The sequence below is a fragment of the Urocampus carinirostris genome, chromosome 3 (assembly GCF_059441175.1).
Source record: "Urocampus carinirostris isolate Australia breed hairy pipefish chromosome 3, RoL_Ucar_1.0, whole genome shotgun sequence".
NCBI classification, from domain to species: Eukaryota; Metazoa; Chordata; class Actinopteri; order Syngnathiformes; family Syngnathidae; genus Urocampus; species Urocampus carinirostris.
In genome coordinates, this window is record NC_142351.1 from 73,436 (window position 1) to 211,630 (window position 138,195).

The following is a 138,195-nucleotide window of genomic DNA, read 5'->3' on the forward strand; positions in this document are numbered from 1 at the left end:
AGAGAATGTTTTGTGCTCATTTATGTCTTGTATATGTCTTGGGTGAATGTGGAATGTGTAAGGCATTCTATAGCCGGTGGCTGGTTCAGAGAATTTTCTCTGGCCACTGCATCCTTAAAGGATACTTCTCAAGTCGGTTCTAATATGTGTGACCCAATGACTACTGTTATATATTGATTTTGATTTTATAACCAAGTGTGAGATTTTGTCCAGAATTTGGTGGGGGTGGGTGTAACAGAGTTGAAATTTGATTGTTTTGAATGTTTTTTTGAATTCTCACAAAATCTGTGTTTTTGTTGTATTACTGTTAATATTCCGGTACCTCATTCAGTTGTTAAGTCATGGGCGTCTGCGACTGTTTTTTTCGTTTGGCACTTTATGGGCTTCAGCGCTTGCCGTAGCTTAAGTGATTTTTGTAAGCGTTGAAGGTAAGCTGTGCCCAATATCAGTTGGATAAAAAAATGCATATTTTGCTAGACATTTGAGCTGCTTTCGAAATTATTTTTGTATATAAAGATATATAAGTTGTTCTAAATGATGTGTATTAAAAAAAGCACTAAATAAGAAGTTAATACAGCTTGAAATGAAAATGCAACATGTTTTGATGCAAACACGCCACGAGGTGCGGCCTGTTGAGTGATGACCCGTTCTTTTGTATCTTCAATATTTTAGATAATTGCAGTCGAGAACAGAGACCCCTGACTTTTGTATTGTTTTATTTACTGAATGCAGGTACGTGGGAAAGTTATGTTCATTGTTATTATCGAAGTTTCATTATTAATGTGCTCGCATGTTGTCTGCTTGCCGTAGCTGAAGTTATTTTGTAAGCGTTGAAGATAATTGCAGTCGTGAACAGATGCCCCTGACTTTTGTATTGTTTTATTTACTGAATGCAGGCAATAAACCCAGAGATTGTGAAACCTTGTGTCGTGCATGAACGAGGGTCGCTACACATAGGTAATATGAGCCTCTTATTTGCAGGAAGGTTGAATTTCATTTCTCATAAAAAGCTGGGCCTTATATTCAGGGTGGGTCTTATAATGGGGGAAACACGGTAGCTCACGCGTATGCATGCACTGTCCCGATTGTGCGTGTATGTGACCTTGACCGCATACCAAATGCTCGCGCGGCGTGAAAATTTGCACGTTTGTTGACGCAATCGACTCACAAAAAACACGAATATTTGATAATTATTTAAATTTTGCAATAAATGGATTTATGAGTTTAAGCAACCATTCCATTAATTGTTCGCAATTAATGGCATTCATTTTTCACCAATCATTTATTGCTGACCCCTGGCTGCTACGATGGTGAAAAGCGGGAGACTTTGGCGGCGTGTGTCCTAATCCGCCCGCCGATGAAGAAAGCGGGACAGGGAGCGACGACGAAGAGCGAGACGTGAAAATCGCCAGAGAACCGTCCGTCGGCAATCGACGACAAAAGGAAAGAGAAATACGAAGCACGAAATAAGATAGGAAAGGTTTCGCTGAATTGACCGGCGGAAATCTGCGAGTGCGAAACCCGGATGAATCCGAATATTGAGATCGACGGGATCTTAAACTATTTAGCGGCCGGATTCATTTGCGAATGATGAACGAGGACGATAGGAAACGGCTACGACGATACCTCGAGGTGTTTATGTATGCAAAATAAAAGAATAATGCGCACAAAAGAGCCAGACCTAGACGATCGAATTCATAGTTTCAAATAAGCGAAACTTTCAAATGAGTTTGAAAAGAATGGAAATAACAACATACAAAATGATGAATGACATGGCTGTCGTGGCTTTCTTTTCCCAAAACAGGACAAGAGCATTCATGAAATGGGAGTCCGTATGGCAATTCGTGAGTGACAAGTACAGTGGGACCTCGGTTATCGCGGTCAATGGGGACCAAAACCACCCGCGATAAGTGAAAATCCGCAAAGTAGCGGTGCACCTTCAAAAAAAAATTTTTTTTTTTTAAATTATTCTTTTTTAGACTTACAAAATCTGCAAAGTAGATAGATAGATAGATAGATAGATACTCGATTCATCCCGTAGGGAAATTCACACTTCCAGCAGTCTACCCCATTGTTTATTAACAGATGAACATGATGCCCTAGGGGTGCTTGTAGAGGAGCGGATGACGTCGCACGCTAGTCCAAAAGTTCGACATCCCTGCGGCAGATGGAAAACTTTTCTTTGTGAAAATCCAGGGATACACCACCCCGTGTTAGCAAGTCCGCCTCCTCTGCGATTCCCCCCGGCTTTCGTGTCTCTGGATAGCGGCGTTGAAGCCGGATTGCTCCGGGTAGCTCCGGGTGGCTACACGTTAGCGTCCGGAATGCTAAACGTGAGCCACGTTTCCGCAAAACACAGCAACTGCGCTCCCTGTGCGCTTCGATGTTTTCCACCAGCACTCGATGATCTTATTTGGTCGTGAGTTCGCATTTACCATGATTACAGATGGTACCAAAGACTTATAACGCCGCTAGCCGCTCCGCTAGCTCCGGCTTTTCCTCAGGATTGGCTCCTTCCTCACGCCGGCACGAGAATTCCTCAGGGCAAGGAGTTGAAATACACGCATTTCTTGTGCGTTAAAACCCATGTCCATAGGATAGAAGTAATCCATAGTGTAGTTGTCAAAACGGGAAGAAAAAACACCGAAGATAGGAGCAGAGAATAAAACAATTGGGCAGCTGCTGGAAAAGGCAGCCTCTCGTGGCAGCGCCGCTTTGAAGTAGCGACGCCCCTTAAAAAAAATGTTAACCCACGCAGGAGGTTCACACGAACTGTGCCGCACATGCACTAACCACTGCGCCACTGTGTTGCCCAGCCTAGCCCATACCTACCCGGCGAGTCGGGGCCCGAGTAGGAGACGCCGAGCGCCAGTGTTATGCCGAGAAATGCGTCCCCTGTCGCGGGAGCGCGCACATCTACTTTGAGCTGGTTTTATGTGACTCATCTCATCAGCCGTACCGCTTATCCTCATTAGGGTCGCGGGGGGGCTGGAGCCCATCCCAGCCATCTCCGGGCAGTGGGCAGGGGACACCCTGAACTGGTTGCCAGCCAATTGCAGGGCACACAGGGACAGACAACTCATTCGCTCATTCACACCTTGTCTGTCCCTGTGTGCCCTGCAATTGGCTGGCAACCAGTTCAGGGTGTCCCCTGCCCACTGCCCGATGATTGCTGGGATGGGCTCCAGCACCCCCGCGACCCTACTGAGGATAAGCGGTATGGCTAATGAGATGAGATATATATATATATATTATTATTATTGTTATTATTTTTTTTCAATTATTAATTTTTAGACCCGGGGGGACCAAAACCACCCGCAAAAAGTGGAAATCTGCAAAGTAGCGACGCCCCTTTCAAAATAATAATAATAATAATAATAATAAAAATAATATCTATCTTTTTTTTGAAACTATTACAGGCCGCGAAGCTCCGAAGCCGCGATCGTCGAACCGCGAAGTAGCGAGGTCCCGCTGGTTGCGTCATTCTATATGGAATCCGCGAGAAAAGAGAGTGGATTGTGATTGTATTGAGAGGAAAATGAGAGTTCAAATTGAATTTCTATAAAGGTTTATAATTTGCTGTTTTTTAAGAAGATTTTTGGGGGTTTTTAAATATTTTTCGAGTTCATTTTCCGTAATATGAGCAAGTGTTGATGTGGATAACAACAAGTTACGCGCAGGGTTGGGTAGGGTTACTTTTACTGGATTACTTTCAATGACTCCAAAACCAAATATGCTCATGAAAGACAAAATAAACTAAATAGGAATATAATTATTAAATTTTGTGCAGGCTTGGGGAGTAACGGAATACACGGAACAGCAAAAATGATGTTGGCAAGCGGTTTGGATTGATTTTCATTTTGTTTCTGTGGTATTTGATGTTGGTTTTGCCAGAGTTCAAAGCCAGGAGAGAAATCTTACCACGTCTTGTGAGTCATCATTTGATTCCTATTTAGTTTCTTTTGTCTTTTATGAGCATATTTGGTATCAGAGTCATCCAAAAGTCATTGAAAGTCATCCAGTTCAAGTAACCCTACCCAACCCTGATTACCCACATGAAAATCCGTTTGAAAATGAGGACGTTGCGATTTCTTCTCAATGTACATGCATTGAGCGACCGAAGCTGCCCCGACCAAGATGGCTGCCACGTAGGCACGCACGTTAACAGGATGCCACAGTCGTCTATGTCTGTGTCCCACAATCCATTGCGGCGATGTTTGGAAGGAGAAACTGTCATGGCTGCCGCAACACCGCCGAACAAGAGAATGTCGAGAAAACCACCAAAAGTCCTGTAGTCGACTTTAAACAAAGTCAATTCGACAGAAGTATCAGTTTAAGGTCCTATCTGAAAGTTTGTCCTTTTTACTGCCGAGTTGGAGCGACACCTCGTGGCGTTTTTTTTCGTTGAAAGGTGAAGAAAATGTGCTCCAGTGGGGAAGAGAAGCTTCGGGGAGCCAAAGAGGAGACCGAGCGAGAACGTCGACGACCGGACCCTGTTTCCAAGCAGTTCGGGGCAGGTTAGTCATTTTTTGCTTCTGCTACATCTTGGATATCAGGGGCGTTACCAGTGGGGGGTGGCCGGGCCCTCACCCACGGACGCGTTCTGCCCACTCTAAGAAAAGGGCAGTCTGGGCAGCGCATACGTCATCTCGTATAGAATTGCGTATGTCGGCGGACACTAGTTTGGACTCTCCTGCCTCCGCAGTGTCCCCACAAAGGGAGCAGCCCCTCCCTGCATATTGCATCGTAGTAGTGATAGGAACACTTCAGAGGGTCGTCAACTAAGCCCAGAGAATCGTTGGTTACTCTGCCCAGTTTGGAGGACATTGCCTGCTCTCGCGACCTCAGCAGAGCGGAAAAGATCATCGAGGACTCTTCTCGCCCCGGCCGCCACCACCTCTTTGACCTGCTGCCGACGCGACAGGTCGCACAAAACAAAAACAGACTCAAAGATAGTTTCTTCCCCGGAGCCATCACCCCCCTAAATACACACTGCACAAAAAACTAAAACTCTCCACAAATGCTCTTTAAGGAGGAATAGCGAAGCCAACACAGGACCTCGTACAGGTGTCAAGTGACACCATGTCGCCTATTTCCACGACTTCCATCGCTTGTTGTAAACACCCAAAGTAAATATCTTCTGCTTTGACATGCCCACACTTTCTTGTGGAGATATTTTGTCTTCATATACAACCAACATATTGTTATCTTTTTTCATCTTTTATCTTTACAGTTAAATGCGAAACTTGAGTACCACGTCACAATTTTCTTGTCACAATATGTTCTACCCATTTAGTAACAATGATAATAAAGGTATATTCTATTCTCTTACCAAGTAACCTATTTTCAAGATTCTCGCCACCCAAAGATCCCCTCTCTAGTTTCCCTCTCAAGATCTCCTCCTCTACTACCCGAGTCCCACACCCCCTATTCGCCAGTAGAGTCTTTTGTTGTTGCTGTTTCAATAAGTCAAGTCAAGTTACACCGCTTCCCCTTTGTCTTGCGTTTGGGACTGTCCGACAACACGTGACACTTAGCTTCAAAGTAACCTCATACTACATCAGCTACAAACTGATCCTATATACATATATGGCCATTCACAACTTAGCTCCTCCTTACCTGTCCGACCTTCTCCAGGTGCACGTCCCCACTCGCTCCCTCGGATCCTCGTCCTCCCTCCGACTGTCAGTGCCCCCTGCCCACCTGAACACCATGGGAGCCAGAGCCTTCAGTCGCGCTGCTCCCAAGCTTTGGAACAATCTACCTCCGGACCTCCGAAACTGCACACCTCTCTCCACTTTTGAGTCCCGTCTAAAAACACACCTGTTCGGGACTGCCTACAACACATAGCTTCTCCATTTCCTATGTTTTTATGATTTGATGTCTTGTTTTTATGTATTATTTCGCTTACAACTTTTTCAATTGTATTTTTTTCATTGTCTGTACAGTGTCCTTGGGTGGCCTGAAAGGCGCTTTTAATATAAAATGCATTGTTATTATTATTATTACTTTTGTTTCCTCGTCCTTGAGGGAGAAGGACCAGCTTTGAAGGTTCAGACGTTGTGAGTCTTCAGATCGGCACCTGGACCAGGCGCGTGTTCTACAGTAGGTAGAACCTGCTGCATCTTTTGGAATTCTGAGACGGGAAGCTTGAGCTCTCTATAACTTACTCTATATTGAACGTTGAGGTTGACTGTGTATTGTGCACTGAGGCCCTTGCAACACCCGTCGCGACCTGCCAAAATGACTTTAACTCTGGAGAGCGCTGTTTTTCAGATCAAACTTTTTCAACTGGACCAAAATGTCATTCAATAGCCCTAAAAGGGCAACAAAAAAGAAGTGCTAAAAGCACAGGGAAAGATACAAACTGGAGAAACAGAGAGTCAAGTAACCAAAACACACAATTTTACTTCTCTTTTTTTCATTCTTGATGTTTTATGTTACATGTAGCAGCAAGATGGCGGACAATTATGTCAGGTCCCTTAATGTGAGACTCATGGTACGTAAAATAAATGCTTATTTCTCAACCTAACCCTAACCCTAAACAAACGTTTATTTAAAATTGCCTATTAGTCATGTCGTGTTTTTGTTTGTTTCAATTGTGTGTGTGTTTTTTTTGTCAACTTTTTCTTAAATTTGACACTCAAAGGCATTCGAAAAGTCTTGAATTGAACTTGGATTAAGCTGTAGGAAGCCTTTGGTCTTCTCTGCGTCCCTTTTTGAGTTTCTGTGACTAAAGGCGTCACAAATAAATGCCATTTGTGTTGCAGACATGGGTGAAGACCATCTTCCTACTGCGAGGCAGGAACCAGAGTGTCCAGGAACTGTCTACAAGATACTCCGAATTGTGTTGAACAGAGCAGGTTGGTGGTTTTACTTTCCGCAATCCGAGATATTTGGCCGTCGACGTCCAGCGTACTTTCTTTTGAGTTTCGGGCTTCTGTCTCGCTCATTCTTTCAAGTCGAGTGCCATTTATCTGTAAAGGCCTTACCCACAAGATGTCTCGTTGGACTGCGCAGGTTACAACGACACCGTTCCCTGATCTTAAAGCGACATGCGAGCACGAAAAAACTCAAAACCTTTAACACTGGGAAAATAAGAAACCTTGAAAAAGGCCCTCACCAGTGGTCATCCCCCTTCCAGGATGACCAGGGAGAAATAGACTAGCGTCGGGTAACAGAACACAAAAGATAGTGAACATCAATAAGATAGATGGATAGATAGATAGATAGATACTTTATTCATCCCCGTAGGGAAATTCACACTTCCAGCAGTCTACCCCGTTGTTTATTAACAGATGAACATGATGCCCGAGGGGTGCTTGTAGCGGAGCGGATGACGTCACGCCAGTCCAAAAATTCGACATCTCTGCGGCAGATGGAAAACTTTTCTTTGTGAAAATCCAGGGATACACCACCTCGTGTTAGCAAGTCCGCCTCCTCTCCGATTCCCCCCGGCTTTCGTGTCTCTGTTTAGCGGCGTTGAAGCAGGATTGCTCCGGGTAGCTCCGGGTGGCTACACGTTAGCGTCCGGAATGCTAAACGTGAGCCACGTTTCCGCAAAACACAGCAACTGCGCTCCCTGTGCGCTTCACCTGAACAATACCAGAAAGCATTTTGATTTTTTTTTACATATGTGTATTTGTATTTGATCATAAAGTTGGACTTTTGCATTCAAATGTTCCTTAGTTATGAACTGTTTTCATGATTAACTATTAGTTAGCAAAATATGAAGAAGGTGTGCGAGTTTCCCTTCTTTGGAGGGAATAGACCACCACAAAGGTAAGAAATCCTATTCATAATTCTTTTCTTTATCCTTTGAGCGCTCACCACTTGTGGCGGAGACCCGGGTGCTAAATGACGTGTAAACGAGCTGATTTTTTTAGTTTGACACCTTCACGTTAGCGTCATCTTTCGTACGGAAGATGACGCTAACGCGAACGTATGATTAGCCCGGGTTAGCTTCATGTTTACGTTCGTGGTGTTGGAACGGATGAAACCGATTTGACATGACTTTTAATGGGGAAAAAAATGACTTCGGCGATCGCACAAATCGGTTTTTGAACAGGTTGGTTGTACAACTTGTTAATCACATTCGTTTCTTTAGTTTATCGATGAAAAACAATAGTGCTAGATAAATAGGTCAATTGTACGATTTCAACGTCTATCCATGTTGTAGATTTGGACTGCTGTAAAAGGACAGCTCAGTTCGATACATATAAAAAAAATTGTTGTGCGAGTCTTTAATCTTGGCGTGGCACGGCGATTTACAAGAAAATTTGAAAGCGGCACGCCATACCCAAAAGCTTGCCGACCTCTGCTCTAGACCAGTGGTCCCCAAACTACGGCCTCCACATTTGGTCCGGCCCCCTGAACAATACCAGAAAGCATTTTGATTTTTTTTCATATATGTGTATTTGTATTGGATCATAAAGTTGGACTTTTGCAATCAAAAGTTCCTTAGTTATGAACTATTTTCTATATTAGTAACTATTTTATACGGCGCAACAAGGGTTGCTGACTACTTAAAATGTTATATTTTGGGATTTTGGTGTTGTTTTGTAAAGCATAAAAAGTGAAGTACCAGTATATCACCATTAGGTGACATAGTCTCACAGGTCAGAGAAGGGTGTTTGGGGCATGTCTCGCGGGACCTCACGTGATTTAATAAATCACTCTTAATGTCAACAAGTAAATGGTGTCGTGTGAGACTGCCATTTACCATCTATTTTGCAGGTGAGATGTACAATCCATTTTGACATTTAGGCACTCCTGAAATCATCCCACTTTTTCTGTTCCAAACTGACCCCGGCCCTGCGTCAGAGAAAGGAAAAGTGATGTGGCCCTCACAGGAAAAAGTTTGGGGACTCCAGCTCTAGACCTTGTTCTGGTCACCTCCAATGTTCCCGATGCCAGCATCTGGACCCGAAGCATGTCGACGCCTGCACGGACCAGCCAACCGAGATGGGAAGCTGCGTCGTCGCTCTTGTAGACTTTTGGACTGTTTTACAGGCTCGAGGCGTCGTGGCGGTGTCGAGTCGGGCGTTTTTCATATGTGCATTTCTCAGAATTCAATGCAATGAAAAGAACTTGTTTTTATATTCCTAACTATAAAAAAAAATCTTTCTCACACACATACGTTTCAAACATCAGCCTAATCAAAGCCTAATCCATCAAAGCGGCGCTGCCACGAGCGGCTGCCTTTTCCAGCAGCTGCCCAATTGTTTTATTGTCTGCTCCTATCCGGTGTTTTTTTCTTCCCGTTTTGACAACTACACTATGGATTACTTCTATCCTATGGACATGGGTTTTAGCGCACAATAAATGCGTGTACTCAAGAAATTTCAACTCCTTGCCCTAAAGAATTCTCGTGCCGGCGCGATGAAGGGGCCCATGGTGGAAGGACAGCCGGAGCTAGCGAAGCGGCTAGCGGCGTTATAAGTCTTCGGTACCATCCGTAATCATGGTAAATGTGAACTCACGACCAAATAAGATCATCGAGTGCTTTTTGAAAACATCGAAGCGCACAGGGAGCGCAGTTGCTGTGTTTTGCGGAAACGTGGCTCACGTTTAGCATTCCGGACGCTAACGTGTAGCCACCCGGAGCTACCCGGAGCAATCCGGCTTCAACGCCGCTAAACAGAGACACGAAAGCCGGGGGGAATCGGAGAGGAGGCGGACTTGCTAACACGAGGTGGTGTATCCCTGGATTTTCACAAAGAAAAGTTTTCCATCTGCCGCAGGGATGTCGAATTTTTGGACTGGCGTGACGTCATCCGCTCCGCTACAAGCACCCCTCGGGCATCATGTTCATCTGTTAATAAACAACGGGGTAGACTGCTGGAAGTGTGAATTTCCCTACGGGGATGAATAAAGTATCTATCTATCTATCTATCTATCTAGCAAATGCGAAGGCGGGCCGTAGTTTGGGGACCACTGCCGTAAAGCCTCTAAATAACACAGCGCGCAACTGAAAATGTCTAAATGTCATCTCAAAATGTGCACTCAAAAACATCCTTATTATATTGCTGGCGCTGGCGTGCCACCGGTTAAGCCCCGGTCTAGAGTATTCCTATCTTTATGACGAGCACATCAACTACTCGATTCAAAGCAAATGTATCAATCAGCGACTTCAAAGCAAGCGCATGTGAACGAGAACATGAAAATCAGCAATCATTTCAACATTGTCCGCATCATTGACTACGTCTGTTCCGAAAATTCATCCCAAAAATGTGAATATGGTCCAGGTGGACGACGACATCCATTGGTTTCGACATTGAGGACTAAGCGTGTTGTGGTAAATAGACTTGCATTGAAGCCTACAAAAGCATTGCCATGTCAAGAATTCTGAGATAACTTTATTGTCTCGTCAATGACAATGGCTTCAATTGAGTACACCCAAAAGGCGGTCCGGTCTTTAAACGTATCATGATCGGAATTTTGTTTTTCTCGCAAGGAAAAGTGTTTGTCTCCCTATAAGGAGATAAGGAGATAGTTCCTCCAAACAACCTGAGGTCAGTTTATACAGAGACTTCTGTTCCTTGCACGAAACGATGTCAACACGACCTTTCTCACAACTGTAAGCAAGTCTTTCTGAATTTCTAAATGTATAAATCTATTCTACAAATGCAAGTCTATTTACCACAACAAGCGCTTTAAAGGTTTTAAAAACAGTAGCGAGTAAACATACTTTCCGATATAAGAGCAACACCGCCACCTAATGTGATTTCTTCTGCCTCCTCACCTGAAAAGGGAGAATGGGAGGTTAGAAGCACAGAATAAGATGCGATAGAAGAGAACAGATCCGGATGTGTGGTGTATACAATGGAACGCTCCAGACTACAAAAACCATGTGAATTGCATGAATCTAGCATAACGCTAGTTCGTTAGGCTCACAATTCACCTGTGACTTGGCCTGAACTAGTGTATCCTGTCACGGAAGGCTTAACCAGTAATCTATATTTTTAGAAAGACCGAGAGCGCTTTCCCAGTTAGGCCGAAGACCGTCTCTTCTCGGCAGGTCGGGTCGGCCCCGGAAAGCGGGCCGGTGATCCGCAAACCGAAATCCCTGCCGTGTACAGAAACTTGCTAGCCACCGGTCGAGCGAGACATTTCTGCTAAAGCTCTCATCGTTGCCTCTCGCAGGGGCCAGAGACGACGACTCGATGCCGACTCCTCTTTCTGGCGCGTTTACAGGTCCTAGCGATATTTTTCTTTGTAATCTCAGATTGCCTCATCCTAGTATCATTGGCGTCGTTGCGAATGACTATTTTGGAGTAGCTAGCCATGTCAGCTCCCTCAAATTAGCCTCAATGTTGGGGTCTCTGGCCCCAGAAATACACAAAACCGTTGCCGGGGTGCTAAGCTTTATGTTACGGGAGATGGAGTCACCTATAACTAGGGTGCGGGAGCCAGTAGACCGGGGTGGAGTGGAACTAGTGAGGGGGCTGAACTTATGTGTCTGGATTGGTTTAGGGCTGATTCTAACCGGACTAGCAGGTTCGCTACAACCCACGCTAGCAGATGTGTCCGCGGCACCTAACATTTTCCTTTTAGACCGCTCTAGCTCACGGACTCGTCCGTCTAGAAGGGCAGAGCGAGAGCAACCTTTGCATCGACCCGTACGTAATTGCGAGCGGTCGGAAGTTGAGCGGCGTCTTGGCGTCCGGGAAGGAGTCGCTTCTTCACCCGCGTAAGGCAGCCGCGATAAATAATCGGGCGCGGCGCTTGCCTTACGCCAATCCTCCGAGAGACTTACCTGAAACTTTTCAGCCGTTCAAGATCAAAAAATCTCGGTCCGGAATTCCGATATCGAAGAGATTCAAAGTCGGCATCGGGGCGAGCAGTCTCCGGCACTGCGATGGCGCCACGGAGCGCGTCGAGTGTTGCGGCGTCGTTGCCCCGAAACGGCCATCAAAAACCCTCGGTAGATACTAGGGACGACATTTTGGTCCTAAAAAAGTCGGCTGAACAGTGCTTCTTAAGGCTGTATGTCTCCACACCACGCACACGCCTCCCCCTTTAGCCTTACCGGCAGCTGCAGTGCGGTCTCTTTGGCGTATAGAGTGAATCCGTAGCCGAACGGCCACCTCGGCTATTTTGTCCGAAAGCCGGGTCGCCGTGAAAATAAAGGCGCGGCGCTCACTTACGTCCCGTTAGAACGGAATCCTTGTTCTCGGCTCACGAGCGCGCGTTAGCGAGTAGGAGGCCGGGTAGCGGTGGCCGGCTAGCTCGGGCTTTTAGCCCGGCACGGAGCCCCGCCGTTTTCCCTGGCTCGCGTCGCCGTCTCAGGAGCGCCGTCCCCGGATCGGCCCGCTCGCTCCGCCTCGGTGCGGCGCGCTCTTCGCGGGGGTGGCGGCGGTCGCCACGGGAGCGAACCATGACTCGTCGCTCGGGCGATATCAAGCCGGTAAAAAGCAGTTGACTGTGTGAGTTGCCAAAGTGGAGTAGTTCCTGCCTGGTATTTGTTACCAATTGGTGGAAAATAAATCAAAGAAAATAGAAAACTAGAGCATAAAAGCGAAAAGCCGGCAAGCACGCGTGGAACGAGCAAACACGTCTGCCACACATCTATATTTTCGATACCTAGACTATGTAAACAATACTTTCCGTAAACACAAGGGCACTCTGATTGAAAAAAGACTAAACTTATGCAAGAACTTTGCAAAAATTCTCAGCCCCTGATGTCTCGGGTGACGTGATCACATGATTCGGGTCGTCACGGTGATGGCAGGGTCCTACGATACGTCATCCCAACCAAGGCCCTGGTCATTTTTTTTTTAGGAAGACTAAAGATTTGAAGCCTTAACAGTATTTTAGTATTTAGATTTTAGTATGGCGGCGCCCTGTTCGGCTGCGGCTGCATCAGCTCGCAACGGTTTTTTTACACGTCAGCCATAAGATCCAGTCTTCGGCTCTAACTGCTGATTAAGTTACGATCGCAGTTTTTTTTGCTGGATATGCGATCATCCAGACATCAAGCGCTCGGTGTTGATTAGCCACGGACTGCTATGTCAACAAGACCCAGCGGCCTACAAAACAGCGAAACAGAGTGGCAAGACAGCGGCGTGACGAGGAAGCGGGCCGGGCTAACAGCTAGGCTAAAGGCTAACCCCTCTAACATCCATTTTGCTCTCCAACGTTCGCTCTCTGGACAATAAACTGGACCATTTAACAACCGGAAGTGGCATCGAACCGCGAGATGACGAACTGCTGCGCTAAAATTCTGACGAAGACACGGTTAATCTTATCTATCCCGGCTGACGTTCAAAGAACCTGTGCGGGTCAGATGTATCGACATTTCGTTCTGTATACACGTGTACACGAATGACAATAAAGTAAATCTGAATCTGAATCTGAATCTGAGTATGTACTTATCTTTGCTTTTCTATTCAGCGCCCCACGAAGTAATAGATAGATGGATAGATAGATAGATACTTTATTCATCCCCGTAGAGAAATTCACACTTCCAGCAGTCTACCCCGCTGTTTATTAACAGATGAACATGATGCCCTAGGGGTGCTTGTAGCGGAGTGGATGACGTATCGCTAGTCCAAAAGTTCGACATCCCTGCGGCAGATGGAAATCTTTTCTTTGTGAAAATCCAGGGATAGACCACCTCGTGTTAGCAAGTCCGCCTCCTCTCCGATTCCCCCCGGCTTTCGTGTCTCTGTTTAGCGGCGTTGAAGCCGGATAGCTCCGGGTAGCTCTGGGTGGCTACACGTTAGCATCCGGAATGCTAAACGTGAGCCATGTTTGTGCAAAACACAGCGGCGAATGCAGGAACAAAACGCGGCACTAAGTGTTGACAAAGATCGGATCGAAGCCACTCCTACCATCTAGTGGTCATTTCATTCCCAGAGGCCTAATACTTACTGATCAGCAGCGCCTAAGCCTTTAGAGTTTTTTTAAGTTTTGGCACTCGGGGACAATGCTTCCGAACGAGTTGAGGGCAATACAAATAAACGTGACTTGTGTCTTGCAGACGTCGGCCGAGAATATCTTCCTACTGCGCGGCAGGAACCAGAGTTGCCTGCCGTTAAAATTAAGGAGGAGGAGGAAGATCTGAAGCCCTATCACGTTAAGCAAGAGACTGAGGATGGGGAGCCTGTTCACGTGAAAGAGGAGGACAATTTTCAAGTCCGTTCAACCGCCGAAGATCAAGGTCAACCTGAAGATAACGGTCGGCAGGAGTCTCTAAGCATCAGCTCCCGTCAACACGTGGAAACGGATGACGATGACACGTCCCGCTCCGCAAACGCTGAAGGTGGTAACACATGTTCTCAGTGCGGGAAAACGTTTCCACGCAAGTCTTATATAAGGTTACATATGAAATTCCACACTGGTGAGAAGCCCTTTTCTTGCTCAGTTTGCGGTAAAAGGTTCACCCTAAATGGACACTTGAAATCACACAAACTAACCCACACTGGCGAGAAGCCTTTTGTCTGCTCAGTTTGTGGGAAAAGATTCACTGAGAGTGGGAGTCTAAAAAAACACACACTAATCCACACTGGGGGAAAGCCTTTTGCCTGCTCAGTTTGTGGTCTAAGATTTGCTTTGAGTTGGACCTTAAAACAACACACTCTAACCCACACTGGGGAGAAGCCTTTCTCCTGCTCAATTTGTGGAAAACAATTCTCACAGAATGGGAGCTTAAAAGTACACCAAAAAACCCACACTGGCGAGAAGCCTTTTTCCTGCTCAGTTTGCGGCCAAAGATTCACCAAGAGTGGGAGCTTAAAAATACACACAAGAACTCACACTTGCGAGAAGCCTTTTTCTTGTTCGGTTTGTGGTAAAACATTCACACAGAGTGGGGACTTAACAAAACACATTAGAATCCACACTGGCGAAAAGCCTTTTGCTTGCTCAGTTTGTGGTAAGAAATTCACCCAAAATGGACACTTAAAATTACACCAACTAACCCACACGGGTGAGGAGCCGTTTGCCTGCTCATTCTGCGCTAAAAGATTCATGGAGAGTGGGAGCTTGACAAAACACATTAGAACCCACACTGGCGAGAAGCCTTTTGCCTGCTCAATTTGTGGTAAAAGATTCACCGAAAGTGGGAGCTTAAAAAAACACACGAGAACCCACACTGGTGAGAAGCCTTTCGCCTGCTCAATTTGTGGCAAACGATTTTCTCAGAACAGGAGCTTAAAATCACACAAATTAACACACACTGATGAGAAGCCTTTTTCCTGCTCAATTTGTGGTCAGAGATTCAGCCGGAAGAATGACCTCAAACTACACACTAGAATCCATACTGACGAGAAGCCTTTTGCCTGCCCATTTTGTGATAAAAAATTCTCCCAACAAGGAAACTTGAAGTTACACACGAGAACCCACACTGGCGAGAAGCCTTTTTCCTGCTCAGTTTGCGGTCAAAGATTCACCGAAAGTGGGAGCTTAAAAAAGCACACATTAACCCACACTGGGGAGAAGCCTTTTGCCTGCTCAGTGTGCTATAAAAGATTCACCCAGAGTGGAGACTTAAAAAAACACACAAGAACCCACACTGGTGAGAAGCCTTTCGCCTGCTCAATTTGTGGCAAACGATTTTCTCAGAACAGGAGCTTAAAATCACACAAATTAACACACACTGATGAGAAGCCTTTTTCCTGCTCAGTTTGCGGTAAAAGTTTCACAGAAAGTGGCAGCTTAAAAAAACACAGACTAACCCACACTGGGGAGAAGCCTTTTGTCTGCTCATTTTGTGGTAAAAGATTCATTGAGAGTGGGAACTTAAAGAAACACACTAGAACCCACACTGGTGAGAAGCCTTTTTACTGCTCCGTATGCGGTCAAAGATTCACCGAAAGTGGGAGCTTAAAAAAACACACACTCACCCACACTGGGGAGAAGCCTTTCGCCTGCTCAGTTTGCGAGAAAAGATTCACCCAGAGTGGGGACTTAAAAAAGCACACGAGAACTCACACTGGCGAGAAGCCTTTCGCCTGCTCAATTTGTGGTCAACGATTTTCTCAGAATAGGAGCTTAAAATCACACAAAATATCACATACTGATGAGTAGCCTTTTTCATGCTCAGTTTGCGGTAAAAGTTTCACGGAAAAAAAACATAGACTAACCTACAATGGGAAGAGGCATTTTTACTGCTCAGTTTGCAGTCAAAATATTCACAGAGAGTGTAAACATAACCTGCACAGGTGAGATACCTTTGACCTGTTGACTTTGTGGTATAACCTAAAATCATCCATATCGCACACTAGAAATTACACACAAGAACCCACGCTGGCTATAGAAGACTTTTGCCTGGACTGTATGTGGTCAAACATTCACTAAGAGTTGTAACTTAAAAACAATGGTACGCAAGAATGGTGAGTGCAACAACCTGTCTTTGGTGTTTTGGGCAAATATCCCATGTTGGCACGCTATGAAAACAATCCCTGATCATTGAAATGAGTCCATTATCTTCAAACCGGGTTCATTGATCGGTACTGTGAACCTGTTGCATCATTTCTTCCACCTTCCCCCTTGCTAACTGTAAGGGAAATTATGGTCTAAGGTTGCCCTTCTATATTCTATACTGTTACTTTTATACATTTATATTTACTCAATAATTGTGCAGTTGCGTCTGAGTTTTCTGGTGCTGGTCAAGAGCATAAGATTCCCGAGCCAAGGAACTTTGTTTCTACAATTTGGAGGCCAGTGGTGTGCTTCCTGTTATCAAACGGGTGCACAGAACTCCTTTTGGCTATCCCGTACCACCCAAGGACAGGAGCATAAGATTCCCGAGCCAAGGAACTTTGTCTCTACAAATTGGAGGCCACTGGTCATTTTTTCAAGACTTCAATCTATTTTCAAACAATGAACTGCTGTGATGTATCATTTATTAGACTTGCAACATAATACACTGCATTGAAATATGTCATTCCTGTCTCAACCAATCAGAATGCCCTTAGGTGCACGTGTTTTATTCTATCCTCCAATCAGAAATCTGGGAAACGGTAAAAGAAAGAGGCTGACGCTTCAGTCCGTGGGATTATATCATTGAAATCCAAGAACGCAATTTTGCCTCGTTTCGATGCGCTCGCTTTGCTTGAATAAACGAGTTTGATTGTAAGTCAAAAGTTTCTTCTTTCATCCGGACATGGTTTCGAACCTGACATTTGGGCAGTGTGATAGTTCAGATGTCCCTTGGTTGAACATTTGCAGGCGACACGGTGGATAAGCGGTTAGCGCGTCTGTGGCAAACTTCTGAAAATATGGGTTCAGGGACGGCTGGGTGGTTTGGACATTCAAGTAGTGATAAGCTTGTTCATCTCCTCTCGCGTGAGAGGAGTGTTAAAGTCAATCATTCTAAAAAGTCTTTGGTGGCTTTATTACTCAAATAAAAACAAATATGAAGTTATAAGACTTCTCTGTGGTAGCTGCTGCGCCATGCTCAGCCGGCCGTGTCTCTCGGCGAACAGTCCGTCCCACTCGGTAGGCCTTGTTTATGATGTCAATGGGAGTAAACAGGAAAAGGAACACACACACGAGCACGATTTAACAATAAAAGAATATAAGATTGATAAACGTATAAAAGATGTCATTAGTCTGATGATTGCAACGTTACTATATGTGTGGGTGAGAGAAAGATCGTTTTTATAGTTAGGAATATAACAACGAGTTCTTTTCATTGCATTGAATTCTGGGAAATGCGCATATCCAAAACGGCCAGCTTGACAAGGAGCCGCCAGAGAGCGTGAAATGAATCGTACCGTGAATTTTTATGGACGAGTGTGTTACGATTGACAAACTTTAACAAATACGTAACAAATGTCGATTTATAGCTCGGTTAAAACATTTGCCTATCCTACGGAAAGCATTTTCAAAAGACGACGAGGAACAGATTCGCCGATCCTGAGAAAGATATGAATTTCAAAATAGCGGATGAATCGATCTTCAGACGGATCATAAGAATTCTAGAATATTCATGGAAAATAAATGGATAAGAGAGAATTTCTACATGGTCGTTCAGATTGAGGCTATTGATTTACCAAAAATCCCAATATGTAAGCAGGATTGATTCATCGGGAATGGAAATCCATTTTTGAAAGACAAGGGACTGGAAAGGACAGATTGAACGGTGAAGAGGTGTCTCATCTGAACGAAGAGGAAGAAAATAATGTTTGCTGCGATGTGGGACGCGGCCGGAAAAATGAACAAAACGTCGATTCATCCATTGTCATCGGCGGGGTCGCGGGGGCGCCGGAGCCCATCCCGGCTGTCTTCGGGCAGGGGACACCCTGAATCGGTTGCCAGCCAGAGGAAGAGCAACTCACAAAGACAATGGAGTCGATCTATTTTTGGGAGACGGACACGTTTTGCAAAAATTCTGGCGACTGGGCGAGCAACATTCAAGCAGTGAGACGAAATAAAAAGGAGAAATGATTATAAGCATGAAGCTTCTACCAAATAAAGCCAATACGCTAAAAGGATTTTTTTTTTTCGAAACAATTGTATTCTCCATCTATCGACATCATGAACACATCATATCAAAGAAATGTACTAGTATCAATGCGATTATCAAGAAAAAAGGGTCATTTGATTTGAATGAGGTTATCAAAAGCGTTAAGCATTTGTAAAATTGTGCAATCAGAACCTAGCAACAACAATGACCATTCACGTATAAGTAACCCTCTTCATTGAAATTTTTCACGAAAACAATGAAATGATCTGCATTTCTCTAGCGCTTTTCAAGTCAATGACTTCCCAAAGCACTTTAGAATAGAATAGATATGCCTTTATTGTCATTGTTACAACATGGATATGCTGCGACAACGAAATTGGACGACTCCAGTTCCACATTTACAGTGAGGATAAGGAAACAAAGAAACAAGGGAACAAAGAACTAACTGACTTTGTTGTCCTCGGGGGGGGGGGGGGGGGGGGGTGATGGTCAAACAGAGTTTCTGGACACAACCGAATGTTTGATCTTACATTACACAGTCCAACGTTTTACAATGTGATCCACATTTCCCAATTACGGCCTTGCAGCCATGTAAGGCGCTAACCTGCTTATTGGGGGTATTAGGGGTTCAGTGTCTTAACTGAGGACACTTCAACATGTAACACGGACGAGCCGGGATTCGAACTGGGATCCCTTGATCACGAGACGAGCGCTCTACCTCCTGAGCTACTCTCGCCCAAAACATTGCATGCGACAATATTAGACACAAAACTTCAGAGAAAACATGAAATTAAGATTTAAAAAGGGAATACAAGAGGAAAAAGTCTCAAGACAAACGAGCAAAGAAGACAAAAGTAATGCTTAAAGACTGGCCTCAAATGATAATGCAACGTTTATGATTAAAAACAAATTGTGAACCGGAACGGCAGTGAAATCAAAAACGATTCATTTTGTTTTTGTGTCATGTTTCTTGATAGATGATCTATTTCCTCGTGTGCCCGCATAAAATTTTGCCTCATATCAACAATTATAATGATTATAATAACAAGATCGCCGACCTAGGTCGCTAGGGTTGGGGCCTGTTCTCACCAGAGCCACAAAGCTTGAAGAGCCTGTGGTTCTCTCCGTCCCTGTCGTTTGGATGAGAACAATCCCCGTGAAGTTCAACGCCCAAAGAGATAAGAACCTTTATTTCTTCAACTTCCTGCTTGGCCATGTGCCACTTCTCACACACTCCTCTCCCCTGAGGGACTTTTTCTCAAAGGTACACAATAATAATAATAATAATAATAATTTCCTTGTATTGTCATTCTGTGTAACAATGTACACAGAACGAAATGTCGATTACACCTGACCCGTTGTAGCGAGCCGATGCAGCCGCAGCCAACAGAGGGCGCCGCCATTTACCCATGTTATAAGTCTTAGGTATGACTCGGCCGAGGCGCGAACCAGCGACCTCCCAGAATGGTTAATGCAATAACCTGTCTTTGGTGTTTTGGGCCAATATCCCATGTCGGCACGCTTGAAAACAATCCCTGATCATTGAAATGAGTCTATTATCTTACAAACAAGACCAAATTTGGTCAAAATTTCTGTGAAAAACGGAGTTTGTGGAGCTGGTCCTCTTTTCTACAGCCTGGACAAAGACGGGAGCACAGAAAGCCGGGTAGCAACCAAAGGAGGGGTCCTCGGCACACAGATCCCAGACTACAGAAACGAAGTTTATAAGATTATTCCTACACAGTTTCGGGATCAGATGAACAAATTGTACATCTAACAACAATCACTTTGTTAGACCTGTTAGCAATTAGCACTTTGATGGGGTAAATCCTATGAAATATTTTGAACAACATTTCTCTTTGTTTCTAAATAAGTAGCAATTGGATAACAAGTCTTTTTCCCGTCAATCAATTCACCTCATTTCATCCAAAAAGGCAAACGCAATCCAGCCAGCAGACTTCTTTTTGGCTCTCGGAGTCATCATTGCTAGACCGGCATTTTCAGAGCGGAGGTTCCATATAGCAGGGGTCGGGAACCTATGGCTCGCGAGCCAGATGCGGCTCTTTTGATGATAACATCTGGCTCGCAAATCTGGGTTTAAAAAAATGATCGTTTGTTTAAATGCATCCATCGATTTTCTATCGATCATGTCTTGTGCAGAGTCGCAGTTGCACGAGCGATTGTTTATTTGAATCGGACGATAACACCCTATGTTGGCCGTTACTGGGGGCACAGGTACACGCCCCCTTTTGCGTCCATTGGCACTTGGGTGTCGGTCATTAGCTCAAAGCTAACTCTTGGACGGAGAAGATGGCGAAACGAAAAAAAGATGACGAATATCGTAGATTTCGGGACGAATAGACGGAAGAATTTGCCTTTGTGAAGAGCTATGCCTCATTTGCAATGACAAAATTGCACGGATGAAACAGTCGAATGTTAAGCGGCAGCATCAAAATGGAGGCGGGCGCCAAGGACCTTAGCGCCGGCCGTCTGGGGGCCCTCGGGGTACCTGTGGCCCCTGAAGATGAGGACGACGATCACGACGACAGCGACAAAATCATTGAGGCCGAGGGCGTCGACTCAGAGCGGCTCAAGGCTTTCAATATGTTTGTGCGTTTATTTGTGGACGAGAACCTAGACCGGATGGTTCCCATCTCCAAGCAGCCCAAAGAGAAGATCCAGGCCATCATCGAGTCCTGCAGCAGACAGTTCCCAGAATTCCAAGAACGCGCCCCCAAGCGCATTCGCACCTACCTCAAGTCCTGTCGGCGAATGAAGAAAAACGGCATGGAGACACGCCCAACTCCGCCCCACCTCACCTCCGCCATGGCAGAAAACATCCGTGCCGCCGCCTGCGAGAGCGAATCACGTAATGCTGCCAAGAGGATGCGTCTGGATGCCTACCACGACGAGCAGGTCTCGCCGGACAAACCCTCAGGCGGGGGCGGCGCCCCCAGGGAGCCGGCATCCCTCGTCCAGTCGGCTTATTCGCTGGCCGCTTCCGCCTTCGCCAATCAGGAGCCACAGGTTTATATAAATGGCGCCGGCTTGAGCTACGGTTATCGTGGTTACCTGGGAGTGGGCGGGGCTGTCCAGCATCCTGTTTCCCTCGCTACAGGCGCTGCCCCTCAAAGCAACGGTCCGACGGACCTCAGCATGAAGTCCCTTTCTTCTGCTAACATAGCCGTCGCTAACAACCACTGCCTGGGTGGGCGGGGCAGTGGGGGCGGGGCTTCGGCCCAGCTCAGCCAACCAGAGATCGCGGCCGTGCGTCAGCTGATCGCCGGCTACCGAGAGTCTGCTTCGTTCCTGTTGCGCTCCGCCGACGGGCTGGAGAACCTCATCTGCAGCAGAACTGAAGGGCTCGGAATTGTGGGAAATGTGTAAAAAGCGGGACGTCCTACCGGGTGAGGTGAGGAGCTCCTCTCAACTCAATCAGTGAGAGCTTCCTCTCGGACGTGCCGGCTTGTACATATTCGCACTTTTCCCGCTTACTTTCCCGCTACTTCATATGCACCACGAACGCACACCTAGATTTTTGACTGAGTCACATTTGTCTAGGTTCAGAGTAGTGTTTGAAAACAACTGTCGACAGTGAGCTGGACCAAAAATCAACATTTCAGTTTTTTCTGGGTTAAGGCGTAAAAAAATGAAGTGACATCAATCTTTGAATCTCAGTAAAGCAAGCCTCCAGATTTCTACAACTTAACTGTCCAGTTTTTTCCAGTGGCACGATCCGTTGAGTGTCATCTGCATAGCAATGGAAACTAATATTATACTTGCGGATAATGTCACCAAGCGGAAGCATGAAAAATACTAAAAATAATTGGCCGAGTACAGAGCCCTGTGGAACGTCATAGGGGAGTGTTTAGAGGTCAGATTGCCGTCATTACCACATTGCATCCTGTCTGACAGGTAGGACCTAAACCACGAGAGTACAGTTCCTGAGATACCAACGCGTTCCAGACGAACCAATAATATGTTGTGGTCGAGAGTATCAAAAGCAGCACTGAGATCCAGCAGCAGTAACACCGGAATCTATTGCTAAAAGGAGATCATTGGTTACTTTAGCCAGGGCTGTCTCAGTAGAATGATTTGCCCTAAATGCTGACTGGACAGTTTCAAAAAGGTTATTTTCTGACATGAAGTCATTTAGCTGCTGTGCAACGACCTTTTCAAGTAATTTCGCAAAAAATGGCAGATTTGACACTGGCCTATAATTACCTAGGCTTTCTGGGTCAAGGTTAGGTCGCTTAAGCGTGGGTTTAATGACGGCAGACTTGAAGGCTACAGGAACAATACCCGAGGATAGCGACACATTAACAATATTTAAAACCAGGGGTCAGCAATAAATGATTTGTGAAAAATTAATGCCATTAATTGCGAAAAATTAATGGAATGGTTGCTTAAACTCATAAATCCATTTATTGCAAAATTTAAATAATTAGCAATTATTGCGACCCATTAATTGCGAAAATATTCGGGCTCATATTACCTATGAAAACCGTAGATATCAACGTCATTTAACAATGGCAATGCTTTTCTAAGAAATTTTTAGCGAAAATTTATTACCTTTGCACATATTTTTATTTCGAAACCTCAATTTTCGACGATGATTTTGAAGTAAGGCCGGCCTTATATTCGGGGAAACACGGTAGCTGTACGTACGTAGTGTGGTTGCAAAGCAGCTTTTTATTGGTCGGGACAAAATCGGGCTTGTTGATTGGCTCACGTTTTGCCTCAAGCACGTACGTCGTGGATGCACATACGCACACGTTGTACACCACTACTACTACGCTGTATTGATTGTAATCTTCGCACGGTTATGAGACCGAGGGAAAAAATAGTTAGATTAGATTAGAGGGACCAGTTTGTTCGACCATATTGACACGGCTAGTATACCATTAAATTACCAATTAATGGCTAGAAATCCGATAAATACCCATTAATTGGCCTTGCCGCGAAAAAATTAACATTAATTTTTTCGCACTTAAATATTTTTTCTTTTTCCAAAAATCAATTACTGATGACCCCTGTTTAAAACTGATGGTCCCAAGATCCCAAACAGATCCCTCACCAGTGAAGCTGGAAACGGATCAAGCAGGCACATAGTTTGTTTGGCCCTACTGACCATCTGTGTTAGATTATCAAGGGACAAATCATTGAAACTGGAGAATGTTTCTGAACAACCGCTGACACAGTCCATACCTAGCACCTCCATATATTTTATATAGGAGGAGGAAACAGAGCGTTCTTTTAAAATTTCATTCCTGATGAGTTGAATCTTTTTATTAAAAAATTCCATAATGTCATTAGCAGAATAAGTGCAACCATTCGGGTTAAGTTGTTGTCTGGTAAGTTTAGCCACTGTGTCAAATAATTTTTTTTTGATTATTCTTATGTTCAACAATAATCTTAGAGAAATACGAAGCTTTAGCTGAGGCAAAAGCTACTTTATATTTCAGCAAGCTGTCACACCAGGCCAGTCGAAAAACCTCCAGCTTAGTAGTGCGCCATTTTCGTTCAATTTTTCTGCAACTTTGTTTGAGTATCCTAGTTTCTTCAGTAAACCAAGTTGTATTCTTCTTGGGTCGGAATTTATACTTTAGGGGCGCCACAGAATCAAGAACATTTACCAAAGCAGTATTGAAGTTGTTTGTAAGTGAGTCAACAGACCCAGTGTACGAAGGGAAGGCTGCAGTTACAGTAGGTAATAATTCTTTTAAGGCTAACACCGTTTTAGGGCGGATATTGCAACTGCTAAAGCCTATATTTTCCTTATCACAGTAAACATTAAACAGCACCTCACATTTAACAAAATAGTGATCAGAGATGGCATTAGGATACGGTAACACTGTAACATTTGAGGCTACTATGCCACGGGTCAGGACGAGATCTAGAGTGTTCCCATCTTTATGAGTGGGCACATCAACTATTTGATTGAAACCAAATGTATACATCAGTGACTTAAATGCAATTGCAAGTGAATTTGATGGGGAGTTATGTGAATATTAAAATCACCAATAATTACAACATTGTCCGCATAAGTTACTAAGTCTGTTAACAATTCCGAAAATTCTTCCAAAAAATTTGAGTATGGTCCAGGTGGGCGATACACAACAACTACATAAATTGGTGTTGACATTAAGGACCTCATAACAAGTGCTTCAAACGTTTTAAAACGAGTAGGGGTATTAGAAGTAAATTTCAACCTATCTTCCGATATAAGAGCAACACCTCCACCTTTTTTGCATGGTCGTGCCAAGTGCGCACTCACAAAGTTAGGGGGAAAAGCCTCATTTAACACTACAAACTCATTCGGTTTCAACCAGGTCTCACAAAGGCCGATAAGGTTAAGATTGTGTTCATTAATAAGGTCATTAACAAGTAAAGCTTTGGAGGCTAGTGATCTAATATTAAGAAGGCCAAGCTTCAGCACTGTGGACTGAGCTGAAACCTTTCGCGAGTTTTGCACCTTAGTGGTAACCACCACAGGATTCGACTGCCGGTCCCGGGTCTTGTGCCTTGCATGACGGCAGATGCGGCCCGAATTCCATACCACAGGAATATTGTTGACAGGTGGAGTAGCAGGATGACTATTGGTAGAAAATAATGTTATTTCTTCTCCCTCCTCACCTAACAAGGGAGAAACAGAGGTAAGAGGCACAGAAGAAGATGCTATAGAATAGTATAAATCAGGGTGTATGGTGCAGTCAGTAGAACACTCTAAACTACAAAAACTATGTGAATTGCATGAATCTAGCATAGCGCTAGTTAGCTCTAGCGTTACAGACTCCACACCCATATTAACAGGTTCACTAATCACCTGTGACCTGGCCTGCACTAGTGTATTCTGTCATGGAAGGCTTAAACAGTAATCTATATTTTTAGAAAGAGTGAGAGCACCTTCCCAGTTAGGGTGAAGGCCGTCTCTCCTCAGCAGGTCAGGTCGGCCCCAGAAAGCAGGCCAGTTATCCACAAACCTAAATCCCTTCTGATTGCAAAAACTTGCCAGCCATCGGTTTAGCGAGACTAGTCTGCTAAACCTCTCATCATTGCCTCTCGCAGGCAAGGGGCCAGAAAAATTACTCGATGCCGACTCATCTTTCTGGCGAGATTACAGGTCCTAGCAATATTTTTCTTTGTAATCTCAGATTGTCTCATTCTAGTATCATTGGAGCCGACGTGAATGACTATATCGGTGTAGCTAGCCCTGTCCTGGTGTCTAGGTTTGCTCGTCAGCTCCCTCAAATTAGCCTCAATGTCGGGTGCTCTGGCCCCAGAAATACACATAACCGTGGCTGGGGTGCTCAGCTTTATGTTACGGGTGATGGAGTCACCTATAACTAGGGTGCGGGAGCCAGTAGACCGGGGTGGAGTGGGACTAGCTAGGGGGCTGAACTTGTTATGCGTCTGAATTGGCTCACCGCGATTAGCATGCCGTTTAGGGCTAGTGCTAACCGGACTAGCAGGTTCGCTACAACCCACGCTAACAGTGGTGTCCGAGGCACCTAACATTTTCCGTTTAAACTGCTCTAGCTCACGGACACGTCCCTCTAGAAGGGCAACCTGCCTACGGACACGGGAGCAACCTTTACAGCAACCCATACTCACTTGTAAGCGTCGGATGCCAAAGAGCGCCCTAGCAGACGTGGGAGGGGATATCCTTCAACAACGATCGGCAGCAGCTTCCGACTGTAAAACAATTGTGCTCGGCACTTACCTTGCGCCAATCGTCCGAGATACTTACCCGAAACTTTTCAAGATAAAAAGTCTGAATCCAAATTCTGCTATAGTAGGAATCTGAAACAATCTCGTAGACGCGACGACGTGAGCAACACAAAATTCCCGCCACTCGATAACCCGGAACCGGAAATGAAAGGCTGGCCTCCTTCAAAATCTGCAAAAAGCTCCTGAGAATATTCTATGAGACAGTAGTGGCAAGCGCCCTCTTCTATGCGGCAGCGTGTTGGGGAGGCAGCGTCAAGAAGAAGGATGCCTCTCGTCTCAATAAACTGGCTAGGAAAGCGAGCTCTGTTGTGGGCAAAGAGCCGGACAGCCTACAACAGTAGCTGAGAGACGGGCACTGGAAAAACAATCCATGGCATCCACTACACAGCATTATCTCCAGACAGAAGAGCAGTTTCAGCGACAGACTGCTGTCACTGTCTTGTACTACGGACAGACTGGAGATCTTTTCTTCCTCATGCCATGAGGCTCTTTAACTCTACCCGGCAGAGTAAAAGCCCACAGTAAACCACACCACCTACATTGCATATTACCGAATCTTATTGCAATATGTATTCTGTGTAGCACTATTTAGTTATTCTATATAACACGCTACAGTGGGCATTTGCACGTCACACTGGGTATTTGTACATTGTTTTCTTTTTGTTTTATTATTGTATTGTTCTCAGCGAAGGGATTTTGCTGGAAATGTGAATTTCCCAAAGCGGATGAATAAAGTATCTATCTATCTATCTATCACATGTGCGGTCCCTTCTCAAGGGTTCTTCGTTTTCTTCATGTTGAGGGCTTTGCGTTTTTCCTTGCCCTGATTTTGGTTCCAGATCAGGGGGTGGTGTCATAATAGTCTGAAAAAAATAGTCTGCGTAATAACCTGTGAAGCCCTTTGAGACTCTTTGTGATTAAGGGCCAAACAAATTAAAATGACTTGAGTTGACTATTAAACTTCGGCCATTTTTTCTCGGACATTGCGAGAGTTTTAATCGCTTGAATGATCGTTCCGCGTTCATCCCAATTCTCCATACGTGCGCGTAAAAACGGGGCGTAAAACATATCACTGGTGGCGACACTTATTTCAGGGTTTCATTGAATACAATCGAAACATCTTCGACTTTTTTCGAATTTTATTGGCCGAGCAATGTGTCGATTATCATTTGAAGCGGTCACGATTGGCTAGAGTTTTTGGCAGGTAAAGGAGGCGTTGTCGTTTTTAGCAATACGGACCGGGATAGGCTAATGCGATTGGCTGAAAAGGCAGAAACAAGGCAGAGATACGTTTCGACTGTTTTTTTTTAATCCATTACGGTGTGTTTTGGAGTAAACCTTTTCAGGACGTTACGTACTATGGTGGAACTTCATGGCTGCAAGACCATGTCCTTGGTGAGCGACATCAGATTTAGAGTTTCAGGGATGAGTATACTATGAAAATCTTGATATTTTGAATGCCAAAAGTTGAAGTTTCAGACTCATTTGAACATTATAAGTTTTGATTGTTAAAGGGGGAACAAATTGGGCTACTGATAAGTCGTGTTCTGTATATACTTAACAGTTGATATTTCAGTTGAATGTTGTCTTACAATGTGGTCATGGTGATTTCCAGTCTCAACTTCATCTCGGTCCAGGAAAATCCAAGTCCCTTGTCTGTGGTGCTCTCGGTTTCCGACACGAATTCGTTTGAAATAGCCTGCGTCTGGCGTTTAACGTGAAGGATGCAACTTTAGACACAATGTATTTTCAACTTTTATCGATCGATTTTGGAGTTTGTTGATATGGAAAGTGATCAGTCCAGAATAAAATTAACATCGACCCAAAAATAATGCACACAGTTTGATTTCAACAAACTACGTTTTATTCACAGGACAAAGAAAATGGAATCAAACGAAAGAATAAAGCACATTGTTGACACAAGCACTCAGTGTGAGCAAGGAGGAAGGTGGAAGAAATGATGCAACAGGTTAACAGTAATGATCAACGCACCCGGTTTTAAGATAATAAACCCATTTCAATGATATGGAATTGTTTTCATAGGGTGCCAACATGGGATATTTGCCCAAAACACCAAAGAGGTTGTCGCAATAACCATTTTTGTGTACTTTTGAGAAAAAAAAAAAGTCCCTCAGGTGAGGAGTGTGTGAGAAGCAGCACATGGCCAAGCAGGAAGATGAAGAAATAAAGTTTCCTATCTCTTTTGGCGGCGGACTTCACGGGGATTGTTCCCATCCGGACGACATGGACGGAGAGAACCACAAGCTCTCCAAACTTTGGGGCTCTGGTGAGAACAGGCCCCAACCCTGGGGACCTAGGTCGGCCATTTTATTGTTATAATAATGATACTTGTTTATAACAGGCAAAAATTGTATGCGGGCACACAAGGAAATAGATCATCTATCAAGAAACATGACACATATGCAGATCATGAATCTTTTGAATCCATATGAAGACTTTGGGGTCACAAATCTTTATGATACAACTGGAGAGTCTGCTCACTTCCTGTGAATGAATGTGGCTTTTTTTGATGTGCTGGCAGTCAGTGGTTGGAAAAAGGTGAGGGCAAATGGTTTTGTGGCTTTTATGTTCCTATAAACGACCTGTATGATATTTAGCCAGTTGAATGTTTTTAATTAACAACTCTTAGTGAATTTTTGACCACAAACCGAGCAGGCAAGTCTTCTGGCCAGTGTGGGTTCTTGTGTGTCATTTCTAGTGTCCAATAATAGTCTGAAAAATTGTCTGTGTAATATAGTGTAATAACCTGGGAAGCCCTTTGAGACTCTTGTGATTAAGGGCTATTCAAATAAAAATGAGTTGACTTGACAATATGGATATTGTTTTTTCACCACAATGTCACCAGGTCAAATCAAAGGCTTCTCGCCAGTGTGGGTTCTAGTGTGTCTCTTCATATTACTATTTTTGGTGAATCTTTTACCGCAAACTGAGCAGGAAAAAGGTTTCTCGCCAGTGTGGGTTCTGGAGTGTATTTTGAAGTCCCAATTCTGGGCAAATCGTTTACCGCAAATTGAACAGGAAAAAGGCTTCTCGCCAGTGTGGGTTAATGTGTGTCTTTTTAAGGTCTGACTTGAAATGAATCCTCGACCACAAACTGAGCAAGAAAAAAGATTCTCGCCAGTGTGGGTTCTGGAGTGTATTTTTAAGACCCAATTCTGGGCAAATCGTTTACCGCAAATTGAACAGGAAAAAGGCTTCTCGCCAGTGTGAGTTAATGTGTGTTTTTTTAAGTTCTGACTTGAAGTGAATCTTTGACCGCAAACTGAGCAAGAAAAAGGCTTCTCGCCAGTGTGGGTTCTAATGTGTTTTTTTAAGCTCCCATTTTCGGTGAATCTTTGACCACAAATTGAGCAGGAAAATGGCGTTTCCCCAGTGTGGGTTCGTATGTGATTCATTAGGACCCAACGCAAGGTAAATCCTCTACCACAAACTGAGCAGGAAAAAGGCTTCTCGCCAGTGTGGATTAGTTGGTGTGATTTCAAATGTCCATTTCGGGTGAATTGTTGACCACAAACTGAACAGGAAAAAGGCTTCTCCCCAGTGTGGGTTCTGGAGTGTATTTTTAAGTCCCAACGCTGGGTGAATTTTTTACCACAAACTGAGCAGGAAAAAGGCTTCTCGCCTGTGTGGGTTAGTTGGTGTAATTTTAAGTTCCCATTTTCGGTGAATCTTTTACCGCAAACTGAGCAAGAAAAAGGCTTCTCGTCAGTGTGGGTTAATGTATGTGTTTTCAAGTGTCCATTTTGGGTGAATTTTTGACCGCAAACTGAACAAGAAAAAGGCTTCTCGCCAGTGTGGATTAGTTGGTGTGATTTCAAGTGTCCATTTAGGGTGAATTTTCGACCGCAAACTGAACAAGAAAAAGGCTTCTCGCCAGCGTGGAATTTCATATGCAACTTCATATAAGACTTGCGTGAAAATGTTTTCCCACACTGGGAACATGTGTTACCACCTTCAGCGTTTGCGGGGCGGGACGTGTCATTGTCATCCGTTTCCAAGTGTTGACGGGAGCTGATGCTTAGAAGCTCCTGCCGACCGTTATCTTCAGGTTGACCTTGATCTTCCACGATTGAACGGACCCCGGTCACTCGCAAGACTGGACCATCGTCCTCCTCCTCAACAGGCTCCCCATCCTTTGTCTCTTGCTTAACCTGATAAGGCTTCAGATCCTCCTCATTTTTAACGGCAGGCAACTCTGGTTCCTGCCGCGCAGTAGCAAGATATTCTTGGCTGACGTCTGCAAGACACAAGTCACGTTTATTTCTATTGCCCTTAACTCGTTCAGAAGCATTGTCCCCGAGTGCCAAAACGTAGAAAAAAATTCTAAAGGCTTAGGCGCGGCTGATCAGTAAGTATTAGGCCTCTGGGAATGAAATGCTCGTTTTTAGAGGATAAAAAGGGGCCGGAGGGACTTCCGGCGGCGCTATGAGGTAGACGGCAGCAAGGAAAGTCGCACGGACAAAAATCACTTAAGACAAATTTAATACATACTAGGAGAAAGACAGAAAGGCTACAATTTGTGACTCATATCAAAGAAAAACACTTAAACAAAACACGGTCAAAGACGGGAGACTTGTTGAGGAAACGGGCGCTAAGGAGAAAAAGACCGAGGGAGCAGAAGGAATGTCATCGGTCGACGAGGGATCCTCCACGAAAATCCCTAAATGAAGGCGAGAACATACCGAAGCAGCCGGCGGGAACAAGATTGCCGTGGCAAGACTTGAAAAAGAAGAACTTCTGGAGCGCACTTTGTCGCTGGAGCGGAGGCTGGAAGGCATGGAGGAGCTACATGCTAACACGGAGGAGCCAACGACGAGACCAGAAGAATCCATAGCCTTCCTGCTCCGCCAAACGAGCAACAAAGTGGGAGGACTTGGAGTCAACACATGGCATACATAAGAAATGATTCGCCCCATTACAAAACGGGAAATACCAGATACAATAAATTCAACTTCAAAATAAATAAATCACCAGGAAGGAATGGATTCCCGGGGGTGTTCTCCAAAAGCTTTAAGGAAGAATTAACAGCGGTACTGCATAAAGTATTTAACTATGCGCCAACAAAAGGATCCTGGTCGGAAGCCATCGTAACAGTCTTGCACAAAGAAGGAAAAGACCCAATATCGTGTGAAAGCTAGAGACCACTTACTTTACTTTCTTAACATCTCAAAATTCTTACAAGCATACTGGCAAAAAGAATGCAGAAAATCATAGCGGGATTAAAGAAAATGGATCAAACGGAGTTTATTCCGGGAAGACGGGGCGCAAACAATATCAGCAGGATACTAAACATAATTACGAGCACAAAATCCGAGAGCCAACCCTCGATGTTACGGAGCTTGGATGCACAAAAAGCTTTCCATAGGGTGAAACCGAGCTTCTTACATCAAACACTTATAGCTTTTGGCTTCCCTCGAAAATGTGTAGAACGGGTGAAAATAATCGATAAAAAGCCTAAATCTCGGCTTAGAGTAAACGGCTCCGATTTCTTGGATATCAAAAGAGGAGTCCGGCAAGGGGACTGTTTAGGCCCACTCTTGTTTGCAGTAAGCATAGAACCACTCGCGGAATCAATTAGACGAAATGAGCAAATAAGGGGGATATGAGATGAAGGAGGAACAGAACAGAAAATATCATTCTTTGGAGACGACCTGTCGGTAATGCTGAGAGAACCTTGGTTATCGATACCACCACTCTTGGAGAGCCTTCAAATAGATGGAGAAGTAGCTGGCTATTTAAAGAATGAGAGCAAATCAGTAGCAATTAAAGGAATATGGTAGTTTGAATCTGGGTTCGTCTGTTGGACTCTTTGTGTTTCGTGCCAAAGTTTTCTGGAGTCAATTTTGACGAGCTGTCTGAAGGCCGACGCGAAGGAGTCAACGCGCCGTTCTTCCGGGACGGGAGACCAATGGGACCCAGCCAAGGGGCGAAGGAGATGCTTTGCTGAGCAACTCGGGAGAATGAGAAGAGTCGGTTTTTGGAAGGAGAAGCGTGCAGAGATTTGTGTGTTAGAAATAAATCCACCCGTGAGTGAAATGCCGGCTTCTGAGAACTTTCTATGCAAAAAAGAGCGCGCAAATTGTTTGGATGAACGGCGATTGGGAAGGTCACAAATTGGAGTCAGACGATTCATTGAAGTATGTGTTGATTTAACAAGAAATTCCAACACAACGATGAAAATGTCCAAGAGATGTGATTGAAATATTTGATTTCAAATGGACAAATAAAGAGTTTCAATATTTGGGGGTGACACCACATTCCACACAGCTGTTTGATGCAAACTACGGAATGTTGATAAAAGAAAGAAGGAATAGATTTCCCATCCATTTTGACTTCTAAATCTTGATTTGCCTTGCGATTAACAAAGAATATGACTTTGGTTTTATTTAAACTTTTCATTCATTTGTATCCATCCATACTTTTATGTTAGTGACTTCATGATCATTGCAAGTTATCAAATCAATATAATTATCATTGGAATAGAAAATGTTAATGTCGTCGGCAAATATTATTCAACTTATACTTTTGAAACATGAAAAATATCGATAAGATTTAAATGAAACAACTTTGGACCCAGGATAGAACCCTGTGGTACTCCACAACCGATGTCCAAGTATTCAGAGGACAACTGTCCCATTTTCACATATTGCTTCCTCCTCGTCAAATCACTTAGAATCCATTGCACAGACACGCCCCTGATGCCATATCTATCTTTAGTTTTTTTTTAAATAGAAAAGAATAGCTTAATGTGTATCGACATCTAGCTGGGCAACCATCACGAGTTGTTTGAGCAATGACATAAGGAGCCTTCCCTTTTTGCCATATCTCCTCTCTGCGTATTTTTGGGGGCGACGCCCAACGACCTTCTCTCCGAAATAAGGACGTTGCGGAAAGTAAAACACCAACCTGCTCTGTTCAACACAATTTGGAGTATCTTGTAAACAGCTCCTGGACATTCTGGTTCCTGCCGCGCAGTAGGAAGATGGTCTTCACCGATGTCTGCAACACACAAGTCAAATTGAATTTATTTGTGACGCCTTTACTCACAGAAACTCACAAAATGCACAGAACACCATTGCAACATCAACCTGATCTGAAAGCTACAAGAGGGCAAGGAAACACTCAAAAAAGGTCAGGATGCGGAAAATGAAGAAACCTTGGAAAGGGACCGTACATGAAACATACAGGAAGTCATGGAAACAGGGTTCATACATGGTTTTCATGGCCAAATTCGGGCACTTTTCAAGCACTTCCAAAGCCTTTTTTTATTCCTCTCCAGTAACTCCAAAGGGGAAAAAAATCCAGCGGCCATCAGAGGAAAGTTTTTTTGGTGTCGTCTTTGATGATTAAAATAAAGTCGCTATCTTGCTCCTAGCGCATGCTTTGTGCTATTTTGGGACGTTCCATCCACGACCTACGATCTTTGTGTGTGAAAGGGCTGCTATAACAGCGCCACCTGCTGGTAGGGGGTAAAGTTTGGGCTTCTCATTTTGTGATTGGAAGGCAGGAGTTAGTTGGCAGTCTACAGTGCGCCGCTAATGGTATGCCACGATCTTTCGGTGCTCCAAAAAAAGTTAATTGTAAACATTAAAACCACAGCTGACAAATCTCTCTACATGCACAGTAATGTGATTGATGTTGTCAGGCTGTTTGAATTTATTCTTGTTTTGTTTCTGTCGACTTTTGTGTTAGTTTTGCCAGACGTTGCATGTTGTGCTAAAATGCTAATTCCCCTTATAGTGTCGAAAGCCAGCAATCATCGGAAACCACGTGTTGTGTGTGACTCATTCATTGCAGGTAAATTGTACCCGTTTTTACACTCATTATTGTTATTACTTCTATTTTCACATATATATAAAAAGGATGATAGTGGTTAAACTTCAGTTCACAGAAAAATATAGACTTTATTCATCCCCTAAGGGAAATTCACATTTCCAGCAGCATCCCTGAGCTGAGAACAATACAATAATAAAGCCAAAAGAATACAATATACAGATACCCAGTGTGACGTGCAAATGCCCACTTTAGCATGTTATATAGAGTAACTAAATAGTGCTACACAGAACACATAATGCGTTGAAGTCATTGTAAACGTTAAAAAACCACAATACGATCGCTTGTTAAAAGTATCTTGTTGCAATGGATGTAAAAATGTATTGTGATGGTTGATATTCTAAAATCTATTTTAGGTCAACTGAAAAGAAAACTATTTGATATGTTTAGGAAAGTCTACAGCGCGCTGCTAACGATGTTGACAACTAGCGGAGGTGCTAACCACGTGTTGTGTGTGACTCATTTCATTTCCAACAACTGTATTAAGAGCCTCATCATGCAGTCCAGTCTGAATGGGGATCTTTGGTTGGACGGCTACACCGCGGTTACTAATTATATATACATATATAAAGTTTGGATGCGACTTCGTACCAGTTGCTGCTAAACTTGGCTGAAAAAAGGTTGTATTTGAATTTCAAACCACTATTCTTTCTTTTCAATTGTCGACTTTTTGGCCAGCCTGCAAAAATTTGGAAAGCATTGTTATTGTAGCAGAAGCAAAAAAAATGTCCAACCTTCCCCGAGCTGATTGGAAAAAGCGTCCTCTCGTCGCGGTCCTTCCTCGCTGGAGCGCATTTTATCCGTCTTTCAACGATAAAACGCTCCAACTCGGCAGTAAAAAGGAAAACTTTCGAAAAGGGCTACAAAGTGATACTTGTGTCGAGTTGACGTCGTTTGAAGTCGACTAGAGGACTTTCTGGAGATTCTATTGTTCGGCAGCCATGACACCTTCTTCTTCGAAACACTGCCGCAAAGGATTGTGGGTACACGTGGGACGGATCACACGCTGCGTTCATGAAAATGGGTGTTTCGGGAGATCCCACCAGATACGACCGAAAAGCGTCTTAAGAATTTAGGAAGTCGGGGCTTTTTAACCCTCAACTGGAGAAATATAATCAGAAAGACACTCAAGGTGTGAGGTCCTGGTTGAAAAGTTGGAGTACATAGCCTTTCTCCTGGTCGGAGGTTGGAAAACTCAGTTGTCGTCTTTTTGGGAACGCAGTAACAAAAAACACATAGAAGACGAGATAGGTCGGCGACTAAATAACTCGATTCGTCCGGTGAACGACTATGTTAAGGCAATATATGTCAAAAAAAGGAAATTATAAAAAGGTAAAAAGAAAAAAAGCAGTAACGGGTGTATTCATCACTTTCGTTCTGTTGAAATTCCTGCTGAAATATTTTTGTCTAGTTTGTGTTTAAGTGTCCTGCAATGACGAGTCCAACAGTGCCACCTGCTGGTGTAACAGAGTTGAAATTTGATTTCATTTTTTTTTTGAATTCTCACAAAATCCGTGTTTTTGTTGCATTGCTGTTAAAAATGTTGGTACCGCCTTCATCTGTTAAAAAGGGTTGGTGAGGGTTACTTGAACTGGATTACTTTCAATGACTTTTGGATGACTCCAATACCAAATATGCTCATAAAAGACAAAAGAAACTAAATAGGAATCAAATGACTCCATTTTGTGCAGGTTTGGGGAGTAACGGAATCCACGGAACAGCAAAAATGATGTTTGGATTTATTTTCACTTTGTTTCTGTCGCATTTGATGTTCGTTTTGCCGGAGATCAAAGCCAGGAGAGAAAGCTTACCACGTAGTGTGAGTCATCATTTTATTCCTATTGAGTTTCTTTTGTCTTTTATGAGCATGTTTGGTTTTGGAGACATCCAAAAGTCATTGAAAGTCATCCAGTTCAAGTAACCCTGCTGTTAAGACATGTGCTGTGCGGCCGCCTTTTTGGTTTGCCGTATGTGACGACCCTCTTTCACGCACGACACAAGGTTTCACAATCACTCGGTTTATTGCCTGCATTCAGTCAACAAAACAATACAAAAGTCAGGGGCATCTGTTCACGACTGCAATTATCTCCAGCGCTTACAAATTGACTGAAGCTACGGCAAGCGCTGAAGCCCATAAACTGCCAGACGAAAAAGACAGTCGCAGATGCCCATGACTTAACCTAAAGGAAGTACCGGATTATTAACAGTAATACGACAAAAACACTGATTTTGTGAGAATTCCAAAAAACATTCAAAACAATCAAATTTCAACTCTGTTACGCCTACCTTCGGCTCAATAACACGGTGCTGAAGGTAAGCTGTGCCCAAAGTCAGTTGGATTAAAAAATGCATATTTTGTGAGATATAGGAGCTGCTTTCACGAACTATCTTTGTATATAAATGTATATAAGTTGTGCTAAAAGAAGTATATATAAAAAAAGCACTCATTTAAAGTAATGTAGCTTGAAACGATGATGCTACGTGTTTCGATGCAACTACGCCACGAGGTGCGGCATGTTGAGCGATGTCCCGTTTTTGTCGGCAGTCTCCAGCGCGCTGCTAACGATGTTGAAAACCAGCGGAGGTGCTGACCACATGGTGTGCGTTTGTTGTGTCGCTCATGGCAGCAACTGGAATAAAAGCCTCATGTTCCCTATGTTCATATGGCTTTTCTGTGTCAACTTTATTTTGGTCCATGATAATCCAAGTCCCTTTTCTGTTTTATTTTGACTTAACAGAGTTAAGTTTTGATTCTGGCAAAAGTAACGTGGATTCTGACTCTTTCATGGCCATAATAACAACACATTACCACATGGCTTTCAATTATATTTATTTGGTTCAAAATCTAAGTTGGTGGTTACCAATTCGGTCAGTAGGCGGTGCTCTCGGTTTCCGACACGAATTCGTTTGAAATAGCCCGCGTCTAGCATTTATCATGAAGGATTCCACTTTAAACACTATGTATTTTCAGTTTTAAATGATCGATTTTGGAGTTTGTTGATATGGATAGTGATCAGTTCAGAAGAAAAATAACATCGACCCAAAAATAATGCACACAGTTTGATTTGATTAAACTACGTTTTATTCACAGGACAAAGAAAATGGAATCAAACGAAAGAATAAAGCACATTGTTGACACAAGCACTCAGTGTGAGCGAGGAAGAAGGTGGAAGAAATGATGCAACAGGTCAACAGTCCCGATCAATGAACCCGGATTGAAGATAATGGAATCGTTTCAATAATCAGGGACTGTTTTCATAGCGTGCCAACATGGGATATTTGCCAAAAATACTAAAGACAGGTTGTTGCATGACCATTCTTGTGTATTTTTGAGAACAAAAAAGTCCCTCAGGGAAGAAGTGTGTGAGAAGCAGCACATGGCCAAGCAGGAAGATGAAGAAATAAAGGTTCCTATCTCTTTTGGCGGTGAACTTCATGGGGACTGTTTTCATCCAAACGACAGGGACGGAGAGAACCACAGGCTCTCCAAGCTTTGTGGCTCTGGTGATAACGGGCCCCAACCCTGGGGACCTATGTCGGCCATCTTATTGTTATGATAATTATAATTATTGATAAAAGGCAAAATTGTATGCGGGCACACGAGGAAATAGATCATCTATCAAGAAACATGCCGCATATGCAAATCATGAATCTTTTGAATCCATATGAAGACTTTGGGGTCACAAATCTTTATGATACAACTGGAGAGTCTGCTCACTTCCTGTGAATGAATGAATGTGGCTTTTTTGACGTAGTAGCAGTCAGTGGTTGAAAAAGGTGAGGGGAAATGGTTTTTGGGCAGTTATGTTCCTAAAGGCGGCCTGTATGAATGTTTTAAATCTCCCACTTTCAGTAAATGTTTGAACACAAACCAAGCAGGCAAAAGTCTTTGCACCGGGTCTTGTGTGTCATTTCTAGTGTCCAATAATAGTCTGAAAAAATTGTCTGTGTAATAAAGTGTAATAACCTGGGAAGCCCTTTGAGACACTTTGTGATTAAGGGCTATATAAATAAAAATGACATGACAATATAGATATTTTGTTTTTCACCACCATGTCAACAGGTCAAAGCCTTCTCGCCATTGTGGGTCTAGTGTGTAACTTCATATTTCCATTTTGGGTGAAATTTTTTACCACAAATTGAGCGAGAAAAAGGCTTCTCCCTAAGGTGGGTTTGAGGGTTTTTTTAATTTCCCACTCTCAATGAATCTTTTACCACAAATTGAGCAAGCGAAAGGCTTCTCACCAGTGTGGGTTCTAGTGTGTAATTTCAAGTGTACGTTTTGGTGATTTTTTTATCGCAAACTGAGCAGGAGAAAGGCTTTACGCCAGTGTGGGATCTTATGTGTCTCTGTAAGTGTCCAATTGTAGTTCATCTCTGACCGCAAACTAAACAAGAAAAAGGCTTCTCATCAGTGTGGGTTCTTGTGTGACTTTTCAATTTCTCACTCTCAATGAATCTTTTACTACAAATTGAACAAGAAAAAAGTCTCCTCGCTAGTGTGGGTTAATGTGTGTCTTTTTAAGCTCCCACTTGTAGTGAATCTTTTATCACAAACTGAGCAGGAAAAAGGCTTCTCGCCAGTGTGGGTTAGTTGGTGTATTTTCAAGTGTCCATTTTGGGTGAATTTTTGACCGCAAACTGAACAAGAAAAAGGCTTCTCCCCAGTGTGGGTTAATATATGTGTTTTTAAGTTCTGACTTGAAGTGAATCTTTGACCGCAAACTGAGCAAGAAAAAGGCTTCTCCCCAGTGTGGGTTAGTTGGTGTAATTTCAATTTTCCACTTTGGGTGAAACTTTTATCACAAACTGAGCAAGAAAAAGGCTTTTCGCCAGTGTGGGTTCTAATGTGTTTTTTTAAGCTCCCATTTTCGGTGAATCTTTGACCACAAACTGAGCAGGAAAAAGGCTTCTCGCCAGTGTGGGTTCTAATGTGAATTTTTAAGCTCCCACTTTTGGTGAATCTTTGACCACAAACTGAACAACAAAAAGGCTTCTCGTTGGTGTGGGTTCTGGTGTGTATTTTTAATTTCCCACTCTCAATGAATCTTTGACCACAAACTGAGCAGGAAAATGGCTTCTCGCCAGTGTGGGTCCTAATGTGTATTTTTAATTTCCCACTCTCAAAGAATCTTTGACCACAAACTGAGCAGGAAAAAGGCTTCACGCCAGTGTGGGTTAATATGTGTCTTTTTAAGCTACAATTCTGTGAGAATTTTTGACCGCAAACTGAGCAGGAAAAAGGCTTTCTGCCAGTGTGGTTTCTGGTGTGTATTTTTACGCTCCCATTTGTAGTGAATCTTTGACCGCAAACTGAGCAAGAAAAAGGCTTTTCCCCAGCGTGGAATTTCATATGCAACTTCATATAATACTTGCTTCGAAACGTTTTCCCACACTGGGAACATGCGTTACCGCCTTCAGCGTTTGCAGAGCGGGACGTGTCGTCCTCATCCTTTTCCACGTGTTGATGGGAGCTGATTCTTTGAGGCTCCTGCCGACCGTCGTCCTCAGGTTGACCTTGATCTTCCGCGGTTGAACGGACCCCGGTCACACGCAAGACTGGGAAACCGTCCTCCTCTTTAACGCAAACAGGCTGCCCATCCTCTGTCTCTTGCTTAACCTGATAAGGCTTCATATCTTCCTCCTCTTCCTCCTTAATTTTAACGTCAGGCATCTCTGGTTCCAGCCGCGCAGTAGGAAGATATTCTCGGCTGACGTCTGCAAAACACAAGTCACGTTTATTTGTATTGCCCTTAACTCGTTCGGAAGCATTGTCCCCGAGTGCCAAAACGTAAAAAAAAATTCTAAAGGCTTAGGCGCTACTGATCAGTAAGTATTAGGCCTCTGGGAATTGAATGACCACTAGGTGGTAGGCTTTGTTCGGATCGTCTTGTCAATTGTTCCAAAGTTTGACTCCGCACGCAGACACACACACACTTTTCCTGGTGGTTCTCACCTTTGGGATGATGAGTTCACGACAGCCCCTTAAGTCAGAATTTCCCTCTTTCCGAATGAATCATTTATGGATGTTATCCGGCACTATGTTTTTTGTTGACCTCAAATAGCAGTTGTGCAGTGAAAAATTGGACTAAATCATCCAATTTTAATCATTTGGACTGCAGGAATAAAATGTGAGTATGATCCCGATATCTTACCCTGCGTATGGTTCCAATGGCACGTTTTTGGAGGATAACTTTTGTGAACTTTTGCAATGATTGCCCCAAACTTCTGCGCAATATGTTAAGTATGACAGAACAATATCATAAATACAATGGATGATTGTTTAAAACGAATTTGGCTTTATCAATAACTGAGATGCTTTTAGATACTTTAGTTTGTATGTGTCTGATGTGTGTTTTCCAACTTCATTTCTTGTCATTTATGACCCCTAAAAACTTAATTTCTGATACAATGTCTATTGCAACACCATCCATTTCGACTTCTAAATCTTGATTTGCCTTGCGATTAACAAAGAATATGACTTCATTTTTTTGTATCCATCCATACTTTTAGGTTAATGACTTCATGATCATTCAAGTTATCAAATCAATATAATTATCATTGGCATAGAAAATGTTAGTGTCGTCGGCAAATATTATTCATCTTTATACTTTTGAAACATGAAAAATATCGATAACATATAAATTAAATAAATTTGGACCCAGGATAGAACCCTGTGGTACTCCACAACAGATATCCAAGTATTCAGAGGACAACCGTCCCATTTTTAAATATTGCTTCCTCCCCGTCGAATCACTTGGAATCCGTTGCAAAGCCACGCCCCTGATGCCATATGTTTCCAGTTTTTTTTAAGAGGATATTATGATTATTTCTATTAAATGCTCTTTAAGTCAACATATCAACGTCAACGTATCTTCATTTGTGTTTTCGTTTCCTGTTGACAAACCTCACTATGGTAACTTTTCACCTCTTGACAATGGATGGCATGCTTCGATGGATATCCCTTTATGACTCCTAAGAGCAATGAGCTGTTGCTCAGCAGATTTTTGATCGCCATTCGTTGCAATACTTTTATCGGCCACAGCCTCGGCATAGGTCCGAGGTTTGATGTCCAGACCGGTGATGATAAGAACTCGGTGCTTTCTCCTTCCGAACCCATAGAAGCCAAAATCGCGGCGCACATTAGCGGCTACGTTAGCTTCACATGAATTGCGCCGTCTCGAAACAAAGTTTGCAGACCGCTTATTCAGTCTTTTGGGAGGTGCCCCTAGGGCTGCACGATTTTGGGAAAAAAATTACAGCGGAAACTCGGTTTTCGAACGCCTCTCGGTTCGAACGATTTGGAGTAAGACCAGAAATGGAGAAATTCTTGCTTCGATGTTCGATCAAAAAAATCGGAGGGCGTACGCTAGGGTGCCATGCTGAGCGGCGTACGGGTGTAGATGAATCTTTCCCTGACCGACTGTTATCGCGTGCGGACGTGCTTCCTGTTGCTTTCGCCTTTTAAGTCTTTTAGCTCCTAATTATGCCTCCCAAGAAAGTCAGTGCAAGCGGCAGAGTTGCTACAGGTGAAGAAAGAGGAGTAGTGCGTAAAACGATTGCATTTAAGAAAGAAATAATAGCAAAACATGAAGGTGTGCGAGTCTCCTCCTTGATCTGCTACCTTATCGTGGTGGAGGAGTTTGTGTGTCCCAATGATCCTAGGAGCTATGTTGTCGGGGGCTTTAAGCCCCTGGTAGGGTCACCCATGGCAAACAGGTCCTAGGTGAGTGGCCAGACAAAACGCAGATCAGAAGACCCCTAATGATGAGAGAAAACTTTGGTCCTCGATTTCCCTCGCCCGGACGCGGGTTACCGGGGCCCCCTTCTGGAGCCAGGCCTGGAGGTGGGGTCCGCTGGCGAGCGCCTGGTGGCTGGACCCTTACCCACGGGGGCCGGCCGGGCACAGCCCGAAGGGACGACGTGGGACCCTCTTCCCATGGGCTCACCACCTGTAGGAGGGGCCAAATGGGTCAGGTGCGCAGAGAGCTGGGTAGCAGCCAAGGGAGGGGTCCTTGGCGCGACGATCCCCGGCTACAGAAACTGGCTTTTGGGACATGGAACGTTACCTCTCTGGCAGGGAAGGAGCCCGAGTTGGTGCGTGAGGTTGAGAAATTCCGACTAGATATAGTCGGACTCGCCTCTACGCACGGCTTGGGCTCTGGTACCAGTCCTCTCGAGAGGGGTTGGACTCTCTTCCGCTCTGGAGTTGCCCCTGGTGAGAGGCGCAGAGCCGGTGCGGGCATATTAATTGCTCCGCGGCTCGGCGCCTGTACGTTGGGGTTCACCCCGGTAGACGAGAGGGTAGCCTCCCTCCGCCTTCGGGTGGGGGGACGGGTCCTGACTGTTGTTTGTGCTTATGCACCAAATAGCAGTTCGGAGTACCCACCCTTCTTGGGGTCCTTAGAGGGTGTGCTTGAGAGCGCGCCCCCTGGGGACTCCCTCGTACTGCTGGGAGACTTCAACGCTCACGTGGGCAATGACAGTGAGACCTGGAGGGGCGTGATTGGGACGAACGGCCCCGAGTGGTGTTTCGTTATTGGACTTCTGTGCTCGTCACGGTCTGTCCATAATGAACACCGTGTTCAGACATAAGGGTGTCCATATGTGCACTTGGCACCAGGACACCCTAGGCCGTAGTTCGATGAGCGACTTTGTCATCGTTTCGTCGGACCTGCGGCCGCATGTTCTGGACACTCGGGCGAAGAGAGGGGCGGAGCTGTCAACTGATCACCACCTGGTGGTGAGTTGGCTTCGATGGTGGGGAAGATGCCGGCCCGACCCGGCAGACCCAAGCGTGTTGTGAGGGTCTGTTGGGAACGGCTGGCAGAATCTCCTGTCAGAAGAAGTTTCAATTCACACCTCCGGCAGAACTTCGCCCATGTCCCGAGGGAGGCGGGGGACATTGAGTCCGAGTGGACCATGTTCCGCGCCTCCATTGTCGAGGCGGCTGATCGGAGCTGTGGCCGCAAGGTAGTCGGTGCCTGCCGCGGCGGCAACCCTCAGACCCGTTGGTGGTCACCGGCGGTGAGGGATGCCGTCAAGCTGAAGAAGGAGTCTTATCGGGCCTTCCTAGCCTGTGGGACTCTGGAAGCAGCTGGCAGGTATCGGCTGGCCAAGCAGAATGCGGCTTTGGCGGTTGCTGAGGCGTGGGAGGAGTTTGGCGAGGCCATGGAAGCCGACTTCCTAACGGCTTCGAGGAAATTCTGGTCCACCATCCGACGTCTTAGGGGGAGGAAGCGGTGTGCCATCGACACTGTGTATAGTGCCGATGGGGCGCTGCTGACCTCGACCCGGGACCTTGTGAATCGGTGGGCGGAGTACTTCGAAGACCTCCTCAATTCCACTGGCACGTCTTCCTCTGGGGAAGCAGAGCCTGAGGACTCTGGGTTGGGCTCTCGTATCACTGGGGTTGAAGTCACCGAGGTTGTCAAAAAACTCCTCGGTGGCAGGGCCCCGGGGGTCGATGAGATCCGCCCAGACTTCATTAAGCCTCTGGATGTTGTGGGCGTGTCATGGTTGACGCGCCTCTGCAACATCGCGTGGACATCGGGGACAGTGCCTCTGGACTGGCAGACTGGGGTGGTGGTTCCAGTCTTTAAGAAGGGGGACCGGAGAGTGTGTTCCAACTACAGGGGAATCACACTTCTCAGCCTCCCTGGTAAGGTCTATTCAGGAGTACTGGAGAGGAGGGTCCGCCAGGAAGTCGAATCTCGGATTCAGGAGGAACAGTGTGGTTTTCGTCCTGGCCGTGGAACACTGGACCAGCTCTATACACTCTTCAGCGTCTTTGAGGGTGCATGGGAGTTTGCCTGTCCGGTCTACATGCGTTTTGTGGACTTGGAGAAGGCGTTCGACCGTGTTATGAAATGTGAAATGATCTGCATTTATATAGCGCTTTTCAAGTCAATGACTTCCCAAAGCGCTTTACAGTGTGCTTCACATTTCCCAATAGCGGCCGTGATCTGTGCAGCCATGTAAGGCGCTAACCTGCTTATTGGGGGTAATTGGGGGTTCAATGTCTTACCCAAGGACACTTCGACATGTAACACGGACAAGCCGGGATTCGAACTGGGATCCCTTAATCCTAAGACGATCGCTCTACCTCCTGAGCTACTGCCGCCGCTCGGGAGGCCCTGTGGGGGGTGCTTCGGGAGTATGGGGTACCGCACAGTCTTATCCGGGCTGTGCGGTCCCTGTATGCCCGGTGCCAGAGTCTGGTCCGCTTTGCCGGCAGTAAGTCGGATTCGTTCCCGGTGAGGGTTGGGCTCCGCCAGGGGTGCCCTTTGTCACCGATTCTGTTCATAACTTTTATGGACAGAATTTCTAGGCGCAGCCTTGGCGGGGGTGGAGTCCGGTTTGGGGGCCTCAGCATTGCGTCACTGCTTTTTGCAGATGATGTGGTGTTGTTGGCTTCCTCAGCCCGTGATCTTCAGCTCTCGCTGGAGCGATTCGCAACCGAGTGTTAAGCGACCGGGATGGGGATCAGCACCTCCAAGTCCGAGGCCATGGTTCTCAGTCGGAAAAGGGTGGTATGCTCCCTCCGTGTCGGGGAGGAGGTCTTGCCCCAAGTGGAGGAGTTCAAGTATCTTGGGGTCTTGTTCACGAGTGAGGGTGGGATGGAACGGGAGATCGACAGACGGGTCGGTGCAGCGTCTGCTGTCATTCGGACCCTGTACCGGTCTGTCGTGGTGAAGAGGGAGCTGAGCCGAAAGGCAAAGCTCTCGATCTACCGGTCCATCTACGTTCCTACCCTCACCTATGGTCATGAACTTTGAGTCATGACCGAAAGAACTCGATCCCGGATACAATCGGCCGAAATGAGTTTCCTCCGCAGGGTGGCTGGGTTCTTCCTTAGAGATAGGGTGAGAAGCTCAGTCATCCGGGAGGGACTCGGAGTAGAGCCACTGCTCCTCCGCGTTGAGAGGAGCCAGTTGAGGTGGCCTCTTGGCACTCCGGTTTCCTCCCACATTCCAAAAAACATGCACGTCGGGTTGGTTGGCTGGTCCAGGTTGTCCCTGGGTGTGGATGAGCGGGTGAGTTGTCTGTCTTCTGTGTGCCCTGCGACCGGCTGGCGGCCAGTTGGGGGTGTCCCCTGCCCACTGCCTGAGGACGGCTGGGATGGGCTCCAGCACCCCCTACTGAGGATAAGCGGAGTAGATAATGGATGGATGGGTGGACTTATAGAGCCCTTTCCGTGGTCATAAACAAGTGCGACATAGCCAAGCTGCGCATGGATTGTTGAAGCAGACAGGCAGAATTCTTGTCAGTTTATTGCCGCCCATTGACACAAACATATAATAGATGGGAACAGCTCAAAATAGCACATAGTATTTTGCTGGCAGCAAGATATTGAATTTATTTTAGTCATCAAAAGTCAACAACAAAAAAAGGCTCTTTTGATCGGCGCTGGATTTCTTTTTTTGAAGGTACAGGAAAATTTGAAAACTAGCTCAGGAGGTAGAGCGCTCGTCTGGGGATCATTAAATTGCAGGTTCGAATCCCGGCTCCTCCATGTTACATGTCGAAGTGTCCTTGGATAAGACACTGAACCCCTAATGCCCCCAATAAGCAGGTTAGCGCCTTACATGGCTGCACGGCCGCTATTGGGAAATGTGAAGCACACTGTAAAGCGCTTTGGGAAGTCATTGACTTGAAAAGCGCTATATAAATGCAGATCATTTCATTTCATTTAATAAGGATGCCTCCTGGACGCCTCCCTCGGGAGGTGTTCCGGGCATGTCCCACCGGCAGGAGGCCCCGGGGACGGCCCAGGACACGTTGGAGAGACTATGTCTCTCAGCTGGCTTGGGAACGCCTCGGGGTCCCGTCGGATGAGCTGGAGGAAGTGGCTGGGGATAGGGACGTCTGGGCTTCCCTTTTAACGCTGCTGCCCCCGCGACCCGACCTCGGATAAGCGGAAGACAATGGATGGATGGATGGTGTGCGAGTGTCTGATCTTGCCTGGGCCTTCTGCTGACCACCACAAAGGTAAGAAATCCTATCCCTAATTCTTTTCTTTATCCTTTTTTTAAATTTTGACACTTTTATGTTAGCGTCATCTTTCGTACGGAAGATTACGATTAGCGCGGACGTACGATTAGCCTGGTTTAGCTTTATGTTTCTGTTAAACATTCCAGGTAACCGTTCGGGGTGTTGGAACGGATGAAAACATTTTACCTTATTTTTAATGGAAAAAAAGATCACGTGATCGAACAGGGTTCTGGACCGGATTATGGTCGAGAACCGAGGTTCCACTGTAGTTGCCATTTCTCAGACCGGAATTGCAATTTGGGGGCGATTTTCGATTTGAAAAGAAAAGTGCATTTTTGGGGAAAACAAACATTGTGATGTGTAAATATGACTCGAGTTGACGTACCTAGAGACAGAGAGTTACAAAATAGCAACTATATATGTAAAAATCAAAACAGACCTGCAGTTGGATAGTCTTTCTTGTCATGATACAAAAAAACAACAAAATCGGAGGGTTATTGCTTTCAGCGTAATAAACGATGAAGAGACCGGCAAGCTGCACGCTGCAGTCGGGTCCCCGCGACTTCTGCGACGTCTTTGTGATGATTGAAATGAGAAAGTCGGCGTCAATTTCTAGAAAATTCGGTCGATTGGAGAGAAAATAGACGGTGAACGCCGAAGATAAAAAGATTCGCGAATATGAAAAATTTTCACCATTAGGCAAATATGTCGTCTGAGAAACAGCCCTAGCGCACGTGACTGATTTAGAAATAATATACGTATTTTGAAAGAACGAGCGAGACAGAAGCCCGGACCTTTTTCCAAAGGAAAGTACGGTGGACGTCGACGGCCAAATAAGAGATGTCGAATGTTGTGGAAAGTATATATTAACTAAGGTTAAGGAAAGTTGAACCTGAAATGAACACGAAGGAGCTAACAATAGCTTATTGCGTGGCGGAAGTCTTGACCCAGGGGCGGGTAATCATCACAAGTTGTTAAGAGCAATTCAATAAGGAGCATTCCCTTTTTGCCATATCTCCTCTCTGCGTATTTTTGGGGGCCACGCCCAACGACCTTCCCTCCGAAATAAGGACGTTGCGGAAAGTAAAACCACCAACTTGCTCTGTTCAACACAATTTGGAGTATCTTGTAAACCGTTCCTGGACACTCTGGTTCCTGCCACGCAGGAGGAAGATGGTCTTCACCGATGTCTGCAACACACATGTCAACCCGCATTTTTTTGTGACGCCTTTACTCACAGAAACTCACAAAATGCACAGAACACCATTGCAACATCAACCTGATTTGAAAGCTACAAGAGGGCAAGGAAACACTCAAAAAAGGTCAGGATGCGGAAAATGAAGAAACCTTGGGAAGGGACCGTACATGAAACATACAGGAAGTCATGGAAACAGGGTTCATACATGGTTTTCATGCCCAAATCCGAGCACTTTTCAAGCACTTCCAAAGCCTTATTTTTTTTCTCTCCAGTACCTCCAAAGGGAAAAAAAATCCAGCGGCCATCAGAGGAAAGTTTTTTTGTTGTCGTCTTTGATGATTAAAATAAAATCGCTATCTTGCTCCTAGCGCATACTTTGTGCTATTTTGGGATGTTCCCATCCACGACCTACGATCTTTGTGTGTGAAAGGGCTGCTATAACAGCGCCACCTGCTGGTATGGGGTTAAGTTTGGGCTTCTGATTTTGTGATTGGCAGTCTACAGTGCACTGCTAACGGTAAGCCACGATCTTTCGATGCTCCGAAAAAAGTTAATTGTAAAGATTAAAACCACGGCTGACAAATCTCTACATGCACAGTAATGTGATTGATGTTGTCAGGCTGTTTGGATTTATTCTTGTTTAGTTTCTGTCGCCTTTTGTGTTAGTTTTGCCAGACGTTGCATGTTGTGCTAAAATGCTAATTCCCCTTATAGTGTTGAATGCCAGCAGAGGTAGGAAACCACGAGATGTGTGGGACTCATTTTATTTCCAACAACTGTATTAAAAGCCTCATCATGCAGTCCAGCCCGAATGGGGATCTTTGGTTGGACGGCTACACCGCAGTTACAAAATATATATACATATATAAAGTTTGGAGACGACTTCGTACCAGATGCTGCTAAACTTCATTTTATTTCCTGCACTTTTAGTATTTGCTGGAGGTGAAAAATGAGTCGTTTACTGTAAAAGGCTGAAAAAAGTTCTATTTGAATTTCAAACCACTATTCTTTCTTTTGCAAAATTTTGGAAAGCATTGTTATTGTAGCAGAAGCAAAAAAAATGTCCAACCTTCCCCGAGCTGCTTGGAAAAAGCGTCCTCTCGTCGCGGTCCTTCCCCACTGGAGCGCATTTTAACCGTCTTTCAACGAAAAAACTCCAACTCGGCAGTAAAAGGACCAAAGAGTGATACTTGTGTCGAGTTGACGTCGTTTGAAGTCGACTAGAGGACTTTTTCCACATTCTATTGTTCGGCAGCCATGACACCTTCTCATTCGAAACCCCGCCGCAATGGATTGTGGGTACAAGTGGCACAGATCACACGCTGCGTTCACGAAAATGGGTGTTTCGGAAGATCCCACCAGATACGACCGAAAAGCGTCTCAAGAATGTAGGAAGTCGGGGTTTTTCGACCCCCAACTGGGGAAATATAATCAGAAAGACACTCGAAGTGTGAGGTCCTGGTTGAAAAGTTGGGTTACATAGCATTTCTTCTGGTCAGAGGTTGGAAATATCAGTTGTCGTCTTTTCGGGAACGCAGCAACAAAAAACACAAAGAAGACGAGATCGGTCGGCGACAAAATAACTCGATCGTTCGGTGAACGACCATGTTAAGGCAATATATGTAAAAAAAGGTAAAAAGGAAAAAAGCAGTAACGGGTGTATTCATCACTTTCGTTCTGTTGAAATTCTTGCTGAAATATTTTTGTCTCGTTTGTGTTTAAGTGTCCTGCAATGACGAGTCCAACAGTGCCACCTGCTGGTACAACAGAGTTGAGATTTGATTTCATTGTTTTTTTTTTGTTGAATTCTCACAAAATCCGTGTTTTTGTTGCATTACTGTTAAAAATGTTGGTACCACCTTCATCTGTTAAGCAGGGTTGGGGAGGGTTACTTGAACTGGATGACTTTCAATGACTTTTGGATGACTCCAAAATCAAATATGCTCATAAAAGACAAAAGAAACTCAATAGGAATCAAATGACTCCATTTTGTGCAGGCTCGGGGAGTAACAGAATCCACGGAACGGCAAAAATGATGTTTGGATTTATTTTCACTTTGTTTCTGTCGCATTTGATGTTCGTTTTGCCGGAGATCAAAGCCAGGAGAGAAAGCTTACCGCGTGTTGGGAGTCATCATTTGATTCCTATTGAGTTTCTTTTGTCTTTTCTGAGCATATTTTGTCTTGGAGACATCCAAAAGTCATTGAAAGTCATCCAGTTCAAGTAACTCTACCCAACCCCGCTGTTAAGACATGTGCTGTGCGGCCGTCTTTTTGGTTTGCCACTTTATGGTCTTCTGCGCTTGCCGTACCTTCGGCTCAATAACATCGTGCTGAAGGTAAGCTGTGCCCAATATTGGTTTGGATAAAAAAAAAAATGCATATTTTGCTAGATATAGGAGCTGCTTTCACAAACTATCTTTGTATATAAGTTGTGCTAAATGAAGTATATATAAAAAACACGAATTTAAAGTAAAGTAATGTAGCTTGAAACCATTATGCAACGTGTTTCGATGCAACCACGCCACAAGGTGCGGCATGTTGAGCGATGTCCCGTTTTTGTATTTTGGTTCATGTTTTAGACGATTGCAAACATGCACATAAGTTCTTTGTTTTGTTTACTGAATGCAGGCAAAAAACCGAGTGACCGTCAACCCTTGTGTCGCGCATGATTGAGGGTCGTTACACTGGTATGAAGTAAGGTTTAATCTAGCCTCTGATTTTATGACCGGAAGGCGGATATTTTTGGCAGTCTCCAGCGCGCTGCTAACAATGTTGAAAACCAGCGGAGGTGCTGACCACATGGTGCGCGTATGTTCAGTCGCTCATGGCAGCAACTGGAATAAAAGCCTCATGTTCCCTATGTTCATATGGCTTTTCTGTGTCAACTTTATTTTGGTCCATGATAATCCAAGTCCCTTTTCTGTTTTATCTTGACTTAACAGAGTTAAGTTTCGATTCTGACAAAAGTAACGTGATTTCAGACTCTTTCATGGCCATAATAACAACCCATTACCCTATGGCTTTCAATTATATTTATTTGGTTCGGAATCTAAGTTGGTGGTTACCAATTCGGTCAGTAGGCGGTGCTCTCGGTTTCCGACACAAATTCATTTGAAATAGCCCGCGTCTAGCATTTATCATGAAGGATGCAACTTTAAATACAACTTTAAATGATCAATTTTGGAGTTATTTGATATGGATAGTGAGCAGCCCGGAAGAAAAATATCATCGACCCAAAAATAATGCACACAGTTTGATTTCAACAAACTACGTTTTATTCACATGACAAAACAATTTATATCAAACACAAAAATAAAGCACAATGTTGACACAAGCACTCAGTGTGAGCAAGGAGGAAGGTGGAAGAAATGATGCAACAGGTTAAGAGTACCGATCAATGAACCCAGTTTGAAAATAATAGACTCATTTCAATAATCAGGGACTGTTTTCATAGCGTGCCAACATGGGGGATATTTGCCCAAAACACCAAAGAGGTTGTCGCAATAACCATTCTTGTGTAGTTTTGAGAACAAAGAGTCCCTCAGGTGAGGAGTGTGTGAGATGCAGCACATGGCCAACCAGGAAGATGAAGAAATAAAGCTTCCCATCCCTTTTGGCAGTGGACTTCACGGGGATTGTTCCCATCCGGACGCCAGGGACGGAGAGAACCACAAGCTCTCCAAGCTTTGTGGCTCTGGTGAGAACAGGCCCCAACCCTGGGGACCTATGTCGGCAATTTTATTGTTATAATAATTATAATTATTGATAAAAGGCAAAATTTTATGGGGACAAGAGATGAAATAGATTATCTATCAAGAAACATGGCGCATTTGGAAATCATGAATCTTTTAAACCCTTATGAAGACTTTGGGGTTTCAAATCTTTATGATACAACTGGAGTGTCTGCTCACTTCCTGTGAATGAATGTGGCTTTTTTGATGTGGCGGCAAAGCCAGTGGTTGGAAAAGGTGAGGGGAAATGTTTTTTTGGCAGTTATGTTCCTATAGGCGGCCTGTATGAATGTTTTAAATCTCCCACTTTCAGTAAATGTTTGACCACAAACTGAGCAGGCAAAAGTCTTCTCGCCAGTGTGGGTTCTTGTGTGTCATTTCGAGTGTCCAATAATAGTCTGAAAAATTGTCTGTGTAATATAGTGTAATAACCTGGGAGGCCCTTTGAGACTCTTGTGATTAAGGGCTATACAAATAAAAATGAGTTGACTTGACAATATGGATCTTTTTTTTCACCACAATATCAACAGGTCAAGAGCTTCTCTTCAGTGTGGGTTAATGTGTGTCTTTTTAATTTCTGACTTATAGTGAATCTTTGACCGCAAACTGAGCAAGAAAAAGGCTTCTCACCAGTGTGGGTTCTAGTGTGTATTTTTAAGTGCCCATTCTGGGTGAATCTTTGACCGCAAATTTAGCAGGAAAAAGGCTTCTCGCCAGTGTGGGTTAATGTGTGTGTTTTTAAGTTCTGACTTGTAGTGAAACTTTGATCGCAAACGGAGCAGGAAAAAGGCTTCTCGTCAGTGTGGGTTCTGGTGTGTATTTTTAATGTCTGACTTGTAGTGAAACTTTGACTGCAAACTGAGCAAGAAAAAGGTTTCTCCTCAGTGTGGGTTAATGTGTGTGTTTTTAAGTTTCCACTTGTAGTGAATCCTTTTCCACAGACTGAGCAAGAAAAAGGCTTCTTGCCAGTGTGGGTTCTGGTGTGTCTGTTTATACTCTCAGTTGTAGTGAATCCTCTACCGCAAACTGAGCAGGAAAAAGGCTTCTCGCCAGTGTGGATTAGTTTGTGTATTTTCAAGGTTCCATTTTGGGCGAATTTTTGACCACAAACTGAGCAGGCAAAAGGCTTCTCACCAGTGTGGGTTAGTTTGTGTATTTTCAAGGTTCCATTTTGGGCGAATTTTTGACCGCAAACTGAACAAGAAAAAGGCTTCTCACCAGTGTGGGTTCTGGAATGTATTTTTAAGTACCCACTCCGGGCAAATCGTTTACCACAAACTGAGCAGGAAAAAGGCTTTTTGCCAGTGTGCGTTAGTAGGTGTATTTTCAAGGTTCCATTTTGGGCGAATTTTTGACCGCAAACTGAACAAGAAAAAGGCTTCTCACCAGTGTGGGTTCTAGTGTGTATTTTTAAGTACCCATTCCGGGTGAATCTTTGACTGCAAATTGAGCAGGAAAAAGGCTTCTCGCCAGTGTGGGTTCTGGAATGTAATTTTAAGTCCCAACGCCGGGTGAATTTTTTACCACAAACTGAGCAGGCAAAAGGCTTTTTGCCAGTGTGGGTTAGTTGGTGTATTTTCAAGTGTCCATTTTGGGCGAATTTTTGACCGCAAACTGAACAAGAAAAAGGCTTCTCGCCAGTGTGGGTTAATGTGTGTATTTTTAAGTGCCTATTCAGGGTGAATCTTTGACCGCAAATTGAGCAGGAAAAAGGCTTCTCGCCAGTGTGGGTTCTGGAATGTAATTTTAAGTACCCACTCTCTGCAAATCGTTTACCACAAACTGAACAAGAAAAAGGCTTTTTGCCAGTGTGGGTTAGTTGGTGAGTTTTCAAGTGTCGATTTTGGGCAAATTTTCGACCGCAAACTGAACAAGAAAAAGGCTTCTCGCCAGTGTGGGTAATTGTGTGACTTTTTAAATTCCCATTTGTAGTGAATCTCTGACCACAAACTGAGCAAGAAAAAGGCTTCTCACCAGCATGGAATTTCATATGCAACTTCATATAATACTTGCTTCGAAACGTTTTCCCACACTGAGAACATGTGTTACCACCTTCAGCGTTTGCGGAGCGGGACGTGTCGTCATCTTCCGCTTCCACGTGTTGACGGGAGCTGATGCTTAGAAGCTCCCGCCGACCGTTATCTTCAGGTTGACCTTGATCTTCGGCGATTGAACGGACCCCGGTCACTCGCAAGACTGGAAAATCGTCCTCCTCCTCAACAGGTTCCCCATCCTCTGTCTCTTGCTTAACCTGATAAGGCTTGAGATCCTCCTCATTTTTAACGTCAGACAACTCTGGTTTCTCCCGCACAGTAGGAAGATATTCTCGGCTGACGTCTGCAAGACAGAAGTCACGTTTATTTGTATTGCCCTCAACTCGTTCAGAAGCATTGTCCCCGAGTGCCAAAATGTAAAAAAAAATTATAAAGGCTTAGGCGCGGCTGATCATTAAGTATTAGGCCTCTGGGAATGAAATGCTCGTTTTTAGAGGATAAAAAGGGGCCGGAGGAACTTCCGGCGGCGCTCTGAGGTAGACGGCAGCAAGGAAAGTCGCTCGGGCAAAAATCACCAAAGACAAATGTAATACTTACTAGGAGAAAGACAAAAAGGCTACAATTTGTGACTCATATCAAAGAAAAACACTGCAACAAAACACGGTCAAGGAGGGGAGACTTGTTGAGGAAACGGGCGCTAAGGAGAAAAAAGACCGACGGAGCAGAAGGAATGTCATCGGTCGACGAGGGACGCGACTCGGCCATCCTCCGCGAAATCCCTAAATGAAGGCGAGAACATACCGAAGCAGCCGGCGGGAACAAGATTGCCGTGGCAAGACTAGAAAAAGAAGAACTTCTGGGGCGCGCTTTGTCGCTGGAGCGGAGGCTGGAAGGCACGGAGGAGCTACATGCTAACACGGAGGAGCCAACGACGAGACCAGAAGAATCCATAGCCTTCCTGCTCCGACAAAACGCCCAAACAAGCAACAAAGTGGGAGGACTTGGAGTCAAGATCACGACGGAACAAACTCGGTTAAATGGAACATTCCGACAAAGGACATCTGGATTTGCGCCTTGAGAGGGCACAGCGCTCACTCAAGGTAAAGCACCGCCACGGGCAATTATCGTACCTTTCACCGACGACAGAGTGAAAGAATCCGTGATGAAAGAAGACAAGGTACGAAGGCGAGACCGTTAAATCAACCGAGACGACGCCACAGAAATTCACAAGAAGAGGAAACGAGTAAGGGACGTCATCAAAAAGCTAAAGGAAAAAAACGTAAAGGCACGGTCCCCATATCCCGCCCAGCTGAAGATGTTTTTGGACTCATTTTCTACACGGACAGAGGCAGCAACATGGCTAAAAGAAATGGGGATCGAAGTGGAAGAAGACAACACGGAGACATTGCAAAAGATGTTGTCAAAGAACATTTGGATCACAGTGACCGGAAAGAAAGATAGTTAGTTTCTTCATCCCCTTTGGGAAATTCACATTTCCAGCAAAATCCCTTCGCTGAGAACAAAACAATAATAAAACAAAAAGAAAACAATATACAAATACCCAGTGTGACGTGCAAATGCCCACTGTAGCGTGTTCTATAGAGTATCTAGATAGTGCTACACAGAATTCATATTGCAATAAAATTTGGTAATATGCAAGTAGGGGGTGTGGTTTAATGTGGGCTTTTACTCTGCCGGGTTGAGTTAAAGAGCCTCATGGCATGAAGAAGAAAAGATCTCTTCAATCCGTCCATGGAACAAGACAGTGACAGCAGTCTGTCGCTGAAGCTGCTCTTCTGTCCGGAGATAATGCTGTGAAGCGGATGCGATGGATTGTTCACGATTGACCGCAGCTTTTCCAGTGCCCGTCTCTCAGCTACTGTTGTCAGGCCGTCCAGCTCTGTGCCCACAACAGAGCTCGCTTTCCTCGCCAGTTTATTGAGACGGGAGGAAGAGGGAGCTTGCCACAACTGTCTCGTAGAATATTTTTAGGAGCTTATTGCAGATGTTATGGAGGCCAGCCTTCTGAGGAAGTCAAGTCGGCTTTGGCCTTTCCTACATAGAGCTTCTCTGTTGGCGGTCCAGTCCAGTTTGTTGTCCGGAAAACTTTTACATATTGCTTCCTCCCCGTCAAATCACTTGGAATCCATTGCAAAGCCACGCCCCTGATGCCATATCTTTCCAGTTTTTTAAGAGCACATTATGATTATTGGTATCCAATGCTCTTTAAGTCAACAAATACCCCGACTGCGTATCTTCATTCGTGTTTTCGTTTCCTGTTGACAAACCTCACTAAGGTAACTTCAGGGCGGTTCTCACCTCTTGACAATGGATGGCATGCTTCGATGGATATCCCTTTATGACTCCTAAGAGCAATGAGCTGTTGCTCAGCAGATTCTTGATCGCCATTCGTTGCAATACTTTTATCGGCCACAGCCTCGGCATAGGTCCGAGGTTTGATGTCCAGACCGGTGATGATAAGAACTCGGTGCTTTCTCCTTCCGAACCCATAGAAGCCAAAATCGCGGCGCACATTAGCGGCTACGTTAGCTTCACGTGACCTGCGCCGTCTTGTAACAAAGTTTGCAAAAAGCTTCTTCAGTCTTTTGGGAGGTGCCCCTAGGGCTGCACCATTTTGGGGAAAAAAAAGTAGTTGCCATTTCTCAGACCAGAATTGCAATTTCGAGGCGATTTTTGAATTTCTGTGCTAGTTTTTTTTTTTTCAGGGAAAACAAACATTGTGACGTTCCAACATGACTCAGGATGACGTACCTAGAGACAGAGAGTTACAAAATAGCAACTATAGATGTAAACATCAAAACAGACCTGCAGTTGGATAGTCTTTCTTGTCATGATACAAAAAAACAACAAAATCGGAGGGTTATTGCTTTCAGCGTAATAAACGATGAAGAGACCGGCAAGCTGCACGCTGCAGTCGGGTCCCCGCGACTTCTGCGACGTCTTTGTGATGATTGAAATGAGAAAGTCGACGTCAATTTCTAGAAAATTCGGTCGAGGGGAGAGAAAATAGACGGTGAACGCCGACGATAAAAAGATTCGCGAATATGAGAAATTTTCACAGTTAAGCAAATGTGTCGTCTTCGAAACGGCCCTAGCGCACGTGACTGATTTAGGAATAATATACGTATTTTGAAAGAACGAGCGAGACAGAAGCCCGGACCTTTTTCCAAAGGAAAGTACGGTGGACGTCGACGGCCAAATACGACATGTCAAGTGTTGTGGAAAGCAGATAATAACTCAGGATAAGGAAAGTTGAACCTGAAATGAACACGAAGGAGCTAACAATAGCTTATTGCGTGGCGGAAGTCTTGACCCAGGGGCGGGTAACCATCACAAGTTGTTAAGAGCAATTCAATAAGGAGCATTCCCTTTTTGCCATATCTCCTCTCTGCGTATTTTTGGGGGCCACGCCCAACGACCTTCCCTCCGAAATAAGGACGTTGCGGAAAGTAAAACCACCAACCTGCTCTGTTCAACACAATTTGGAGTATCTTGTAAACCGTTCCTGGACACTCTGGTTCCTGCCACGCAGGAGGAAGATGGTCTTCACCGATGTCTGCAACACACATGTCAACTCGCAGTTTTTTGTGACGCCTTTACTCACAGAAACTCACAAAATGCACAGAACACCATTGCAACATCAACCTGATTTGAAAGCTACAAGAGGGCAAGGAAAGACTCAAAAAAGGTCAGGATGCAGAAAATGAAGAAACCTTAGGAAGGAAACGCACATGAAATATACAGGAAGTCATGGAAACAGGGTTCATACATGGTTGTCATGCCCAAATCCAAGCACTTTTCAAGCACTTCCAAAGCCTTATTTATTTTCTCTCCAGTACCTCCAAAGGAAAAAAAAATCCAGCGGCCATCACAGGAAAGTTTTTTTGTGTTCGTCTTTGATGATTAAAATAAAATCGCTATCTTGCTCGTAGCGCATGCTTTGTGCTATTTTGGGACGTTCCCATCCACGACCTACGATCTTTGTGTGTGAAAGGGCTGCTATAACAGCGCCACCTGCTGGTATGGGGTAAAGTTTGGGCTTCTGATTCTGTGATAGGAAGGCAGGAGTTAGTTGGCAGTCGACAGTGCGCCGCTAACGGTAAGCCACGATCTTTCGGTGCTCCAAAAAAAGGTAATTGTAAAGATTAAAACCACGGCTGACAAATCTCTCTACATACACAGTAATGTGATTGATGTTGTCAGGCTGTTTGGATTTATACTTGTTTTGTTTCTGTTGCCTTTTGTGTTAGTTTTGCCGGAAGTTGCATGTTGTGCTAAAATGTTAATTCCCCTTATAGTGTTGAAAGCCATCAGAGGTAGGAAACCACGTGTTGTGTGTGACTCATTTCATTTGCAGCAAAGCCTCATCATGCAGTCCAGCCCGAATGGGAATCTTTGGTGGGACGGCTACACCGCGGTTACAAATTATATATATATATAGTTTGGATGTGATTTCGTACCAGATGCTGCTAAACTTCATTTTATTTCCTGCACTTTTAGTATTTGCTGGAGGTGAAAAATGAGTCGTTTACTGTAAAAGGCTGAAAAAAGTTCTATTTGAATTTCAAACCACTATTCTTTCTTTTGCAAAATTTTGGAAAGCATTGTTATTGTAGCAGAAGCAAAAAAAATGTCCAACCTTCCCCGAGCTGCTTGGAAAAAGCCTCCTCTCGTCGCGGTCCTTCCCCACTGGAGCGCATTTTAACCGTCTTTCAACGAAAAAACTCCAACTCGACAGTAAAAAGGACCACAAAGTGATACTTGTGTCAAGTTGACGTCGTTTGAAGTCGACTAGGGGACTTTCTGGAGATTCTATTGTTCGGCAGCCATGACACCTTCTCCTTCGAAACCCCGCCGCAATGGATTGTGGGTACAAGTGGCACGGATCGTATGATGCGTTCAAAAAAATGGGTGTTTCGGAAGATCCTACCAGATACGACCGAAAAGCGTCTCAAAAATGTGGGAAATCGGGGTTTTTTAACCCTCAACTGGGAAAATATAATCAGAAGGACACTCGAGGTGGGAGGTTCCAGTTGCAAAGTTGGGGTACATAGCCTTTCTCCTGGTCGGAGGTTTGAAAACTCAGTTGTCGTCTTTTCGGGAACGCAGCAACAAAAAAACACAAAGAAGACGAGATAGGTCAGTGACAAAATAACTCGATTCGTCCGGTGAACGACTATGTTAAGGAAATATATGTAAAAAAAAAGGAAATTATAAAAAGGTAAAAAGAAAAAAAGCAGTAACGGGTGTATTCATCACTTTCGTTCAGTTGAAATTCCTGCTGTAACATTTTTGTCTAGTTTGTGTATGAGTGTCCTGCAGTCCAACAGTGCCACCTGCTGGTGTCACAGAGTTGAAATTTGATTTCATTGATTTTTTTTTTGAATTCTCACAAAATCCGTGTTTTTGTTGCATTACTGTTAAAAATGTTGGTACCGCCTTCATCTGTTAAGCAGGGTTGGGTAGGGTTACTTGAACTTGATTACTTTCAATGACTTTTGGATGACTCTTAAACCAAATATGCTAGGAAAAAAACAAAAGCAACTAAATAGGAATCAAATGACTCCATTTTGTGCAGGCTTGGGGAGTAACGGAATCCACGGAACGGCAAAAATGATGTTTGGATTTATTTTCACTTTGTTTCTGTCGCATTTGATGTTGGTTTTGCCAGAGATCAAAGAGATCAAAGCCAGGAGAGAAAGCTTACCACGTGTTGTGAGTCATCATTTGATTCCTATTGAGTTTCTTTTGTCTTTCATGAGCATGTTTGGTTTTGGAGACATCCAAAAGTCATTGAAAGTCATCCAGTTCAAGTAACCCTGCTGTTAAGACATGTGCTGTGCGGCCGCCTTTTTGGTTTGCCGTATGTGACGACCCTCTTTCACGCACGACACAAGGTTTCACAATCACTCGGTTTATTGCCTGCATTCAGTCAACAAAACAATACAAAAGTCAGGGGCATCTGTTCACGACTGCAATTATCTCCAGCGCTTACAAATTGACTGAAGCTACGGCAAGCGCTGAAGCCCATAAACTGCCAGACGAAAAAGACAGTCGCAGATGCCCATGACTTAACCTAAAGGAAGTACCGGATTATTAACAGTAATACGACAAAAACACAGATTTTGTGAGAATTCCAAAAAACATTCAAAACAATCAAATTTCAACTCTGTTACGCCTACCTTCGGCTCAATAACACGGTGCTGAAGGTAAGCTGTGCCCAATGTCAGTTGGATAAAAAAATGCATATTTTGCAAGATATAGGAGCTGCTTTCATGAACTATCTTTGCATATAAATGTATATAAGTTGTGCTAAAAGAAGTATATATAAAAAAAGCACTCATTTAAAGTAAAGTAATGTAGCTTGAAACGATGATGCAACGTGTTTCGATGCAACCACGCCACGAGGTGCGGCATGTTGAGCGATGTCCCGTTTTTGTCGGCAGACTCCAGCGCGCTGCTAACGATGTTGAAAACCAGCGGAGGTGCTGACCACATGGTGCGCGTATGTTGTGTCGCTCATGGCAGCAACTGGAATAAAAGCCTCATGTTCCTTATGTTCATATGGCTTTCCAGTGTCAACTTTATTTTGGTCCATGATAATCCAAGTCCCTTTTCTGTTTTATCTTGACTTAACAGAGTTAAGTTTCGATTCTGGCAAAAGTAACGTGATTTCAGACTCTTTCATGGCCATAATAACAACACATTACCCTATGGCTTTCAATTATATTTATTTGGTTCGGAATCTAAGTTGGTGGTTACCAATTCGGTCAGTAGGCGGTGCTCTCGGTTTCCGACACGAATTCATTCGAAATAGCCCGCGTCTAGCATTTATCATGAAGGATGCAACTTTAAATACAACTGTAAAAGATCGATTTTGGAGTTATTTGATATGGAAAGTGATCAGTCCAGAAGAAAAATAACATCGACCCAAAAATAATGCACACAGTTTGATTTCAACAAACTACGTTTTATTCACAGGACAAAGAAAATGGAATCAAACGAAAGAATAAAGCACATTGTTGACACAAGCACTCAGTGTGAGCAAGGAGGAAGGTGGAAGAAATGATGCAACAGGTTAACAGTAATGATCAGTGCACCCGGTTTTAAGATAATAAACCCATTTCAATGATATGGAATTGTTTTCATGCGTGCCAACATGGGATATTTGCCCAAACCACCAAAGAGGGTGCTGCAATAACCATTTTTGTGTACTTTTGAGAACAAAAGTCCCTCAGGGGAGGAGTGTGTGAGAAGCAGCACATGGCCAACCAGGAAGATGAAGAAATAAAGGTTCCTATCTCTTTTGGCGGCGGACTTCACGGGGATTGTTCTCATCCGGACGACAGGGACGGAGAGAACCACAGGCTCTTCAAGCTTTGTGGCTCTAGTGAGAACAGGCCCCAACCCTGGGGACCTAGGTCGGCCATTTTATTGTTATGATGAGTATAATTATTGATAAAAGGCAAAATTTTATGGGGACAAGAGATAAAATAGATCATATATCAAGAAATATGACACAGATGCAAATCATGAATCTTTTGAATCCATAAGAAGACTTTGAGGTTACAAATCTTTATGATACAACTGGAGAGTCTGCTCACTTCCTGTGAATGAATGAATGTGGCTTTTTTGACGTGGTAGCAGTCAGTGGTTTAAAAAAGGGGAGGGGAAATGTTTTTTTTTTTTTTTAAATCTCCCACTTTCAGTAAATGTTTGACCACAAACCAAGCAGGCAAAAGTCTTTGCACCGGGTCTTGTGTGTCATTTCTAGTGTCCAATAATAGTCTGAAAAATAGTCTGTGTAATATAGTGTAATAATCTGTGAAGCCCTTTGAGAATCTTGTGTTTAAGAGCTATACAAATAAAAATGACTTGACTTGACGATATAGATATTTTTTTTCACCACAATATCAACAGGTCAAAGGAGATGAGTTTCTTTATTGTGTAGGGCAACCTAAAACAAGCGGTAGAAAACAAAATAACTTAACTACAGGTGTAATTCCCTGTTTATGCCTTTTGGGAGACTTTTTGGCTATTTTTCAGTGTGGGTTAATGTGTGTATTTTTAAGTACCCACTTGAAGTGAATCTTTGACCGCAAACTGAGCAAGAAAAAGGCTTCTCCCCAGTGTGGGTTAATGTGTGTGCTTTTAAGTGTCCATTTTGGGTGAATCTTTGACCGCAAATTGAGCAGGAAAAAGGCTTCTCGCCAGTGTGGGTTCTAGTATGTACTTTTAAGTCCCCACTCTGGGCAAATCGTTTACCGCAAACTGAGCAAGAAAAAGGCTTCTCCCCAGTGTGGGTTCGCTGGTGTATTTTTAAGTACCCACTTGAAGTGAATCTTTGACCGCAAACTGAGCAAGAAAAAGGCTTCTCGCCGGTGTGGGTTCGCTGGTGTATTTTTAAGTTCTGACTTGAAGTGAATCTTTGACCGCAAACTGAGCAAGAAAAAGGCTTCTCGCCAGTGTGCGTTTTAGTGTGTATTTTTAAGTCTCCACGCTGGTTGAATCTTTTTCCACAAACCGAACAGGAAAAAGGCTCCTTGCCAGCGTGGATTAGTTGGTGCGATTTCAATTGTCCATTTTGGGTGAATTTTCGACCGCAAACTGAACAAGAAAAAAGCTTCTCCCCAGTGTGGGTTCGCTGGTGTATTTTTAAGTACCCACTTGAAGTGAATCTTTGACCGCAAACTGAGCAAGAAAAAGGCTTCTCGCCGGTGTGGGTTCGCTGGTGTATTTTTAAGTTCTGACTTGAAGTGAATCTTTGACCGCAAACTGAGCAAGAAAAAGGCTTCTCGCCGGTGTGGGTTAGTTGGTGTAATTTTAAGGTCCCATTTTGGGTGAATCTTTTACCGCAAACTGAGCAAGAAAAAGGCTTCTCGCCAGTGTGGATTCGTATGTGTTGTATGAGGAGCCAACGCATGATAAATCCTCTACCACAAACTGAGCAAGAGAAAGGCTTTTCGCCTGTGTGGGATCTAATGTGTTTCTTTAAACTTCCACTTTTAGTGAATCTTTGACTGCAAACTGAGCAGGAAAAAGGCTTAACACCAGTGTGGGTTCTAATATGATTTGTTAAACTCCCATTGTCTGTGTATCTTTTACCACAAATTGAGCATGCGAAAGGCTTCTCTCCAGTGTGGGTTCGAATATGTCGCTTTAAGTTTCCACTCACGGTAAAAGTCTGACCGCATACTGAGCAGGCGAAAGGCTTCTCGCCTGTGTGGGTTAGTAGGTGTAATTTTAAGCTCTCATTCCGTGTGAATGTTCGGCCGCACACTGAACAAGAAAAAGGCTTCTCACCACCGTGTATTAGTTGGTGTGATTTCAATTGTCCATTTCGGGTGAATAGTTGACCGCAAACTGAACAAGAAAAAGGCTTCTCGCCAGTGTGGGTTCTGGTGTGTATTTTTAAGTTCCCACTGTTAGTGAATCTTTGACCGCAGACTGAGCAAGAAAAAGGCTTCTCACCAGTGTGGGTTAGTTGGTGTATTTTCAAGTGTCCATTTTGGGCGAATTTTTGACCGCAAACTGAACAAGAAAAAGGCTTCTCACCACCATGTATTAGTTGGTGTGATTTCAAGTGTCCATTTCGGGTGAATAGTTGACCGCAAACTGAACAAGAAAAAGGCTTCTCCCCAGTGTGGGTTCTGGTGTGCATTTTTAAGCTCCCATTTTGGGTGAATTTTTTACCACAAATTGAGCAGGAAAAAGGCTTCTCGCCAGCATGGAATTTCATATGCAACTTCATATAATACTTGCTTCGAAACGTTTTCCCGCACTGGGAACATGTGTTACCACCTTCTGACTGCGAGTCGTCCTCATCTGTTTCCAAGTGTTGACGGGAGCTGATGCTTTCGGGCTCCTGCCGACCTTGATCTTCGACAATTGAACGGACCCCGGTCACTCGCAAGACAGGCTCCCCATCTTCTGTCTCTTGCTTATTAACGTGATGAGCCTTCAGATCTTCCTCAATTTTAACATCAGGCAACTCTGGTTCCTGCCGCGCAGTACGAAGATATTCTTGGCTGACGTCTGCAAGACACAAGTCACATTTATTTGTATTGCCCTCAACTCGTTCAGTGCCGTAACGTTTTCAGAAGCGTTGTCCCCGAGTGCCAAAACGTGAAAAAATTCTAAAGGCTTAGGCGCTGCTGAACAGTGAGTATTAGGCCTCTGGGAATGAAATCCCCACGAGATGCCAAGAGTGGCTTTGTTCAGATTGTTTGCTGCATCCCATTCTTCCCACTTTCCCTCGCTATTTTTCCTCGTCACTTGGTTTTGCGCGTGCAAGTGTAACGTGTCCCAATACTCTCAAGTCAGAGGGAGAAGTCCCATTCGACCCCCAAAAGAACCACTTCGGATGGAAGGAGGTCAGGAGCCGACTTGGAACAAAGTAACTTCCCAGAAGTCGAATTCTCAATATCAACAAACATGGCTGGAAAGGAACCGCACAAATGTAAGTCCTTTTTCACAACTATGCATGTTTTTGAAACAAAATACATCGAGATGTCTTCGACATCAACGCAACGGAAAACCTTATCGTTGCCTCAAAACATGAACATTGCCAAATGGCTACTTTACACAGAGCACAAATCGACCAAAAAAGCCACAAACGACTCTTGGCACTCCAAACCGCCGAGTACGTTAATTTGTTCGGAAGATCGCGGTTTAGCCCGTTTTTATCTTAAAGGAGTCGTGCCTTCACATCCACACGGACAAAACGCCGGTCGCTGAAGCGGCATAGTCACGATAACGTTATGGATATATGTCATTGCGCGTGTTTACTGCGCACGATTCCGCGCGTCCCGTTTTCTTTACAATATGATGCTAACACGTGAGACCGAATCGATTCTTGACACGTAGGGGAGGTAGGCATTCTGTACCTGTTAAATTCTATTCTATCGATTCTAAATTCTAAAGCATATGTGATGCTGGCCAATAGAAGGCTCCGACAGCCACGTCAGGTTTGTGCTTGTCGATTCACTATGAAATCGTTATGCGGGAGACATCAGATCATTTCCTGTCTCGCGTCGAGTCGCGTCGGCCTGTTAGTGAGCAACTTGTGTCGAATGCGGTCATGCGGGCTAATGTTTCAGAGACTGTGGAGCAAACCAAAGCCCTGATCACATTCAGGGCAGAAAATGATGAGCAGTTCACAGAGAAAATGTTCACCACAAAACAACTGTGAGAGTGAGGAGGCTAACCTGCAGGTCCGCAATCTTATTGTGACAATGCATTAACCCACCCTTATGTCGAAGGACAGCTGTCGAAGCGATCGGCCGGGAGGTGAGCAACACGAGACATTTATCTATCTACCTTGGTCATATCCCTCAAGAGGGGTGACCGACAGCAAGACAAACACATACAATAACAAAGAAATTTAAAAAGGGGGAAAAATGGCAAAAAATCTCACACAAAGAATTTTGGACCATGACCGATCCAAATGCCCAAACAAGTTAGGCACCTCGGCACCCAAGTTGGTCATGCTTTCGTCTCTCCAGATGAAACGGGACACGACAAAGCGGCCACGACTCCTCAGAGCACCCAAAACCTTGGCTTCCCCGATTCACTCCGTGCGATACCTCGCACTCCATTCCACCAACTGCAGCCGCATCACAACCCAAGTACCGAAAGCTTTCCACTTCTTCCAGCTCCTGTCCATACGACCTTATTTCTAACGACATGCCCATTCCATCACGTGAACACCTGATCAGCCTTACTCTTCCCGACTTTGACGCATCACTTACGCTTATCACATACGCTTCCAAACTTACCAACCTTCTCAATGATTCCTCAGCATCAGCCACAAGCGCTCTGTCATCTGCAAACATCATCTGACTTGCCTGCTGCCACACTGTTAGACTGTTATCCATCATCTCTACACTTCTGCCAAATACTCTCACCACGCCATCCATGTACACATTAAACAGCCATGGTGACATCACAAACCCCTGTCTCACACCAGTCAACACAGGGAACCACTCACTTGTCTCACTCCCTACTCTTACACATGCTCTGCTGTTCATATAAAAACTCTTCAATGCTTCCAACAACTTTCCACCTACTCCATACATTACCATCACTTGCCACAACGCCTCTCCATCAACTCTGTCCTACGCCTTTTCCAAGTCCATGAAAGCCAAATAAACATTCTTACCTTTTGCAAAATATCTCTCACACGGCCGTCGTACTGCAAACACCTGATCCACACATCCTCTTCCTTTCCTGAAACCACTCTGCTCCTCCATCACCACCTCATTCGTTCTTTCTCTCGCTCTCTTAATCAAGACTCTTCCATACAGCTTACCCGGCACAGAACACAAACCGATACCTCTCGAATTGCAACATTCATACTTATCACCTTTGCCCTTATAAAAATGGCACCACACATGCACCCCACCAATCAACAGGAACCACACCACTTAAAAAGCATACATTCAACAAGCCTACTGACCAGTCAATCATGTCCGTGCCACCTTTCTTCAAGCATTCAGCAGTACAGCCATCCAACCCAGGTGCCTTCCCCCCCTTTCATTTCTTTCACTGCCTCTTGCACCTCCCATGTTTCCACAGGCTTCACATTTCAATCACCCAACACGGGCATTCTCTCCATACCGTCGATCGCCTGGACTCACTTCTCTCCCGTCCTCCACATTGAGCAACTCCTCAAAATACTCATCCCGTCCTGACCGCCAACCAGCAATCTACCATCCTTATCTTTCACTTTCTCTTCCTTTCCACACTCATCGTTTCTTACTATTTTCACTTCTTTCCACAACACTTTTCTCCTTTGCTCAAAGTTCACTCCTATCTTTCGACACCATTCATCATTTGCTTTCCTTTTCGCTGCTTCCACTGCCACTTTTACCAACCTTTTCTTCACTTCACGGCACTCTTATCTTGCAGCCACTCCTCAAAGGTATGCCTCTTTTATGTCACAGGCCCTGATACCTCATCATTCCACCATTCACTTCCTTTCCTAACACCTCGAACAACTTCTCTCATTCCGCACACTTGTTTCGCACTAATCAACAGTGCTTCTTTAAATCACTTCCATTCCATTTCCACATTCTCCACTTCCCTTCTACTACTCCGTTCATACTCTTCCCCTATCCTCTCTTGACACTCTCTTTCCTTTTCTGCATTATTCAACTCGGACATTTTCACCTCTTCCCTCACACTCGAGTTATAAGCTCATCAGATCACTTGTATCGGAGAACAGACGGGATCAAAATGGCATTATCACGAGGCCGCGCGTGCGGTTCTCGGCGGTAGGCCATCCGTTGACCCACCAGTATTGGTGGCGTCATTCATCCCATCTGAACCCGTAGAACCACCAATGGCAAGTTGAGAGGAGCAGGAACTGAACCCACCAGCACCTTATTGTTTTTGGACGATACACCAACATGACGTAATTATTCTTGTTTTTTCTACCCAACCTAAAGACCAACGTAGAACGTCCCGTGGAAGAGCGAGCCGCCATTACACCATCCACACCGCCGGGCACGTCGTCGGCATCTCCCGATCCGGCGCCAAACCCCAAATCACCCAGAAAAAAAAAGAAAGCGCGATACAATCATTGACTTTTTCAAAGAGGAGTCTGCCAGAGTGCAGAAAAGGAAACTGAGGCCAAAACCGAGCGGTTCCCGATCCTTTTTGGGAAGCTCGTGGACAAATTTCCAGAACTGTGACATCTCTGCCATGTTTCCCTTTGTTTTATAAAAGGAAAATATTTGATTTTATTAAGAACACAAGAAAGTTCCAGTTTGTGATTTCCAGTTAGATGGAAGTATTGGTACATTTTTGTTACATTTTGTGACACATTATTTATTTACTCTTATGTATTTCGGACCAATGTGAGTTTGTTTTCTGAGAGTAAATGATGATTTAACCCAGAGTGATTTGTAGTTGTTTTCTGTCCAACAGTCACATAGTTCACACACAGTATCTCACATCATTACGAAATAAACCACCAAGGTGTTTAATGAATAGGGGCTGCACTTACAGAAAACAATATACCAAATACACAAGTATGTACATGAACTTATTTAGAACTCAGGACAAATAGTGACTGCAGCAGTAATAACTAATAAGGATCCGAAATAAAAGAGGAACGGAACTTTTTCAAGTTGATCCAACCATATGATGCGGGGCTTGCGCTTTGTTACATCAGTGAGGCTAGTCCATCTCTTCTGGCATTTCCAGAGGTTTCGTCGGGGTCAGGGAGTTCTGGAATTGGCAGCCGCAGGTCCAGATTGTCCTCGGATACATCCTGATCTGGGTCTTGGATGTCCCAGTTGTCATAATGCAGAAAAGCACAGAATGCAAAATGTGGGTCTGACTTCCAGAGCCTGAAACATGACTTTGGGCAATTTCTTCCACATTAACTGCGCGACCCGGTGGACAAATCTTTGGACGGTGGACCTGGGAACACTGAAGACCCGTGACACCACGTGGTAGGACAGACCGTGGGCCAGCTAGTACACGTAGAACAAGTACTGTTTAGTTGTGACGCCCTTAATCAGCAAGAGTCTCAAAGGGCTGCACAGACCACAGACTATTATGACACCATCCCCTGATCTTAAACCGACACCAGGGAGAAAAATACACAGATATTGTCAACATATGTGATAGAAATGTGTTTTAAGCTTAGATTGAAACAGTTCCACTGAGGTTACAGATCCGATCTCAGGGGGAAGAGCATTCCACAGCACCGGAGCTCAAACAGAGAACGCTCAGGACCTCCAGCCACGGAGCTGTTCCCTCTTCGGCAGCTCCTGCGGGGCCCACGTGGCCTTCTTGCTAAGCCTGTAGTCCTGGATGAATTCTGACTCCACATCGAACCATAAGCACAGGATGGGAACATACCTGTCCAAGCTTATGGGACGGCCACTCTGGAACACAACAGATAAGATAAACAATTTAGACATAAATGTCGGCATAGAAAAGGCAAAGACAGCTTTTACTGTGACATATGCATCATGAAAACAATGTAGAAATGCTCTTTTTTTTAAAAATCTCTAAGGGCAACTCTTGAATTCAATGACTTGTGAACTAAGGTGTTTGGGTCCTACAGGGAAGGTTTGGTAACGATATGTCAGCTTAAGGGTCAGGTGGACTGTTCTTGTGTTTCTTTACTTTTCATCGTGTCACACTTTAAAGACCCCTACTATACCTGGTAAAATGGCGTTAAGATACTAATAACTAGGTTGTCATTTACGTCTACACCAACATGTGAAGGTGGGTTGTACGTTAACCCTTACTGAAATTGACCGAACGGGTCCTTTTTTGAACGAGTGGACGTACCTTGTAAAGATGAAGCAGCGCTTCTTAGCGCCGAAGCCGTCTTCAGTTTAGCGCATTTCTCCTCCGTTGATCGGAGAGACGGAAAAGGCCGTGAGCTTCCGGGCAGCATTTTCAACGTCGCACGGACTCTCCGACTGCCTCGACGCAGGTTAAGACTCGAGTCGTTTAGGTGCGACGTGGGCCAATACGTCACTGAGATAAACAGCCGTTTAGTATTACCGCCATCGACTGGACCGGGGTGGGACCTCGCAAGTGCCGTCCCATTTCTTAGGCGGCGATGTTCACCTGCACTTCTCTTATTGAGGGGACTTCCCTGTGGGAAGACCTCATGGAGGGTTCTCGGGGCCAAGTGGGAGGAATGGGACCGGACATTTTGTTTCCTTGTTTCCTGACGAGGACAGCAGAGAAAATCATGGGGACTTCTCTCCCCTCCATTCAGGACATTGGCCAGAAGCGCTGCCTATCCCGAGCCAAGAACATCACTAGGGACCCCTCTCACCCCCATCGTGGACTGTTCACTCTGCGAGCCTCTGGGAAGAGGTACTGCAGTGTGCGGTAGAGGACCACCAGGTTCCACAATAGTCTTGTCCCCCTGGCCATTAGACTGTTAAATGGTCAATCAAACACATAGTAAATCTAAACTGCTGCTAATCTGTACATCTGTTGGTTTTGTTTGACTTTTTGCACTACTGGCAGTTCTTTATAGCTAGCCACTCCTTGCACATCTGTTCTCCTCTGCACTATCGTACTACAGTGTTATCGTTACTGTTTACCTGACTGCCCATTTTGCACATCTGGTTAGCTGCTCCTCTTGCACTCTTTGCACTACTGTAAAATGCTATACATAGCCATAATTATTTAGTATATTATTAGTATTCAATACTCCAACTCAATACAACATTTTATTTATATCTGTACATTCAAGGGAACTGTGTGGGTCAGATGTATCGACATTTCGTTCTGTATACACGTGTACTAGAATGACAATAAAGTAGATCTGAATCTGAATCTTAATCCACCGTATTATTCTGTATGGTAGTGTGTCGGCGCCAACCTCTACGTCAAGTACGCGCAGTGTGACATGATACAAGTACGGAGTGTTACGCTTCAAAGCGTCGGAAAAATTAAAAAAAGACAATCCTCTCTGTAGAGTATGCTCCTACGACAATACATGTACTGCACCCCTTAATGAAGAAGTACAATTTAACGATCAAGCATTCAGGTTAAGAATTAATCAAGAAATCATGATGAACTCAAGACACTTGATTCCTGAAGAGTCAAAGACCTTAAGACCCATGAGCTCACTCGTGCATCGATCCACAAAAGGTTTGAACCCGACAGGCCGAAAACCTGCACCGTTGCGTTTGTTTTCATCGCGGCGGGTCACGTCGCCGTACGGATCGGATTTGGCTTCATCGTGCAGCCCTACTTACCGCCGTCACTCGGTATAAACCCTCAATACCGGATTTTCGCGCCCATAAAAGTCTCCGATTTTTTTTTCAAATTGTCGCTTTTGGAAGCAACGGAGGTAGACCGGCTCGGTGGCCTGAGGGTTGGGCGCCCGCTCCCCGGAACGGGAGGTCACAGGTCCAAGCATCATTACTCGAAACTTTTGGGGGTAATAGACGTTTTGGTGATCTTCCCCCCAAAATCATCCTCGACGACTTTCGGGCGCCTCTCGTTTGATTGCCGTCATCTAAAACCAACTTGGGAGACAGCGCCCTCAGGGTGTGAAAATACACAAGGTAAAAATACCCGAGCGGTGCCTGGTTTTGAAAGTAAACGTTGCGTCGCCACGGTGACCACGTGACAGAATGTTCGCTTCGGTTTGCGCATCCCTACGCGTCGACGTCAATTTCTCGACAATTCGGTCGAGCGGAAAGAAAAGGATATGGAAAGTTGAACCTGAAATGAAATTGAAGCAAACATTCTTTGAGCTGACAATAGCTTATTGTGTGTAGACATCTGGCGGAAGTCTTGAGCCGGGGGCGGGCAACCATCACGAGTTGTTTAGAGCAATGCAATAAGGAGCCTTCCCTTTTTGCCATATCTCCTCTCTGCGTATTTTTTGGGGCCACGCCCAACGACCTTCCCTCCAAAATAAGGACGTTTCTGAAAGAAAAACGACCAACCTGCTCTGTTCAACACAATTTGAAGTATCTTGTAAACAGTTCCTGGACACTCTGGTTCCTGCCACGCAGTAGGAAGATGGTCTTCACCGATTTCTGCAAAACAGAAGACAAACAGCATTTATTTGTGACGCCTTCACTGAAAGAAACTCACAAAAGGAATGCGCAAAACACCATTGCAACATCAACCTGATCTGAAAGCTACATGAGGGCAAGGAAAGACTCAAAAAAAGGTTAGGATGCGGAAAATGAAGAAACCTTGGGAAGGAACAGTACATGAAATATACAGGAAGTCATGGAAACAGGGTTCATACATGGTTTTCATGGCCAATTACGAGCACTTTTCAAGCACTCCCATAGCCATTTTTTTCTCCAGTACATTAAGAGGAAAAAAAAAATCCAGCGGCCATCAGAGGAAAGTTTTTTTGTTGTCGTCTTTGATGATTAAAATAAAGTCGCTATCTTGCTCCTAGCGCATGCTTTGTGCTATTTAGGGATGTTCCTATCCACGACCTACGATCTTTGTGAAAGGGCTGCTATAAACTGACATCGATTCTGCCATTGTGCTTCAACAATGCCTGAAGGCTCTGAAGGCGTTGCATAATAATAGATTTCAATACGAAAGAAAAAAAAGGAAGCTAAAGAAAAGCAGAAAAATGAGCCAAATTTGGACTCATTTTTAAAATACGAGTGCATTCAATCTTTCAATCGACTGCTGATCTTTTGCTTTTTGATCTTTTCACTTATTTGACTCTGAATGTTTTGTGTGCTTTTCATATACGTCTAAATCGGTCTGATGTAAACTGATGTGTTCATGTTTTGCATTTTCAGGGATTTTGTCTTCAGCGGGTAAAAAGCTTATATTGTTTTGTATTGTTTTACAATTTGTTTTGGTAGATCTGTGAATATTTTGATTGAATGTGTCCTTTGGGGATCCCCTGCAAACATATATGACTAACTGTTGAATAATTTGGTGAATAATGTTATATTATTATTGATAATACATCATTAAAAAGAAGAACTTGGAGGAGCTGTTTGGGAACCCAAAGAGTCGGGCCCTTCTCAGTATATCCGAATTAGAAGAGCCAGTTTACTAAATAGAGTTGTCCCTTGAGCCGCTTCTTCATTTATTGCATGATCTATAGAGTCAGACTGCCAATCTCTTGGCAATGGCGACAATTTCAAGCACTTCACCCATATCTCAGGAGGTAGAGCGCTCGTCTCGGGATCAAGGGATCCTAGTTCGAATCCCGGCTCGTCCGTGTTACATGTCGAAGTGTCCTCAGGTAAGACACTGAACCCCTAATACCCCCAATAAGCAGGTTAGCGCCTTCCATGGCTGCAAGGCCGCTATTGGGAAATGTGGAGCACATTGTAAAGCGCTTTGGGAAGTTATTGACTTGAAAAGCACTAGAGAAATGCAGATCATTTCATTTCTCCCACTAGGGGGACATGGCTCTGGTATATATATATATATATATATATATATATATATTATATATGTGTGTGTAACAAGTGTAATAATAACTTAAGTTTTGTTGAAATTCCTGCTGAAATATGTTGTATAGTTTTTGTGTGTCTTGCAATGATGAGTCCAACAGTGCCACCTGCTGGTATGGGGTAAAGTTTGGGCTTCTGATTTTGTGATTGGAAGGCGGGAGTTAGTTGGCAGTCTACAGTGCGCCGCTAACGGTAAGCCACGATCTTTCGGTGCTCCAAAAAAAGTTAATTGTAAAGATTAAAACGGCAGCTGGCAATTTTTTCTACATGCACAGTAATGTGATTGATGCTGTCAGGCTGTTTGGATTTATTTTTGTTTTGTTTCTGTCGCCTTTTGTGTTAGTTTTGCCGGACGTTGCATGTTGTGCTAAAATGCTAATTCCCCTTATAGTGTTGAAAGCCAGCAGAAGTAGGAAACCACGTGTTGTGTGGGACTCATTTTATTTCCAACAACTGTATTGAAAGCCTCATCATGCAGTCCAGCCCGAATGGGGATCTTAGGTTGGACGGCTACACCGCGGTTACAAATTATATATACATATATAAAGTTTGGATGCGACTTGATACCAGTTGCTGCTGAACTTCATTTCATTTCCTGCACTTTTAGTATTTGATCGAGGTGAAAATCGAGTCGTTTACTGTAAAAGGCTTTAAAAAGTTGTATTTGAATGAAAAAACACTATTCTATCTTTTGCAACATTTTGGAAAGCATTGTTATTGTAGCAGAAGCAAAAAAAATGTCCAACCTTCCCCGAGCTGCTTGGAAACAGCGTCCTCTCGTCGCGGTCCTTCCTCACTGGAGCGCATTTTATCCGTCTTTCAACGAAAAATATCTCCAACTCGGGATTAAAAAGGACCACAAAGTGATACTTGTGTCGAGTTGACGTCGTTTGAAGTCGACTAGAGGACTTTCTCCACATTCTATTGTTCGGCAGCCATGACACCTTCTCCTTCTCAACCCCGCCGCAATGGATTGTGGGTACACGTGGGACGGCTCACACGCTGCGTTCACAAAAATGGGTGTTTCGGAAGATCCTACCAGATACGACGGAAAAACGTCTCAAGAATATAGGAAGTCGGGGTTTTTAAACCCTCAACTGGGGAAATATGATAAGAAGGACACTCGAGGTGTGAGGTCCTGGTTGAAAAGTTGGGGTACATAGCCTTTCTCCTGGTCGGAGGTTGGAAAACTCAGTTATAGTCATTTCGGGAACGCAGCAACAGAAAACACATAGAAGACGAGATCGGTCGGCGACTAAATAACTCGATTCGTCCGGTGAACGACTATGTTAAGGCAATATTTGTAAAAAAGGAAATTATAAAAAGGTAAAAAGAAAAAGCAGTAACGGGTGTATTCATCACTTTCGTTCAGTTGAAATTCCTGCTGAAATATTTTTGTCTAGTTTGTGTTTAAGTGTCCTGCAATGACGAGTCCAACAGTGCCACCTGCTGGTGCAATAGAGTTGAAATTTGATTTCATTGTTTTTTTGTTGTTGAATTCTCACAAAATCCGTGTTTTTGTTGCATTACTGTGAAAAATGTTGGTACCGCCTTCATCTGTTAGGCAGGGTTGGGGAGGGTTACTTGAACTGGATTACTTTCAATGACTTTTGGATGACTCCAATAACTAATATGCTCATAAAAGACAAAAGAAACTCAATAGGAATCAAATGACTCCATTTTGTGCAGGCTTGGGGAGTAACGGAACACATGGAACGTCAAAAATGATGTTGGCAAGCTGTTTGGATTTATTTTCATTTTGTTTCTGTCGCATTTGATGTTGGTTTTGCCGGAGATCAAAGCCAGGAGAGAAAGCTTACCACGTGTTGGGAGTCATCATTTGATTCCTATTGAGTTTCTTTTGTCTTTTATGAGCATATTTGGTCTTGGAGTCTAAGAGTAATTGAGAGTAATCCAGTTAAAGTAACCCTGCTGTTAAGACATGTGCTGTGCGGCCGTCTTTTTGGTTTGCCACTTTATGGTCTTCTGCGCTTGCCGTACCTTCGGCTCAATAACATCGTGCTGAAGGTAAGCTGTGCCCAATATTGGTTTGGATAAAAAAAAAAATGCATATTTTGCTAGATATAGGAGCTGCTTTCACAAACTATCTTTGTATATAAGTTGTGCTAAATGAAGTATATATAAAAAACACGAATTTAAAGTAAAGTTATGTAGCTTGAAACCATGATGCAACGTGTTGCGATGCAACCACGCCACGAGGTGCGGCATGTTGAGCGATGACCCGTTTTTGTATTTTGGTTCATGTTTTAGACGATTGCAGTCATGCACAGAAGTTCTTTGTCTTGTTTACTGAATGCAGGCAATAAACCGAGTGACCGTCAACCCTTGTGTCGCGCATGATTGAGGGTCGTTACACTGGTATGAAGTAAGGTTTAATCTAGCCTCTGATTTTATGACCGGAAGGCGGATATTTTTGGCAGTCTCCAGCGCGCTGCTAACAATGTTGAAAACCAGCGGAGGTGCTGACCACATGGTGCGCGTTTGTTGTGTCGCTCATGGCAGCAACTGGAATAAAAACCTCATGTTCCTTATATTCATGGGGCTTTCCAGTCTCAACTTCATCTTAGTCCCTTTTCTGTTTTATCTTGACTTAACACAGAGTTAAGTTTTGATTCTGGCAAAAGTAACGTGGATTCTGACTCTTTCATGGCCATAATAACAACACATTACCACATGGCTTTCAATTATATTTATTTGGTTCGGAATCTAAGTTGGTGGTAATCAATTCGGTCAGTAGGCGGTGCTCTCGGTTTCTGACACAAATTTTTTCACGGACATTGCGAGAGTTTTAATCGCTTGAATGATCGTCCCGCGTCCATCCCAATTCTCCATACGTGCGCGTAAAAACGGGGCGTAAAATGTATCACTGGTTGCGACACTTATTTCAGGGTTTCGTTGAATACAATCGAAACATCGACTTATTTCGAATTTTATTGGCCGAGCAATGTGTCGATTATCATTTGAAGCGGTTTCGATTGGCTAGAGTTCTTGGCAGGTAAAGGAGGCGTTGTCGTTTTTAGCAATACGGACCGGGATAGGCTAATACGGGCTGAGGACCGACAAGCCAGGCCGCGATTGGCTGAAAAGGCAGAGATACCTTTCGACTGTTTTTTTTTAAATCCATTATGGTGTGTTTTGGAGTAAACCTTTTTAGGACGTTACGTACTCTGGTGGAACTTCATGGCTCCAAGACCATGTCCTCGGTGAGCAACGTCAGATTTAGAGTTTAGGGATGAGTATACTATGAAATCTTGATATTTTGAATGTCAAAGGTTGAAGCATCGGACTAAATTGAACATTATTGGTTTCGATTGTTAAAGGGGGAAAAAATTTGGCCACTGATGGGTCACGTTCTGTATGTACTCATAACAGTTCATATTTCAGTTGAATGTTGTCTTACAATGTGGTCATGGTGATTTCCAGTCTCAACTTCATTTTGGTCCAGGAAAATCCATGTCCCTTTTCTGTTTTGTCTTGCCTTAGCCTGTTAGATAATAATTAGTCATGTATCATTAAATCAACAAAAACAATCTAAAGAGCCGCCTCTGAGACAAAAAGAGCCGTCTAATTTGGGTCAGTCGAGCCCAAAGAGTCGCTTCTCTATAAAAAGACAGAATTCCTCTCACTACTACAAAGCAATATGCAGGGAAGGGCTGCTCCCTCCGTGGGGACACTGCGCGCTGCAGAGGCAGGAGAGTCCAAGCTCGTGTCCACTGACATTCACAATTCTATACGAGATGATGTATGCGCTCTCTAGACTGCCCTCATTACTATATCCACTTTTCTTGGGGTGGTCAGAGGGTTTCCGTGGGTGAGGGACCGGCCACCCCCCACTAGTAACGCCCCTGAGCGCTCCCACGCATGTTCAACCAACGCCAGATCCATCGTCCACAATGAGTGAATTTGAGCTGCTGATCGCCACCAACAACGTCCGGAATTGGAGTATTTTTTTTGTCATCAAGGAGTCTCGGCTTTTCCGACGCCGCGTTACATCACCGGCTCGAACGAGACGAATACTACTAAGATTGGAGACTGCGCGCTACAATAACAGCCGAACCATTGACACACACTGCTCACTCGATATGGAGTTTCTAGCAGTATCGTGCAGACACTTCTATATACTGGGAGAGTTAGCTGTGGTCTTTCACCGGACGCTAATGTTAGCATAGCGCTCAATCTCCTGCCCGCTGCTATCAATAAACAGCAGCTTGCACACCCCAACGGAGCTTTATCGTCGACTTTTATCGGGCATGTTTATGGACTTTACTCCCAAATCCATTCAATTGTGGACTGAGCAATTCGGACAAAACACTGGACTATGTTAGATCAAACATCAAAAATTCTGGTTGTATCCACCAACTCTGTTTGTCCCTCACCCCCCTCACCCCCCCTCCCCCCCCGAGGGAAAACGAAGCCTACTTACAACAAAGTCAGTTAGTTCTTTGTTCCTTTATCTCTTTGTTTCCTTATCCTCACTGTAAATGTGGACCTGGAGTCGTCCAATTTCGTTGTCACGGCATATCCATGTTGTAACAATGACAATAAAGGCATATCTATTCTAATCTATACGCAGGATGAAGCAGAAGCAAAAAAGGACGGACCTTCCCCGAGCTGCTTGGAAAGAGCGTCCGGTCGTCCATGTTCTCGCTCGGTCTCCTCTTTGGCTCCACGAAGCTGAAAAGGTTCTTCTTCCCAACTGGAGAACATTTTCTCCAAGTTTGAACGAAAAAACGCCACGAACACACCTTCGAAAATGACCTTAAATTGATACTTCTGGCGAGATGACTTCGTTCAAAGTCGACTACAGGACTTGTGGTAGTTTTCTCGACATTCTCTTGTTCGGCGGTAGTGCGGCAGCCATGACAGCTTCTCCTTCCGAACACCGCCGCAATGGATTGTGGGAGACAGATACAAACAGACGACTGGATAGGTCGATATGGTGTAGCAGCCCGCCAACTCGCGTGCCTACGTGGCGGCCATCTTGGTCGGGGCAACTTCGCGCAATGGAAGTACATTGAGAAGAAATCGCAACGTCCTCATTTTCAAACTGATTTTCATGTAGCTAACTTTTTGTTGTCAACACTTGCAATATTACGGAAAATTAACTTAAAAAAATATTTAAAAACTAAAAATGTTTTCTGAAAAAAACACAACAATTTATAAACCATGATAAAATTTCAAATGTAACGCGGTGTAACGGGAGTTTTGTTGAATTTCCTGCTGAAATATGTTTGTATAGTTTGTATAAGTCTTTGGCTCGAAATTGCAATCATTCCTTCATTCTCCCATTTCTGATATGATATCTCCAGTTGTCCTTAGGTAGGAAAAGAAAATGACATTAGATGATTAATAGGTACTTAAACGTCCATTTTTGAGGTAGTGATGAGGAAACGAAGCATCATTTACTTTGTCATCCTGTTTTTGGACCAAGTTGTGTATTTATTCATTCGGCTCATTCATTTTAATGTATGTTTTTTTAGCATTTTAAGAGATTTGTTGCTGTCAAACGAGTTCGCTGCGGTAGCCTCTATCCCGGTATCGTTTTTTTGTTGTTGCAAACGAAGCGAGCGGTTTGACGTAGTGAAAGGAAGTCCGTCTCGTTTTAGGGAACCGGCTTTTTCGGCTCAACTCGTTCAAGAGAGCCGGCTCTCCAACGACTCGCTTGCTTTGATGTATTATATGACGAATGATGATGTCGTATAAAGAAGTGAAGAAAAAAAGGGAAGTAGAAAAGGAGAACATGAAAAAAGACAGCTTTGCGGTGATCCCTTTAATTGTTACATTACCAACAATCATTGAATGCAGAAAATGAATTCATCATTTGAAGAAGAAAATTCTACTTCATTCTATTGCAAGTATTTTTTCCTTCAACATTGAACATCCAGGAGACTTGAGTTTTGAACTACTTTCATAAAAAACCTCATTCGTGTCGAGCAAATCAGGATCTCACGACAAAATGTTCATTATCAATATATATGATATCACGAAAAACATGTACAATGCAACATGTTAAACGACATCAATAAACACGTTTGGAAAAAAAATATGGTGTAAGATGATTTTGTATTTTGTCAGGAAAAAAATTAAACAGTTTGTAAGGGCATGGAGCCCTGGAGCCCGGCAGCAGCGAGGATATCTCAGCAGGAATTTCAACCGAGAAAAGTTTTTATTACACCCTTAAAATATATATATATATATATATATATAACGGGTGTCATAATAGCTTTTGTTTTATTGAAATTCCCGCTGAAATATGTGTATAGTTTTTGGTAAGTGTCCTGCAATGATGAGTCCAACAGTGCCACCTGCTGGTATGGGGTGGGGTTTGGTTTTGGCTTCTGACATGTGACCGGGAGGCGGAGTTTGTTGGCAGTCTACAGAGAGAGCTGCCAACGAGATCAAAGAAAACAAAGCTAGCAGGGAAGCTAATGTTGTGACTCATTTCATCTGAAGAAAGTGCAATAAAAACCTCATCATCCAGTCCAGCGTGAATTCGGACCTTTGGTGGGACGGGTACACCGCGGTTACACACATATATATATAATATAATTGTTAGGAATCACATCTTAAAAATAATGACTCCCAAATGAGTCACCTAATGACAACCTCAGTTGGGTTGAACGAGGGGGCTGGGAATCCCCTCCTCTGAATCAATCTCCCAAAAAGAGTCAGAAATGACTCTAGCCACCTCCCACTAGGGGGATATGGCTGTGGTATATATATATATATATATATATATATATATATATATATATATATATATATATATATATATACATCTTAAAAATGTACCATTTACCAAATTGTTCGATTTAGTTATCTGACTCCATTAACCAAACATAACCTTCATTCACCTAACAATGTGTGCTCATTTCTTTTTGTGAAAAGACGGACAAGAGATCGGCATTTCCACACGGGGGCAGAATTAATTCCTTGAATAATTAACTCCATCGAAAGCGCCGAATTAGTGTCGCTCGAGCCTCCTTTCTCCGTCGATCTTCTGAAGTTCTTCCGGCCCGCGCCTTTTTCCGCGAGTCGGCGCGTCAGGAAAACCCCTCACGTGGGCTCCACCACCTCGCCTCGATGTCTGTCCTTGTGTGTCTGGCCTCCTCCGTCAGAGTCCTATTATCAACAGAACTAAACAAAACATTCGCATTCGGAACGGCGTGACCTAAAGCTCACTCAGTGAAAATCTTTATTGCGCTCAAAAAAATGTAACTTGTATTTTATCGTCTAAACTATAAAATCCTTCAATGTATATGTACATAACATTTTGTGCCCATTGCAAGTTCTACTCACATTAAATCATCCAAATTGGAAGACAGAGATATACAAGGTTTTTATTTCTCGCCTGAATTTGTTTTTGCAATCAAATGCCCGCAAATAAGTGTAGCGTGGGTGTCCTAACAGGTGAGACAATAGCTTGAAGCCTTACCACGTACCATGAAAAATTGGATCCCAAACTTAAAAACACATTTTTATAAATAAAATGAAAAAAATAGCAAAAAAACAAAAAATTGGGACCATGGCCAACCCAAAGAAGTTAGGCACCTCGGCACCTAAGTCGTCCTTCCAGATGAAATCGGACACAAGAAAGCGGCCACACACTCTTCTGTTCAATCGCTGGTTTACCCCTGCCGCATCATACGGGTGCCCAGTCCATCCTTAAGAACGCCTCCACAATCCCACTATCCTTTCACAACACCTCTCCACTCCTTCCTATCACCAACAAGATCTCGAGCTTCCATTATATTAAGACCTCTTTCCTGGAGTGCACTCATAACACCATCAATCCTCTTGGTCTCATTCCATTTACTCCTGATCTGTAGATCCTCTTCAACATTGGCTTCTCATCCATCCTCTCCATGTGTCCAAAGCAACCGAGTACTCTCTTATCCACACGCTTGCTCAGTTCATAACATTTCATATTTCGGTTTCATGTTTTCTTACCATGTGGTCATGGTGATTTCCGGTTCCAGTCTCAACTTCATCTTGGTCCAGGAAAATCCAAGTCCCTTTTCTGTTTTATCTTGACTTAACACAGTTAAGTTTCGATTCTGGCAAAATTCATCACTCATAACGTGATTTCTGACTCCTTTATGGCCAAAATAACAACCCATTGCCATACGGCTTTCAATGATATTTATTTGGTTCATAATCTTACCAATTCAGTCAGCAGGCGGTGCTCTTGGTTTCCGACACGAATTCGTTTGAAATAGCCAAAGGGTCCAACTTTAAACACAATGTATTTTCAACTTTAATCGATCGATTTTGGAGTTATTTGATATGGATAGTGATCAGTTCAGAAGAAAAATAACATCGACCCAAAAATAATGCACACAGTTTGATTTTATGAAAATACGTTTTATTCACGACAAAGAAAATTGAATCAAACGAAAGAATAAAGCACATTGTTGACACAAGCACTCAGTGATGGAAAGTGGAAAAAATGATGCAACAGGTTAACAGTAATGATCAATGCACCCGGTATTAAGATAATAAACCCGTTTCAATGATATGGGATTGTTTTCTTAGCGTGCCAATATGGGAGATTTGCCAAAAATACTAAAGACAGGTTGACCATTCTTGTGTACTTTTGAGAACAAAAAAGTCCCCCAGGGAAGGAGTGTGTGAGAAGCAGCACATGGCCAACCAGGAAGATGAACAAATAAAGCTTCCCATCTCTTTTGGCGGCGGACTTCACGGGGATTGTTCCCATCCGGACGACAGGGACGGAGAGAACCACAGGCTCTCCAAGCTTTGGGGCTCTAGTGAGAACGGACCCCAACCCTTGGGATCTAGGTCGGCCATCTTGTTGTTATGATAATTATAATTATTGATAAAAGGCAAAATTTTATGGGGACAAGAGATGAAATAGATCATCTATCAAGAAACATGACACATATGCAAATCATGAATCGTTTGAATCCATATGAAGACTTTGGGGTCATAAATCTTTATGATACAGCTGGAGAGTCTGCTCACTTCCTGTGAAAGAATGTGGCTTTTTTGACGTGGTAGCAGTCAGTGGTTGAAAAAAGGGGAGGGCAAATGGTTTTGTGGCCGTTATGTTCCTAAAGGCGGCCTGTATGAATGTTTTAAATCTCCCACTTTCAGTAAATGTTTGACCACAAACCAAGCAGGCAAAAGTCTTTGCACCGGGTCTTGTGTGTAATTTCTAGTGTCCAATAATAGTCTGAAAAATAGTCTGTGTAATAACCTGTGAAGCCCTTAGAGACTCTTGTGATTAAGGGCGTCACAAATAAAAATGACCTGACAATATATTTTGTTTTTCACCACAATGTCAACAGGTCAAATCAAAGGATTCTCGCCAGTGTGGGTTAATGTGTGTCTTTTAAAGTTCTGACTTGTAGTGAATCTTTGACAGCAAACAGAGCAAGAAAAAGGCTTCTTGCCAGTGTGTGTTAGTTGATGTAATTTCATTTGTCCATTTTGGGTGAATTTTTGACCGCAAACTGAACAAGAAAAAGGCTTCTCGCCAGTGTGGGTTCTGGAGTGTATTTTTAAGCTCCAACTAACGGTGAATCTTTTATCACAAACTGAGCAAGAAAAAGGCTTCTTGCCAGTGTGGGTTCTAATGTGTTTCTTTAAGTTTCCACTGTTAGTGAATCTTTGACTGCAAACTGAACAAGAAAAAGGCTTCTCCCCAGTGTGCGTTCTAAGGTGTTCTTTTAACTTCCCACTTGTAGTGAATCTTTTATCACAAACTGAGCAGGAAAAAGGCTTTTCGCCAGTGTGGGTTCTAATGTGTTTCTTTAAGTGTCCACTGTTAGTGAATCTTTGACTGCAAACTGAGCAGGAAAAAGGCTTTTCGCCAGTGTGGGTTCTGGTGTGTATTTTTAAGCTCCCACTTTTAGTGAATCTTTTACCACAAATTGAGCATGCGAAAGGCTTCTCTCCAGTGTGGGTTCTGATATGTCGCTTTAAGTTTATACTCATGGTAAAAGTCTGACCGCAAACTGAGCAGGCGAAAGGCTTCTCCCCAGTGTGGGTACTGGAGTGTCTTTTTAAGCTCCCACTTTCGGTGAATCTTTCACCACAAACTGAGCAAGAAAAAGGCTTCTCGCCAGTGTGGGCTCTAATGTGTCTTTTTAAGCTCCCACTTTCGGTGAATCTTTCACCACAAACTGAGCAAGAAAAAGGCTTCTCGCCAGTGTGGGTTCTAATGTGTCTTTTTAAGCTCCCACTTTCGGTGAATCTTTCACCACAAACTGAGCAGGAAAAAGGCTTCTCACCAGTGTGGGTTCTAGAGTGTATTTTTAATTTAGCATGCTCCATGAATCCTTTATCACAAATTGAGCAGGCAAAAGGCTTCTCGCCTGTGTGGGTTAGTCGGTGTAATTTTAAGTGCCAATTCCGTGTGAATGTTTGACCGCAAACTGAACAAGAAAAAGGCTTCTCGCCAGTGTGGGTTAATGTGTGTCTTTTTAACAGACGACTTGTAGTGAATTTTTTACCACAAACTGAACAACAAAAAGGCTTTTCGCCAGTGTGGGTTCTAGTGTGACTTTTTAAGGACCCACTTCTAGTGAATCTCTGACCGCAAACTGAGCAGGAAAAAGGCTTTTCCCCAGTGTGGGTTCTAGTGTGTATTTTTAAGTTTCCACTTGTAGTGAATTTTTTACTACAAATTGAGCAGGCAAAAGGCTTTTCGCCAGTGTGGGTTCTGGTGTGCATTTTTAAGCTCCCATTTTGGGTGAATTTTTTACCACAAATTGAGCAGGCAAAAGGCTTCTCGCCAGCATGGAACTTCACATGCAACTTCATATAAGACTTGCTTCGGAACGTTTTCCCGCACTGGGAACATGTGTTACCACCTCCCGACTGCGAGTCGTCCTCATCCGTTTCCACGTGTTGACGGGAGCTGATGCTTCCGGGCTCCTGCCGACCTTGATCTTCAGGTTGACCTTGATCTTTGGCGGTTGAAGGGACTTGAAAATTGTCCTCTTCTTTCAGGTGAACAGGCTCCCCATCTTCTGTCTCTTGCTTATTAACGTGATAAGGCTTAAGTTCCTCCTCCTCATTTTTAACGTCAGGCAACTCTGGTTCCTGCCGCGCAGAAGGAAGATATTCTCGGCCGACGTCTGCAAGACACAAGTCACGTTTATTTGTATTGCCCTCAACTCGTTCAGAAGCATTGTCCCCGAGTGCCAAAACAAAAGAAAAATTCTAAGGGCTTAGGCGCGGCTGATCAGTAAGTATTAGGCCTCTGGGAATTAATTGACCACTAGGTGGTAGGCTTTGTTCAGATCGTCTTGTCAATTGTTCCAAAGTTTGACTCCGCACGCAGACACACAAATACTTTTCCTGCTGGTTCTCACCTTTATGATTAGGAATTTACGACATCCCCTTAAGTTATAACTTCCCACTTTTGGAGTGAATCATTTTTGGATGTATTCTTGCACTATGTCTTTGTTGACCTTAAATAGAAGTTGTGAAGTGAAAAGTTGGACTAAATCATCCAATTTGAATCATTTGGACATTTGGAGTATGATCCCGATATCTTACCCTGCGTATGGTTCTAATCGCACATTTTGGGAGGATAACTTTTGTGAACTTTTGCAATGATTGCCCCAAACTTCTGCGCAGATGTCCAAGTATTCAGAGGGCAACTCTCCCATTTTAAATATTGCTTCCTCCCCGTCAAATCACTTGGAATCCATTGCAGTACATCATGATTATTGGTATTAAATGATTTTTAAGTCAACAAATACCCCGACTGCGTATCTTCATTCGTGTTTTCGTTTCCTGTTGACAAACCTCACTATGGTAACTTTAGGGTGGTTCTAACCTCTTGACAATGGATGGCATGCTTCGATGGATATCCCTTTATGACTCCTAAGAGCAATGAGCTGTTGCTCAGCAGATTCTTGATCGCCATTCGTTGCAATACTTTTATCGGCCACAGCCTCGGCATAGGTCCGAGGTTTGATGTCCAGACCGGTGATGATAATAAATCTGTGCTTTCTCCTTCCGAACCCATAGAAGCCAAAATCGCAGCGCACATTAGCGGCTACGTTAGCTTCACGTGACTTGCGCCGTCTCGTAACAAAGTTTGCAGACAGCTTCTTCAGTCTTTTGGGAGGTGCCCCTAGGGCTGCACGATTTTGGGAAAAAAATTACAGCGGAACCTCAGTTTTCAAACGCCTTCTTGGTTCGAACGAATCGGAGTCCGACCAGAAATTGAAAAATTCTCGCTTCGATGTTCGGTCAAAAAAATCGGAGGGCGTACGCTAGGGTGCCATGCTGAGCGGCGTACGGGTGTAGATGGCTCTTTCCCTGACCGACTGTTATCGCGTGCGGACGGGCTTCCTGTTGCTTTCGCTTTTAATATAGGTGTAGGAAGTCTTTTAGCTCCTAATTATGCCTCCCAAGAAAGTCAGTGCAAGCGGCAGAGTTGCTACAGGTGAAAAAAGAAAAGTAGTGCGTAAAACGATTGCATTTAAGAAAGAAATAATAGCAAAACATGAAGGAGGTGTGCGAGTGTCTGATCTTGCCTGGGCCTTCTGCTGACCACCACAAAGGTAAGAAATCCTATCCCTAATTCTTTTCTTTATCCTTTTTTTTTTGACACGTTCATGTTAGCGTCATCTTTCGTACGGAAGATTACGATAGCGCGGACGTACGATGAGCCTGGTTTAGCTTCATGTTTCCGTTAAACATTCAAGGTAACCGTTCGGGGTGTTGGAACGGATTAAAACGTTTTACCTTATTTTTAATGGGAAAAAAGATCACGGTGATCGAACAGGGTTCTGGACCGGATGATGGTCGAGAACCGAGGTTCCACTGTAGTTGCCATTTCTCAGACCGGAATTGCAATTCGGGGGCGATTTTCGATTTGAAAAGAAAAGTGCATTTTCGGGGAAAACAAAGATTGTGACGTGTAAATATGACTCGAGTTGACGTACTTAGAGATAGAGAGTTACAAAATAGAAACTATAGATGTAAAAATCAAAACAGACCTGCAGTTGGATAGTCTTTCTTGTCATGATACAAAAAGACAACGAAATTGGAGGGTTATTGCTTTCAGCGTAATAAACGATGAAGAGACCGGCGAGCTGCACGCCGCAGTCGGGTCCCCGCGACTTCTGCGATGTCTTTGTGATGAAAGACGAGAGTCACGGATGTAGAGGTTTTCCACGAGTGGAAGCGCCGAGTCGTCCGTCCACGGGTAACGGATCTGGCGTTTGCGACGAGCCACGTTCGGCATTAAGAGTTGCTAGAAGAGCAATTAGCTTTCCCTTCCGCCACCGCCTCAGTTCATTCCGGGACGGAATTAAAGTACAGGGTGCACCCTCTGGTGATCGGCTTTTCAATGTAATGATTTTATTTTCAATGTAACGTGCCGCTAAAGCTAAAATGTGGCAATTGTTTTGGTGGCTATCTGTGTATGCGCCGCTAGGCTGACCGGCAGCTTACACCGGCCTCTTAAAGTCGCGCGCGCACGACTTGCAAACTTTGCCTCGCCTTTATTGGTCAGTGCCATTAAAACCCGCTTCCGATTGGCCGGCGCTGTTAAACCACGGAATGTGACCATTTTTGTCGGCCAAATACTTCGTCGATCAAATAGAAACTGGAAGTATGAATCCTTGGAGAAAAAAAAACGCAGTGGTCTGGGATACGCTATTGTACTAAAACACATCACGATATCGATTCATCGTGCAGCTCTTCTTACCGCTGTCACTCGGTATAAACCCAAATAAACCGACTTGGGTGACTGCGCCCTTAGGGTGTGAAAATGCACGATGTCAAAATACTGAAACCTGGTTTTGAAAGTAAACGTTGCGCCGCCATGATGACCACGTAACAGAATACGAATGTCGTCCGCTTTAGTTGCTACGCGTCGACCTCGATTTCTCGACATTTCAGTCACAGGGAAAGAAAAGAGACGATGATCGTCGATGATAAAAAAAGATTTGCCAATATGAAAAATATTCATTGTTATGAAATGTGTCGTATTCAAAACAGCCCTTGCGCACGTGACCGATTTAGAAATAAGGTACGTATTTTGAAAGACAGAGTAAAGTACGGTGGAGGTCGACGGCCAAATACGAGATGTCGAATGTTGTGGAAAGTATATATTAACGGAGGTTAAGGAAAGTTGAACCTGAAATGAACTCGAAGGAAACAGTCTTGGAGCTGACAATAGCTTATTGCGTGGCGGAAGTCTTGACCCGGGGGCGGGCAACCATCACGAGTTGTTTAGAGCAATGCCATAAGTAGCCTTCCCTTTTTGCCATATCTCCTCTCTGCGTATTTTTGGGGGCCACGCCCAACGACGTTCTCTCCAAAATAAGGAAGTTGCACAAAGTAAAACGACCAACCTGCTCTGTTCAACACAATTTGGAGTATCTTGTAAACAGTTCCTGGACACTCTGGTTCCTGCCACGCAGGAGGATGATGGTCTTCACCGATGTCTGCAACACACAAGTCAAATCGCATTTTTTTGTGACACCTTTACTCACAGAAACTCACAAAAGGAATGCGCAGAACACCATTGTAACATCAACATGATCTGAAAGCTACAGGAGGGCAAGGAAAGACTCAAAAAAAGGTCAGGATGCAGAAAATGAAGAAACCTTGGGAAGGGAGCGCACATGAAATATCATGAAGTCATGGAAACAGGGTTCATTCATGGTTTTCATGGACAAATCCAAGCACTTTTCAAGGACTTCCAAAGCCATTTTTTTTCTCCAGTACCTTCAAAAGGAAAAAAAAAATCCAGCAGCCATCAGAAGAAAGTTTTTTTTGTTGTCGGCTTTGATGATTAAAATAAAGTCGCTATTTTGCTCCTAGCGCATACTTTGTGCTATTTTGGGATGTTCCCATCCACGACCTACGATCTTTGTGTGTGAAGGGGCTGCTATAAACTGACATCGATTCTGCCATTGTGCTTCGACAATGCCCGAAGGCTCTGAAGGCGTTGCACAATAATAGATTTCAATACGAAAGAAAAAAAAGGAAGAAGGTAATGAAAAGCAGAAAAATGAGCCAAATTCGGACTCATTTTTAGGATACGAGTGCATCCAATCTTTCAATCGACTGCTGATATTTTGCTTCTTGATCTTTTCACTTATTTGAATCTGAATGTTTTGTGTGCTTTTCATATGTGTCTGAATCGGTCAAGAAAGAATTGCAAATTGTCTATTTTAGCACTGAAGAGTTAATATTTGTAATTGATGTGTTCATGTTTTGCATTTTCAGGGATTTTGTCTTCAGCGTGTAAAGAGCTTCAATTGTTTTGTATTGTGCAATTTGTTTTTGTAGATCTGTGGATTAGTACTCATTGCCTCCCTGCTTGGCACTCGGCATTAAGGGTTGGAATTGGGGGGTTTGCTCACCTAATGACTCCCAACACATCAGTCGGGTTGAGCGAGGGGGCTGGGAATCCCCTCCTTTGTATCAATCTCCCAGAAAGAGTCAGGAATGTGTTCTTGACTCTGGCCACCTCTCACCAGGGGGATATGGCTCCGGTACGTATACAGTATAGATCTGAGACTATTTTGATTGAATGTGTCCTTTGGGGATCCCCTGCAAACATATATGACTAACTGTTGAATCATTTGGTGAATAATGTTATATTATTATTGATAATAGATCATTCAAAAAAAACTTGGAGGAGCGTTTAGTGAACCCAAAGAGCCAGGCCCTTCTCAGTAAAAGCGAATTAGAAGAGCCAGTTTACTAAATAGAGTTGTCCTCTTGAGACGCTTCTTCATTTATTGCATGAACTATAGAGTCAAACTGCCAATCAAGTGGCGATGGCAACAATTTCAAGCACTTCACCCAAAACTCAAGCTTTTTGCTGACTTTGAAAACAGTACATTAAATTTCAAGCATTTTCAAGGCTTTCAAGCACTCGAATGAACCCCGCATACCGTTACATAAAAATATCCGCTATAGTATTTACTAATACTACTAATAATAACACTTTATTTGACAGCGCTGTTGCATTGGTGGAAGCCACGGCAACCGACTGGTATCCTTGGCGAACGAAGGGTCTCTATGAGCCGACTCTTGGAAGTGAACGAAGGGAGCCGGCTCCCCCGCCAACCGGACGCCCGATTCCCTTCTTGTGATTGGCCGCTGTGCATTTTTAGGGGATCCTGTGTGCTTGACTAAAAACGTGTTGGGCAGGAAAAAAAAAAGAGGTTACAATTGTTTTGTATTTTCTTTTTTTGGGGGGGAGATTTTGAAATGTTTTCGTTCCCCTTTCTGTGTTTGCCAGCGCTGATGTGTCGAGTCCCATTTCTGTCTTTGGCCCTTAATCACAAGATGTCTCGTTGGACTGCACGAGATTACAATGACACGTCCCCTGATCTGAAACCGACATCCAAACAAGGAAAAACTCAAAACCTCAACACGAGGAAATGAAATGTTGTTTATTCGTTTATTTCTTTTTCCTTTCTTATATTTTTCCCCCTTTGTTTCTTTTAGTCCTGGTTGTTTTCATTTTCCTAGCACGATGTTACAAAATGATTGGTAAAGTAGGGACAAAGCAAGAAAACCAACCCGGAGAAGTTTGGATGCTACTTCGTACCAGATGCTGCTAAACTTCATTTTATTTCCTGCACTTTTAGTATTCGCTGGAGGTGAAAAAGGAGTCGTTTACTGTAAAAGGCTAAAAGAGTTGTACAGCGGAACCTCGGTTTTTTTACGTAAGCTAACCCAGGCTAATTGTACGTTCGCGCTATCGTAATTTTCCGCACGAAAGATGACGCTAACGTGAACGTGTAAAAATAAAAAGAGAATTATTATTACGAATTATGAATAGGATTTCTTACCTTAGCGGTGGTCAGCAGAAGGCGCAGGTGGACGGTGGGGAGAGGAAAATCATCAAAAGTTTTTCAACCTCTTCCAAAACTTGCGGCCGTTTGCTTGCATATAGCACTCACTCCCTGAGCCGCATCACTCGATTTCACAGCCTTCTTAATCTTGACTATCATACTAATAGTAGATTTAGCCACGCTGTATTTACTAGCAAGATCGGAAACTCGCACGCCTCTTTCATATTTAGCTATTATGTCTTTCTTAAAGGCAATAGTTGTACGGACGACTTTTCTTTTTTCACCTGTCCCGCTTGCACCGACCTTCTTCGGAGGCATAATTAGGGGGCTCAAACACTCCGTTCACCGATATTAAAAGCCAAAAGAAGCAAGTGCGCACGTGATAACAGTTGGTCACGAGGGGTGGGGGCCATCTACACCCGTACGCCGCTCAGCATCGCACTCTAGCGTACGCAGTCAGGTATTACAGGCGTTCGAACTCCGAATTTTTGACCGAACAGCGAAGCAAGAAATTCTCTAAATTTTTGGTCGGACTCTGATTTGTTCCAACTGAGAGGCGTTCGAAAACCCAGGTTCCACTGTATTTGAATTTCAAACCACTATTCGTTCTTTCTTTTAAATCACTCATTTTTAAAGTTTGGGAAGCATTGTCACTGTAGCAGAAGCGAAAATGACGAACCTGCCCCGAGCTGCTTGGAAAAAGCGTCCGGTCCTTGACGTTCTCGCTCGGTCTCCTCTTTGGCTCCACGAAGTTTCTCTTGAAAAGGTTCTTCTTCCCAACTGGAGCACATTTTATCCACCTTTCAACGTAAAAACACTCCAACTCGGCAGTAAAAAGGACCACAAAGCGATACTAGTGTCGAGTTGACGTCGTTTAAAGTCGACTAGAGGAATTTCTCGACATTTTCTTTTTCGGCAGCCATGACACCTTCTCCCTCCAAACCCCGCCGCAATGGATTGTGGGTACACGCGGCACTGCTCACACGCTGCGTTCAAGAGAATGGGTGTTTCGGGCGATCCTACCAGATACGACCGAAAAGCGTCTCAAAAATGTAGGAAGTCGGGGTTTTTCGACTCCCAACTGGGGAAATATGATAAGAAGGACACTCGAGGTGGGAGGTTCCAGGTGCAAAATTGGGGTACATAGCCTATCTCCTGGTCGGAGGTTGGAAAACTCAGTTGTCGTCTTTTCGGGAACGCAGCAACAGAAAACACATAGAAGACGAGATCGGTCGGCGACAAAATAACTCGATTCGTTCGGTGAACGACTATGTTAAGTATATATATGTCAAAAAAAGGAAATTATAAAAAGGTAAAAAGAAAAAGCAGTAACGTCATCACTTTCGTTCTGTTGAAATTCCTGCTGAAACATTTTTGTCTAGTTTGTGTATGAGTGTCCTGCAGTCCAACAGTTCCACCTGCTGGTGTCACAGAGTTGAAATTTGATTTCATTGGTTTTTTTTTTTTAATTCTCACAAAATCCGTGTTTTTGTTGCATTGCTGTTAAAAATGTTGGTACCGCCTTCATCTGTTAAACAGGGTTGGGGAGGGTTACTTGAACTTGATTACTTTCAATGACTTTTGGATGACTCCAATAGCTATTATGCTCATAAAAGACAAAAGAAACTAAATAGGAATAAAATGACTCCATTTTGTGCAGGCTCGGGGAGTAACGGTTTGGATTGATTTTCATTTTGTTTCTGTCGCATTTGATTGTCGTTTTGCCGGAGATCAAAGAGATCAAAGCCAGGAGAGAAAGCTTACCACGTGGTGTGAGTCATCATTTTATACATATTTAGTTTGTTTTGTCTTTTCTGAGCATATTTTGTCTTGGAGACATCCAAAAGTCATTGAAAGTCATCCAGTTCAAGTAACCCTGCTGTTAAGACATGTGGTGTGCGGCCGCCTTTTTGGTTTGCCGTATGTGACGACCCTCTTTCACGCACGACACAAGGTTTCACAATCACTCGGTTTATTGCCTGCATTCAGTCAACAAAACAATACAAAAGTCAGGGGTGTCATGTACGGTAATTGATTGTGCCTGCGCGGCAGACGCGTTATTACGGTACACACAGGGAGACCGTGTGGTATCTGGAGACATGTTTGTAAACTAGCAAAGACGCTATATCGTGTTCTGTAAATAAACAAGTTCATATTGGGTTTAAAGAGGACTCCGTCCATCTTTTACAAGGGGCATCTGTTCACGACTGCAATTATCTCCAGCGCTTACAAATTGACTGAAGCTACGGCAAGCGCTGAAGCCCATAAACTGCCAAACGCAAAAGACAGTCGCAGACTTAACAACTAAAGGAAGTACCGGATTATTAACAGTAATACAACAAAAACACGGATTTTGTGAGAATTCCAAAAAACATTCAAAACAATCAAATTTCTAATCTGTTACACCTACCTTCGGCTCAATAACACGGTGCTGAAGGTAAGCTGTGCCCAATGTCAGTTGGATAAAAAAATGCATATTTTGCCAGATATAGGAGCTGCTTTCATGAACTATCTTTGCATATAAATGTATATAAGTTGTGCTAAATGAAGTATATATAAAAAAAACACTCATTAAAAGTAACGTCAGTGGGAAGCGCAAAGGAGGGGGACTGGCTATCTACGTAAACACGAGGTGGTGTAACCCCGGGCATGTTAAAACAAAGCTCTCTATCTGCTGCCGTGATGTCGAACTTTTGGCTGTAAGTCTGCGTCCCTATTACATGCCCAGAGAGTTCGGACACGCCATTGCTGTCATTGTTTACATCCCACCGCGCGCTGATGCGGAAGTAGCGTGTGACGTCATCCACTCCGCGGTGGCAAAACTTCAAACACAACACCCGGAGGCTGCAATGTTAATCTCTGGGGACTTCAACCACGTGACTCTTGATAAGACACTGCCCTCTTTTGTCCAGTATGTGAACTGCAAGACCAGGGGAAATAGGACTATTGACCTTCTGTATGCGAATATCAGCAATGCTTACAGTGCTATACCACTGCCTGCCCTAGGAAAAGGAGACCACAACCTCATTCTGCTTAAACCACAGTACAAACCAAAAGTGAGGAGGCTACCAACAACCACACGCTCATTTAGAAAATTGTCCACCGAGGCAGAGCAGGCTCTGAGAGACTGCTTTAAATGTACGGACTGGGATGTCCTGCTAGGGTCCAGCAGTGGGGACATTGAGAAGATGGTAAACTGCACTACTGACTACATTAACTTCTGCATGGACAATGTTGTTCCTATAAAGGCTGTACGCTGCTATGCCAACAACAAGCCCTGGATCACGAGCGACATCAAGTGCCTTCTGAACCAAAAGAAGAGGGCCTTTAAAAATGGTGATCAGCAGGAGCTAAAATGAGTACAGAAGGAACTCAAAGTCCAGCTCCGAAAAGGGAAGGAGCAGTACAGGAGGAAGTTGGAGAAAAAGCTGCAGAACAACAACATGAAGGAAGTGTGGGAAGGGATGAAAACAATTACTGGCTACAGCACCAAGGAGGGTGTGGCTGTGGATATAGATGTGGGGCGAGTCAACCAGTTGAACAACTTTTTCAACAGGTTTGACCACTCCGCCTCATCCTCACCCCTGAGTACTACAGCTGTCTTTCGCCCTCCCCCTCTGGACACTAGCATGGAAGACATCCCCCCACTAAAAATAACTACAGCCCAGGTGTGTGGAGAGCTGAGAAGGCTGCGAACCAGCAAGGCAGCTGGTCCGGATGGAGAATCCCCCTGACTGCTGAAAGCCTGTGCGTCTAAGCTGGGAGACCCTCTACAGCGCCTTGAGCCTTGAACAGGGGAGGGTCCCTCAGCTGTGGAAAACATCCTGCATCATCCCAGTCCCAAAGAAATCAAGACCTGAGGAACTCAACCACTTCAGGTCGCCCTGACATCACATGTGATGAAAACCATGGAGCGGCTGCTGCTGCACCACCTGAGGCTACAGGTCCGTCACGCCACCCACTGCAATTTGCTTACCAGGAGAAGGTGGGAGTGGAGGATGCTATAGTATACATGTTTCACCGATCCCTCTCTCACCTGGATAGGGCTAAGGGGGCTGTGAGGATTATATTTTTGGACTTCTCCAGTGCCTTCAATACCATACAACTTCTGCTACTGAGTAGGAAACTGACAGAGATGGGAGTTAGCTCACACCTTGTAGAATGGATTACTGACTACCTGACAGGCAAACCCCAGTATGTGAAACAGGGGGGCTGTACATCGGACACTGTGGTCAGCAGCACGGGATCTCCGCAGGGGACCGTGCTCTCTCCGTTCCTATTCACTCTATATGCATCGGACTTCAAGTACAACTCTGAGTCCTGCCGTGTGCAAAAGTTTGCCGACGACACTGCGATCGTGGGATGTATCAGAAATGGGCAGGAGGAGGAGTACAGGAAATTGATTCGGGACTTTGTCCGGTGGAGCGACGCAAACCACCTGCACCTAAACACCACCGAGACCAGAGAGATGGTGGTGGACTTCAGGAGAACCAGAACTCACCCGGTGCCTGTAACCATCAAAGGAGAATGTGTAGAATTTGTCCAGACCTACAAATACCTGGGTGTGCAGCTGGACAACAAACTGGACTGGACTGCCAACACAGAAGCTCTACGTAGGAAAGGGCAAAGCCGTCTTTACTTCCTCAGAAGGCTGGCCTCCTTCAAAATCTGCAAAAAACTCCTGAAAATATTCTATGAGACAGTAGTGGCAAGCGCCCTCTTCTATGCGGCAGCGTGTTGGGGAGGCAGCGTCAAGAAGAAGGATGCCTCTTGTCTCAATAAACTGGCTAGGAAAGCGAGCTCCGTTGTGGGCAAAGAGCTAGACAGCCTAACAACAGTAGCTGAGAGACGGGCACTGAAAAAGCTGAGGTCAATCATGGACAATCCATCGCATCCACTACAAATTAGCCTCAATGTCGGGTGCTCTGGCCCCAGAAATACACATAACCGTGGCTGGGGTGCTCAGCTTTATGTTACGGGTGATGGAGTCACCTATAACTAGGGTGCGGGAGCCAGTAGACCGGGGTGGAGTGGGACTAGCTAGAGGGCTGAACTTGTTATGCGTCTGAATTGGCTCACCGCGATTAGCATGCCGTTTAGGGCTAGTGCTAACCGGACTAGCAGGTTCGTTACAACCCACGCTAACAGTGGTGTCCGAGGCACCTAACATTTTCCGTTTAAACTGCTCTAGCTCACGGACACGTCCCTCTAGAAGGGCAACCTGCCTACGGACACGGGAGCAACCTTTACAGCAACCCATACTCACTTGTAAGCGTCGGATGCCAAAGAGCGCCCTAGCAGACGTGGGAGGGGATATCCTTCAACAACGATCGGCAGCAGCTTCCGACTGTAAAACAATTGTGCTCGGCACTTACCTTGCGCCAATCGTCCGAGATACTTACCCGAAACTTTTCAAGATAAAAAGTCTGAATCCAAATTCTGCTATAGTAGGAATCTGAAACAATCTCGTAGACGCGACGACGTGAGCAACACAAAATTCCCGCCACTCGATAACCCGGAACCGGAAATGAAAGGCTGGCCTCCTTCAAAATCTGCAAAAAGCTCCTGAAAATATTCTACGAGACAGTAGTGGCAAGCGCCCTCTTCTACGCGAAAGCGTGTCGGGAAGGCAGCGTCACGAAGAAGGATGCCTCTCGTCCCAATAAACTGGCTAGGAAAGCGAGCTCTGTAGTGGGCAAAGAGCCGGACGGCCTACAACAGTAGCTGAGAGACGGGCACTGGAAAAACAATCCATGGCATCCACTACACAGCATTATCTCCAGACAGAAGAGCAGTTTCAGCGACAGACTGCTGTCACTGTCTTGTACTACGGACAGACTGAAGAGATCTTTTCTTCCTCATGCCATGAGGCTCTTTAACTCTACCCGGCAGAGTAAAAGCCCACAGTAAACCACACCACCTCCACCTACATTGCATATTACCAAATTTTATTGCAATATGTATTCTGTGTACAACTATTTATTCTATAGAACACGCTACAGTGGGCATTTGCACGTCACATTGGGTATTTGTATATTGTATTCTTTTTGCCTTATTATTGTATTGTTCTCAGCTCGGGGATGCTGCTGGAAATGTGGATTTCCCTTCGGGGATAAATAAAGTATCTATCTTTTTATCTATCTACCTATCTATCTATCTATCTAAAGTAATCCAGCTTGTAACGATGATGCAACGTGTTTCGATGCAACCACGCCACGAGGTGCGGCATGTTGAGCGATGTCCCGTTTTTGTCGGCAGTCTCCAGCACGCTGCTAACGATGCTGAAAACAGGCGGAGGTGCTGACCACATTGTGTGCGTTTGTTGTGTCGCTCATTGCAGCAACTGGAATAAAAGCCTCATGTTCATGTTCCTTATGTTCATATGGCTTTCCAGTGTGAACTTTATTTTGGTCCATGATAATCCAAGTCCCTTTTCTGTTTTATCTTGACTTAACACAGAGTTAAGTTTCGATTCTGGCAAAAGTAACATGATTTCAGACTCTTTCATGGCCATAATAACAACACATTACCCTATGGCTTTCAATTATATTTATTTGGTTCAAAATCTAAGTTGGTGGTTACCAATTCGGTCAGTAGGCGGTGCTCTCGGTTTCCGACACGAATTCGTTTGAAATAGCCCGCGTCTAGCATTTATCATGAAAGATGCAACTTTAAACACTATGTATTTTCAGTTTGAAATGATCGATTTTGGAGTTATTTGATATGGAAAGTGATCAGTCCAGAAGAAAAATAACATCGACCCAAAAATAATGCACACAGTTTGATTTCAACAAACTACGTTTTATTCACAGGACAAAGAAAATGGAATCAAACGAAAGAATAAAGCAAATGGTTGACACAAGCACTCAGTGTGAGCAAAGAGGAAGGTGGAAGAAATGATGCAACAGGTCAACAGTACCGATCAATGAACCCGGATTGAAGATAACAGACTCATTTCAATAATCAGGGACTGTTTTCATAGCGTGCCAACAAGGGATATTTGCCCAAACCACCAAAGACAGGTTGTTGCAATAACCCTTTTTGTGTACTTTTGAGAACAAAAAAGTCCCTCAGGTGAGGAGTGTGTGAGATGCAGCACATGGCCAACCAGAAAAATGAAAAAATAAAGCTTCCTATCTCTTTTGGCGGCGCACTTCACGGGGATTGTTCTCATCCGGACGGCAGGGACGGAGAGAACCACAAGCTCTCCAAGCTTTGGGGCTCTGGTAATAACAGGCCCCAACCCTAGGGATCTAGGTTGGCAGTCTTATTGTTATGATAATTATAATTATTGATAACAGGCAAAATTGTATGCGAGCACACGAGGAAATAGATCATCTATCAAGAAACATGCCACATATGCAAATCATGAATCTTTTAAAACCGTATGAAGACTTTGAGGTTACAAATCTTTATGATACAACTGGAGAGTCTGCTCACTTCCTGTGAATGAATGAATGTGGCTTTTTTTGACGTGGTAGCAGTCAGTGGTTTAAAAAAGGGGAGGGAAAATGGTTTTGTGGCCATTATTTTCCTATAGACGACCTGTATGATACTTAGCCAATTGAATGTTTTTAAGTTACAACAATTTTTGACCACAAACTGAGCAGGCAAAAGTCTTCTCGCCAGTGTGAGGTCTTGTGTGTCATTTCTAGTGTCCAATAATAGTCTGGAAATTTGTCTGAGTAATAAAGTGTAATAACCTGTGAAGCCCTTTGAGACACTTTGTGATTAAGGGCTATACAAATAAAAATGACTTGACAATATAGATATTTTGTTTTTCACCACAATGTCAACAGGTCAAAGGCTTCTCGCCATTGTGGGTTCTAGTGTGTAACTTCATATTTCCATTTTGGGTTCATTTTTTTTACCACAAATTGAGCAAGAAAAAGGCTTCTCCCCAGAGTGGGCTCTAATGTGTAACTTCAAGTTTCCTTTGAGAGAGAATCTTTTATCACAAACTAAACTAGAAAAAGGCTTCTTCTCAGTGTGGGTTCGAGTGTGTTTTTTTTAAGTTCCCATTTTCAGTGAATCTTTTACCGCAAACTGAGCAAGAAAAAGGCTTCTTGCCAGTGTGGGTTAGTTGATGTGATTTCAAGTGTTCATTTCAGGTGAATTTTTGACCTCAAACTGAGCAAGAAAAAGGCTTCTCGCCAGTGTGGACTAGTTGGTGTATTTTCAAGTGTCCATTTTGGGTGAATTTTTGACCGCAAACTGAACAAGAAAAAGGCTTCTCCCCAGTGTGGGTTAGTTGGTGTAATTTCAATATTCCACTTTGGGTGAAACTTTTATCACAAATTGAGCAGGAAAAAGGCTTCTCGCCAGTGTGGGTTCTAGTGTGACTTTTTAAGGACCTACTGTTAGTGAATCTCTGACCGCAAACTGAACAAGCAAAAGGCTTCTCCCCAGTGTGCGTTCTAAGGTGTATATTTAACTTCCCACTCACAATGAATCTTTTACCACGGACTGAGCAAGAAAAAGGCTTCTCGCCAGTGTGGGTTCTAATGTGTTTCTTTAAGCTTCCACCTTTAGTGAATCTTTGACTGCAAACTGAGCAGGAAAAAGGCTTAACACCAGTGTGGGTTCCAATATGATTTGTTAAACTCACATTATCTGTGTATCTTTTACCACAAATTGATCATGCGAAAGGCTTCTCTCCAGTGTGGGTTCTAATATGTCGCTTTAAGTTTCTACTCACGGTAAAAGTCTGACCGCAAACTGAGCAGGCGAAAGGCTTCTCGCCTGTGTGGGTTAATTGGTGTAATTTTAAGCTCTCATTCCGTGTGAATGTCCGGCCGCACACTGAACAAGAAAAAGCCTTCTCCCCAGTGTGGGTTCTGGTGTGCCTTTTTAAGGATCCATTTTGGATGAATCTTTGACCACAAACTGAGCAGGAAAAAGGCTTATCGCCAGTGTGGGTTCTGGTGTGTCTTTTTAAGTGTCCACTTAAAGTGATTCTCTGACCGCAAACTGAACAAGCAAAAGGCTTCTCCCCAGTGTGCGTTCTAAGGTGTATTTTAACTTCCCACTCTCAATGAATCTTTTACCAGACTGAGCAGGAAAAAGGCTTTTCGCCAGTGTGGGTTCTCGTGTGTTTTTTTAAGCTCCCACTTTCGGTGAATCTTTTACCACAAACTGAGCAAGAAAAAGGCTTCTCGCCAGTGTGGGTTCTAATGTGTTTCTTTAAGCTTCCACTTTTAGCGAATCTTTGACTGCAAACTGAGCAGGAAAAAGGCTTAACACCAGTGTGGGTTCTAAAATGATTTGTTAAACTCCCATTATCTGTGCATCTTTTACCACAAATTGAGCATGCGAAAGGCTTCTCTCCAGTGTGGGTTCTAATATGTCGCTTTAAGTTTCCACTCACAGTAAAAGTCTGACCGCAAACTGAGCAGGCGAAAGGCTTCTCGCCTGAGTGGGTTAATTGGTGTATTTTCAAGTGTTGATTTCTGGCGAATTTTCGACCGCAAACTGAACAAGAAAAAGACTTCTCCCCAGTGTGGGTACTGGTGTGCCTTTTTAAGTGTCCCCTTAAAGTGAATCTTTGACCGCAGACTGAGCAGGAAAAAGGCTTCTCCCCAGTGTGGGTTCTGTTGTGCCTTTTTAAGGACACATTTTGGATGAATTTTTTACCACAAATTGAGCAGGAAAAAGGCTTCTCGCCAGTGTGGGTTCTAATGTGTTTTTTTAAGCTCCCACTTTCGGTGAATCTTTGACCACAAACTGAGCAGGAAAAAGGCTTCTCGCCAGTGTGGGTTCTGGTGTGTATTTTTAAGTTTCCATTCCGGGTGAATCTTTGACCGCAAACTGAACAAGAAAAAGGCTTCTCCCCAGTGTGGGTTCTGGTGTGTATTTTTAAGCTGGCACTTTTGGTGAATCTTTTACCGCAAACGGAGCAGGAAAAAGGCTTCTCGCCAGCGTGGGTTTTTGGGTGTGACTTCAAGTTTCCTTTGTGGGAGAATTGTTTTCCACTAATTGAGCAGGAAAAAGGCTTCTCGCCAGCATGGAATTTCATATGCAACTTCATATAGGACTTGCGTCGAAACGTTTTCCCACACTGAGAACATGTGTTACCATCTTCATCTTCCGTTTCCACGTGTTGACGGGAGCTGATGCTTAGAGACTCCTGCTGACCGTTATCTTCAGGTTGACCTTGATCTTCAGGTTGACCTTGATCTTCCGCGGTTGAACGGACCCCGGTCACTCGCAAGACTGGAACATCGTCCTCCTCCTCAACAGGCTCCCCATCCTTTTTTTCTTGCTTAACGTGATAAGGCTTCAGATCCTCCTCAATTTTAACGGTAGGCAACTCTGGTTCCTGCCGCGCGGTAGCAAGATATTCTCGGCCGACGTCTGCCAGACACAAGTCACATTTATTTGTATTGCCCTCAACTCCTTCAGAAGCATTGTCCCCGAGTGCCAAAACGTAAGAAAAATTCTAAAGGCTTAGGCGCGGCTGATCAGTAAGTATTAGGCCTCTGGGAATAAAATGACCACTAGGTGGTAGGCTTTGTTCAGATTGTTTGCTGCATCCCATTCTTCCCACTTTCCCTCGCTATTTTTCCTCGTCACTTGGTTTTGCGCGTGCAAGTGTAACGTGTCCCAATACTCTCAAGTCCGAGGGAGAAGTCCCCTTCGACCCCCAAAAGAACCACTTCGGATGGAAGGAGCTCAGGAGCCGACTTGGAACAAAGTAACTTCCCAGAAGTCGAATTCTCAATATCAACAAACATGGCTGGAAAGGAACCGCACAAATGTAAGTCCTTTTTCACAACTATGCATGTTTTTGAAACAAAATACATCGAGATGTCTTCGACATCAACGCAACGGAAAACCTTATCGTTGCCTCAAAACATGAACATTGCCAAATGGCTACTTTACACAGAGCACAAATCGACCAAAAAAGCCACAAACGACTCTTGGCACTCCAAACCGCCGAGTACGTTAATTTGTTCGGAAGATCACGGTTTAGCCCGTTTTTATCTTAAAGGAGTCGTGCCTTCACATCCACACGGACAAAACGCCGGTCGCTGAAGCGGCATAGTCACGATAACGTTACGGATATATGTCATTGCGCGTGTTTACTGCGCACGATTCCGCGCGTCCCGTTTTCTTTACAATATGATGCTAACACGTGAGACCGAATCGATTCTTGACGCGGAGGGGAGGTCGGCATTCTGTACCTTTTAAATTCTATTCTATCGATTCTAAATTCTAAAGCATATGTGACACTGGCCAATAGAAGGCTCCGACAGCCACGTCAGGTTTGCGCTTGTCGATTCACTATGAAATCGTTATGCGGAACGCATCAGATCATTTCCTGTCTCGCGTCGAGTCGCGTCGGCCTGTGAGTGAGCAACTTGTGTCGAATGCGGTCATGCGGGCTAATGTTTCAGAGACTGTGGAGCAAACCAAAGCCCTGATCACATTCAGGGCAGAAAATGATGAGCAGTTTGGAGTGGAGTTTTTTGGAGTGTCTGAGGTTTTTGTAAATGAAACATGAACAATGAAAGTTAAAGTAATCACAGCAGGCTGACCGCCAGAATTTTATTTTATTTTCGATTCGCGTAAACTCTGTCCGTGTATTGATATCTATGATTTGTAATACTTTACCACTACCCAGTATTCATTTTCGATTTTAATTTCTGTTCAGGATGGGAGGTGATACTGGGAGGTTCTGGAACGGATTATGGTCGAGAACCGAGGTTCCACTGTAGTTGCCATTTCTCAGACCGGAATTGCAATTTGGGGGCGATTTTCGATTTGAAAAGAAAAGTGCATTTTCTGCGCTAGTTTTTTTTTTTCAGGGAAAACAAACTTTGTGACGTGCCAACATGACTCGAGATGACGTACCTAGAGACAGAGAGTTACAAAATAGCAACTATAGATGTAAACATCAAAACAGACCTGCAGTTGGATAGTCTTTCTTGTCATGATAGAAAAAGACAACGAAATTGGAGGGTTACTGCATTCAGCGTAAATAAACGATGAAGAGACCGGCAAGCTGCACGCTGCAGTCGGGTCCCCGCGACTTCTGCGACGTCTTTGTGATGATTGAAATGAGAAAGTCGGCGTCAATTTCTAGACAATTCGGTCGATTGGAGAGAAAATAGACGGTGAACGCCGATAATAAAAAGATTCACGAATATGAAAAATTTTCACCATTAGGAAAATATGTCTTCTTCGAAACAGCCTTAGCGCACGTGACTGATTTAGGAATAATGTACGTATTTTGAAAGAACGAGCGAGACAGAAGCCCGGACCTTTTTCCAAAGGAAAGTACGGTGGACATCGACGGCCAAATACGAGATGTCAAATGTTGTGGAAAGTATATATTAACGGAGGTTAAGGAAAGTTGAACCTGAAATGAACTCGAAGGAGCTGACAATAGCCTATTGCGTGGCAGAAGTCTTGACCCGGGTCCGGCAACCATCACGAGTTGTTTAGAGCAATGCAATAAGGAGCATTCCCTTTTTGCCATATCTCCTCTCTGCGTATATTTTGGGGCCACGCCCAACGACGGTCCCTCCGAAATAAGGACGTTGCGGAAAGTAAATTGACCAACCTGCTCTGTTCAACACAATTTGGAGTATCTTGTAAACCGTTCCTGGACACTCTGGTTCCTGCCATGCAGTAGGAAGTTATTCTTCACCGATGTCTGAAACACACAAGTCAAATCGCATTTATTTGTGACGCCTTTACTCACAGAAACTCACAAAATGCGCAGAACACCATTGCAACATCAACCTGATCTGAAAGCTACAAGAGGGCAAGGAAACACTCAAAAAAGGTCAGGATGCGGAAAATGAAGAAACCTTGGGAAGGGAACGCACATGAAATATACAGGAAGTCATGGAAACAGGGTTCATAAATTTTTTTCATGGCCAAATTCGAGCACTTTTCAAGCACTTCCAAAGCCATTTTAAAACATTTCTCCAGTACCTCCTAAGGGAAAAAAAATCCAGCTGCCATCAGAGGAAAGTTCTTTTGTTGTCGTCTTTGATGATTAAAATAAAGTCGCTATCTTGCTTCTAGCACATACTTTGTGCGATTTTGGGATGTTCCCATCCACGACCTACGATCTTTGTGTGTGAAAGGGCTGCTATAACAGCGCCACCTGCTGGTATGGGGTAAAGTTTGGGCTTCTGATTTTGTGATTGGAAGGCGGGAGTTAGTTGGCAGTCTACAGTGCGCTGCTAACGGTAAGCCACGATCTTTCGGTGCTCCGAAAAAAGTTATTTGTAAAGATTAAAACCTTAGCTGACAAATGTCTCTACATGCACACTAATGTGATTGATGTTGTCAGGCTGTTTGGATTTATTCTTGTTTAGTTTCTGTCGCCTTTTGTGTTAGTTTTGCCGGACGTTGCATGTTGTGCTAAAATGCTAATTCCCCTTATAGTGTTGAAAGCCAGCAGAGGTAGGAAACCACGAGATGTGTGGGACTCATTTTATTTCCAACAACTGTATTAAAAGCCTCATCATCCAGTCCAGCCCGAATGGGAATCTTTGGTGGGACGGCTACACCGCGGTTACTAATTATATATACATATATAAAGTTTGGATGCGACTTCGTACCAGTTGCTGCTAAACTTCATTTGATTTCCTGCACTTTTAGTATTTGCTGGAGGTGAAAACCGAGTCGTTTACTGTAAAAGGCTGAAAAAAGTTGTAGTTGAATTTCAAACCACTATTCTTTCTTCTGCAACATTTTGGAAAGCATTGTTATTGTAGCAGAAGCAAAAAAAATGTCCAACCTTCCCCGAGCTGCTTGGAAAAAGCGTCCTCTCGTCGCGGTCCTTCCCCACTGGAGCGCATTTTATCCGTCTTTCAACGAAAAAACTCCAACTCGGCCGTAAAAGGGACCACAAAGTGTTACTTGTGTCGAGATGACGTCGTTTGAAGTCGACTTGAGGACTTTCTCCACATTCTGTTGTTCGGCAGCCATGAGACCTTCTCATTCGAAACCCCGCCGCAATGGATTGTGGGTACAAGTGGCACGGATCGCATGATGCGTTCACGAAAATCAGATTCAGATTCAGATTCAGATCTACTTTATTGTCATTCTAGTACACGTGTATACAGAACGAAATGTCGATGGATCTGACTCCCACAGTTTCCCTCAGTGTCCTTCAGTGTACAGATATAAATAAAGCTGTATTGTGTTATTTACCATAGTGCCGATAGTGCAAGAAGAGACGCTAACCAGATGTGCAAGATGGGCAGTCAGGTTAACAAGTCAGGTACACAGTACCATTATATTGTAAACAATAACACTGTGAGCAATAACACTGTAAGTAACAATAGTGCAGAGATCAAATGTGCAAGGTGTGGCAAGCTATAAAAAAAACTGCCACTAGTGCAAAAGTCAAATTAGCAGCCGTTTAGATTTAAGTTAACTATATGTTAGATTGACCATTTAACAGTCTAATGGCCAGGGGGACTAGACTATTGCGGAGCCTGGTGGTCCTGCACCGCACACTGCAGTACCTCTTCCCAGAGGCTAGCAGAGTGAATAGTCCATGATGGGGGTGAGAGGGGTCCCCGGTAATGTTCTTAGCATGGGATAAGCAGCGCTTCTGGCCAATGTCCTGAATGGAGGGAAGTGTAGTCCCGATTATTTTCTCCGCTGTCCTCGTTACCCTCCTCACACTACCCCAGTCGGTAGCGCTGCAGCCTCCACACCACACAGAGATACAGCTGGTCAGGATACTCTCTATGGTGCCCCTGTAGAATGTGATGAGGGATGGTGGGGGCAGGTGGGCTCTCCTCATCCTCCGCAGGAAGTACAGGCGCTGCTGTGCCCTCTTAACCAGAGATGCAGTGTTCACGGACCAGGTGAGTTTGTTTGTGATGTGCACCCCTAGGAACTTGATACTGCTGACAACCTCCACAGCCTTGTTGTTGATGCAAAGTGGGGCATGGTTGGGCTGGTTTTTCCTAAAGTCGACAATGATCTCTTTAGTCTTGTCAACATTCAGGACCAGGCTGTTGTCCTTGCACCAGCCCACCATCTGCTCCACTTCCTCTCTGTAGGCCAGGTCGTTGTCGTCCCTGATGAGGCCCACCACCGTTGTGTCGTCAGCATACTTCACGATGTGGTTTGTGGCGGACCTAGGGGCGCAGTCGTGTGTCATCAAGGTGAACAGCAAGGGGCTTAGGACGCAGCCTTGGGGGGAGCCCGTGCTGAGGTAGATGACATCTGAACTGTTCTGACCTATCCGCACAGATTGGGGTCTGTCACAGAGGAAGTCCAGCAGCCAGTTCCGCAGGGGGGTGTTGAAACCCAGAAGCCCCATTTTGTCTACCAGATGTTGTGGGATGATGGTGTTGAATGCTGAACTGAAGTCCAGGAACAGCATCCGCACATGGGTGTTCTTCTCCTCTAGGTGTGTCAGGCTCAGGTGAAGCGCAGAGGAGATGGCATCCCTGGTGGAGCGGTTTGTCCTGTAGGCAAACTGAAAGGGGTCGAATGAAGAGGGGAGACTGGAGGTGATGTGCTCTTTAACCAGTCTCTCGAAGCACTTCATTATGATAGGAGTCAGTGCAACGGGCCGGTAATCGTTGAGTGATAAGATCTGGGTTTTCTTTGGCACTGGGATGATGTGGAAAATCGGGGTTTTTAGACCACCAACTGGGGAAATATGATATCAAGGACACTCGAGGTGGGAGGTCCTGTATGCAAAGTTGGGGTACATAGCCTTTCTCCTGGTCAGAGGTTTGAAAATTCAGTTGTCGTCTTTTCGGGAACGCAGCAACAGAAATACATAGCAGACGAGATAAGTCGGCGCAAATTTATCCATCAAATCTTGGAGTTGTGTGGCCTTTTTTTAAAAATACATTTTTGTTGTTGTTTTAGCTCATCTTCAAAATAGATGCTAAATGTCTGTCACACGATACCGTTGGATTGTTGGCATTAAGGTTCATCGATTGAGCAAGTCTCACTAAATCACGTGAGGTCCCGCGAGACTTGGCCCAAGCACCCTTGAACCATGAGACATTGCCATCTAGCGGTGATATACCGGTACTCCTCTTACCCTTTTTTGCTACTATATAAAGATATTTCATAGCTGTCAACAGGCTTGGGTAGAATTACTTGAACTGGATTACTTTTAATGACTTTTGGACGACTCCAATACCAAATATGCTAATAAAAGACAAAAAAACTGTATAAAAATAAAATAACACGTGGTAAGCTTTATCTCTTGGATCTCCGGCAAAACGAACATCAAATGCGACAGAAACAAAGTGAAAGTAAATCCAAACAGCTTGCCAACATCATTTTTGCCGTTCCATGTATTCTGATCCTCCCCAAACCTGCACAAAATGGAGTCATCTGATTTATATTTGGTTTCTTTTGTCTTTGATTAGCATATTTGCTATTGGATTCATCCAAAAGTCATTGAAAGTAATCCAGTTCAAGTAACCCTACACAACCCTGCTGTTGATTTGTCTTACACAAAATTTAGTCATTTGATTTATATTTAGTTTATTTTGGGCGGCAGTAGCTCAGGAGGTAGAGTGCTCGTCTTGGGATCAAGGGATCCCAGTCCGAATCCCGGCTTGTCCGTGTTACATGTCGAAGTGTCCTTGGGTAAGACACTGAACCCCTAATACCCCCAATATGCAGGTTAGCGTCTTACATGGCTGCAATACAAGGCCGCTATTGGGAAATGTGAAGCACAATGTAAAGAGCTTTGGGAAGTCATTGACTTGAAAAGCGCTATAGAAATGCAGATCATTTCATTTCATTGTCTTTGATTAGCATATTTGGTATTGGAGTCATCCAAAAGTTACATTACTGTAATATTAGGGTACGTGGATTACGTTACTGACTACCCTTTAGAACAGGTAATTAGTGACTGTATCGGAATACATTTTGAAAGTAACCCTCCCAACCCTGATGGTAATCCATCCATCGATCTATCTACCTTGGTCATATCCCTCAAGAGGGGTGACTGATGGAGCGACCCTCTTTCATGCACGACACAAGGTTTCACAGTCACTCGGTTTATTGCCTGCATTCAGTAAACAAAACAATACAAAAGTCAGGGCATCTGTTCACGACCGCAATTATCTTCAGCGCTTACAAATTCACTTAAGCTACGGCAAGCAGACAACATGCAAGCACATAAATAATGAAACTTCCATAATAACAATGAACATATCTTTCCCACGTACCTGCATTCAGTAAACAAAACAATACAAAAGTCAGGGCATCTGTTCACGACCGCAATTATCTAAAACATGAAAGAAACAAAAAACGTGTCGTCACTTAACATGCCGCACCTCGTGGCGTGTTTGCATCAAAACACGTTGCATCATCGTTTCAAGCTGTTTTACTTTATTTCTTATTTAGTGCTTTTTCAATATACATCATTTAGCACAACTTATACATCTTTATATGCAAAAATAATTTGCAAAAGCAGCTCCTATATCTAGCAAAATATGCATTTTTTATCCGACTGACATTGGGCACATCTTACCTTCAGCGCGATGCAAATTAGCTGAAGCTACGGCAAGCGCTGAAGCCCATAAAGTGTCAAACGAAACCGACAGTCGCGGACGCCCATGACTTAACAAGTGAATGAGGTACCGGAATATTAACAGTAATACAAAAACAAAAACACAGATTTTGAGAGAATTCAAAAAAACATTCTAAACAATACAATTTCAACTCTGTTACACCGACAGCAAGACACGCACATACAATAACAAATAAAATAAACAAAAAACCACACAAACATTTTTGGACCATTAATGGGTAATCTTCAATCCTTTGAAATGCATGTAAAGAAAATGACTAGAACCGCTTTGTTCCATCTTCGTAACATTGCTAAAATCCGTTCAGTACTGTCTCAGTCTGATGCGGAAACTATAATTCACGCATTTGTTACCTCCCGTCTCGATGACTGTAATGCACTACTCTCCGGTCTCCCGAAGTCCAGAATCAAGTCTCTTCAGCTAGTACAAAATGCCGCAGCGAGGCTTTTAACTAGGACAAAAAAGTAAGATCACATAACACCGATTTTGGCTAACCTGCATTGGCTCCCAGTTAGCCTTAGATGTGATTTCAAGGTTCTCTTAGTATTATACAAAATCATACATGGACTTGCTCCCTCTTATCTTTCAGATCTGATTTGCCCTTATGTCCCGGTCCGAAGCCTACGATCTGAGAGTGCCGGTCTTCTGTTGATCCCGAGAGCAAAGAAGTCTTCTGCTGGTTGGAGAGCGTTCTCCATCCGGGCACCGGTGCTGTGGAACGCTCTTCCCCCTGAGATCCGATCTGCAACCTCGGTGGAAATGTTTCAATCTAAACTTAAAACTCACTTCTACTCCATAGCATATGAATAACCTACTCTTCTCGTCGGCTGAAAAATAGTCTGTGTAATATAGTGTAATAATCTGTGAAGCCCTTTGAGACTCTTCGTGATTTAGGGCCAAACAAATAAAAATGACTTGACTTGACAAAACGCAAAAAAAACACGCCGCAATATCACGAGTAATAGCGCTCTTAAATTGACAAAACTTCACAAGCCCTCTTTGTCCGTTTCTCCCCCTTTTCAAACTACATTGCCTTCAAATGCGCGTTCAGCTGGCGAATATCGACATTTTGCCGCCGACCTATCCATTATGCTAGTTTGTTTCTGTTGCTGCGTTCCCAAAAGTACGACAACCGAGTTTTCAAACCTCCGACCAGGAGAAAGGCTATGTACCCCAACTTTGCAACTCGAACCTCCCACCTCAAGTGTCCTTCTAATCACATTTCCCCGGTTGGGGGTCAGAATACCCCGACTTTCCAAATTTTTGAGACGCTTTTCGGTCGTATCCGGTAGGATCTCCCGAAACACCCATTTTCGTGAACGCATCATGCGATCCGTGCCACTTGTACCCACAATCCATTGCGGCGGGGTTTCGAAGGAGAAGGTGTCATGGCTGCCGAACAATAGAATGTGGAGAAAGTCCTCTAGTCGACTTCAATCGGCGTCAACTTTACACCAGTATCACTTTGTGGTCCCTTTTACTGCCGAGTTGGAGCATTTTCTCGTTGAAATTCAGAGAGAATGTGCTCCAGTGGGAAAGGACCTTTTCAAGAGAAGCTTTGGGGAGCCAAAGAGGAGAGCGAGCGAGAATGTCGACGACCCGACGCTTTTTCCAAGCAGCTCGGGGAAGGTCCGTCATTTTCGCTTCTCCTACAAAACCTAAAGTGTAGGAAATCAAATGAAATTTTCAAGTCGGATCAAAACTTCAATAGTTCCCCGATAAAACAAATGCGAAATGCCAACATGACTTCAAACAAAAAGTGCATGGCCATTTCAATTGAGCTTTGGATTGGATCCAACATGGCGGCCCGCACCAATGCTGCGGCGAGTTGCTCATTTTTCTGCTTTTATATGTAACCGCGGTGTACTTGTCCCACCAAAGATCCCCATTCACGCCGGACCGGATGATGAGGTTTTTATGATTAAAAAATGAAATGAAATGATCTGCATTTCTATAGCGCTTTTCAAGTCAATGACTTCCCAAAGCGCTTTACAATGTGCTCCACATTTCCCAATAGCGGCCTTGCAGCCATGTAAGGCGCTAACCTGCTTATTGGGGGTATTAGGGGTTCAGTGTCTTACCCAAGGACACTTCGACATGTAACACGGATGAGCCGGGATTCGAACTGGGATCCCTTGATCTCAAGACAAGCGCTCTACCTCCTGAGCTACTGCCGCCCCAGACAGGATCGATAATGAAACAGGATATCGAAAATAAACAGGACAAACAAGACGGGAAGGAAAACTGGAGAGAATAATAAACAGGACAAAAATAGACGGGAACGAAACTGGAAAACGATGTGAAATGAAATGATCTGCATTTATATAGCGCTTTTCAAGTCAATGACTTCCCAAAGCGCTTTACATTATGCTTCACATTTCCCAATAGCGGCCGTGATCTGTGCAGCCATGTAAGGCGCTAACCTGCTTATTGGGGGTATTGGGGTTTCAGTGTCTTACCCAAGGACACTTCGGCATGTAACACGGACAAGCCGGGATGCGAACTGGGATCCCTTAATCCTAAAACGATCGCTCTACTTCCTGAGCTACTAAACCGATCTTTGTTTTAAAGCTGAGAGTTACTTTTTTTGTTACCAGTTTCATATGCATTTCTAAACAAGTTATTGTGTTATTACGGCGCTGTTACTATGTTTTTCTCATGTTATTACCAAGTTGTAAATATTACTTAATTAAAATAGGCTCAGTCAACAATCAAAACATAGTGGCATTTAGAAATTGAATTTCCTAGAAATTCACAATGATCACCGTTTGGGTAATTTTCAGATCCAGGCAACAGGCTACTAGTGTCAAGACCAGAACGGAGACAGGACCCACTTGCGTTGCACTTGATTACAGTTTCTGCAAATGAATGAGTCACAACATTAGCTTTTCTGCTGGCTTTGATCTCTTTGATCATGGCTATGAGAGTACTTGTAAAGTATGTATGAACCCTGTTTCCATGACTTCCTTTATATTTAATTTTGAGGTTGACCGTGTATTACCTACTAGGGCCTTTGCAACATCCATATCCGCTTGGTCATCCTGGAAGGGGGATGACCCCATGTGCGGTCCCTTCCCAAGGTTTCTTCATTTTGCTTATCCTGACCTTTTTTTGAGTGTTTCCTTGCCCTCTTGTAGCTTTCAGATCAGGTTGATGTTACAATGGTGTTTTGCGCATCCCTTTTGTGAGTTTCTGTCAGTGAAGGCGTCACAAATAAATGCGATTTGACCTGTGTGTTTCAGACATGGGTGAAAACCATCTTCCTCCTGCGTGGCAGGAACCAGAGTGTCCAGGAACTGTTTACAAGATACTCCGAATTGTGTTGAACAGAGCAGGTTGGTCGTTTTTCTTTCTGCAACACGAGATATTTATCTATTCTATTCTATATTTGGCCGTCGACGTCCAGCGTACTTTCCTTTGGAATAAGGTCCGGGCTTCTCTCTCGCTCATTCTTTCAAAATATATACAGTGAAGAAAAGAAGTATTTGAACACCTGAGAAAATCCTTCACCTTATTAGGGTCGCGGGGGGGCTGGACCCCATCCCAGCCATCTCCGGGGAGTGGGCAGGGGACACCCTGAACCGGTCGCCAGCCAATCGCGAGCACACGGGGAAAGACGACTCATTCACACCGAGGGACAATTTGGACCGGCCAATTCACCTGAAATGCATGTCTTTGGCATGTGGGAGGAAACCGGAGTGCACGGGGAGAACATACAAACTCTGCACAGTAGTAGCTGGATTTGAACCCACGCAGGAGGTTCCCATGACCTCAGAACTGTGCCGCACACGCTCTAACCACTGCACCGCCGTGCTGACCAAAGAAAATGAATGTTGATATTTGGTACGGTAGCCTTTGTCTGCTATTACAGAGGTCAAACGTTTGCCGTAGTCTTTCACCAGCTTTGCACACACTGCCGGAGATTTCTTGGCCCACTCCTCCACGCAGATCTTCTCTAGATCAGTCAGGTTTCTGGGCTGTCGCTGAAAAACATAGAGTTTGAGCTGCCTCCGAAGATTTTCGATTGGTTTCAGGTCTGGAGACTGGCTGGGCCATGCGAGAACCTTGATATTTTTCTTACAGAGCCATTCCTTGGTTTTCCTGGCCGCGCGCTTCGGGTCATTGTCGTGTCGGAAGACCCGGCCACGACCCGTCTTCAACGCTCTGACTGAGGAGGGGAGGTTGTTCCCCAAAATCTCACAATACACGGCCCCAGTCATCCTCTCTTTAATGCAGTGCACTCGTCCTGTCCCGTGAGCAAACAAAAAACCCCAAAGCATGATGTTATCACCCCCATTTTTCACAGTAGGGATGGTGCTCTTATGATCGTTCTCTTCATTCTTCTTCCTCCAAAGACGCTTAGTAGCATTATGACCAAAATGTACTATTTTGATCCCCTGACCACAAAACCTTCTCCCGTGACTCCTGTGCATCATCCAAACGGTCATATGCAAACTGAAGACGGGCCTTGACGTGTACTGGTCTAAGCAGAGGAACCTTTGGTGCCATGCGTGATTTCAAATCCTGACGTCTTTGTGTATTTCCTGCAGTAATCTTGGAAACGGCGGTCCCGGCTCTTTTCAAGTCATTGACCAACTCCTGTCGTGTAGTTCCGGGCAGATTCATCACCTTTCTCAGAATCATTGAGACCCCACGAGGTGGTCTCTCCGAATGAGATTGACCGTCATGTTCAGCTTCTCCCATTTTCTAACGATTGCTCCAACAGTGGACCTTTTGTCACCAAGCTGCTTGGCAATTGCTCTGTAGCCCTTTCCGGCCTTCTGGAGGTGTGCAATTGTGTCTCCGGTGTCTTTGGACGGCTCTTTGGTCTTCGCCCTGTTACTGGTTCAAGTTTTACTTATTGCGTGGGGTGGTCTTGTGTTTTTATGGAGCCGACGACCTCAAACGGGTTCATCTGATTCAGGATGATACCTGGAGTGCGGGTGGACTTCTCATGGGCGGACCAACAGGTCTTTCTGGGTCAGAATTCGAGACGATACTCAGATGTTCAAATACTTATTTGTAGCTGTTCAAACAAATCGTTCTAAAATGCATTGTGATTTCTGAAATGTTCTTTTTAGTTTATCACTCTCACAGTGGACATGCACCGCCGATGAAAATTTCAGACCCCTCCGTGATTTCTAAGCAGGAATAGCAAAACAGTAGGGTGTTCAAATACTTCTTTTCTTCACTGTAGCTTACTCTGTGGTTGAACAGACAAGGTTGCTCTCTGTGGTTTCTGCAACATCCTTGAGAGTTAAGTCTTGGCAAAATGAAGCCCCATAAAGCAGTGAAGCCCTGCAGGCAAATGGTTCGCACACATGTAGGGGCTTTAAGATGAATCATGTCCTCGTTGACGCCATCTCGTGGACAGAATCATTTATAACGTGGTCGGTGCGTGCAATCAAATATCGGGGCGTCAATCTTGCGTTACTCTGGCACTTTTCTTCAAACGACACTCTTTGCTAGCGAATCACTCTCCGCACAGGCGTTTGGCGGGGCTTCGAACGTCATCGACACGCACATCGGCTGGCGCCGCACGAAGCGCTCCTCTGAAATACTCTGCAGGGATTGGAACAGTTGGGCACATGACTACTCGACATCTAAGGTTCGGCTGTGGAGTAGTATAAGGGCGTCTCCCTGGCTGATTTTTTTCAAAGACGTCTATTTTGAAGTTCTTTTAGTGACGCTTTTGCTTTATTCGCGTGTGTGCGGATTTGACACGACCATTCTCTATTAAGAATGTGTGAGCGATGCTCCATTGAGTTCAAAGAGCCCTCGTGCGCTTTTCCATTGCGCCTTTATGCTGGAATGTTACTTTTAGTAGGCCAAACAGGAACAAACCCCCAAAAATATGAAGAAAAAAAGTTCATTTGAGCGTAATGAAATAAATGGACTGCCATCTCTTGGCTTCAAGTCCCGAGTTAGGATTAAGTTTGAAAATGTCGCACTCAACCTTTCAAAACACCCCCTCCCGTCGCTCCTGTCACAGTTTCTGCCTTACCTAAGTTTTATGTAAATTCCAAAATCTTTGACCGTTTCCGACGAGTGCCAGACGTTTCTCTCAAACGGGAAGTGCCGATGTTGGCCATATCGACTTGTTTTTGATGGCCTACAGAAAATCTAGCTCTGTAGCGATCCAGGCATAGGGCACACCAAAAGAAAGCTTTAACACTCATCTTTCATGAGACAACGGTTGATTTAGTCGATTTGATGACATTGCCAAGTTTTCTTAAAATATTCTTGTTTCCCGGAAAACTTCACAGAAAGATGGCTCCTTGCAAAAAGATGCATGTCAAGCAGAAGTTTCGCCCCGGTGCTTTTTTGTAATATCTATGCTTTAGACACCTAAACAATACTTTCCATAAACACAAGGGCACTTGGCTTGAAAAAGAACATTTGATTGCAAGAAGACTAAACCTATGCATGAACTTTGCAAAAATTCTCAGCCCCTGATTGCCCCTGGGCAATACAAATACAGTGGGACCTCGGTGATCGCGGTTTATTGGGGACCAAAACCACCCTCGAAAAGTGAAAATCTGCAAAGTAGTGGAGCCCCTTCAAAGTAAACCCCTTTGCAGTACACCCCCCCTGTATACAGTACAATACAGTACACCATATGGAATACGGTTAGAGAGAGAGATTCTTCTATTCTATTTCCTGCTTTCGACTGGTCCGATAAACTCGCTTTTTCCATGGCGGCGAACATCTTTGGCTTTTTCTCGGCTTGGCTGGACGCACCGAGGGATAAAGAGCGTTTCGCGAACGACTTCAAAAAACCTTTCGACTTGAAAATTCGCCGCGAGAAAAAGGCGAGCTCACTGCCAGCTATGGCGAGAAGCGTACCGTATAGGAGGTAAGCGCGGTCTACTGTAGCCGACGGGCCAATGGGAGTCGAGTATTCGGCGAGTGCCGGCCAATCGGCTCGCGTCGATGGCCGTATACGTGCGTTTCTTTGTGTTTTCAAATGACTCGTTCTAATTGAATATTTTCTTTTCAAATGTTGTAAAATAATTTCCTTTCTAAATTTGAATATTTTCCATGATTCGTTTTTGAATTTTTTGAATTGATATTATTATTAGTAGTAGTATTTTTTTGTAACTATTACATGGAAGCGCGAAGTAGCGAGGTACCACTGTAAACGTGACTTGTGTCTTGCAGACGTCAGCCGAGAATATCTTGCTACCGCGCGGCAGGAACCAGAGTTGCCTGCCGTTAAAATTGAGGAGGATCTGAAGCCTTATCACGTTAATAAGCAAGAGACAGAAGATGGGGAGCCTGTTCACCTGAAAGAAGAGGACAATTTTCAAGTTCGTTCAACCGCCGAAGATCAAGGTCAACCTGAAGATCAAGGTCGGCAGGAGCCCGGAAGCATCAGCTCCCGTCAACATGTGGAAACGGATGAGGACGACTCGCAGTCGGAAGGTGGTAACACATGTTCCCAGTGCGGGAAAACCTTTCGAAGCAAGTATTATATGAAGTTGCATATGAAATTGCATGCTGGCGAGAAGCCTTTTGCCTGCTCAATTTGTGGTAAAAAATTCACCCAAAATGGGAGCTTAAAAATGCACACCAGAACCCACACTGGCGAGAAACCTTTTTCCTGTTCAGTTTGTGGAAAACGATTCTCCCACAAAGGAAACTTGGAGGTACACATTAGAACCCACACTGGCGAGAAGCCTTTTTCTTGTTCAGTTTGCGGTCAACAATTCACCCACAATGGACAATTGAAATCACACCAACTAATCCACACTGGCGAGAAGCCTTTTTCTTGCTCGGTCTGCGGTCAAAGATTCACTAAAAGTGAAAACTTAAAAATACACACATTAACCCACACTGGCGAGAAGCCTTTTTCCTGCTCAGTTTGTGGAAAAGGATTCACGACAAGTGGAAACTTAAAAACACACACAATTACCCACACTGGCGAGAAGCCTTTTTCTTGCTCAGTTTGCGGTCGAGGATTCACTAAAAGTGAGAACTTAAAAATACACACCAGAACCCACACTGGCGAGAAGCCTTTTTCTTGCTCAGTTTGTGGAAAAGGATTCACGACAAGTGGGCACTTAAAAATACACACCAGAACCCACACTGGCGAGAATCTTTTTGCCTGCTCAGTTTGCGATAAAAGATTCACTACAAGCGGCAACTTAAAGAGACACATTAGATCACACACTGGTGAGAAGCCTTTTGTCTGCTCAGTTTGCGGTCAAAGATTCTCTAAAAATGAGAGCTTAAAAAAGCACGGACTGTTCCACACCGGGGAGAAGCCTTTTTCCTGCACAGTTTGTGGTCAAAGATTCACTAAAAGTGAGAACTTAAAAATACACACCACAACCCACACTGGCGAGAAGCCTTTTGCCTGCTCAGTTTGTGGTAAAAAATTTACCTTTCGTTGGATCTTAAAAAGACACACACTAACCCACACTAAGGAGAAGCCCTTTTCTTGCGCAGTTTGTGGTCTAAGATTTACCTTGCGCTGCGTCTTAATACGACACACACTAACCCACACTGGGGAGACGCCTTTCACCTGCTCAATTTGTGGCAAAACATTCACAGAGAAAGGGAGCTTTAAAAAACACACAATATCCCACACTGGCGAGAAGCCTTTTTCCTGCTCAGTTTGTGGTCAGAGATTTAGCAGGAGTGGAATCTTAAAGAACCACATTAAAACCCACACTGGCGAGAAGCCTTTTTCCTGCTCAGTTTGTGGAAAACGATTCTCATCTAATTGCTCTTTAAAGTCACACCAAAAAACCCACACTGGCGAGAAGCCTTTTTCCTGCTCAGTTTGCGGTAAAAAATTCACCCAAAGTGGACAATTAAAACAACACACACTAATCCACACAGGGAAGAAGCCTTTTTCTTGCTCAGTTTGCGGTAAAAAATTCATTAAAAGTGCAAACTTAAAAAGACACACATTAACCCACACTGGGGAGAAGCCTTTTTCATGCTCAGTTTGCGGTCGAGGATTCACTACAACTGCGAGCTTAAAACAACACACACTAACCCACTCTGGGTAGAAGCCTTTTTCCTGCTCAGTTTGTGGAAAACTTTTCTCACAGAATGGAAACTTAAAAATGCACCAAAAAATCCACACTGGCGAAAAGCCTTTTTCTTGCTCAGTTTGTGGTCTAAAATTTGCCCTAAATGAGCATTTGAAATTACACCATCTAACCCACTCAGGAGAGAAGCCTTCCACCTCTTCAGTTTGAGGAAAACGATTCACACACACTTTCCCACACTAACGAGAAGCCTTTTAGCTGCTCAGTTTGTGGTAAAAAAAATCACCCATAATGGACACTTGAAATTACACCAACTAACCCACACTGGCAAGAAGCCTTCCGGCTGCTCAGTTTGTGGTAAGGTATTCACACGGGGTGGGAGCCAAGAAATACACACACAAGAACCCACACTGGCGAGAAGACTTTTTTCCTGCTCGGTTTGTGGTCAAAAATTCACTAAGAGATGTAACTTAAAAAACATTCAATTGGCTAAGCATCATACAGGCCTTCTATAGGAACATAACGGCCACAAAACCATTTGCCCTCACCTTTTTTCAACCACTGACTCTGCCAGCACATCAAAAAAGCCACATTCATTCACAGGAAGTGAGCAGACACTCCAGTTGTATCATAAAGATTTGTGACCCTAAAGTCTTCATATGGATAGGCGTAATGTTTCGTGATAGATGATCTATTTGATTGTTTGCTCGCGTGAAACTTTCCCTGTTATCAATAATCTTATACTCATTAGTGTCGCGAGGGGGGCTGGAGCTTATCCCAGCCATCTCCGGGCAGTGGGCAGGGGACACCCTGAACCGGTTGCCAGCCAATTGCAGGGCACACGGTGACAGACAACTCATTCTGTCATTCCCACCTAGGGACAATTTGGAGCGGCCAATTCACATGAAATGCATGTTTTCAGAAAATGGGAGGAAACCGGAGTGCCCAGGGGAAACCCACGCAAGCACGGGGAGAACATGCAAAGTCCGCACAGGAAGTCTGGAGCTGGTTATCAATAATTATAATAATAAGATGGCCGACATAGATCTCTAGGGTTGTGGCCTGTTCTCACCAGAGCAACAAAGCTTGGAGAGCCCGCGGTTCTCTCCGTCCCTGTTGTCCGGATGATAGCAACCTCTGTGAGGTCCACAGCTAAAAGAGTTAAGAACCCGGCTTTCTTCATCTTCCTGTGAGGCCATGAGCTGCTTCTCACACACTCCTCCCCTGAGTGACTTTTGTTCTCAAAGGTACACATCAAGGGTGAGTGCAAGAACCTGTCTTTGGTGTTTTGGGCAAATATCCCATGTTAGCACGCTATGAAAACAATCCCCGATCATTGAAATGAGTCTATCATCTTCTAACCGTGTTCATTGATCGGTACTGTGAACCTGTTGCATCAAATGCAATATTGCACAACCGTTACGATACCAACGGTATCACGACAACCCTGTATGTAACATCCCACATGCCGACATTTCTTGTGTAAATACCATGTCAATGATAACTATAGCCTTATCCCCCTTGTTTTATAACATTATCTTCTCTGTTCCTTTATCTTCTTGCTCATACCTCACTATGAATGTGTAAAACTGGAGTGTCATGCCCAATTTTGTTGTCACAATATGTTAGCCCATTTGTAACAATGACAATAAAGGTATATTCTATTCTATTTCTTCCATCTTCCCCCTTGCCAACTGTAAGGGAAATTATGGTCTAAGGTTGCCCTTCATACTATATTCTATACTTTTACTTTTATACATTTATATTGACTCAATAATTGTACAGTTAAGTTTTTGAGTTGCTTTTCGGAGCGAACGCCTCTAAGGTCAAGAGCACAAGCTTCCCAAGCCAAAGGAACTTTGTCTCTACAATTTGGAGGCGACCGGTGGGCTTCCTGTCATCAAACGGGTGCACAGAACTACTTTTGGCTGACCCGTACCACCCAAGGACAGGAGCATAAGATTCCCGAGCCAAGGAACTTTGTCTCTACAAATTGGAGGTCACTGGTCATTTTCTCAAGACTCCCATCTATTTTCAAACAATGAACTTCTGTGATGTATCATTTATTTTACTCGCACGCCGTCGACCGACCAACATAATACACTGCATTGAAATATGTCATTCCTGTCTAAACCAATCAGAATGCGCTTTGGTGCACGTGTTTTATTCTATCCTCCAATCAGAAATCTAGGAAACGGTAAAAGAAAGAAGCTGACTCATCAGTCCGCGGGATGATTTCACAGCGATCCGAGAACGCAATTTTGCTTCGTTTCGATGTGCTCGCTTTGCTTGAATAAACGAGTTTGATTGTAAGTCAAAAGTCTCTTCTTTCATCCGGGCATGGTTTCGACATTTTACCGGCGCCCGCCGTCGCATTTCAACACCCGGAGCTCTTTTTTATTTCTCGATTTTGGGTGACCAAGCCGACTCCGAGCCGCCCTTCTAACCAGAGAGTTGCCTTTAAACTTGCATATTGATTTGAAAAAAAGGTCATGATTACCCATGATTATACATCATGTTTGCATTGAATTGAAAAGAAGAAAGCAGTTACTCCTAATCCATTGGAGAGAGAAATACAATTCATGATCAATAATCTAACCTTCATTTTGAAAACAAAGAAGGTTTCAAACCCGATATTGCCGACTTTTGCAATATTTGTATACTCGTTTATGCTTTTTCCATTTTGGGATGATGAGTAAGTATGTTTGTTCAATTTTGGTGTCACCAATTTTTGCAAACGATCGTATTTTTCCAATATCTGCATATTTAATGTTCTTTTTCAAGTACCGGACAAGGGATCTTGATTTTTGATCATCGATTCTAGACTTTGAAGCGTCATTTTATGACCCTTTTTGTTACTGAAATGGGAAGGTTCCAATCTAGGAACACCGATACTTCTGGCATGAAGTTTCTTGCCTAAACGGACAAAACGCTTTGATGGAAAACTCCGAATGCTATCGGTTAATAAGTTGAAATTCGAGGAACGCATCGCTCCAGTACATGAAAGTTCACGATTTGAATGTTTAGCAAAAAGGTTGGAAAGAGCTGAAAGAAGAGAGAAACAACACCTGGAGAAACAGAGCAACAAACGGCAGAGCTTGGCCTCCCGTCTAGGCCTTTCCTGGGACGACGCCCCGAAGCACTTACCGTATTTTCCGCACTACGGGGCGCACCGGGTTATAGGGCGCACCCCCAATAATAGTTTTTGGTCCTATATCTTCCATAGATAAGGCGCACCGGATGATAAGGCGCTACAACGGGAACGTGGACAAAACAGTCAGATGATTCAGTCCAACTAATTACCCCCTTAACATTCCCAAAGCTTGTAAAGAGGCAAATAAGTGTCTCAGACATGTACGGAAACAGTGTCTGTACGATGTCACCGATCACTCAAATGCATCGTTCCAAATATCATTCGGAAGGTTATACAGGGATCAGAATTTTCCGGGGAACCGCGGATTTCCACTTTTTTTGAACCCCAAAGGTCATTTCCGTAAATCGTCTAAATTCGATGAGAAAATATTTTGGGGGGGGTGAGGTATGATACGTGACTGTTTCGTCACACAACGTGGTTTAGCTAACAAATAGATCGACTCCTACCATTGGTCGATAGGTTCGCCGATAACCAATCAGCGGAGCTTTTGTTCAGAGCATTGGCTTTCTCAAACATGGCGCTCCTTCCGGTCTTTTCAAACGGTGAAATGAGTGTTTGAAAAAGTAAATATGAAAATACTGAAAAAAGAAGACGAGGCTTTTGTCTTTGAGATTGATAAAGGAATCGAGAATAAATTGAAGCGGTCGTGGCTGGAGAAGACCGTCACAGTAAACGTTAAATTCGGCGCAAAGATCGAGGAAGTTGTGTCGATCTGATCAATGATGGTACGCGAGGTTGTGTGGCACTGATCGATCATGCTAAAATGAACAAGCGCAAAGCAAAAATAGCTTGCCGGCGATCAAACGATGCACTCGGATCCGCATTTCAAATCGGCAGCGAAACTAACAGTAACACCACCGGTTCGACATTATTGGCCGTTCCAAATCCTTCCACTTCAAATACTAGCAGCAGTCAACCAACCGGTTCCCCTGTGTGACAGAAAATCCCAATCTGAGGTATTTAGAAATCTATTTATTTATGAAATGATTTTATATTTTGTGTTTATACAATGTTTAGAACAGGATAAACAAAATTTAAAATTTGTTATAAACATGATTAAAATAAATTATTTTGTATCATTATGATCATGTTCAATATTACAAATGCTTTTAATGTCAATATATTATTTTTTTTTAATTTATATATATAATACATGGTTTCTGTTTTGTTGGATTTAATTCATTCTAGTGCAATTTTCACATAGCAAATAAGATAAATGCTGTCGGCTTCAGGGGGGCTTTTCCCCCCTGAGCCCCCCACCGGGCTCCGCCCTGGCCGGGGCCTGCGGCCACTGGACCCTGGCTATTTCAGCTGAAAATGAAAATCTCCATTCTGATCCCTGGTTATAGTCTCGGGATTCAAGAAATGCCAACCGTTCCTTAGTTTCTATTTTCTTTTTCTTTGCAACTTTACTGTAAAACACTTAGAAATGAGTTTAATTTAAAAAAAGACCCATCGCAGAAACATCGAGTTTGGTCTGAAACAAGATACTAGGAAAATATATAGCCGGAGTAGCTCAGCGAAGTCGTCGTGTTCAATAATAATGTGCAACCGTGGTCCTCTTATATCCGTGAGTGTAGTATAACTTAAGCCAATAGCGATCGATTCAAATGATGATTGACACATTGGTTAGCCAATGAAACGCCGGTATATATATCCCAGCATACACCGCGGACGACTTGGCGTTCGAGGGAAAATCGAGTCGGCGGGTCCTTGCTTTAGTAGCGAGACTTTTCGACTTAATATTGATCCTTATATAAGGTGCACTGTATTATAAGGCGCATGGTCAGCTTTTGAAAAAATGAAGACTTTTAGGTGCGCCTTATAATGATGAAAGGGATAAGCAAAACGGGGGTCCGTTCGGCTGCTACGATGGTGAAAAGCGGGTGACTTTGGCGGCGTGTGTCCTAATCCGCCCGCCGATGAAGAAAGCGGGACAGGGAGCGACGACGAAGAGCGAGACGTGAAAATCGCCAGAGAACCGTCCGTCGGCAATCGACGACAAAAGGAAAGAGATATTCGAAGCACGAAATAAGATAGGAAAGGTTTCGCTGAATTGACCGGCGGAAATCTGCGAGTGCGAAACCCGGATGAATCCGAGTATTGAGATCGACGGGATCTTAAACTATTTAGCGGCCGGATTCATTTGCGAATGATGAACGAGGACGATAGGAAACGGCTACGACGATACCTCGAGGTGTTTATGTATGCAAAATAAAAGAATAATGCGCACAAAAGAGCCAGACCTAGACGATCGAATTCATAGTTTCAAATAAGCAAAACTTTCAAATGAGTTTGAAAAGAATGGAAATAACGACATACAAAATGATGAATGACATGGATGTCGTGGCTTTCTTTTCCCAAAACAGGACAAGAGCATTCATGAAATGGGAGTCCGTATGGCAATTCGTGAGTGACAAGTACAGTGGGACCTCGGTTATCGCGGTCAATGGGGACCAAAACCACCCGCGATAAGTGAAAATCCGCAAAGTAGCGGTGCACCTTCAAAAAAAAAATATATATTTTTTGGGGGGGGGTTTTAATTATTCTTTTTTTAGACCCACAAAATCTGCGAAGTAGCGACGCCCCTTAAAAAAAATTTAACCCACGCAGGAGGTTCACACGAACTGCGCCGCACACGCACTAACCACTGCGCCACTGTGGTGCCCGGTTTAACCCAGACCTACCCGGCAAGTCGGGGCGACTCGCGGCGCGAGCAGGAGATGCCGGGCGCCGGTGTTATGCCGAGAAATGCGTCCCCTGTCGCGGGAGCGCGCACATCCTCTTTGAGCTGGTTTTATGTGACTCATCTCATCAGCCGTACCGCTTATCCTCATTAGGGTCGCGGGGGGGCTGGAGCCCATCCCAGCAATCATCGGGCAGTGGGCAGGGGACACCCTGAACTGGTTGCCAGCCAATTGCAGGGCACACGGGGACAGACAACTCATTCGCTCATTCACATCTAGGGACAGTTTGGAGCGGCCAATTCACCTGAAATGCATGTTTTTGGAACGTGGGAGGAAAACCGGAGTGCCCGGAGGAAACCCACGCAAGCATGGGGAGAACATACAAACTCCGCACAGGAAGTCTGGAGCGGGATTTGAACCCACGCCAGGTTCCCATGACATGAACTGTGCCGCACAAGCGCTAAGCACTGCGCCGCCGTGCTGCCCCTGGTTTTATGTCTTTGACTATGACTTTTGGAAAAGGAGGTGAAAGTGGTTGGAGTCGCGGGAGGAGTGAGGTGTGCGCGCGCTCCCTTTTCTAAAACTGGGAGGGAAAGAGAGTGGAGAGAGAAAGAGAGAAGGGGAGAGGGAAATGCGAGAAAACTTTTCCAAAAGCAGCTGAAAGTGCTCGTACTGGTAGCGGGAGTGAGGTGTGCGCGCTCCCGCGACAGGGGATGCGTTTCTCGGCATTAGAGCTGCCTCCGCGCCGCTCGGCTTGTCGCGGTGTCGTGCGTATCGCGCCCGACGCGGATCGGGGCCTCGCTCGCGGGAGCGACCGAACGGCATTCGCGGTGCGGCGCAAGTATATGTAACGGGTGTAATAATAACTTTTGTTTGATTGAAATTCCTGCTGAAATATGTGTATAGTTTTTGGTAAATGTCCTGCAATGCTGAGTCCAACAGTGCCATCTGCTGGTATGGGGTGGGCTTTGGTTTTGGCTTCTAACATGTGATCAGGAGGCAGGGTTTTTTTCTTAGTCTTACCAGGAAACTACAAAGGTAAGACCTATCTTTTGGTGCTCCACAAAAGAAGTTAATTTGAAACATCATAACCCCAGCTGACAAATCTCTCACCATGCATAGTAATGTGATTGTTATTGTCAAGCTGTTTAGGTTTATTTTCGTTTTGTTTCTGTTTTACTAAATATGAATTCCCCTTGTAGAGATCAAAGAGATCAGACCCAGCAGAAAAAAAGCTAATGTTGTGACTCATCCATTTGCAGGTAAATTGTACCCATTTTTATACTCATTATTGTTTTTATTCCTATTTTCTCATATACATTAAAAAAGGATGATGTTGGTTAAAATTCAGACTAAAGAAAAATATGTTGAATTCATTGTAAACGTTAAAAATCCACTATACCATCTCTTGTTAAAAGTATCTTGTTAAAATGCAAAGATTTATAAATGTATTGTGATATTCTAAAATGTATTTTATGTCAAGTGAAAAGAAAGCTCTTTGATATGCTTTGTTGTTAGTCTTACCAGAGAGAACTACAAAGAGATCAGACCCAGCAGAAAAAGCTAATGTTGTGACTCATCCATTTGCAGAAACTGTAATCATAAAAACCTCATCATCCAGTCCAGCGTGAATGTGGATCTTTGGTGGGACAAGTACACCGCGGTTACATATATATTATTATTATTGTTATTATTTTTTAGACCCGGGGGGACCAAAACCACCCGCAAAAAGTGGAAATCTGCAAAGTAGCGACGCCCCTTTAAAATAATAATTATAATACTAATAATGTCCATGTTTTTTTTTTTTTAAACTATTACAGGCCGCGAAGCTCCGAAGCCGCGATCGTCCAACCGCAAAGTAGCGAGGTCCCGCTGGTTGCGTCATTCTATATGGAATCCGCGAGAAAAGAGAGTGGATTGTGATTGTATTGAGAGGAAAATGAGAGTTCAAATTGACTTCACCCTTCTCTAGGGATATGAAGAGGGTAGTATGGTAGATGGATAGAAAAAAAAAAGTTGTTTTTGTTTTAAATAGGTTTTGTATCCAGTGTTCACATTGAACTTCTATAAAGGTTTATACTTTGCTGTTTTTTAAGAAGGTTTTTGGGGGTTTTTAAATATTTTTCGAGTTCATTTTCGGTAATATGAGAAAGTGTTGACGTTGATAACAACAAGTTACGCGCAGGGTTGGGTAGGGTTACTTTTACTGGATTACTTTCAATGACTCCAATACCAAATATGCTCACGAAAGACAAAATAAACTCAATAGGAATACAATTATTAAATTTTGTGCAGGCTTGGGGAGTAACGGAATACACGGAACAGCAAAAATGATGTTGGCAAGCTGTTTGGATTGATTTTCATTTTGTTTCTGTGGTATTTGATGTTGGTTTTGCCAGAGATCAAAGCCAGGAGAGAAAGCTTACCTCGTGTCGTGAGTCATCATTTGATTCAAATTGAGTTTCTTTTGTCTTTTATGAGCATATTAGCTATCGGAGTCATCCAAAAGTCATTGAAAGTCATCCAGTTCAAGTAACCCTACCCAACCCTGATTACCGACAAAATCAGTTTGAAAATGAGGACGTTGCGATTTCTTCTCAATGTGCATGCATTGAGCGACCGAAGCTGCCCCGACGAAGATGGCCGCCACGTAGGCACGCAGCTTAACGGGCTGCCACAGTCGTCTATGTCTGTGTCCCACAATCCATTGCGGCGATGTTTGGAAGGAGAAGCTGTCATGGCTGCCGCACCACCGCCGAACAAGAGAATGTCGAGAAAACTACCACAAGTTCTGTAGTCGACTTTAAACAAAGTAAACTCGACAGAAGTATCAGTTTAAGGTCCTTTTCGAAGGTGTGCTCTTTTTACTGCCGAGTTGGAGCGACACCTCGTGGCGTTTTTTTCGTTCAAAGGCGAAGAAAATGTGCTCCAGTGGGGAAGGACCTATTCAAGAGAAGCATTGGGGAGCCAAAGAGGAGACCGAGCGAGAACGTCGACGACCGGACCCTGTTTCCAAGCAGTTCGGGGCAGGTTAGTCATGTTTTGCTTCTTCTACATCTTGGATATCAGGGGCGTTACCAATGGGGGGTGGCCAGGCCCCCACCCACGGACGCGTTCTGCCCACTCTAAGAAAAGTGGATGTAGTCACGAGGGCAGTCTGGGCAGCGCATACGTCATCTCGTATAGAATTGCGTATGTCGGCGGACACTAGTTTGGACTCTCCTGCCTCCGCAGTGTCCCCACAAAGAGAGCAGCCCCTCCCTGCATATTGCATCGTAGTAGTGATAGGAACACTTCAGAGGGTCGTCAACTAAGCCCAGAGAATCGTTGGTTACTCTGCCCAGTTTGGAGGACATTGCCGGCTCTCGCGACCTCAGCAGAGCGGAAAAGATCATCGAGGACTCTTCTCGCCCCGGCCGCCACCACCTCTTTGACCTGCTGCCGACGCGACAGGTCGCACAAAACAAAAACAGACTCAAAGATAGTTTCTTCCCCGGAGCCATCACCCCCCCTAAATACACACTGCACAAAAAACTAAAACTCTCCACAAATGCTCTTTAAGGAGGAATAGCGAAGCCAACACAGGACCTCGTACAGGTGTCAAGTGACACCATGTCGCCTATTTCCACGACTTCCATCGCTTGTTGTAAACACCCAATGTAAATATCTTCTGCTTTGACATGCCCACACTTTCTTGTGGAGATATTTTGTCTTCATATACAACCAACATATTGTTATCTTTTTTCATCTTTTATCTTTACAGTTAAATGCGAAACTTGAGTACCACGTCACAATTTTCTTGTCACAATATGTTCTACCCATTTAGTAACAATGATAATAAAGCTATATTCTATTCTCTTACCAAGTAACCTATTTTCAAGATTCTCGCCACCCAAAGATCCCCTCTCTAGTTTCCCTCACAAGATCTCCTCCTCTACTACCCGAGTCCCACACCCCCTATTCGCCAGTAGAGTCTTTTGTTGTTGCTGTTTCAATAAGTCAAGTCAAGTTACACCGCTTCCCCTTTGTCTTGCGTTTGGGACTGTCCGACAACAAGTGACACTTAGCTTCAAAGTAACCTCATACTACATCAGCTACAAACTGATCCTATATACATATATGGCCATTCACAACTTAGCTCCTCCTTACCTGTCCGACCTTCTCCAGGTGCACGTCCCCACTCGCTCCCTCGGATCCTCGTCCTCCCTCCGACTGTCAGTGCCCCCTGCCCACCTGAACACCATGGGAGCCAGAGCCTTCAGTCGCGCTGCTCCCAAGCTTTGGAACAATCTACCTCCGGACCTCCGAAACTGCACACCTCTCTCCACTTTTGAGTCCCGTCTAAAAACACACCTGTTCGGGACTGCCTACAACACATAGCTTCTCCATTTCCTATGTTTTTATGATTTGATGTCTTGTTTTTATGTATTATTTCGCTTACAACTTTTTCAATCGTTTTTTTTTTTATTGTCTGTACAGTGTCCTTGGGTGGCCTGAAAGGCGCTTTTAATATAAAATGCATTGTTATTATTATTATTACTTTTGTTTCCTCGTCCTTGAGGGAGAAGGACCAGCTTTGAAGGTTCAGACGTTGTGAGTCTTCAGATCGGCACCTGGACCAGGCGCGTGTTCTACAGTAGGTAGAACCTGCTGCATCTTTTGGAATTTTGAGACGGGAAGCTTGAGCTCTCTATAACTTACTCTATATTGAACGTTGAGGTTGACTGTGTATTGTGCACTGAGGCCCTCGCAACACCCGTCGCAACCTTTAACTGTGGAGAGCGCTGTTTTTCAGATCAAACCTTTTCAACTAGACCAAAATGTCATTCAATAAAAGAAAACAAACGTATATTTAAAATTGCCTCTTAGTCATGTCGTGTTTTTGTTTGTTTCAATTGTGTGTGTGGTTTTTTTTGTCAACTTTTTCTTAAATTTGACACTCAAAGGCATTCGAAAAGTCTTGAATTGAACTTGGATTAAGCTGTAGGAACCCTTTGGTCTTCTCCGCGTCCCTTTTGTGAGTTTCTGTGAGTAAAGGCGTCACAAATAAATGCCATTTGTGTCGCAGACATGGGTGAAGACCATTTTCCTGCTGCGTGGCAGGAACCAGAGTGGCCGGCAACTGTTTACAAGATACTCCGAGTTGCGTTGAACAGAGCAGGTTGGTGGTTTTACTTTCCGCAATCCGAGATATTTGGCCGTCGACGTCCAGCGTACTTTCCTTTGAGTTTCGGGCTTCTCATTCTTTCAAGTTGAGTGCCATTTATTTGTACAGGCCTTACTCACAAGATGTCTCGTTGGACTGCGCAGGTTACAACGACACCGTTCCCTGATCTTAAAGCGACACGCGAGCACGAAAAAACTCAAAACCTTTAACACCGGGAAAATAAGAAACCTTGAAAAAGGCCCTCACCAGTGGTCATCCCCCTTCCAGGATGACCAGGGAGAAATAGACTAGCGTCGGGTAACAGAACACAAAAGATAGTGAACATCAATAAAAGAAAAGGACGGGTATTTGGTTGAAATTTTTACGGCTGTTAAAGTTCAAACTTAAATAAACTCTATGTTGGCAAAATGACTCCAAGAAAAACAAGCGTCAAGTTCAATCAATTTCTCGAGCGGAAGAGCCACGACGGGCGGGCCGTCTGCCCGACTGTCCTCGACAGAAACTGGCTACTTCCGGTCAGAAGGGCGGGAAACGGGAACGTACGTGAGCGCGACATCACAATACAAGACTATAACATTGATAAACGTACATAAAATATGTCATTAGGCTGATGTCTGAAACGTATGTTGGTGAGAAAGATTTTTTTTTATAGTTAGAAATATAAAAACAAGTTCTTTTCATTGCATTGAATTCTGAGAAATGCGCATATGAAAAACGCCCGACTCGACACCGCCACGACGCCTCGAGCCTGTAAAACAGTCCAAAAGTCTACAAGAGCGACGACGCAGCTTCCCATCTCGGTTGGCTGGTCCGTGCAGGCGTCGACATGCTTCGGGTCCAGATGCTGGCATCGGGAACATTGGAGGTGACCAGAACAAGGTCTAGAGCTGGAGTCCCCAAACTTTTTCCTGTGAGGGCCACATCACTTTTCCTTTCTCTGACGCAGGGCCGGGGTCAGTTTGGAACAGAAAAAGTGGGATGATTTCAGGAGTGCCTAAATGTCAAAATGGATTGTACATCTCACCTGCAAAATAGATGGTAAATGGCAGTCTCACACGACACCATTTACTTGTTGACATTAAGAGTGATTTATTAAATCACGTGAGGTCCCGCGAGACATGCCCCAAACACCCTTCTCTGACCTGTGAGACTATGTCACCTAATGGTGATATACTGGTACTTCACTTTTTATGCTTTACAAAACAACACCAAAATCCCAAAATATAACATTTTAAGTAGTCAGCAACCCTTGTTGCGCCGTATAAAATAGTTACTAATATAGAAAATAGTTCATAACTAAGGAACTTTTGATTGCAAAAGTCCAACTTTATGATCCAATACAAATACACATATATGAAAAAAAATCAAAATGCTTTCTGGTATTGTTCAGGGGGCCGGACCAAATGTGGAGGCCGTAGTTTGGGGACCACTGGTCTAGAGCAGAGGTCGGCAAGCTTTTGGGTATGGCGTGCCGCTTTCAAATTTTCTTGTAAATCGCCGTGCCACGCCAAGATTAAAGACTCGCACAACAATTTTTTTTATATGTATCGAACTGAGCTGTCCTTTTACAGCAGTCCAAATCTACAACATGGATAGACGTTGAAATCGTACAATTGACCTATTTATCTAGCACTATTGTTTTTCATCGATAAACTAAAGAAACGAATGTGATTAACAAGTTGTACAACCAACCTGTTCAAAAACCGATTTGTGCGATCGCCGAAGTCGTTTTTTTCCCCGTTAAAAGTCATGTCGAATCGTTTTCATCCGTTCCAACACTCTGATCGTTTACCACGAACGTAAACATGAAGCTAACCCGGGCTAATCGTACGTTCGCGTTAGCTAACGTGAAGGTGTCAAAATAAAAAAATCAGCTCGTTTACACGTCATTTAGCACCCGGGTCTCCGCCACAAGTGGTGAGCGCTTAAAGGATAAAGAAAAGAATTATGAATAGGATTTCTTACCTTTGTGGTGGTCTATTCCCTCCAAAGAAGGGAAACTCGCACACCTTCTTCATATTTTGCTAACTAATAGTTAATCATGAAAACAGTTCATAACTAAGGAACATTTGAATGCAAAAGTCCAACTTTATGATCAAATACAAATACACATATGTAAAAAAAAAATCAAAATGCTTTCTGGTATTGTTCAGGTGGCCGGAGCAAATGCGGAGGCGGGCCGTAGTTTGGGGACCGCTGCCGTAAAGCCTCTAAATAACACAGCGCGCGACTGAAAATGTCACCTCAAAATGTGCACTCAAAAATATCCTTATTATATTGCTGGCGCTGGCGTGCCACCGGTTAAGCCCCGGTCTAGAGTATTCCTATCTTTATGACGAGCACATCAACTACTCGATTCAAAGCAAATGTATCAATCAGCGACTTCAAAGCAAGCGCATGTGAACGAGAACATGAAAATCAGCAATCATTTCAACATTGTCCGCATCATTGACTACGTCTGTTCCGAAAATTCATCCCAAAAATGTGAATATGGTCCAGGTGGACGACGACATCCATTGGTTTCGACATTGAGGACTAAGCGTGTTGTGGTAAATAGACTTGCATTGAAGCCTACAAAAGCATTGCCATGTCAAGAATTCTGAGATAACTTTATTGTCTCGTCAATGACAATGGCTTCAATTGAGTACACCCAAAAGGCGGTCCGGTCTTTAAACGTATCATGATCGGAATTTTGTTTTTCTCGCAAGGAAAAGTGTTTGTCTCCCTATAAGGAGATAAGGAGATAGTTCCTCCAAACAACCTGAGGTCAGTTTATACAGAGACTTCTGTTCCTTGCACGAAACGATGTCAACACGACCTTTCTCACAACTGTAAGCAAGTCTTTCTGAATTTCTAAATGTATAAATCTATTCTACAAATGCAAGTCTATTTACCACAACAAGCGCTTTAAAGGTTTTAAAAACAGTAGCGAGTAAACATACTTTCCGATATAAGAGCAACACCGCCACCTAATGTGATTTCTTCTGCCTCCTCACCTGAAAAGGGAGAATGGGAGGTTAGAAGCACAGAATAAGATGCGATAGAAGAGAACAGATCCGGATGTGTGGTGTATACAATGGAACGCTCCAGACTACAAAAACCATGTGAATTGCATGAATCTAGCATAACGCTAGTTCGTTAGGCTCACAATTCACCTGTGACTTGGCCTGAACTAGTGTATCCTGTCACGGAAGGCTTAACCAGTAATCTATATTTTTAGAAAGACCGAGAGCGCTTTCCCAGTTAGGCCGAAGACCGTCTCTTCTCGGCAGGTCGGGTCGGCCCCGGAAAGCGGGCCGGTGATCCGCAAACCGAAATCCCTGCCGTGTACAGAAACTTGCTAGCCACCGGTCGAGCGAGACATTTCTGCTAAAGCTCTCATCGTTGCCTCTCGCAGGGGCCAGAGACGACGACTCGATGCCGACTCCTCTTTCTGGCGCGTTTACAGGTCCTAGCGATATTTTTCTTTGTAATCTCAGATTGCCTCATCCTAGTATCATTGGCGTCGTTGCGAATGACTATTTTGGAGTAGCTAGCCATGTCAGCTCCCTCAAATTAGCCTCAATGTTGGGGTCTCTGGCCCCAGAAATACACAAAACCGTTGCCGGGGTGCTAAGCTTTATGTTACGGGAGATGGAGTCACCTATAACTAGGGTGCGGGAGCCAGTAGACCGGGGTGGAGTGGAACTAGTGAGGAAGCTGAACTTATGTGTCTGGATCGGTTTAGGGCTGATTCCAACCGGACTAGCAGGTTCGCTACAACCCACGCTAGCAGATGTGTCCGCGGCACCTAACATTTTCCTTTTAGACCGCTCTAGCTCACGGACTCGTCCGTCTAGAAGGGCAGAGCGAGAGCAACCTTTGCATCGACCCGTACGTAATTGCGAGCGGTCGGAAGTTGAGCGGCGTCTTGGCGTCCGGGAAGGAGTCGCTTCTTCACCCGCGTAAGGCAGCCGCGATAAATAATCGGGCGCGGCGCTTGCCTTACGCCAATCCTCCGAGAGACTTACCTGAAACTTTTCAGCCGTTCAAGATCAAAAAATCTCGGTCCGGAATTCCGATATCGAAGAGATTCAAAGTCGGCATCGGGGCGAGCAGTCTCCGGCACTGCGATGGCGCCACGGAGCGCGTCGAGTGTTGCGGCGTCGTTGCCCCGAAACGGCCATCAAAAACCCTCGGTAGATACTAGGGACGACATTTTGGTCCTAAAAAAGTCGGCTGAACAGTGCTTCTTAAGGCTGTATGTCTCCACACCACGCACACGCCTCCCCCTTTAGCCTTACCGGCAGCTGCAGTGCGGTCTCTTTGGCGTATAGAGTGAATCCGTAGCCGAACGGCCACCTCGGCTATTTTGTCCGAAAGCCGGGTCGCCGTGAAAATAAAGGCGCGGCGCTCACTTACGTCCCGTTAGAACGGAATCCTTGTTCTCGGCTCACGAGCGCGCGTTAGCGAGTAGGAGGCCGGGTAGCGGTGGCCGGCTAGCTCGGGCTTTTAGCCCGGCACGGAGCCCCGCCGTTTTCCCTGGCTCGCGTCGCCGTCTCAGGAGCGCCGTCCCCGGATCGGCCCGCTCGCTCCGCCTCGGTGCGGCGCGCTCTTCGCGGGGGTGGCGGCGGTCGCCACGGGAGCGAACCATGACTCGTCGCTCGGGCGATATCAAGCCGGTAAAAAGCAGTTGACTGTGTGAGTTGCCAAAGTGGAGTAGTTCCTGCCTGGTATTTGTTACCAATTGGTGGAAAATAAATCAAAGAAAATAGAAAACTAGAGCATAAAAGCGAAAAGCCGGCAAGCACGCGTGGAACGAGCAAACACGTCTGCCACACATCTATATTTTCGATACCTAGACTATGTAAACAATACTTTCCGTAAACACAAGGGCACTCTGATTGAAAAAAGACTAAACTTATGCAAGAACTTTGCAAAAATTCTCAGCCCCTGATGTCTCGGGTGACGTGATCACATGATTCGGGTCGTCACGGTGATGGCAGGGTCCTACGATACGTCATCCCAACCAAGGCCGTGGTCATTTTTTTTTTTAGGAAGACTAAAGATTTGAAGCGTTAACAGTATGTACTTATCTTTGCTTTTCTATTCAGCGCCCTACGAAGTATAGATAGATGGATAGATAGATACTTTATTCATCCCCGTAGAGAAATTCACACTTCCAGCAGTCTACCCCGCTATTTTATTAACAGATTAACATGATGCCCTAGGGGTGCTTGTAGCGGAGTGGATGACGTCACGCCAGTCCAAAAGTTCGACATCCCTGCGGCAGATGGAAATCTTTTCTTTGTGAAAATCCAGGGATACACCACCTCGTGTTAGCAAGTCCGCCTACTCTCCGATTCCCCCGGCTTTCGTGTCTCTGTTTAGCGGCGTTGAAGCCGGATAGCTCCGGGTAGCTCTGGGTGGCTACACGTTAGCGTCCGGAATGCTAAACGTGAGCCATGTTTGTGCAAAACACAGCGGCGAATGCAGGAACAAAACGCGGCACTAAGTGTTGACAAAGATCGGATCGAAGCCACTCCTACCACCTAGTGGTCATTTCATTCCCAGGGGCCTAATACTTACTGATCAGCAGCGCCTAAGCCTTTAGAGTTTTTTTACGTTTTGGCACTCGGGGACAATGCTTCCGAACGAGTTGAGGGCAATACAAATAAACGTGACTTGTGTCTTGCAGACGTCGGCCGAGAATATCTTCCTACTGCGCGGCAGGAACCAGAGTTGCCTGACGTTAAAATTAAGGAGGAGGAGGAGGAAGATCTGAAGCCTTATCACATTAAGCAAGAGACTGAGGATGGGGAGCCTGTTCACGTGAAAGAGGAGGACAATTTTCAAGTCCGTTCAACCGCCGAAGATCAAGGTCAACCTGAAGATAACGGTCGGCGGGAGCTTCTAAGCATCAGCTCCCGTCAACACGTGGAAACAGATGACGATGACACGTCCCGCTCCGCAAATGCTAAAGGTGGTAACACATGTTCTCAGTGCGGGAAAACGTTTCCACGCAAGTCTTATATGAGGTTACACATGAAATTCCATGCTGGTGAGAAGCCTTTTTCTTGCTCAGTTTGTGGTCAGAGATTCACTACAAATGGGAACTTAAAAAGACACACAATTACCCACACTGGCGAGAAGCTTTTTGTCTGCTCAGTTTGTGGGAAAAGATTCACTGAGAGTGGGAGCCTAAAAAAACACACACTAATCCACACTGGGGGAAAGCCTTTTGCCTGCTCAGTATGTGGTCTAAGATTTGCTTTGAGTTGGACCTTAAAACAACACACTCTAACCCACACTGGGGAGAAGCCTTTCTCCTGCTCAATTTGTGGAAAACAATTCTCACAGAATGGGAGCTTAAAAGTACACCAAAAAACCCACACTGGTGAGAAGCCTTTTTCCTGCTCAGTTTGCAGCCAAAGATTCACCAAGAGTGGGAGCTTAAAAATACACACAAGAACTCACACTTGCGAGAAGCCTTTTTCTTGTTCGGTTTGTGGTAAAACATTCACACAGAGTGGGGACTTAACAAAACACATTAGAATCCACACTGGCGAAAAGCCTTTTGCTTGCTCAGTTTGTGGTAAGAAATTCACCCAAAATGGACACTTAAAATTACACAAACTAACCCACACGGGCGAGGAGCCGTTTGCCTGCTCATTCTGCGCTAAAAGATTCACGGAGAGTGGGAGCTTGACAAAACACATTAGAACCCACACTGGCGAGAAGCCTTTTGCCTGCTCAATTTGTGGTAAAAGATTCACAGAGAATGGGAACTTAACAAAACACACTAGAACCCACACGGGTGAGAAGCCTTTTTGCTGCTCAGTTTGCGGTCAGAGATTCAGCCGGAAGAATGACCTCAAACTACACATTAGAATCCATACTGACGAGAAGCCTTTTGCCTGCCCATTTTGTGATAAAAAATTCTCCCAGCAAGGAAACTTGAAGTTACACACTAGAACCCACACTGGCGAGAAGCCTTTTTACTGCTTCGTATGCGGTCAAAGATTCACCGAAAGTGGGAGCTTAAAAAAACACACACTCACCCACACTGGGGAGAAGCCTTTCGCCTGCTCAGTTTGCGAGAAAAGATTCACCCAGAGTGGGGACTTAAAAAAGCACACGAGAACCCACACTGGCGAGAAGCCTTTCGCCTGCTCAATTTGTGGTCAACGATTTTCTCAGAATAGGAGCTTAAAATCACACAAAATATCACATACTGATGAGTAGCCTTTTTCATGCTCAGTTTGCGGTAAAAGTTTCACGGAAAGTGGCAGCTTAAAAAACATAGACTAACCCACAATGGGAAGAGGCATTTTTACTGCTCAGTTTGCAGTCAAAATATTCACAGAGAGTGTAAACATAACCTGCACAGGTGAGATACCTTTGACCTGTTGACTTTGTGGTATAACCGAAAATCATCCATATCGCACACTAGAAATTACACACAAGAACCCACACTGGCTATAGAAGACTTTTGCCTGGACTGTATGTGGTCAAACATTCACTAAGAGTTGTAACTTAAAAACAATGGTACGCAAGAATGGTGAGTGCAACAACCTGTGTTTGGTGTTTTGGGCAAATATCCCATGTTGGCACGCTATGAAAACAATCCCTGATCATTGAAATGAGTCTATTATCTTCAAACCGGGTTCATTGATCGGTACTGTGAACCTGTTGCATCATTTCTTCCACCTTCCCCCTTGCTAACTGTAAGGGAAATTATGGTCTAAGGTTGCCCTTCTATATTCTATACTGTTACTTTTATACATTTATATTTACTCAATAATTGTGCAGTTGCGTCTGAGTTTTCTGGTGCTGGTCAAGAGCATAAGATTCCCGAGCCAAGGAACTTTGTTTCTACAATTTGGAGGCCACTGGTGGGCTTCCTGTTATCAAACGGGTGCACAGAACTCCTTTTGGCTGTCCCGTACCACCCAAGGACAGGAGCATAAGATTCCCGAGCCAAGGAACTTTGTCTCTACAAATTGGAGGCCACTGGTCATTTTTTCAAGACTTCAATCTATTTTCAAACAATGAACTGCTGTGATGTATCATTTATTAGACTCGCAACATAATACACTGTATTTAAATATGTGATTCCGGTCTCAACCAATCAGAATGCGCTTAGGTGCACGTGTTTTATTCTATCCTCCAATCAGAAATCTGGGAAACAGTAAAAGAAAGAGGCGGACGCTTCAGTCCGTGGGATTATATCATTGAAATCCAAGAACGCAATTTTGCCTCGTTTCGATGCGCTCGCTTTGCTTGAATAAACGAGTTTGATTGTAAGTCAAAAGTTTCTTCTTTCATCCGGACATGGTTTCGAACCTGACATTTGGGCAGTGTGATAGTTCAGATGTCCCTTGGTTGAACGTTTGCAGGCGACACGGTGGATAAGCGGTTAGCGCGTCTGTGACAAACTTCTGAGAATATGAGTTCAGGAACAGTTGCGTGGTTTGGACATTCAAGTAGTGATAAGCTTGTTCATCTCCTCTCGCGTGAGAGGAGTGTTAAAGTCAATCATTCTAAAAAGTCTTTGGTGGCTTTATTACTCAAATAAAAACAAATATGAAGTTATAAGACTTCTCTGTGGTAGCTGCTGCGCCATGCTCAGCCGGCCGTGTCTCTCGGCGAACAGTCCGTCCCACTCGGTAGGCCTTGTTTATGATGTCAATGGGAGTAAACAGGAAAAGGAACACACACACGAGCACGATTTAACAATAAAAGAATATAAGATTGATAAACGTATAAAAGATGTCATTAGTCTGATGATTGCAACGTTACTATATGTGTGGGTGAGAGAAAGATCGTTTTTATAGTTAGGAATATAACAACGAGTTCTTTTCATTGCATTGAATTCTGGGAAATGCGCATATCCAAAACGGCCAGCTTGACAAGGAGGCGCCAGAGAGCGTGAAATGAATCGTACCGTGAATATTTATGGACGAGCGTGTTACGATTGACAAACTTTAACAAATATGTAACAAATGTCGATTTAGAGCTCGGTCAAAACATTTGCCTATCCTACGGAAAGCATTTTCAAAAGACGACGAGGAACAGATTCGCCGATCCTGAGAAAGATATGAATTTCAAAATAGCGGATGAATCGATCTTCAGACGGATCATAAGAATTCTAGAATATTCATGGAAAATAAATGGATAAGAGAGAATTTCTACATGGTCGTTCAGATTGAGGCTATTGATTTACCAAAAATCCCAATATGTAAGCAGGATTGATTCATCGGGAATGGAAATCCATTTTTGAAAGACAAGGGACTGGAAAGGACAGATTGAACGGTGAAGAGGTGTCTCATCTGAACGAAGAGGAAGAAAATAATGTTTGCTGCGATGTGGGACGCGGCCGGAAAAATGAACAAAACGTCGATTCATCCATTGTCATCGGCGGGGTCGCGGGGGCGCCGGAGCCCATCCCGGCTGTCTTCGGGCAGGGGACACCCTGAATCGGTTGCCAGCCAGAGGAAGAGCAACTCACAAAGACAATGGAGTCGATCTATTTTTGGGAGACGGACACGTTTTGCAAAAATTCTGGCGACTGGGCGAGCAACATTCAAGCAGTGAGACGAAATAAAAAGGAGAAATGATTATAAGCATGAAGCTTCTACCAAATAAAGCCAATACGCTAAAAGGATTTTTTTTTTTCGAAACAATTGTATTCTCCATCTATCGACATCATGAACACATCATATCAAAGAAATGTACTAGTATCAATGCGATTATCAAGAAAAAAGGGTCATTTGATTTGAATGAGGTTATCAAAAGCGTTAAGCATTTGTAAAATTGTGCAATCAGAACCTAGCAACAACAATGACCATTCACGTTTAAGTAACCCTCTTCATTGAAATTTTTCTCGAAAACAATGAAATGAAATGATCTGCATTTCTATAGCGCTTTTCAAGTCAATGACTTCCCAAAGTGCTTTACAGCGTGCTTCACATTTCCCAATAGCGTCCCTGCAGCCATGTAAGGCGCTAACCTGCTCATTGGGGGTATTAGGGGTTCAGTGTCTTACCCGAGGACACTTCGACATGTTACACGGAGGAGCCGGGATTCGAACTGGGATCCCTTGATCCCGGGACGAGCGCTCTACCTCCTGAGCTACTGCCCCCCATATTGCATTTAAGAAAGAAATAATAGCAAAATATGAAGACGGTGTGCGAGTTTCCCTTCTTTGGAGGGAATAGACCACCACAAAGGTAAGAAATCCTATTCATAATTCTTTTCTTTATCCTTTAAGCGCTCACCACTTGTGGCGGAGACCCGGGTGCTAAATGACGTGTAAACGAGCTGATTTTTTTATTTTGACACCCTCATGTTAGCTAACGTGAACGTACGATTAGCCCGGGTTAACTTTATGTTTACGTTCGTGGTAAACATTCAGGGTGTTAGAACAAATGAAAACGATATTACATGACTTTTAATGGGAAAAATGATTTCGGTGATCGAACAAATCGGTTTTCGAACAGGGTTCTGGAACGGATTATGGTCCAGAACCCAGGTTCCACTGTATATGGCCAAAATAGCAACACATTTCCAATATATACATATATATATATATATATATATATATATATATTATTAGGAATCACATCTTAAAAATGTAGCATTTACCAAATTGTTCGATTTAGTTATCTGACTCAATTAACCAAACATAACCTTCATTCACCTAACGATGCGTGCTCATTTCTTTTTGTGAAAAAACGGACAAGAACCCGGCATTTCCACACGGGGGCAGATTTAATTTCTTGAATAATTAACTATATCGAAAGGGCCGAATTAGTGTCGCTGGACTCAAGCCTCCTTTCTCCCTCGATCTTCTGAAATTCTTCCGGCCCGCGCCTTTTTCCGCCAGCTGGCGCGTCAGGAAAACCCCCCACGTGGGCTCCACCACCTCGCCTCGATGTTTTGTCCTTGTGTGTCTGTTATCAACAGAACTAAACAAAACATTCGCATTCGGAACGGCGTGACCTAAAGCTCACTCAGTGAAAATCTTTATTGCGCTCGATAAATGTAACTTGTATTTAATCGTCTAAACTATAAAATCCTTCAATGTATATGTACATAACATTTTGGGCCCATTGCAAGTTCTACTCACATTAAATCATCCAAATTGGAAGACAGAGATATACAAGGTTTTTATTTCTCGCCTGAATTTGTTTTTGCAATCAAATGCCCGCAAATGAGTGTAGCGTGGGTGTCCTAACAGGTGAGACAATAGCTTGAAGCCTTACCTGGTACCGTGAAAAATTGGATCTCCCCAAAGTTAAAAATAAATTTTTATAAATAAAATGAAAAAAATAGCAAAAAAACAAAAAATTGGGACCATGGCCAACCCAAAGAAGTTAGGCACCTCGGCACCTAAGTCGTCCCTTGAGATGAAATCGGACACAAGAAAGCGGCCACACACTCTTCTGTTCAATCGCTGGTTTACCCCTGCCGCATCATACGGGTGCCCAGTCCATCCTTAAGAACGCCTCCACAATCCCGCTATCCTTTCACAACACCTCTCCACTCCTTCCTATCGCCAAAGAGAGCTCTAGCTTCCACTAGATTTAGACCTCTTTCCTCCATCCATCCACTTCAATGGCGGCCTTCCTCTCGGTCTCCTTCCATTGACTTCTGCTCAGTAGATCCTCTCCAACATTTGCTCCTCATCCATCCTCTCCATGTGTCCAAAGCAACCGAGTACTCTCTTATCCACACGCTTGCTCAGTTCATAACATTTCATATTTCGGTTTCATGTTTTCTTACCATGTGGTCATGGTGATTTCCAGTTCCAGTCTCAACTTCATTTTGGTCCAGGAAAATCCAAGTCCCTTTTCGGTTTTATCTTGACTTAACACATAGTTGAGTTTCAATTTTGGCAAAAGTCATCACTCATAACGTGATTTATGATTCCTTTATGGCCAAAATAGCAACC

The 138,195-nt window shown here is 44.1% G+C and overlaps 7 protein-coding genes, 2 long non-coding RNA genes and 3 pseudogenes across 15 annotated transcripts; 5 read left to right on the plus strand and 7 right to left on the minus strand.

Annotated features, from left to right (window-relative positions):
• The first annotated feature begins 4,231 nt into the window (after window positions 1-4,231).
• On the plus strand, window positions 4,232-12,052 carry LOC148368165 (uncharacterized). Its single transcript, XR_015849924.1, has 3 exons — window positions 4,232-4,517; window positions 6,771-6,863; window positions 8,824-12,052. It is a non-coding gene; the product is annotated as an uncharacterized LOC148368165 (long non-coding RNA).
• Window positions 12,053-20,848: 8,796 nt separating this feature from the next.
• LOC148368166 (nucleolar protein 4-like) lies at window positions 20,849-21,802 on the plus strand. Its single transcript, XM_088329672.1, has one exon. The coding sequence runs from the start codon at window positions 20,849-20,851 to the stop codon at window positions 21,800-21,802; it is 954 nt and encodes a 317-aa protein (XP_088185798.1).
• Window positions 21,803-27,993: 6,191 nt separating this feature from the next.
• LOC148368167 (uncharacterized) lies at window positions 27,994-35,010 on the minus strand. Its single transcript, XM_088330218.1, has 3 exons — window positions 34,735-35,010; window positions 33,074-33,166; window positions 27,994-30,404 (listed from the first exon to the last, which is right to left on the minus strand). Exons 1-3 carry the CDS (start codon window positions 34,793-34,795, stop codon window positions 29,014-29,016), a joined length of 1,545 nt encoding a protein of 514 aa, XP_088186344.1. The 5' UTR covers window positions 34,796-35,010; the 3' UTR covers window positions 27,994-29,013.
• A 2,068-nt stretch (window positions 35,011-37,078) lies between these two features.
• Window positions 37,079-48,450, minus strand: LOC148368168 (uncharacterized). Its single transcript, XM_088330232.1, has 3 exons — window positions 48,262-48,450; window positions 47,092-47,184; window positions 37,079-39,718 (listed from the first exon to the last, which is right to left on the minus strand). Exons 1-3 carry the CDS (start codon window positions 48,320-48,322, stop codon window positions 38,466-38,468), a joined length of 1,407 nt encoding a protein of 468 aa, XP_088186358.1. The 5' UTR covers window positions 48,323-48,450; the 3' UTR covers window positions 37,079-38,465.
• Window positions 48,451-50,446: 1,996 nt separating this feature from the next.
• LOC148368169 (uncharacterized) lies at window positions 50,447-57,827 on the minus strand (annotated as a pseudogene). Its single transcript, XR_015849916.1, has 3 exons — window positions 57,580-57,827; window positions 56,404-56,496; window positions 50,447-53,262 (listed from the first exon to the last, which is right to left on the minus strand). The product of XR_015849916.1 is annotated as an uncharacterized LOC148368169 (transcript).
• A 2,062-nt stretch (window positions 57,828-59,889) lies between these two features.
• LOC148368170 (uncharacterized) lies at window positions 59,890-76,785 on the minus strand. 4 transcript variants are annotated; one of them, XM_088330177.1, is made up of 3 exons: window positions 76,501-76,785; window positions 70,382-70,474; window positions 59,890-62,975 (listed from the first exon to the last, which is right to left on the minus strand). In XM_088330177.1, exons 1-3 carry the CDS (start codon window positions 76,604-76,606, stop codon window positions 60,976-60,978), a joined length of 2,199 nt encoding a protein of 732 aa, XP_088186303.1. In that variant the 5' UTR covers window positions 76,607-76,785; the 3' UTR covers window positions 59,890-60,975. The 4 variants fall into 4 exon arrangements, with proteins under 4 accessions (XP_088186303.1, XP_088186305.1, XP_088186306.1 ...); XM_088330179.1 differs by lacking the exon at window positions 76,501-76,785 and adding an exon at window positions 72,625-73,134; XM_088330180.1 differs by lacking the exon at window positions 59,890-62,975 and adding an exon at window positions 66,641-67,837.
• Window positions 76,786-81,532: 4,747 nt separating this feature from the next.
• Window positions 81,533-90,242, minus strand: LOC148368171 (uncharacterized; annotated as a pseudogene). The gene is made up of 3 exons (XR_015849921.1): window positions 89,387-90,242; window positions 86,245-86,337; window positions 81,533-83,004 (listed from the first exon to the last, which is right to left on the minus strand). The product of XR_015849921.1 is annotated as an uncharacterized LOC148368171 (transcript).
• A 5,346-nt stretch (window positions 90,243-95,588) lies between these two features.
• On the minus strand, window positions 95,589-97,738 carry LOC148368172 (uncharacterized; annotated as a pseudogene).
• On the minus strand, window positions 97,634-102,654 carry LOC148368173 (uncharacterized). The gene is made up of 4 exons (XM_088329673.1): window positions 102,586-102,654; window positions 102,464-102,533; window positions 101,273-101,350; window positions 97,634-99,060 (listed from the first exon to the last, which is right to left on the minus strand). The coding sequence occupies exons 1-4, from the start codon at window positions 102,652-102,654 to the stop codon at window positions 97,751-97,753; spliced, it is 1,527 nt and encodes a 508-aa protein (XP_088185799.1). The 3' UTR covers window positions 97,634-97,750.
• Window positions 102,655-107,637: 4,983 nt separating this feature from the next.
• On the plus strand, window positions 107,638-115,804 carry LOC148368174 (uncharacterized). The gene is made up of 3 exons (XM_088330186.1): window positions 107,638-107,879; window positions 109,493-109,585; window positions 113,412-115,804. The coding sequence occupies exons 1-3, from the start codon at window positions 107,771-107,773 to the stop codon at window positions 115,268-115,270; spliced, it is 2,061 nt and encodes a 686-aa protein (XP_088186312.1). The 5' UTR covers window positions 107,638-107,770; the 3' UTR covers window positions 115,271-115,804.
• Window positions 115,805-116,015: 211 nt separating this feature from the next.
• Window positions 116,016-117,565, plus strand: LOC148368175 (uncharacterized). Its single transcript, XR_015849925.1, has 2 exons — window positions 116,016-116,096; window positions 116,175-117,565. It is a non-coding gene; the product is annotated as an uncharacterized LOC148368175 (long non-coding RNA).
• A 6,244-nt stretch (window positions 117,566-123,809) lies between these two features.
• On the plus strand, window positions 123,810-134,546 carry LOC148368176 (uncharacterized). Of its 2 annotated transcripts, XM_088330211.1 has the most exons (3): window positions 123,810-124,123; window positions 126,162-126,254; window positions 131,938-134,546. In XM_088330211.1, the coding sequence occupies exons 1-3, from the start codon at window positions 124,015-124,017 to the stop codon at window positions 133,482-133,484; spliced, it is 1,749 nt and encodes a 582-aa protein (XP_088186337.1). In that variant the 5' UTR covers window positions 123,810-124,014; the 3' UTR covers window positions 133,485-134,546. The 2 variants fall into 2 exon arrangements, 1 of the variants encoding a protein (XP_088186337.1); XR_015849918.1 differs by lacking the exons at window positions 126,162-126,254; window positions 131,938-134,546 and adding an exon at window positions 125,261-125,629 and having other exon boundaries at window positions 123,994-124,123.
• The last annotated feature ends 3,649 nt before the right edge of the window (window positions 134,547-138,195 follow it).

Excerpts from the sequence above, each read along its gene's own strand:
- LOC148368173 (XM_088329673.1), bottom strand. The coding sequence starts at position 102,654 with ATGGCTGCCGAACAACAGAATGTGGAGAAAGTCCTCAAGTCGACTTCA. Across the intron at positions 102,534-102,585 it reads ACGACGTCATCTCGACACAA|ACGGATAAAATGCGCTCCAG; the intron begins GTAACACTTTGT and ends TTTCGTTGAAAG. Across the intron at positions 99,061-101,272 it reads AATTGTGTTGAACAGAGCAG|ACGTCGGCCGAGAATATCTT; the intron begins GTTGGTCAATTT and ends TGTGTCTGGCAG.
- LOC148368168 (XM_088330232.1), bottom strand. The coding sequence starts at position 48,322 with ATGCGCTCCAGTGGGGAAGGACCGCGACGAGAGGACGCTTTTTCCAAG. Across the intron at positions 47,185-48,261 it reads TTCCAAGCAGCTCGGGGAAG|ACATCGGTGAAGACCATCTT; the intron begins GTTGGACATTTT and ends TGTGTGTTGCAG. Across the intron at positions 39,719-47,091 it reads AATTGTGTTGAACAGAGCAA|ACGTCAGCCGAGAATATCTT; the intron begins GTTGGTGGTTTT and ends TGTGTTTTGCAG.
- LOC148368170 (XM_088330177.1), bottom strand. The coding sequence starts at position 76,606 with ATGTTCTCCAGTTGGGAAGAAGAACCTTTTCAGCTTCGTGGAGCCAAA. Across the intron at positions 70,475-76,500 it reads TTCCAAGCAGCTCGGGGAAG|AAATCGGTGAAGACCATCTT; the intron begins GTCCGTCCTTTT and ends TCTGTTTTGCAG. Across the intron at positions 62,976-70,381 it reads AATTGTGTTGAACAGAGCAG|ACGTCAGCCAAGAATATCTT; the intron begins GTTGGTCGTTTT and ends TGTGTCTTGCAG.
- LOC148368174 (XM_088330186.1), top strand. The coding sequence starts at position 107,771 with ATGTGCTCCAGTGGGAAAGGACCTTTTCAAGAGAAGCTTTGGGGAGCC. Across the intron at positions 107,880-109,492 it reads TTCCAAGCAGCTCGGGGAAG|ACATGGGTGAAAACCATCTT; the intron begins GTCCGTCATTTT and ends TGTGTGTTTCAG. Across the intron at positions 109,586-113,411 it reads AATTGTGTTGAACAGAGCAG|ACGTCAGCCGAGAATATCTT; the intron begins GTTGGTCGTTTT and ends TGTGTCTTGCAG.
- LOC148368167 (XM_088330218.1), bottom strand. The coding sequence starts at position 34,795 with ATGCGCTCCAGCGAGGAAGGACCGCGACGAGAGGACGCTTTTTCCAAT. Across the intron at positions 33,167-34,734 it reads TTCCAATCAGCTCGGGGAAG|ACATCGGTGAAGACCATCTT; the intron begins GTTGGACATTTT and ends TGTGTGTTGCAG. Across the intron at positions 30,405-33,073 it reads AATTGTGTTGAACAGAGCAG|ACGTCAGCCAAGAATATCTT; the intron begins GTTGGTGTTTTA and ends TGTGTCTTGCAG.
- LOC148368166 (XM_088329672.1), top strand. The coding sequence starts at position 20,849 with ATGTTAAGCGGCAGCATCAAAATGGAGGCGGGCGCCAAGGACCTTAGC.
- LOC148368176 (XM_088330211.1), top strand. The coding sequence starts at position 124,015 with ATGTGCTCCAGTGGGGAAGGACCTATTCAAGAGAAGCATTGGGGAGCC. Across the intron at positions 124,124-126,161 it reads TTCCAAGCAGTTCGGGGCAG|ACATGGGTGAAGACCATTTT; the intron begins GTTAGTCATGTT and ends TTTGTGTCGCAG. Across the intron at positions 126,255-131,937 it reads AGTTGCGTTGAACAGAGCAG|ACGTCGGCCGAGAATATCTT; the intron begins GTTGGTGGTTTT and ends TGTGTCTTGCAG.